Source organism: Nycticebus coucang, chromosome 5 (genome assembly GCF_027406575.1).
Source record: "Nycticebus coucang isolate mNycCou1 chromosome 5, mNycCou1.pri, whole genome shotgun sequence".
Lineage (NCBI taxonomy): Eukaryota > Metazoa > Chordata > Mammalia > Primates > Lorisidae > Nycticebus > Nycticebus coucang.
This window is the reverse complement of record NC_069784.1, coordinates 55,858,828-56,003,006: the sequence shown is the minus strand read 5'-3', so window position 1 is coordinate 56,003,006 and position 144,179 is coordinate 55,858,828. Positions and strand designations below refer to the sequence as shown.

The following is a 144,179-nucleotide window of genomic DNA, read 5'->3' as shown; positions in this document are numbered from 1 at the left end:
CAGGTCACTTTAATGTCATAATCCCAACTCATCAGATCCTTTATACCTCATGTAATTATGTTATAAATTTTTGCATAATTATTCTATGATTTAGGTTTACTGAATTCTGTATTCTTTTAATCTTGTCTTTCCTTAGCAGGGCCATAGCTCAAAAGTTTTTGAACAGCCCCTTTTGGATTCCACACAGCTCCCCTGGTTTTGTTTAGCCCACAAGCACTACACTCTGTGCTAAGGACCTCACATATGCTAATAACACCCTACACCAGTGGCTTGTCTCATCCCCAGATTCTGGCCCTGCCTAGGCCTGTCCTAACGTTCCTCTACATGGACAAAGTTCTAGAGCTAAGACCCGACCTCTGTGCTACTTCTCTCATCCTTCCCCTTCCCTGAATGCCCACTCCCTCTCCCCTATCCAGCCTTCAAGGCTCATGCCAAATCCCATCACCCTTGACCACCACGGCCCATGGGAATTTCTCCTTCCTCCATACACACCACCCATTGTGGGTACCATTCATTAAATATTAGCATGTGCAGCATATCATTACTAGTTTTCTTCTTCGTCTTCTTTTTTCTCTCCTAGATTATAAAATCCCAGAGGGCCAGAGCTGTGTTGTGTTTTACAGAGTTTGCATTCCTGCCTATGCACTGGGACTGCATGAGGTACCCTTCTCATGGCATCAGCTCAGTACCGTCTAGGTAAGTGACTGAGTGGTTGGCTTTGATTAGCGCGTCATTTCCTACAGGGCATGTCTAAATTCTGCTCCTGCTGCATGTGCTCTGGGTAACTGACAGAAGTTGAGCAATATTAATCCACATAACCACTTCTGACACATCTTATCACGCGGTAGCCTGTAACTCTGCTTCTCAGCTTGCTTAATGAAGATTTACTGACTCCAGCCAGCTAGTAAATTCCAGAGAAGTCACGTACAATTCTGATTTTCCACCCTGAAATTAAATAGCCTAGGGTTGTTCAAACAATTCCAGCTAAAAAATGTTCTCCTAAATGCTTAGCTAAAAACACTAAATAATTCATTTCAGCGGCACTTATAGACGGTGAATATATGTAAAGAGAAGGGGGATGGGAGAAGAAGATCACAAAAATCCTTTTGCTAGGTTTAGTTGTGTCAAGACTTTACAGGAGGCTCAGTGCCTGTAGCTCAGCAGCTAGGGAGCCAGCCACATATATCAGAGCTGGTGGGTTTGAATCCAGCCTAGGCCTGCCAAACAACAATGACAACTACAACCAAAAAATAGCCGGGCGTTGTGGTGGATGCCTGTAGTCCCACTTACTTAGGAGGTTGAGGCAAGAGAATCGCTTAAGCCCAAGAGTTTGAGGTTGCTGTGAGCTGTGATGCCACAGCACTCTACCCAGGGTGACTCTTTCTCAAAAAAAAAAAAAAAAATACTTTACAGGAAAATAGAATTTATTTAATCAGAACTAAATTTTTAGTTTCTTGACATACGTTGAAGAGCCAAAGGGAATCTACTCTATGGCTCTCTCTACCTTCAGAGGAAGGAGCTAGGACAAAATGTCCACCCAACACACAAACCAAATGTACAACCAAACCTCCAGACCTGAGATGTCTCCGGGTTATGGCAGGAACCTGGGCAATCTCCCAATTCAGCTTTTGGGCTATCAGTTTAATCAAAAGCAGTTGCCCTTTCCCTACCCATCATGAGTGTGATCATCAACTATCCCCAGGCCAACTGTTTTACAAACACTCTGTGTCACCATGGCAATAGCCCAGCATTCGCCCACAGGGGTGTGGTTAGAGTAAGTACTACTACTCTTGGGGGGCGGGCACGGTTATCTCTTTGTTTGACTATTTATAAATTTGAAACATTAATCACAGGAAGAGGCTGTTTGGCACCCATGAGCTGTCACACAGCAATGAAAGAAGCAAAAAGAGGGCGGCGCCTGTGGCTCAGTCAGTAAGGCGCCGGCCCCATATGCCGAGGGTGGCGGGTTCAAACCCGGCCCCGGCCAAACTGCAACCAAAAAATAGCCGGGCGTTGTGGCGGGCGCCTGTAGTCCCAGCTACTCGGGAGGCCGAGGCAGGAGAATCGCCTAAGCCTAGGAGTTGGAGGTTGCTGTGAGCTGTGTGAGGCCACGGCACTCTACCCGAGGGCCATAAAGTGAGACTCTGTCTCTACAAAAAAAAAAAAAAAAAAGAAAGAAGCAAAAAGAAAGAGAGGCAATCCAAAATAACACGGTCACATCTTAACAGTTTCTATGCAGTGTTTGTCTGTGCTGTGACTTTAGTCACAGAAAACACTGAACCACCTGAGGATGATGGGAAATGGAGATGCTAATTATCGAGGTCTTACTATAAGGCATCCTTAGTCCTCACAGCAGCAATTATCATCATCCTATTGTACAGATGAAGCAACTGAGATGCTCAGAACTTACAGCAGCACACCTAGTGAGTAACAGGGCCAGGATCTGAACCCGGGCAGTGTGATTCTAGGGACCCACACTGTAACCTCTCTGTGTCTGATTCCTTGGGTTATAGGAGCAAAAACTGAAGTGTGTGATAGGGATCTGGCTGCCAGGATGGACATACTCTGCCTGCCGATACCTAGAGAAAGCCCTTGGTTTGGGGCCATCAACATAAACTTCGTACTTGGCAGCTGCACCCTCTTTCATGGCCACAGATTCTGACACTTCTTCCATCCATCCCACCCATCACCACAAGCAGGTTCTGCTGGGGCCAAAAAAGCATAAGCCCATTCCCACAACTGGAGACTTGACTCCCAGAACCTGTCCTGCTGGCAGAGGGCCTCAGGGCACCAAGGACAGCCTCATCCCTAAAGCAACGTTCTAATTTTTCAATGTGCCCATTGGCTCCTTGAATTGCCTGAACTCCTGAGGGCTACTGGCTCCAAGTCCAGCTCAGTTATTTGAGACTCAAGATGAAAAGAAGACAATTCCACGTCCATCTCATGCACAGCTAAGAGTAGAGGTTTAGGGGACCCTCAACTCAAAAACAAAGTATCAAATGGAACAGCTTTTTTTTTTTTTTTTTTTGAGACAGTCTATGTCACCCTCAGTAGAGTGCCATGGCACTTCAGCTCATAGCAACCTCTTAGGCTTAAGCAATTCTCTTGCCTCAGCATCCCAAGTAGCTGGGATTACAGGCACCCACCACAACGCCTGGCTATTCTTTGTTGCAGTTGTCATAGTTGTTTAGTTGGCCCCCGTCGCGTTCGAACCCGCTAGCCTCAGTCACTGAACCACTGTGCTAGGGACGCAGAGCCAATGGAACTGCTTTTTAAAGCACTGATATGATTTAAGGATGGTCATTGTTGGCCAGCAATCTTCTTAGGTGGCGGCTAAGGCGCCAGCCACATACACCTGAGCTGGTGGGTTGGAATCCAGCCTGGGCCCACCAAACAACAATGAGTGCTGCAACAAAAAAACAGCCGCTTCTATGGTTACTGCCGCTTCTCTGATTCCCCACTTGTCGGAGCCGGGAGGCCAAGTCGCCGGCCCCAGCCCATGAAACTGTGGACCGCTGTACAAGCTCGCTCAGGGTATGGCTCCCCGAGCCCATTTCTCAGTCAGATAAGGCTCCCCATCAGGAGAAGCCAGTGTCTCAGCCAGGTCAGAGGTGTCGGAGCGCCTCAAAGGTGCAGCAGTCAGTCTTAGTAGGAGCTTAGTAGGGGCTAAGTTCTAACTAACTAACTAACTTCTCCTGTGGCTATTTATACCACAGACGTGGAGACCGCCAAGCAATGATGTACTTGCTCTGGTGCTTTTTAACCAGAGGTCAAGCCCCGCCCCATTCCCTTATTAAGGGATTTCTTTTCAGGTGTCTCCAACACCCACTCAGTGGCAGGAGTGTTTAGTTACATCAAGGATTTACGTGAATTATGTTTTAAGACCATTTTGAGAATTCCATACATTCCCATTTTTTCTTTCCCCCATTAAGATCAAGGTGGCACCCTGGATTGTTTTAAAACAAAGCTTTTCTAGATGCATTAGAAAAAGGAAAACATAAGCCATAGAAATGTTATTTGACCGGAGTCAGTTTCCCTGATTCAAAAGCTTCCTTTTGAGTTTTCAGCTAAATGCCCCAATATGATAGGCGGGTAAATACTTTCCTGTCCACCAGCTTGAAATATTTCTGGCTAATGGGCCTAGCGCTACTAAAACTGGTCAAATCACTGACGCCCTGCTCAGTTCCAGTCTCCATCTCAGATGATGTCAGTCATCGTCAGGGACTGGGTTCTTGGGGGCTGTTTCCTTCTCCGCGGGCGGGCGCTGGGGGAGTGTTGTAGCAGCCAGGCAGCGGCCTACTCCGGGGCCCTGGTGCCCCTGCGCGCGCCCCCGCGCCCCTCTGCACCCTTCCGCGCTCCCCCTGCGCCCGTCAGCGCCCCTCCGCCCTCCTCCGCGCCCCTCTGCGCCGCAGGTCACGGGACTAGAGACTGTGCCCAAGCGGGCAGCCAATGCTCGGAGCCAGTCTGCTGTGCCAGGCAGGAAAGAGGGCAGAAAACGTTCAGACTTTCCCAAAGCTTCAAGAGAAGCCAAAGATTCAGGTTATTATATAAAATATCCTGATTTTTAAGGTTGGCGGATTACTCAAATGTTTTTGAAGAAGCACAAGAACAACCTAACACGTTGAGACCGCCAGCTGGGAACTGGCCACTTAGGGCGCCCCCTGCACACTGCTTGCTTCAGGCTCGCGGGCTGGAAGGCTTTGGGGCCCTGGGCACGTTTAGTGGCTGTTCCACATTACCGCCAGCCTGGGTGCCCACCGTCCGGGTTGTACACACGTCCTCTCATTTCATCCCCCACAGCAACACTAGGAGTTAGGAATTAGTATTGTCTCCATTTACGCATGACAAAAACTGAGTCGTGATGAGTTTAAGTGACTTACCCAAGGTCACACAGAAAGTACAGGTTGGGGGTTTGCCAGGGCAGCCCAGGGCAGGGGAACAGAGGGTCCTCTGGCTCCTCCAGCCCTAAAGTCCTGGGGCCCAAATGAGCCCACCTCTCCGACTAGAGGTACTAATACACTTAAACTCAGTGTGGTCAGATGTCTTTCAGGCAAAACACAAAATTTACTTCTCCTTTAGTGAAGGACAGCAGTGTTGAACTTTTGTCAATAAATATCAAATAAATAGCAATGTGAGAGCCACCGGGAAGTGATTTCACGCCATGGATGCAAATTTCCATCTACAAAGTTTGGCAAAGGGTGCTACGAGTGGGCACCAAACAGAGCTGGAGTGAGGGAGAGGTAAGACGGAGGCTTGGCACGTTGTATTTCTCTGTCACGGCGGTGAGAACTAGAGGGTGGAAAAATCTCCCCAGGCATTTACCAAAGCCAGGTTAAGTTTTTCAAGATCACTTAGAACGTGTACAGTTACCAAGCAACTGTAACCCGGTTACTACATCAGGAGTGAAAATACAACACACACGGTGACTGGCCCCTGACTCATTTTCTCCGGTGTCACCATTCACAGATCTACAGCAGCTATGATGTCATCATTCCTTCCAGAGAGCCAGAGGGCAGGTCAGCTGGGAAGGGAGTGGAATGACCTTGATCAGTTACCCCAAAGCGGCTTGGTCAGATTAGTTTAGGACACTTTGATAAATTTTATTAGAATCCTATGTATTTGGGGGGACCAATTAGGACTAACCAGCATTTACCATAAGGGAGTAGGAGTCAATAATTACACAGGCTCTGGCACCAGACTGCTTAGGTTGAATTTGATTTCTTCACTTAACTAGCTAAATTATCTTGGATGGGTTACTTAACTTTGCTGAGCTTCAATTCCCCATCTGTAAATTGGGAATAATTATAGAACCTACATTGTAGGATTGTCGTGAGGATTAAACAAGTTAAAACATTAAATGTTTAGAATGATATGTGACATAATTAGTACTCAATAAATGTCAACTTCATTATTAAAAATCCTTAATAAAATCTCTTAATAAAAATCCTGGGTAACTCAAAAGTGCTGACCTCGTTGATCCATGATTTTCAAAAGGGATGTTATCACTTCTAGAAATTTTGTAAAATTAGATGACTAACAATGAATTTGTGTCACCAGCATAACTCATATGTATCAACCAGTATCTGTAGCTATCACAATCACAGTGATTCTATATGCATTGTGAGATTTTTATTCCATCATATCTTCTAGAGAACTATGATTGAGCAAGTACATGTCAGAATTGATAGTTTGTTGTAATTTACTTTCATTTTTCTTTATAGTTTGGTTTTTCTGTTATGCATGTAAATATTACATTATCTATGAATTTCATTTTCGGAAAACAAAGGGAGCATCACAAAGTATTCATTGTGAAAAGGGTTGTTGGACCATTATGGTGGAAGGACATAGGAAGGTCTGACAATTAAGTTCAAGAAACTCATCCTCTGAAAAGGGCTACACACCTCTTTACTGAATATCACCACTGTCACCTTCAAAGTACTCCCCTTGGGAAGCTGTGCACCAACACCCTACTTTTACTTCCACTCTTGCCAGGTTTAACAAGAAATTGAACATTTGTTCATGGCTCTAATTCAAGCTCTGACATTCTCGTGATAACACATGAAAACACACTATAATGAATGCCACTCAGCAAAACACCTCCACATATCAACATGAACACAGCTATGAGACTCTGATATACAAGGTTATGAAACCTTGCTATGTTGTTTGTACAGTGCTGCCAAAATAAGCACACAATGGCAAGTTCTTAAACTTAGTTGTTAAACCTTGTACTCACAAAGCCATACTTAAAAGGAAATTCATTAATTGCTAAATTGTGCAAACAACTAAATTCTTTAGCTAGTTAAATGATTTTAGAAGTGTCAACTATGTTGGTACTTGTGGTAGGCAGAAGGTAGAAGTCCCCAAAGATGAATTATGAAGAGAATCTCCAGAGTTATAGGAATTCTGTCCAGAGTTCATAATCCCAGAACTATGAATATGTTAAATTACATGGCAAAGGGAATTAAGGTTCTAGATAAAATGAAGGCTGCTAACCAGCTGACCTTGCAGTGGAAATTATCCAGGTGTCCCCAGTATAGTCAGGGAGGCAGAAGAGTGTGAGTAAAAGGAAACTGTGACATGAAAGTAAGGCACAATGGCCAGTGGAGGTGGCTCACACCTGTAATCCCAGCACTCTGGGAGGCCAGGCAGGAGAATCGCTTGAGTTCAAGAGTGTGAGAACAGCCTGAGCAAGAGCTAGACCCCATCTCTGTTAAAAATAGAAAAACTAGCCAGGTGTCATGTCAGGCTCCTGTAGTCCCAGCTACTTAGGAGGCTGAGGCAAGAGAATTGCTTGAGTCCAGGAGTTTGAGGTTGCTGTGAGCTAAGCTGACACCACAGCACTCTCCCCAGGCTGACAGAGAGAGTGAGATTCTGTCTAAAAAAAAAAAAAGAAGAAGAAAAGAAAGGCACAGAGATAGGACATTGCTGGTTTTGTAGACAGAGGAAGGGACCACCAGCCTAAGAACATAAGTGACCTCTAACAGTCAGAAAGGGCAAAGAAACAAAACCTCCCATGGAACTTCACAAGAGACCATCTTGTTGCCATCTTGTTTTTAGCCCATTGAAACCCAGTTTGGACTTCTAATCTACAGAACTGTAGCGTAACATTTGTGTTGTTTAAACTGCTAAATGTGTGGTAATCTGTTACATTAGTAATAGAGAACCAATATACCTGAAAAAATATATGTATGAAATATTACTAGATGGAAAAAAGCAGAATTCTGAAAACACACACACACACTGCCTGAAGCTGAGTTTAAATGATAGGTAGGGGCCGGTGCCTGTAGTTCAAGCGGCTAAGGTGCCAGCCACATACACCAGAGCTGGTGGGTTCAAATCCAGCCTGGGCCTGCCAAACAACATGACAACTACAACCAAAAAATAGCCAGGTATTGTGGCAGGTGCCTGTAGTCCCAGCTACTTGGGAGGCTGAGGTAAGAGAATCACTTAAGCCCAGGATTTGGAGGTTGATGTGAGGTGTGATGCCACGGCACTCTACCCAGGGCAACAGCTTGAGGCTCTGTCTCAAAAATAAATAAATAAATAAATAAATAAATAAATAAATAAATAAATTATAGGTAGGGATGGGTATGAACCAGCCAGACCAATGAACAGGGCTCAGGGACTGGGTCCCAAGCCCCACTCCCACACCAACCTTCTGTGTGGTACTCCACGCCTAAAGTTTTCTCATCCAGGTAACAAGTATTTACACAACACCTAGTACTGACCAGGCTCGGGGCTGGCCTCTAGGAGTCAAAGAACAAGGTGTTGTCCTTGGTCTCAAGGAGATTCTCATCATTCTGGATGAGAAAGTGGGCTGGATGCTCTCTGAAGTCTCATTTACCTAAAATGTAATTCTCGAAGGAATATTAAAGATGGCGGCCGAGTAACAGCTTCCCTGCAACTGGGCACCGTGAGTCTGGGGAGATAAGACTCCAGACATCTCTGGCTGGTGGGATCTGCCTATAATCATCCCTTTGAGGATACAGGGAGTCAGCAAGGGACTTCTGGACCCCAAGAGGAGGACAAAAATAGTGGGAAACTGGCAAGTGGTTGCGTGTGTTCGATCGACCTAATCACACGGGCAACTATAAGTACAAGCAGCAGTGAGACTGCAAACTGGAAAGGCCTTACCTATGAACTGTTTCAGTGTTTCTGGACTTGGTACTCAGTTGAACTGCCTTGGGGAGAGCTTGAGTAGGAGTATGGAGAACTTTGGGCATTGTCTGGGGCCCCAGGCTGAGCCACTGAGCTGGGCTGCAGGGAGCCATTGTGTGAGAGAACTGCCCCAGCAAGCTCCACCCTCAGGGTCCCAGAGCAAGGATCGGGCGGGACCTAGTAACCTAGTGACTGAGCAGCCTAAAGGCGGGGACAGCGCTACCTTACAGCCTTAACCCTTAGGAGCAGAGTGAGACAGCTTTGGCACACTGGAGGCTCGGGCTGTTGCCCTGGGTAGAGTGCCATGGCGTCACTGCCCATAGCAACCTCAAACTCCTGGGCTTGGTGCTGCCCAGACCTCCATAAGATCTGTGCCATTACCCCGCACCAACCAGGCCTCCACATGCCCTGACCAGGAACTGCCGGAGCCGTGCAACCCTGCGTATTCCCTCCTGTATCCTCCCAGCCTCCACACTGGCCCGCTTGTCTGGCCAGGGATACTGGTAGCCGCGTGCACTCTGGAGCCCTCCCTGCCTCTGCATAGAGCCCTTCTCCTGGCCAGAGACTGCTGGAGCTGTGGGCTCTCTGTGCCAAACTCACTGGGCACCAGGGACTCCCAGAACCATGTGCACCACCTCCTGCCCTGTTGCTGGATCTGGGTGTGTCACACAGCAGAGCTGCTTCCACAATCAGAACTCCCTAGCTGGAGCAGCCCCAGAGGAACTACACAGGGTCACTCCCTACAAAGATCAAGCAATAATAGAGTGATCCCGCTGGGGTCAAATCTTGGAGAGACACCTCCCCAACTCTGAGGACAGCCAGAGGCAACGGTGAAAAACAATCATGAGGCAAAATCAACAGAAAAACTCTGGCAATATGAATAATCAGAGTAGATCAACTCCCCCAAGGATCAATGGGACAGACACAGCACAAGATCCCATGCACAAACAAATAGCTGAGATGTCAGGAATCGAATTCAGAATCTGGAGAGCAAATAAGATTGAATTAGAACTCCAGCAATAACCCAAAAGATATCTCAAGAATTCAACAAATTCAAAGACCAAATGATCAAAGATTTTGACACATTGAGACAAGAAGTTGCATCCCTCAAAGATCTGCAAAACACAGTAGAATCCCTCAGTAACAGAATGGACCAAGCAGAAGAAAGGATTTCTGACATTGAAGACAAAGTTTTCGAACACTCCCAAACTCTCAAAGAGGATGAGAAATAGAGGGCAAAAACAGGTCACTCTCTCAGAGAGCTCTGGGATAATTTGAAGCAAGCCAATATTCGTCTTATAGGGATCCCTGAAAGTGACGAAGTGGCTTCACAAGGCACAGAGTCTCTTTTCCATGAGATTATGAAGGAGAACTTTCCAGACATGCCAAGAGATTCTGAAATTCAGATAGCAGACAGTTTCAGAACTCCAGCACGACTCAACCCAAATAAGACATCCCCCAGACACATCATAATCAATTTCACTAAAGTTAATATAAAGGAGAAAATTCTGAAAGCACACAGACGAAAGAAAACCATTACCTACAAGGGGAAGAATATTAGAATGACTGCAGATCGCTCTGCTGAAACCTTTCAAGCTGGAAGAGGATGGTCATCAACTTTTAATCTCCTAAAACAAAATAACTTTCAACCCAGGATCCTATACCCGGTTAAACTGAGTTTCATTTATGATGGAGAAATTAAATACTTCAATGGCATTCACATGGTGAAGAAATTTGCCATAACTAAACCAGCTCTCCAGGATATTCTCAGACCTATCCTCCATGAAGACCAGCATAATCCTCTACCACAAAAGTAAACCCGCCCAGAAAATTTTGATCAAATTCCAACTTTCACAGTTGCAAAAGGATTAAAAATGTCCACTAGACTCTCGAAAGTCTTATCAATATTCTCAATTAATGTGAATGGTTTAAACTGTCCTCTAAAGAGGCACAGGTTGGCTGACTGGATGCAAAAACTCAAGCCAGATATCTGCTGCATACAAGAATCGCATCTTACACTAAAAGACAAATATAGAGGGTGGCACCTCTGGGTCAGTGAGTAGGGCGCTGGCCCCATATACCAAGGGTGGTGGGTTCAAACCCTAGCCCCGGCTGAACTGCAACCAAAAAATAGCCGGGCATTGTGGTGGGCACCTGTAGTCAAAGCTGCTCGGGAGGCTGAGGCAGGAGAATCGCTGAAGCCCAAGAGCTAGAGGTTGCTGTGAGTCCTGTGACATCATGGCACTCTACTGAAGGCTGTAAAGTGAGACTCTATCTCTATATAAAAAAAAAAAGACAAATATAGACTCAAGGTAAAGGGATGGTCATCTATATTCCAGGCAAATGGAAAGCAGAACAAAGCAGGCATTGCAATCCTCTTCGCAGATGCAATAGGCTTTAAACCAACCAAAATAATTAAGGATAATGATGGTCACTTTATATTTGTTTGTTTGTTTGTTTGTTTTTGTAGAGACAGAGTCTCACTTTGGGCCCTCAGTAGAGTGCCGTGGCCTCACACAGCTCACAGGAACCTCCAACTCCTGGGCTTAAGCGATTCTCTTGCCTCAGCCTCCCGAGTAGTTGGGACCACAGGCGCCCGCCCCAATGCCCGGCTATTTTTTGGTTGCAGTTTGGCCGGGGCAGGGTTTGAACCCGCCACCCTCGGTATATGGGGCTGGCGCCTTACCGACTGAGCCACAGGTGCCACCCCACTTTATATTTGTTAAAGGTAATACTCAATATGATGAGATCTCTATTATTAATACTTATGCACCCAACCAGAACGCACCTCAATTTATAAGAGAAACTCTAACAGACATGAGCAACTCGATTTCCTCCACTTCCACAGTAGTTGGAGATTTTAACACCCCTTTAGCAGTGCTGGATAGATCCTCCAAAAAGAAGCTAAGCAAAGAAATTTTAGATTTAAACTTAACCATTCAACATCTGGACATAACAGACATCTACAGAACATTTCATCCCAAGAAAACTGAATACACATTCTTCTCATCAGCCCACGGAACATTCTCCAAAATTGACCACATCCTAGGCCACAAATCTAACCTCAGCAAATTAAAAAAAAATAGAAATTATTCCTTGCATCTTCTCAGACCATCATGGAATAAAAGTTGAACTCAATAACAACAGGAACCTGCATACCCATACAAAAACATGGAAGCTAAACAACTTTATGTTGAAGGATAGATGGGTTATAGATGAGATTAAGAAGGAAATCACCAAATTTGTGGAACAAAACAACAATCAAGACACGAATTATCAGAACCTCTGGGATACTGCAAAGGAAGTCTTAAGAGGGAAATTTATAGCACTGCAAGCCTTCCTCAAGAAAACGGAAAGAGAGGAAGTTAAAAACTCAATGGGACATCTCAAGCAACTGGAGAAGGAAGAACACTCCAACCCCAAACCCAGCAGAAGAAAAGAAATAACCAAAATAAGAGGAGAACTAAATGAAATTGAAAACAAAAGAATTATACAACAGATCAATAAATCCAAAAGCTGGTTTTTTTTAAAAGATCAATAAAATAGATAAACCTTTGGCCAACCTAACCAGGAAAAAAAGAATAAAATCTCTAATTTCATCAATCAGAAATGGTAAAGATGAAATAACAACAGACCCCTCAGAAATTCAAAAAATCCTTAATGAATACTACAAGAAACTCTACTCTCAGAAATATGAAAATTTGAAAGAAATCGACCAATACCTGGAAGTACACCACCTACCAACACTTAGCCAGAATGAAGTGAAAATGTTGAACAGGCCTATATCAAGTTCTGAAATAGCATCAACTATACAAAATCTCCCTAAAAAGAAAAGCCCAGGACCAGACGGCTTTACGTCAGAATTCTACCAAACCTTTAAAGATGAACTACTACCTATACTACTAATCTGCTTCCAAAATATAGAAAAAGAAGGAATATTACCCAACACATTCTACAAAGCAAACATCACCTTGATCCCCAAACCAGGAAAAGACCCAACAAGAAAAGAAAATTATAGACCAATATCACTAATGAATATTGATGCTAAAATACTCAATAAGATCCTAACAAACAGAATCCAAAAACACGTCAAAAAAATTATACACCATAACCAAGTCGGATTTATCCCAGGGTCTCAAGGCTGGTAAATCTATAAATGTAATTCAACACATAAACAAACTAAAAAATAAGGACCATATGATTCTTTCTATTGATGCAGAAAAAGCTTTTTTTTTTTTTTTTTTACTAGGCAAAGAACTTTATTAACCTTTCTTTCAAACTTTATTCCCAGGCTTCTTCAACTTAATTAGCTGCAAAGAATGAATTATGTATAAGCAAAAACTGAAAAGAGCTGCAATGTCCAAGGGGCTTGGGCTTAAAAATATTAGAGATCTAGATTTTATTAGATCCATAAACAAAAACAATTTTAAAAAGCAGTCATAATATAAAATAGCAGCTCCCAGTAACTTCTTCAAGTTTCATCTTCAGAAGTTGACCCAATTCAGTTTGCCTCATTCTTGGAAGCCTCGTCAAAATTCTCCACAAGATCTGGAACTTCATCATCATCATCCTCTCCAGTAGCAAGTGGTGCTTTTCCATCCACAGATTGTTTCGGCAGAGCTTCAGCCAGCCTCCTCAAGCTTGTCAGACTGTCTGCACCAAGCTGGTTTAAGATACTGGGTAGCATTTCTGTCAGCTGCTTGGTCTCAGCATGGCCTGTAATGGTGAAAGTGTTTGCTGCCAGAGATGCCTGAACTTTAGGGTTGTTAAAGTGGATCACTGTTCCTTGGTTTGTAAACATATTCACCTCTTCAATACCAGAGATATTGTTTACCCCTAACTTCTTTAAGGAGAATTGAAGTTTTTTATCATCTGCTGTAGCTGTTCTATGAACCACCTTCTTCTTTCTGTGAGCAGTTCCTTTCCCACCAATGCGCACTTGTGCCTGTAGTTTGGCAAGTTTCTCTTGGTTCATGACAGTTTCTTTCATCTTGTCGGAGCGTAAAGGGGGCCGCACAGGGGACTAGGATTGGTGCCCAGGGGGTCTTGGGTGGACCAGCTGAGTTTAAGCACACACACGCAGAGATGCAAGATGGCCCAGAAAAAGCTTTTGATAATATCCAGCATCCCTTCATGATCAGAACACTTAAGAAAATTGGTATAGAAGGGATATTTCTTAAATTAATAGAGGCCATCTACAGCAAACCCACAGCCAATATCGTATTGAATAGAGTCAAATTGAAATCATTTCCACTTAGATCAGGAACCAGGCAAGGTTGCCCATGGTCTCCATTGCTCTTTAACATTGTCATGGAAGTTTTAGCCATTGCAATTAGGGAAGAAAAGGCAATCAAGGGTATCCACATAGGGTCAGAAGAGATCAAACTTTCACTCTTTGCAGACGATATGATTGTATATCTGGAAAACACTAGGGATTCTACTACAAAACTTTTAGAAGTGATCAAGGAATACAGCAATGTCTCAGGCTACAAAATCAACACCTATAAATCTGTAGCCTTTATATATACCAACAATAACCAAGCTGAAAAAACAGTCAAGGAAGGGAGGGAGACAAGATGGCGGACTGAAGCCAGCTTTCAACAGAGGCTCCCGTCCAGAAGGAGAGTTAAGGGACAGGAATTTAGTAAGTATCCTGGTGGACTTGAGCCACACCAAGAGAGAAGGTTGAAGAACGCACATCAACACCGCTGAGGCAAGCTGTGATCACAAGGACGCAAACAAAAGGTACAAAATCCACCACCAAGTGGACGGGAGTCCCCCTCCCCCATAAGACTGGCTCAAGAGCCACACAATTAAACAAACAGGCAGAAATTAAAGGCCCTCCCACTGCACTCCACGGGAGAGACCTTCTAAAAACTGGACCTACCTCCCATACTGGGGTGCCGTGGCGTTCTCCTGCCGGGCATAAAACTGAATAAAACTTTAAAAATCCTTTGCCGGCAACCCTGAATCCCCAACACTCCCCTCCCACAAACTGAGGTCTGGAGGCCTGTCCCCCAGGAGTTCGGATTCCTGAGTGATTTCTCAAGGGGAGTGGACAGTCCCCGAGTTGCAACTGGTCAGCATTGACTCTGAGACACGCAAGTGAGGAGAGGGCACCGGGCTGAGGGGGAGTCACACCTCGGTGGCACTTCCCTGTGGTGCGGTGCAGCAGCCAGACATAAAACTGAATGAAACTCTAGCTTCCCCTCCACTCTCACTCGGGGTCTGGGGGCCTGTCCCCCAGGAGTTCGGATCCTTGGGTGATTTCTCGAGGGGAGCGCACAGTGCCCGAGCCGCGACTGGTCAGCACTGACTCTGAGACACGCGAGCGAGGAGAGGGCACCGGGCTGAGGGGGAGTCACGCCTCGGCGGCACTTCCCTGCGGTACAGTGCAGCAGCCCTCCCCGGGTAACATTACAACCGGGCACAAAACTGAATAAAACTCTAGCTTCCCTGCTGAGCGCCCCTACTCTCAGTCGGGGTCTGGAGGCCTATCCTCCAGGAGTTCGGATCCTTGGGTGATTTCTTGAGGGGAGTGCACAGTGCCTGAGCTGCGTCAGGTCAGTGCTGACTCTGAGACATGTGAGCGAGGAGAGGGCACTCTGCTGAGGGGAAATCAAGCCTTGGCGGCACTTCCCTGCGGTGCAGTGAAGCAGCCCTCCCCGGGCAACAATATGGCTGGGCATAAAACTGAATGAAACTCTAGCTTCCCCCCCACTCCCACTCGGAGTCTGGGGGCCTGTCCCCCAAGACTTCGGATTCTTGGGGGATCTCTCGAGGGGTGTGGACCCAGCATAAACTGCGGCTGCTCAGTGCTGACTCTGAGGCGCAAGACAGAGGAGAAAAGGGTCGGCTGAGTGCCCACACCAGAGCGGCAGTTCCCTGGAGGCAGAGCAACAGCCGTTTTTTCTTTAACGGCAGAACGGCTCACTTCTGTATATTCTGAGGCCACCCCCCTGTCTCCCTGGGCAACCAGAGGAGGCCACCGGTGAGCGGGGGATTTCCTGATACTGCTCACAAACCCGGGAAGCTTCCAGGGCGGGGCCGACCCAGAGAGGTGATCGGACGCAAACCTTCAGCAGCAAAGAGGACACGAACCTCCAGCAGCAAAGACGTTTGAACTCAGAACAGCCCGTCTTCTGTAGGTGATTTCGGCAGGAACAGAGACAGAACCCCACAAAGTTGTCTGTTCTGTTATGTTCTGTTAGCAGCATCCATCAGGAACGGGTCTAAGCCTGAGTGAACACCTCCCTCCCATCATCTGCATCAAGCACTCAAAGATGTCAGGCCCCATCTCCTCCTGCTAAATAGCAGCAGTCTGCGGGGGCCTGGCAGACTTCCTTGCGATTCAGGCAGGTGCAAACCCCTGGAGTGTCTGTTCACTGCAGGCAACTGGGTTAGCCATCTGCAGAGATACCAGTCACTGGGTCCGACGGAGGGGAAAAGTGGGGAAGGAGACATCAACCTTCCCAGACTGCTCTGTTTGCTAGGTGGCTCCTCCTGACTCCATGCTGCACTGGGATGAGCCATGTCAGAGGAGTCACCAGGCCCCTGTGATCCAGTTCCCAGAGACCTCTTGAACTCTCCCACCCGAGACAGGTGCCAATTGAGACAGTTGATTTGGACCTTTTGATCTGGGCTAATAGACTGAGGACTTTTCAGGCAGTGCCCTGGGTGTGCGGTTGTAGGAAGGTTTGATTCTCCTTTTCCAACTGGGGCCAGAGGGGGGCAGGCAGGGTAACTTAATTGCTGATTTTTCCACACAGCTGAGACTACAAGCCAGAGTAGAAGTTGCAATACGATCGAACAGAAACCAGCTGAAAACAAGACAGAACCACTTAGCTCCACCACACAAGACAGGGCCCCAGTTTCTCAGGCCACAACACTGTATGGGCCCTTGATAAAGCCCCAGGGGAAAAATCAAAGGGAGTAAAATAACCATGGGGCAGAATCAGCGGAAAAACTCTGGTAACATGAATAACCAGAATAGATCAACCCTCCCAAGAAAAGATACGGCAGATGTGATTGAAGATCCCATTCATAAACAACTGGCTGAGATGTCAGAAATCGAATTCAGAATTTGGATTGCAGACAAGATTAATAAAATGCAATTAGGAATTCGAGGAGAAATTCAAAAGTTGTCTGAAGAATTTAACGAATTTAAAGACAAAACCACCAAAGATTAGACACACTGAAGCAAGAATTTACAGCCCTCAAAGATATGAAAAATATAGTAGAATCCCTCAGCAACAGAATGGAGCAAGCAGAAGAAAGGATTTCTGACATTGAAGATAAAGTCTTCGAACGCTCCCAATCTCTCAAAGAGGAAGAGAAATGGAGAGCAAAAACGGATCACTCACTCAGAGAGCTCTCAGATAATTTGAAAAAAAGCAATATACGAATTATTGGGATTTCTGAGAATGATGAAGTGGCCTCGAAGGGCACAGAGGCCCTTCTGCATGAAATTATGAAAGAAAATTTTCCAGACATGCCTAGAGAATCTGAAATTCAGATAGCAGACAGCTTCAAAACCCGAGCACGATTCAACCCCAATAAGTCATCCCCCAGACATATCATAATTAGCTTCACTAAAGTTAACATGAAAGAGAAGATTCTCAAAGCAGCCCGGCGAAAGAAAACTATAACGTACAAAGGTAAGAATATTAGAATAACTGCAGATCTCTCTGCTGAAACTTTTCAAGCCAGAAGAAGGTGGTCATCAACTTTTAATCTCCTGAAGCAAAATAACTTTCAACCCAGGATCTTGTATCCAGCTAAACTGAGTTTCATCTATGATGGAGAAATGAAATACTTCAATGACATTCATATGTTGAAAAAAATTGCCATAAGTAAACCAGCTCTTCAGGATATTCTCAGACCTATCCTCCACGATGACCAACCCAATCCAATACCACAAAAGTAAACTCACTCAGAAACTTCCAATCAAACTCCAACTTCCACACTGGCGAAAGGATTAAAAATGTCCACTGGACCTTTGAAAAACTCGATTCCCAGAATTCCACCAGACTTATCAATACTCTCCATCAATGTGAATGGCTTAAACTGTCCTCTAAAGAGGCATAGGTTAGCTGACTGGATACAAAAACTCAAGCCAGATATTTGTTGCATACAAGAGTCACATCTTAACTTAAAAGACAAATACAGACTCAGGGTGAAAGGATGGTCATCCATATTTCAGGCAAATGGTAATCAGAAAAAAGCAGGTGTTGCAATTTTATTTGCAGATACAATAGGCTTTAAACCATCAAAAGTAAGGAAGGACAAGAATGGTCACTTCATATTTGCTAAGGGTAATACTCAACATGATGAGATCTCAATTATTAATATCTATGCACCCAACCAGAATGCACCTCAATTTATAAGAGAAACTCTAACAGACATGAGTAACTTGATATCCTCCAGCTTCATAATCGTCGGAGATTTCAACACTCCTTTGGCAGTGTTGGATTGATCCTCCAGCAAGAAGCTGAGCAAAGAAATCTTAGATTTAAACCTAACCATCCAATATTTAGATTTAGCAGACATCTACAGAACATTTCATCCCAACAAAACTGAATACATATACTTCTCACCAGCCCACGGAACTTACTCCAAAATTGACCACATTTTAGGTCACAAGTCTAACCTCAGTAAATTTAAAGGAATAGAAATTATTCCATGCATCTTCTCGGACCATCATGGAATAAAACTTGAATCGAGTAACAACAGGAATCTGCATACTCATACAAAAACATGGAAGTTAAATAACTTTATGCTGAATGATAGCTGGGTCAGAGATGAGATTAAGAAAGAAATCGCCAATTTTTTGGAACAAAACGACAATGAAGACACAAACTATCAGAACCTCTGGGACACCACAAAGGCAGTTCTAAGAGGCAAATTTATAGCACTGCAAGCCTTCCTCAAGAGAACGGAAAGAGAGGAAGTTAACAACTTAATGGGACATCTCAAGCAACTGGAAAAGGAAGAACATTCCAACCCAAAACCCAGTAGAAGAAAAGAAATAACCAAAATTAGAGCAGAATTAAATGAAATTGAAAACAAAAGAATAATACAGCAGATCAATAAATCAAAAAACTGGTTTTTTGAAAAGGTCAATAAAATAGATAAACCTCTGGCCAACCTAATCAGAAAAAAAAGAGTAAAATCTCTAATATCATCAATCAGAAACAACAAAGACAAAATAACAACAGACTCATCAGAAATCCAAAAAATCCTTAATGAATATTACAAGAAACTTTATTCTCAGAAATATGAAAATCTGAAGGAAATAGACCGATACTTGGAAGCACGCCACCTTCCAAGACTTAACCAGAATCAAGTGGAAATGTTGAACAGACCCATATCAAGTTCAGAAATAGCATCAACTATACAAAACCTCCCTAAAAAGAAAAGCCTGGGACCAGATGGTTTCACATCAGAATTCTACCAAACCTTTAAAGAGGAATTAGTACCTATATTACTCAACCTGTTCCAAAATGTAGAAAAAGAAGGAAGACTACCCAACATGTTCTATGAAGCAAACATCACCCTGATCCCCAAATCAGGAAAAGACCCAACAAGAAAAGAAAATTATAGACCAATATCACTAATGAATATAGATGCAAAAATATTCAACAAGATCCTAACAAACAGAATCCAGCAACACATCAAACAAATTATACATCATGACCAAGTTGGTTTTATCCCAGGGTGTCAAGGATGGTTCAATATACGTAAATCTATAAATGTAATTCAGCACATAAACAAATTAAAAAACAAAGACCATATGATTCTCTCAATTGATGCAGAAAAAGCTTTTTTGTTTGTTTGTTTGTTTGTTTTTTGTAGAGACAGAGTCTCACTTTATGGCCCTAGGTAGAGTGCCGTGGCCTCACCCAGCTCACAGCAACCTCCAACTCCTGGGCCCAAGTGATTCTCTTGCCTCAGCCTCCCGAGTAGCTGGGACTACAGGCGTCCACCACAACGCCCGGCTATTTTTTGGCCGGGGCCGGGTTTGAACCCGCCACCCTCAGTATATGGGGCTGGTGCCCTACTGACTGAGCCACAGGCACCGCCCCCAGAAAAAGCTTTTGATAATATCCAACATCCCTTCATAATAAGAACACTCAAGAAAATTGGTCTAGAAGGGACTTTTCTTAAACTGATAGAGGCCATCTACAGCAAACCCACAGCCAATATCATATTGAATGGAGTTAAATTGGAATCATTTCCACTCAGATCAGGAACCAGACAAGGCTGCCCATTGTCTCCATTGCTTTTCAACATTGTAATGGAAGTTTTAGCCACCGCAATTAGGGAAGAAAAGGCGATCAAGGGTATCCATATAGGGTCAGAAGAGATCAAACTTTCGCTCTTTGCAGATGATATGATTGTGTATCTGGAAAACACTAGGGACTCTACTACAAAACTCCTAGAAGTGATCAAGGAATACAGCAGCGTCTCAGGTTACAAAATCAACAGCCATAAATCGGTAGCCTTTATATACACCAACAACAGTCAAGTTGAAAAAGCAGTTAAGGACTCTATCCCATTCACAGTAGTGCCAAAGAAGATGAAATATTTGGGAATTTACCTAACAAAAGACGAGAAAGATCTCTATAAAGAGAACTATGAAACTCTAAGAAAAGAAATAGCTGAAAATGTTAACAAATGGAAAAACATACCATGCTCATGGCTGGGAAGAATCAACATTATCAAAATGTCCATACTACCCAAAGCAATATATAATTTCAACGCACTCCCTATTAAAGCTCCACTGTCATATTTTGAAGATCTTGAAAAAAAAATACTTCGTTTTATATGGAATCAGAAAAAACCTCGAATAGCCAAGACATTACTCAGAAATAAAAACAAAACAGGAGGAATCACACTACCAGACCTCAGACTTTACTACAAATCGATAGTGATCAAAACAGCATGGTATTGGCACAAAAACAGAGAAGTAGATGTCTGGAACAGAATAGAGAACCAAGAGATGAATCCAGCTACTTACCACTATTTGATTTTTGACAAGCCAATTAAAAACATTCAGTGGGGAAAAGATTCCCTATTTAACAAATGGTGCTGGGTGAACTGGCTGGCAACCTGCAGAAGACTGAAATTGGACCCACACCTTTCACCATTAACTAAGATAGACTCTCATTGGATTAAAGATTTTAACTTAAGACATGAAACTGTAAAAATACTAGAGGAGAATGCAGGGGAAACCCTTGAAGAAATTGGTCTGGGTAAGTATTTCATGAGAAGAATCCCCCGGGCAATTGAAGCAGCTTCAAAAATACACTACTGGGACTTGATCAAACTAAAAAGCTTCTGCACAGCTAAGAACACTGTAAGTAAAGCAAACGAACAGCCCTCAGAATGGGAGAAGATATTTGCAGGGTATATCTCTGACAAAGGTTTAATAACCAGAATCCACAGAGAACTCAAATGCATCAGCAAGAAAAAAACAAGGGATCCCATCGCAGGCTGGGCAAGGGATTTGAAGAGAAACTTCTCTAAAGAAGACAGGCACACGGCCTTCAGACATATGAAAAAATGCTCATCATCTTTAATCATCAGAGAAATGCAAATCAAAACTACTTTGAGATATCATCTAACTCCACTGAGACTAGCCTATATCACAAAATCTCAAGACCAGAGATGTTGGCGTGGATGCGGAGAAAAGGGAACACTTCTGCACTGCTGGTAGGAATGCAAATTAATACATTCCTTTTGGAAAGATATGGAGAACACTCAGAGATCTAAAAATAGATCTGCCATTCAATCCTGTAATCCCTCTGCTGGGCATATACCCAGAAGACCAAAAATCACAACATAACAAAGATATTTGTACCAGAATGTTTATGAAGCCCAATTCATAATTGCTAAGTCATGGAAAAAGCCCAAGTGCCCATCGATCCACGAATGGATTAATAAATTGTGGTATATGTACACCATGGAATACTATGCAGCCTTAAAGAAAGATGGAGACTTTACCTCTTTCATGTTTACATGGATGGAGCTGGAACATATTCTTCTTAGTAAAGTATCTCAAGAATGGAAGGAAAAGTACCCAATGTACTCAGCCCTACTATGAAACTAATTTGGGGCTCTCACATGAAAGCTATAACCCAGTTACAACCTAACAATAGGGGGAAGGAGGAAAGGGAGGGGGAGTGGGTAGAGGGAGGGGGATCGGTGGGATCACACCTGTGGTGCATATTACAGGGGTATTTGCGAAACTTGGTAAATATAGAATGTAAATGTTTTGGCACAGTAACTGAGATAACGCCGGAAAGGCTATGTTAACCATTGTGATAAAAATGTGTCAAATGGTCTATGAAGCGAGTGTATGATGCCCCATGATCATATCAATGTATACAGTTATGATTTAATAAAAAAAAAAAAACAGTCAAGGACTCTATTCCTTTCACAGTAGTGCCAAAGAAGATGAAATATTTGGGAGTATACCTAACAAAGGATGTGAAAGATCTCTACAAATAGAACTATGAAACTTTAAGAAAAGAAATAGCTGAAGATGTTAACAGATGGAAAAACATACCATGCTCATGGCTGGGAAGAATCAACATTGTTAAAATGTCCATACTACACAAAGCAATATATAATTTTAATGCAATTCCTATTAAAGCTCCATTGTCATATTTTAAAGATCTTGAAAAAATAATACTTCGTTCTATATGGAATCAGAAAAAAACTCGAATAGCCAAAACATCACTCAGCAATAAAAACAAAGCAGGAGGAATCATGCTACTAGACCTGAGACTGTACTATAAATCGATAGTGATCAAAACAGCGTGGTACTGGCACAAAAGCAGAGAAGTAGATGTCTGGAACAGAATAGAGAACCAAGAGATGAACCCAGCTACTTACTATCATTTGATCTTTGACAAGCCAATTAAAAACATCCAGTGGGGAAAAGAGTCCCTATTTAACAAATGGTGCTGGGTGACCTGGCTGGCAACCTGTAGAAGATTGAAACTGGACCCACACCTTTCACCATTAACTAAGATAGACTCTCACTGGATAAAAGATTTAAACTTAAGACATGAAACTATAAAAATACTTGAAGAAAGTGCAGGGAAAACTCTTGAAGGAATCGGCCTGGGTGAATATTTTATGAGGAGGACTCCCCAGGCAATTGAAGCAGTATCAAAAATACACTACTGGGACTTGATCAAACTAAAAAGCTTCTGCACAGCCAAGAACATAGTAAGTAAAGCAAGCAGACAGCCCTCAGAATGGGAGAAAATATTTGCAGGTTATACCTCCGATAAAGGTCTAATAACCAGAATCCACAGAGAACTCAAACGTATTAGCAAGAAAAGAACACGTGACCCCCATCTCAGGGTGGGCAAGGGACTTAAAGAGAAACTTCTCTAAAGAAGACAGACGCACAATCTACAAACACATGAAAAAAAGCTCATCATCCTTAATCATCAGAGAAATGCAAATCAAAACTACTTTGAGATATCACCTAACCCTAGTAAGAATAGCCCACATAACAAAATCCCAAAACCAGAGATGTTGGCGTCGATGTGGAGAAAAGGGCACACTTCTACACTGCTGGTGGGAATGCACACTAATACGTTCCTTCTGGAAGGATGTTTGGAGAATACTTAGAGACCTAAAAATAGACCTGCCATTCGATCCTATAATTCCTTTACTAGGTTTATACCCAGAAGACCAACAGTCACAATATAACAAAGACATCTGTACCAGAATGTTTATGCAGCCCAATTCATAATTGCTAAGTCATGGAAAAAGCCCAAGTGCCCATCGACCCACGAATGGACTAGCAAATTGTGGTACATGTATACCATGGAATATTATGCAGCCTTAAAGAAAGATGGAGACTTTACCTCTTTCATGTTTACATGGATGGAGCTGGAACATATTCTTCTTAGTAAAGTATCTCAGGAATGGAAGAAAAAGTATCCAATGTACTCAGCTCTACTATGAAGCTAAATTATAGCTTTCACATGAAGACTATAACCCAACTATAGCACAAGACTATGAGGAAAGGGCCAAGGAAGGGGAAGGGAGGGGGAAGGTTTTGGAGGAGGGAGGGTAATGGAGTGGGGCCACATCTAAGGTGCATCTTAGAATGGGTACAGGCGAAACTTACTAAATGCAGAATACAAATGTCTACATACAATAACTAAGAAAATGCCATGAAGGCTACGTTGAACAGTTTGATGCGAATATATTTCAGAATGTATATGAAACCCGCACATTGTACCCCTTGATTGCACTAATGTACACAGCTATGATTTAACAATAAAAATAAATTAATAGGGTGGTGCCTGTGGCTCAAGGAGTAGGGCACTGGTCCCATATGCCAGAGGTGGCCGGTTCAAACCCAGCCCTGGCCAAAAACCAAAAAAAAATAAATAAAAAATAAAATAAAAATAAATTAATAAAAAAATAATTATTCACTACTTAATAACAAAAAAATATGTAATTCTCTATACCATTTATGTGTGTGTGTGAGGTTGTCCAAATTCATACATTTTTTAAGATTGCAGGAAGCAGTTTTGTGAAATTAGATCACTGAAAATTTTTCTCTAAAACAGCAAAATAAATCACAATCTCAATTTATCTTAAAATTTATCTTAGTGCTGCTATTATTACCTTTAATTTATATGTGTAGAGACCATCTTAAATGAGTGTATTTTAAGACAAACTTGAGGTTCTTAAAAATGGGGAAAAAAATTGGGGCAGTGCCTGTGGCTCAGTTGGTAGGGTGCCGGCCCCATATACCAAGGGTGGTAGGTTCAAACCTGGGTTCAAACCTGTCCTCAGCCGAACTGCAGCAAAAAAATAGATGGGCATTGTGGCGAGCGCCTGTGGTCCCAATTGTGGCGAGCGCCTGTGGTCCCAGCTACTCGGGAGGCTGAGGCAAGAGAATGGCTTAAGCCCAGGAGTTGGAGGTTGCTGTGTGCTGTGTGATGCCACGGCACTCTCCCAAGGGTGATAAAGGGAGAGACTCTGTCTCTACAAAAAAAAAAAAAATGGGGAAAAAATTTTAAAGAAGGAAAAAAAGAACAGAGAGGAAAGTGAATTATTAGGAACAAAGAAGCCAGGGCAAGAAGCGAAATATAATTAGAGTGGACAGTATTAGGAAGAAAGTTGAAAGAAAATACAAGAACAAAACAATGAAAAGGAAAACTGCAGGGAGGAGAGAGACTGCCCTCTTCCCACCTGGAAACTCCACTCTGCTTTGCTTCTGCCCCAAACCTCCCCCTCCACCCCCAAGAGGGCGCCCCTTGTCCCATTGCCCTCTGGCCCTTCTGAACTGTGCTGCAGACAAATTAATTGCAAGGTTCAATGGTCTGACAATCGCTGCATACAGGTCCTCCAGACAATTTGCTTTCTTTTTTCTAATGTCACTTACCAGACTGTGCTTGACCTTCATGTAGAAACTTGGGTCCAACAATGAGTGGGACAGAGCAAGCCCAGGTTTCAGCAGTTGTGTATTTCTGGAAATGAATACTTAGATTTATGCTCTGGCATTTCTCATATTTATGAATGAGAGATTTCACCATCCTGACAAAAAACTGATAACATAGTTTGCTGTGATTAGTTAAGATGTATGAACCTTGGCAGAGAAACTTTGGTTTTAGTTCCTTCTCCATAACTTACTAGCTGTGTGATCTTGGGAAAGCTCATTAACCTCTTGGAGCTGTTTCCCCACCTTAAAAATGGCTGTATCTAAGCAGACCAGTGAGAATTAAATGACATACTAAATATGGCTGTAAAGTGGCTTATTCCATATCTAGCACCCGGCAGCTCCTCAGTAAATGGTAGCTTTTGTTACCTCCTTCCAAAGAGAAAAATATTGTTAGGGGCTCTGTTCCCTGTGATACCAGAAACCAAGGGAATGGCTCACATCTGTAATCCCAGCACTCTGGGAGGCAGAGGCAGGTGGGTTGCCTTAGCTCACGGGTTCGAGACCAGCCTGAGCCAGAGCAAGACCTTGTCTCTAAAAATAGATGGGCATTGTGGTGGGCCTGTAGTCCTAGCTACTAGAGAGGCTGAGGCAAGAGAATCGTTTGAGTCCAAGAGTTTAAGATTGCTGTGAGCTGTGATGCTACAACACTCTACAAAGGGCAACAAAGTGAGACTCTGTCTCAAAAAAAAAAAGAAAGAAATCAGAGGAATGTAAATGATAGTCTTAGGATAATCTTTATCCCTCCCCCCAAGCCTATGCCTCCATGCTGAAGATGGCTGCAATTTCCATGGCCTGTGATCTGGAATGAGAAATCCTGCAGGCAGAGCCATGCACCCTGCACCTGCTCCTCTGTCCTGCCATTTGCCTCCCACCTCCCCTGTGAGAGGTAATATCCTCAGTAGGACTCACACCCCATTTGCCAGGAGGGCCCCTGGAACTCTGGGACTCTTGTTAACCCTAGAAATTTTGCAGAGTGTTCATGCATAGACTTTCCACGTGACTGATTTCTATGACTTGGAACCTGCTTTCTCTGACCTTCATCTCACTCAGAGGAAGACAGACACAGATGTTGCTCATTAGCCACTGTGTTTTGTTGTGTGGGGGTTTTTTGTTTGTTTGTTTGTTTTTTGAGACAAGGTCATCTCTCCTGGGCTAGAGTACAGTGGTATCATCATAGTTCACTGCAACCTCAAATTTCTGGGCTCAAGAGATCCTCCTGCCTCAGCTGCCTGAGCAGCTGGGACTATAGGCACATGGCACATGCCCTGCAAATGTTTGTATTGTTTGGTACAGATGGACTGATCTCGAACTCCTGGCCTCAAGGAATCATTTGCTTTGGCCTCCTAAAGTGCTAGATTACAGGCATGAGCCACCACACTCAGCCTCTTCAGCCACTCCTAATGTCTGCTGTACAGTACTACCTGGCAGAGTACTCAAAAAGCAACAGTTCAAAAACTACCCACTCCGATGCTCCATGACATTTGAGGTAGCAAGCATTGCAGTCCAGGGTTCAAGGAAAGCTAGGATGAGTATTCCTGGCGGAAGTTTCTGAGCTAGCTTGTGTCACTCGACATATTTCATTATATTCTAGGCACATGGAAAGGAAGAACTTGGGAGAGAGGCGGGAGGATCTTCCTCCTCACTTTCAAAAGAGGGAACAGTCCAAGTCTCATTTTATGTATCTGTTGACTATTTTGTACCCAATGGAAACAAAAGGATAAATAGTACAGCAATCTACTACTGTAGATTGTGCAATCTACAGAGCAATGGGTGGCTTTCTAAGGCCCAGAAGACTGAGCTTTGAAGTTCTCCTAAGCCTCTTAAAAGACAGTAGTTATCAGTTAAAGGTGGAAATCATTAGGTATTCAGACAGACATAATGTATTAGCTTATTGAGGAAAATAATTTAGCCTAATTGTTTCCTAAGCATACTAGGAAACAATTAAAGATGTGTAAAATCTTTCCAATTACTCAAAGGAAACTTATAATAGCCAAAAATTTCACCTACTGACCACAAATTCAGAAATCTAAGAACTAGATAATTATCTAAATACCCTCATGGAAGGCAGGACAATAGACCCCCTAAGTGGGCCAGGTCTTAGTGACAGGAGCCTGTGAATGTTACCACGACAAAAGGGACTTGCAGATATGATTAGGCAAGGATCTTGAGACAGGGGGATTAGATTATCTGAGTGGGCCGGTTGTAATCACAGGGACATTCAAAGTGGAAGAAAGAGCAGAAGAGTCAGATACCCTGACGGGAGCGGAAAGTAGGAGTTGCGTAATTGCGGGCTCGGGCTGAAGCCGAAGAATGCGGGCGTCCTCTAGAGGCTAACGAGGGCAGGGAACCCGGAGCCTGGGGAGGGCAGGCCTGCCCACAGCCAAACCCCAGCGCCCTTCCGAAAACAGTGAGTTTATGTTGCTTTAACACATTACGTTTGGAAACTATTGCACACTCTTGGCTATTTCAAGTTAATGTGCAGTTTTGGTGAGAACATACTAACCGAAATCATCAACAAATTCCAGAGTGTTCCCTTTATCTGTAGTCAGTGGATACTATAAGGTGACTTCAAAAGAAGCAGAAGAAAAAAATTGAGACATAATGGAAGGATTTTCTGGCCGGAGACGCCATTTCCAGTAATTCACCAAAATGACAAACACAAAGGGAAAGAGGAGAGGCACCGATACGTGTTCTCTAGGCCTTTTAGAAAACATGGAGTTGTTCCTTTGGCCACATATATGCGAATCTACAAGAAAGGTGACATTGTAGACATCAAGGGAAAAGGCATGCCACACAGATGTCACCATGGCAAAACTGGAAGAGTCTACAGTGTTACCCAGCATGCTGTTGGCGTTGTTGTAAATAAACAAGTTAAGGGCAAGATCCTTGTGAAGAGGATTAATGTTCGTATTGAGCATATTAAGCACTCTAAGAGCCGAGATAGCTTCCTGAAACATGTGAAGGAAAATGACCAGAAAAAGAGGGAAGCCAAAGAGAAAGGTACCTGGGTTCAACTGAAGCGCCAGCCTGCACCACCCAGAGAAGCCCACTTTGTGAGAACTAACGGAAAGGAGCTCCTGAGCTCCTGGATCCCATTCCCTATGAATTCATGGCATAATAAGCATCTAACATAGCACACAGGAGTACCAGTGGACCCATGTTTTTAGGTGCTGGAACCTATTTATTCCCCATGAGCTCATGGCATAGTAGGTGTACAGCATAGCACACAGGATAACCAATAGACCCCATGTAACAGTGATACAAGGTGCTGGAACCTATTTCCCATGAATTCAGAAGTCAATCAACACTTTGTCACATTCAATGGCAAGGTGCCTCCCTGAGCTACTGGAACATCTTCCCTATGAATTTATGGCATGGTATATAAAAATAATAGCATAAAATTGTTTCTTGTTCATTCACTAAAAGTGTGATTTTTCCCCCAAAGAAGTATTAAAGCAAACTTTAATGTGTCCTAAAAATAATAATAATAATAAAATAATTAGAAGGATTAAAACCACAAACTTTATGGAACACACATGTATGGCTACAATAGTTCCATATAAAGACACAAAAAAGGAGGAATAAAAGGTTGCAAGGAACCTGGTGTTACTCCTAACATGTTTCTACACTCACTGGTAAGATATGACTGTTTCCAGTGGACAGTTTCCATTTAAAAATGAACTATTTTTTTTATTTTTAATTTCAGTTTGCTTGTTTATTCTTCTTTATTTGAAGTACTCCTTCTTTTTTGTTCATTTTCTTCTTCCTCTGGCGGTGCTGACTGTTTTTGATGTTGTTAGTAGAGACGGGGTCTTACTCTGACTCACTGCTCCTCATACTGGTCTTGAACCTCTGAGCTCAGACAATCCACCCGCCTCGGCTTCCCACAGCGCTGAGACTACAGGCGTGAGCCACCACGCCTGGCCAAAAATGAACTATTTTTAAAGCACACCTCTCCTTGCGTAGAACATCAGCCTCCACACCCAGACTTACACTCTCTTCTCAATATTTATCAAATTTTCTATGCAGGATTATCTGAAATACATACAAGTCCCAGTATGTTTCTGTCTGTGTCAGGCCAGATTACCAGGAGCTATATAACTGTGCTGTACTGTTCCCCTCTGCGGGTTCTCCTCCATTCTCCTTGAATTTCCTTCACTGAATTTTGATGCCATCAGCTTATACTGAGAGACATTACATGGTAGAACACTGTGAGACCTTTTGTTGTCTGTACAGTAGGGATTCATTAAACATGTTATTCATTGTGTTACGTGGAATCCCCTCCATGAGAAGCCCTATATAAATCTATGTCTTGAGGTGTCAGTACCAAAAATAGATAAGTTGCTTCTAAACCAAGGGTTGTTTTTCTTTTTAGCTTTTATAGGAATAAAATATACATAATATTACACATCTGTCAAAAACCACAGAACTATGCAACACAAAGAATGAGTGTAAGTTATGGACTTTACTTAATCTGTGCATTATTTTGGGCTCATCACCTGCAACACATGGCCCACACTAATGCATGATGCTGGTAATAGAAGAAGCTGTTGGGAAGTGGGGTATGTGGTAATTCTCTGTACTTTCTCTGTGAAAGTAAAGCTTCTCTAAAAAATAAATTCTATTAATTTTTTTCACAGACGGGGGTCTTGCTATGTTGCCCAGGCTGGAGTCCAGTAAGCTATTCACTGGCACAATCATTGTTCACTATCACCTCAAACTCCTGGCCTTAAATGATCCTCCTGCCTCAGCCTCTCAACTCGCAGGAATGCACCACTGCACTCAGCTAAAGTCTATTCATTTAAACATATACAAGGTAGTACAATTAAGTTCACAAACTCATCCTAGAAAAAGTGCCACATACCTCACTGCTGAATATCACTATGGTCACCTTCAAAATACTCCCCTTGGGAAGCTGTGCACTGATGCCAGTGCCTACTCCACCCTTCAAGGTGATTTTGGAACTCTTCTGGAATGGCCATCAGAGCTGTCATTTGCCGGGAGCCAAAACATATCACAAGAATGCCCCTTGCTATCTTGATTTTACGAGCAAACTATTCTCAGTAATTCAACCATAAACAGCAACGGTACTTTCCCCTTGCATATCTCCTCAAAAATGCACCCCCCGCCTTAGGGTCCTTCTCCTAGTAATTTTCCAGAAACTAGCCCCCTCCCCGCCCTGCTAGGAACAGCCCTTAGTTACTTCCTCGTTTGTGTGCTTATAAGCCCAGCTGAAAAATAAACTCTTCGGAGCTTGATCAGACTCTTGACTTGCTCTCATTCTTTCGTGTCTCTTGTCCCCTCATTCGACTGACCCCTTTGTTTCCCAGGTCCCCATTGAATTCCCCGCGGTCCGGGGCAATTGGCGCCCGACGAGGGGCAAGGGTACAGGGGTGTCATCGAACGTTGCTGCCAGTAAGGGTACCCTTATCATTGGATTGCCGCAACACCAAGGTTGTGAGTGAAAATCCGCACTGTGATCGCCGCGCCACAAGAAGGACGTGAGTGAAGATCCACACTGAGATCACGGCAGAATTGCCCACCTGCGAGTCTGATCCGTCAAGGTAAGAGAAAGCAACGAGTTTATGGGACAAACGTTAAGTAAACATGACTTGTTTATTCAGGGACTCAAGGAGTCCCTCAAGACACGAGGAATTCGGGTAAAGAAAAAAGATCTCTATAAATTTTTTGTTTTTATTGGTGATATCTGTCCTTGGTTCCCCCAAGAAGGCACTATTGATGTTCTGAGATGGACTAGAGTCGGTGATTGTCTAAAAGATTATTATAGAACATTTGGCCCCGAAAAAATCCCCGTTCAGGCATTTTCCTACTGGAACTTGATCTATGATATTTTAAAAACTTACAACCAATGGCCTGATATCCAAGAAGTTGTTAAAGAAGGAGAAAAGGTGCTTAAAGAACACTCCAGACCGCTCTCAGTCTGCCCTTCTGTTTCTGTTCCTATGCCTGAGTCTGACACTCCCCCCAATCCTGAACCTCTCAAACCTCCTATTAATTCCCTATACCCCTCCCTCGAGGAGCCCCCTCCCAACTCCCTCTCGCCCGAAGAAACGACCACCTGGGAAGAGGAGGCCGCTAAGTATCACCATTCTGACTGGCCTCCCTTCCCTTCCATCCTAAATCATCCCCCTTCTTATGCTTCTGCCCCTCCATTTTGTGCTCCAATTCTAGGCGTAGATACGCCAATTGAAAATGTCAAACGCAAACTATGTCAAGAGGTCTCCTCCCTTAAGGACTTACTCCAAACAAAAAAGGAACATTTACAACTCATTCAAGAATTACGTGCTTTAGAATTGGAGCTAAAAATTCCCCACCCCACCCCAACGTTCCATGAACATAGCTCAAAAGAAAAACTTTAAAGGCGCTGCACGCCTTTCCTGTAACTAAGATAAAAGGGAATCCCCCTTCCGAATCAGAACCAAAACCCCCCTCTGATGGGGATGAACACCCCTCGGCAGATGAAGCCTCAGATAATGACCACGAGGCCTCTGACTCAGATGCAGAAAAAGCTGAAACTACCGATCAGCAATATCGTCGCTTGAATTTCAAGCATGTTAAAGAATTAAAAACTGCTGTGTCCCTCTATGGCCCCACAGCCCCTTTCACTATATCTATAGTTGAATCTCTGAGCAAGCGGTGGCTCACCCCAAATGACTGGTTCTTTATAACCCGTGCCACCCTGCCTGGAGGTGATTATGTCCTCTGGAGAACCGAATATGCTGATAACTGCAAAGAAACAGCAGCCCGTAATCTCGAAAATAAGACCTCCAAGAAATGGACTAGGGATAAACTCATGGGACATAGTCCCTATGATAGTAACATCATACAAGCTAAATTTTCCCCCGGCCTCCTGGCCCAAATACAGAATGCTGCCCTTAAAGCATGGAGAAAGCTCCCTCCCAAGGGATCGGCAACTACCTCCTTGGCCAACATTCGACAGGGCCCTGACGAGCCTTATAGTAATTTCATCAGCCGCCTTACCGATGCGGCTGAGAGGCTCGTCGGCCAACAAGAAAATGAAAGCTAGTTCATTAAACATCTCGCATTTGAAAATGCAAACCCTGCATGTCAAGCCGCCATACGGCCTCACCGCAGCGGCAAGACCATTTCTGATTATGTTAAACTTTGTGCAGGTATTGGCACTGCTCACTCCATGGGACTCGCTATTGGAGCCGCCCTTAAAGAATTCGCTCAGGGAAACAACCCAAAAACTTGTTTTAGTTGTAAACAACCAGGACACTTTTCTAGAGACTGCACGGCCCCTAAGGCCGAACGACCCATACCGCCCGCTCTTTGTCCACGATGCAAGCGAGGCAAACACTGGGCGTCCGAATGCCATTCAAAAACAGACGCCCAAGGCAATCCCTTACCTCAGAAGCAGGGAAACTTCCTACGGGGCCAGCCCCTGGCCCCCAAACGGGCACAAACCCCTGGGGCTATCAGGTTTGTCCCCCAAAACCCGCCCCCTCAAGTCCAAGCCTCCTCTCCCTCTCCCGAGCAACTGCCGGCAGCGCAGGACTGGACCTCTGTTCCTCCGCCGGCACAATACTAACACCTGAAATGGGCATCCAAATCCTCCCTACTGGGGTTTATGGTCCCTTGCCCCCCAACACTTTCGGACTTCTTCTTGGCCGTGCCAGTACCACCCTACAAGGCCTCACTATTCCCCCCGGCATCATTGATAACGATTACGCTGGAGAAATTAAAATACTTGCTTCCGCCTCCCTCGGCCCTATAACCATTCACCCAGGCCAAAGAATAGCTCAGCTAATATTACTTCCCCTCTTACCCTCCAACCATCCTTATTCTCTAAAAACCCGGGGTACTCATAACCTCGGTTCCTCTGACGCTTATTGGGTCAGACAAATCACACAAGAAAAACCCCTCCTTAAGCTACAATTAAACGGCAAAACTTTTGAAGGATTACTTGACACTGGGGCAGACGCCACAGTAATCGCCAGTAAATACTGGCCCCCTTCCTGGCCCCTCACTACTTCCCTAACCCATCTCCGGGGTATTGGCCAAACCTCCAACCCCCAACAGAGTGCTGAAATCCTCAAATGGACAGACGAGGAAGGCAACATTGGTACTGTCCAACCTTATGTTGTGCCTGGCCTCCCAGTCAATCTCTGGGGTAGAGACATCCTTGCCCAACTAAGACTAATTATGTGCAGTCCAAACGAAACCATCACCCACCAAATGTTAAAACAAGGGTTTCGCGCTGGTCAGGGATTAGGGAAATATTCCCAAGGAATAAAAGAGCCCATTCAAATAACCTCAAATCTTAACTGCGCTGGACTAGGCATAGAAAATTTACCCTGATGGCTATTGACCTTCCTGTACCCCACGCTGATAAGATTACTTGGAAATCCAATGAACCGGTGTGGGTCGATCAATGGCCGTTAACTACAGAAAAATTAACTGCAGCAGCAACGTTAGTACAGGAACAGCTTGCTGCTGGCCATATTGAACCTACTACTTCCCCTTGGAATACTCCTATTTTTGTCATAAAAAAGAAATCCGGCAAATGGAGACTACTGCAAGATTTAAGAGAAATAAATAAAACAATGCTTTCCATGGGAGCTTTACAACCAGGTCTGCCTACTCCTGTGGCTATCCCTGCTGGATTTTATAAGATTATAATTGACCTCAAAGATTGCTTCTTTACCATTCCCTTACATCCCGAAGACAAGGCACGCTTTGCATTTAGCTTACCAGTAACTAATTTCAAAGGACCCATGCCTCGCTTCCATTGGAAAGTTCTACCTCAAGGCATGGCTAACAGCCCAACGCTGTGCCAAAAGTTTATAGCCCAAATTATTGACCCTTTTCGAACATTATGGCCTACTATCTATATAATTCACTACATGGATGACATTCTTTTAGCAGGAGCAGATGCTTCCCAAGTACTCCTATGTAGTCAGCAACTCTCACAGAGACTAATAGACCGAGGCCTCCAAATTGCCCCAGATAAAATTCAATTAAAAGACCCCTATTTTTATTTAGGATTTGAGCTCCACCATCAGAAAATCACCACACAAAAACTCCAATTAAGAACCAGCCATTTAAAAACCTTAAATGATTTTCAAAAACTTTTAGGCGATATTAATTGGATTAGACCTTATCTCAAACTTACCACAGGAGACCTCAAGCCCCTCTTTGACATTCTTAAAGGTGATCCTAACCCCTCCTCCCCCCGCTCCTTAACCCCTGCAGCGATAACAGCCCTAAAAACTGTCGAGGTGGCCATCCAGAACCAAGGAGTCACTTTTATCTCTTATGACAAACCCTTCTCATTCATTATCTGTGCCACACCTCATACCCCTACTGGAGTATTTTGGCAACATGGTCCTCTCTTATGGACCCACCTTCCTACTTCCCCTTCCAAAATTCTCGTCCCTTATGCTACCTTAGTTGCCAACCTCATCCGTTTAGGACGCGAACAAAGTCGTCAGTTCTTTGGCAAGGATCCTGACAGGTTAATATTACCCTATACAAAAGACCAGCTAAACTGGCTCTTACAAACCACAGATGAGTGGCCAATTACCTGTTTATCTTTTCCCGGTGCGATTGACAATCATTATCCGGCCAACAAATTACTCCAATTCAGTAAAATTCACCCTTATATTTTTCCAAGAATAACTTCCCCTCAACCACTTCCTGAGGCATGCCTTGTGTTTACCGATGGCTCCTCTAATGGTCTTGCTGCCTACACCATAGACGGACAAACCACCACTGTCCAATCTCCTTTTAAATCAGCACAACTTGTAGAACTTTATGCAGTAATTCAAGTCTTCTTAACCTTAACTAATCATCCTTTTAATCTATATACTGATAGCGCTTACATTGCTCATTCAGTTCCTCTCCTTGAGACAATTCCCTATATTAAACCCTCCACCAACGCCACCCCCCTTTTTATCCACCTCCAAAAATTAATCAACTCCAGAAATTACCCCTTTTATCTTGAACACCTTCGCGCCCATTCTGATCTGCCCGGTCCTCTTGCCAAAGGAAATGCTTGTGCTGATGTGGCCACACGCCTCACCTTCCCTATTTCTGTAGACCCTATTGCAGAAGCCCAGCGATGCCATGCCCTACATCATTTAAATGCCCAAACCCTACGGCTAGCTTTCAAAATTACCCGGGAACAAGCACGACAAATTGTTAAACAATGCCCAGCCTGTGTCACCCTACTACCCTCCCCTCATATAGGTGTTAATCCCAGAGGTCTAATTCCTAATGATATATGGCAAATGGATATTACACACATCCCTGAATTCGGCAATCTCAAGTACTTGCATGTAACTATAGACACCTTCAGTGGATTTATATTTGCTACCCTCCATACTGGAGAAGCCTCCAAAAACGTTATCGCCCATGTCCTTAATTGTCTCTCAGTCATGGGCAAACCTAAAATCATCAAAACTGACAACGGCCCCGGATACACCGGAAAAAAATTTCAGGAGTTTTGCCACCAAATGCAGATTAAACATATTACTGGCACACCTTATAATCCTCAGGGACAGGGCATCGTTGAACGTGCTCATCAAACCCTTAAAAATACCTTTCACAAATTAAAAAAGGGAGAATTATACCCCATGAAAGGATCCCCAAGAAACATTCTTCATCATGCCCTATTTGTCCTTAATTTTTTAAATATGGATGCTCAGGGCAAGTCTGCCGCTGACCGCCTTTGGCACCCAGAAACAAATAACAATTATGCTACAGTCCTATGGAAGGATCCACTCACCTCAAAATGGAACGGCCCAGACCCAGTTCTTATCTGGGGCCGAGGATCTGTATGCCTATTTGATATGAAAGAAAATGCAGCCAGATGGCTGCCTGAAAGATTAGTAAAACAAATTGATAACAATTCTAAAATCCAGGGAGAAAAACCTCCCTGAGATTATCTTTCTCCTTTCCCTTCCAGAACCACGGATTTCCATCCATGATGCTGCCTTATCTCCTGATCTTCTGCCTGCCGGCACTGGGCCAACCTGTTCAAGCAGTTACCAAGCCCTTCGCTTGGCGCTTTTATTTAACTGAAAACTCCACTGATGAAAAAGGTTTTGGCCACCTCCTAGCCACTGCCGACTGCCCGCCTTCTGGATGCAGTTCTACCATTTTTCTTAATTTTACTGACTTTAAAATCCAAGCATGGCATCCCCGCCCACATCTATGTTTTTTGTACGATCAAACCGATCGTAATTGTAAAGATTATTGGTACATGCAAAATGTAGGCTGTCCCTATTACTACTGCAATATTCACCCAACCCAATATCCTGATTCAAGTTATTCCCTTAGTTCACTTCCTTACAATAGTCCCCATAAGCTTTTTTACTTCCAAGACCACTACACCCTTATCATTCAAGATCCATGGGACAATAGATGGACATCCCCTGTCAAAGGCGCCATGTACCCTACCTCATACAGCTCCTGGCCTTCCAGCAAGCTGTTCATATGGCGCTCCCTCGTACAAATCCAAACCACCCTTCATACCCAAATTCAAAACCAAGAAAACGCCTTGCTTAAACAACTTGCACCCCCTTCCTCAGATAGCCCTTTTTCCTGGCTTACTCTCCTCCGTGAAGGTCTCCTCATTGCCAATATGAGCGGGCTAGGCAACCTCACCTCTTGCTTCCTCTGCGCCAGTCTCGGCCGCCCACCCCTTACCGCCGTCCCTTTGTCATCTCCCCTGAATGCTACTGCTTTAGAAGAAACATCCTTTAAACCTCTACTTGATATTTCTCTGTTCTTAAGCCCCCAAGAAGACTCCTTCATCTTTTGTTATTCTAACGCTTCTACTAGACTCTGCAACACCACTTCTCCACCTACCCAAAACATCACTGCCCCCCCTGGCTCCTTCATTTGGTGCAATGGAACTCTTTCCAAAAATCTTACCCTCCCACTTCAGCCTACAGCCTTGTGCCTCCCAGTAACTCTTATTCCTCAACTGAACATCCGTACACCTAGGGAATTTATTTCCCCCTTGGACAAAATTAACTCTCGTGTTTTTTCCAGAAACAAACGTGCTGTTTTCCTTCCCCTAGTTGCGGGTATCTCTCTTGCAACATCTGCCATATCTGCGGGACTTGCAGGAGGGGCCCTTGGTCACTCTTACATCACTGCTGCCAAGTTGACAGAACAATTCCAACTAGCAGTCGAGGCCTCTGCAGAATCCCTTGCCTCCCTACAAAGACAAATAACCTCCCTCGCCCAAGTAACCCTACAAAATAGACGAGCCTTAGACCTTCTCACCGCCGAAAAAGGAGGAACATGTCTATTTCTACAAGAGGAATGTTGTTACTTTGTTAATGAATCAGGCACAGTAGAAACACAGATTGACAAACTTCATAAGCTTAGCTTAGATTTACAAAAACAAAAATTTTCTTCTGAGGCAAGCGAGTGGTGGAAATCCTCCATGTACTCCTTACTCATGCCCCTTGCAGGTCCCCTTATTAGCTTGCTATTAATAATCACCCTTGGACCCATTATTTTTAACGAAATCATGAATTTTATCAAATCACAGATTGACTCCCTGGCATCAAAACCCATTCAAGTCCATTATCATAGACTCGACCTTGCAGACCGGGGCCTTGCCGAACCTAACAACGAAGATATTCCTCCGGGAACCGCGTAAGCACTCAGAGCTATGCATGTTGACTCACCATCATGTGTGAGTACAACCTGGGTACCTTTTTACGGGGTGCAATAAAGACACTGCAGAGGGAAGGCATAAACAGCCTCTCTGAGTCCCTTGGAAGCAAACCTGATTTGCATAGAGGTTAGCGTCGTAAAAATTTCTCCTCTCCTCCCCAAAAGACGCTCAAACTTATCATGCGGTCATTATGCCCGCGGGAGGAATCAGGTCAATACTTCCCCCCAAAAGGTTAATGCCCTCTCTTCTACGCCGACAACTGACAGACCCCAACAATTTAAAAAACTAAAAGGGAGGAGATGCCGGGAGCCAAAACATATCACAAGAATGCCCCTTGCTATCTTGATTTTACGAGCAAACTATTCTCAGTAATTCAACCATAAACAGCAACGGTACTTTCCCCTTGCATATCTCCTCAAAAATGCACCCCCCGCCTTAGGGTCCTTCTCCTAGTAATTTTCCAGAAACTAGCCCCCTCCCCGCCCTGCTAGGAACAGCCCTTAGTTACTTCCTCGTTTGTGTGCTTATAAGCCCAGCTGAAAAATAAACTCTTCGGAGCTTGATCAGACTCTTGACTTGCTCTCATTCTTTCGTGTCTCTTGTCCCCTCATTCGACTGACCCCTTTGTTTCCCAGGTCCCCGTTGAATTCCCCGCGGGCCGGGGCAGTCATTGTATGGGTTCTGACAATAAAGTTCACCAACTCATTCTAGAAAAAGTGCTTTGAAGGGTGGACTAGGTGCAGGTGTCAGTGCACAGCTTCCCAAGGGGAGCACCTCAAAGGTGTCCGTAGTGACAGTCAGCAGTAAGGTATGTAGCACTTTTTCTAGGATGGCTTAGTGAACTTAATTGACCTCATATCTATATAATACATATATGCAGCAAAGTATATCTGTAGTCTAGGGAATTCTGGGAAGATACACATAGATAAATCTGTTCAATCTTTTTGAATCCTCACATAAAAACAGACAACTTGTTATGGTCCAAGTGTTCCCCCCAAATTCTGGGGCCTATGGGAGGTGTTTAGGTGATGAAAGCTCTTCACTCATGAATGAGATTAGTTCCCTTACAAAAGAGCCTGTTTGTCCTTTTCTGAGGGCACACAGAAGTCAACATCTATGACAGTGATTTTCAGCTGGTGTGCCATGCACATTGGTGTGCCGTGAGAGGATCTCAGGAGTGCCAAGAAAAAAAAATTTTTTTTGAGACAAAGTCTCACTATGTCACCCTCGGTAGAGTGCTGTGACATCACAGCTCACAGCAATCTCAAACTCTTGGGGTTAAGTGATTCTCCTGCTTCAGCCTCCCAAGAAGCTAGGACTACAGATGCCTGCCACAATGCCTGGCTATTTTTTGGTTGCAGTTGTGGTTGTTTAGCAGGCCTGGGCCAACCTCGAACCTGCCAGCCTGGGTGTATGTGGCTGGTGCCCTACTTACTGAGCTATGGGCGCTAAGCCCCAAGAAAATTTTTAAAGATCGTTAATCAAATTATTTTCTTTTTTTTTTTTTTAATTTTTTTTTTTTTTTTTAATTTCAGTGTGCTTGTTCATGTTTGTTTGAAGTACTCCTTTTCTGGTGATTTTCTTCCTTCTCCTGCGGTGCTGGCTGTTTTTGATGTTGTTGGTAGAGACGGGGTCTTACTCTGGCTGACTGCTGCTCATATGGGTTTTGAACCTGTGAGTTCAGGCAATCCACCCGCCTCGGCCTCCCACAGCGCTGGGACTACAGGCGTGAGCCACCACGCCCGGCCCAAATTATTTTCAAAAGAAGTTCAAAGCAGCTCGGTGCCCATAGCTCAGCGGTTAGGGACCGGCCAAATACACCAAGGCAGACAGGTTTAAACCTGGGCTGGGCCTGCTAAACAAAAATGACAACTGCTACCAAAAAAAAATGGCTGTGTGTTATGGCAGGCACCCCATAGTCCCAGCTACTTGGGAGGCTGAAGCAAGAGAATCACTTAAGCCTAAGAGTTAGAGGTTGCTGTGAGCTGTGACACCATAGCGCTCTACCGAGGGCAACCTAGTGAGATTCTGTCTCAAAGAGAAAAAGGCTTTCCTCTTTCCACCATCTTGGGGCCTGTGGAGGTCTGTGGGGAACAGGACTTCTAAAAGGCAAATATGTCTGGAAGGCTGTAATCCAAGGCCATTTTTGCTGGCTATAAGAGAGGTTTCCGGAACCAAAGAGAGCACACAGCTCTTCTTAAAATTGAAGGTTGTTATGCCCGAGATGAAACTGAATTTTATTTGGGCAAGAGATGTGCTTATGTATACAAAGCAAAGAACAACACAGTGACTCCTGGCGGCAAACCAAACAAAACCAGAGTAATCTGGAGAAAGATAACTCAAGCCCATGGAAACAGTGGCATGGTTTGTGCCAAATTCCGAAGCAACCTTCCTGCTAAGGCCATTGGACACAGAATCCATGTGATGCTATACCCCTCAAGGATTTAAAGTGATGAAAAGTAAATAAAAGTGGATTTGTGCTGTTGTAAAAAAAAAAAGTTCAAAGCACAATAAGTATATTCCTTCTTTTTTTTTTATTAACCTAATTTAAGTGTGCCATGGAAGTTTGACATAGGTTCAAGTGTGCTATAAGACAAAAAAAAAAGGGCTGAAAAATGCTGATTGATGAGAATAGGGCCTTGTCAGATGTTGAACCTGCTGGCGTCTTGGTCTTGAACTTCTCAGTCTTCAGAACTGTGAGAAATAAATTTATGTTGTTTATAAATTAACCAGTCTTAAGTATTTTGTAATAACAGCACGAACAGACTAAGATGCCACTAGACAATAAAACCCAAACCCTATAGACATTTACAATCAAAGTAAATAATAAAGTATCCCATGAAGCCCAAACACAAGCAAGTGGTGACAAACCAGCATCAGTGTGAAAGGAAGAAGAAGAAATAAGTGGGAACTGAGTCTGACAGACCTGAGGACCCCAAATGCAACAGGAATGGAAGACACAGCAAAAGAGGATTTGCTCTCCCAATACTAGGTAAGTGCAAGAAGTCCTCAGTAAGGATTGGGAGCTTTCAAAACTTATCTGCCAGGGCCCCCTTCCAAGATGGGACTCAAGGCTGGGGAGATACTACAGGAAGGGGAATCCAAAGTGAGCAGGACAGGGGCAAGAGAGACGAGGCAAAGAGAAGGCCCTGATCAGAGTTGGGGAGAGCAAGCTAGGGTCTCAGCCGGAGAAAAGCAGCCCAGAAGCTCCTTTCACAGCTTCCCTATTGTAAAAAGCTATTGGCCTCCATATTTTTATAATGAAACTGCACCAAAGTACAGGCGCGGGAGTCTGAGAAGTTAGAAGAGTTTTTTTTGTTTGTTTGTTCGTTTGTTTGTCTCATTCTAAAAAGTTTGGGAAAACTGCTTTTACACAAAAATGAGCAACAGGAAAAGATTTAGGTTCAATCCTCACCAAGCTATTATAATAATAATTTTTTAAAAAGAGATACAAAACAAAATAATATCCCTTCTACAAGAAAACATGCCAGAAAGACACAAAAAAACAGATAAAGCCATAACCTATTATTTCAGAGGTACAATATAAATCTAAGTATACAGCCCAATGGGTTTACACAGGTTGATATATGCCTGGAGCCACCACCCATTTCAAGAAGTGGAATGTCACCAGCTTCTGTGCAGGCCCTGTCAGACCCTCTCAAAGACATGGCCACCACCCCAAGATAAACACCATTTTGACTTCTATCATTCCAGGTCATAGAAATGAAATTTAAATGTACCCTCATTTGTCTGGAATTTTTCACTCGGTGTTAAATGTTTGTGAAGCACAGCCTGTTTATCGTTGCAGTTAAGAGATTGTATGAGTTCACCACAATTTATCTATTCTGCTGCTGATGGATACTTGGATTGCTGCCGCTTCTGCCCTTTGATATATAAGAAGCTACTGTAAGAAGGACAGAAGGATATAAGAAGGACAATATCCTCCTTGTCCTTTTCACTCAGTTATGTTGGGTACACACCTAGGTGGCATTGTGGGGTCATAGGAAATGCACGGTGAAGCCTTAGCACAGGCTTACAAATAGCTTTCCAGGATGGTTTTATCAATTTACACTCTCACAGGCAGAGTATGAGAATTCTAGTTACTCCACACTTTTACCAAAACTTGGTACTGTCAGGTTTTTTTTTTGTCTTGTTTGTTTGTTTGTTTTTATTTATTGTTGGGAATTCATTGAGGGTACAATAAGCTAGGTTACACTGATTGCAATTGTTAGGCAAAGTCCCTCTTGCAATCATGTCTTGCTCCCATAAAGTGTGACACACACCAAGGCCCCACCCCCCTCCCTCCATCCCTCTTTCTGCTTTTCCTCCCCCCCATAACCTTAATTGTCATTAATTGTCCTCATATCAAAATTGAGTACATAGGATTCATGCTTCTCCATTCTTGTGATGCTTTACTAAGAATAATGTCTTCCACTTCCATCCAGGTTAATACGAAGGATGTAAAGTCTCTATTTTTTTAAATAGCTGAATAGTATTCCATGGTATACATATACCACAGCTTGTTAATCCATTCCTGGGTTGGTGGGCATTTAGGCTGTTTCCACATTTTGGCGACTGTAAATTGAGCTGCAATAAATAGTCTAGTACAAGTGTCCTTATGATAAAAGGATTTTTTTCCTTCTGGGTAGATGCCCAGTAATGGGATTGCAGGATCAAATGGGAGGTCTAGCTTGAGTGCTTTGAGGTTTCTCCATACTTCCTTCCAGAAAGGTTGTACTAGTTTGCAGTCCCACCAGCAGTGTAAAAGTGTTCCCTTCTCTCCACATCCACGCCAGCATCTGCAGTTTTGAGATTTTGTGATGTGGGCCATTCTCACTGGGGTTAGATGATATCTCAGGGTTGTTTTGATTTGCATTTCTCTAAAATATAGAGATGATGAACATTTTTTCATGTTTGTTAGCCATTCATCTGTCATCTTTAGAGAAGGTTCTATTTATGTCTCTTGTCCATTGATATATGGGATTGTTGGCTTTTTTCATGTGGATTAATTTGAGTTCTCTATAGATCCTAGTTATGAAGCTTTTGTCTGATTGAAAATATGCAAACGTCCTTTCCCATTGTGTAGGTTGTCTCTTTGCTTTGGTTGTTGTCTCCTTAGCTGTACAGAAGCTTTTCAGTTTAATGAAGTCCCATTTGTTTATTTTTGTTGTTGTTGCAATTGCCATGGCAGTCTTCTTCATGAAGTCTTTCCCCAGGCCAATATCTTCCAATGTTTTTCCTATGCTTTCTTGGAGGATTTTTATTGTTTCATGCCTTAAATTTAAGTCCTTTATCCATCTTGAATCAATTTTTGTGAGTGGGGAAAGGTGCGGGTTCAGTTTTAGTCTTTTACATGTAGACATCCAGTTCTCCCAACACCATTTATTGAATAGGGAGTCTTTCCCCCAAGGTATGTTCTTGTTTGGTTTATCAAAGATTAGGTGGTTGTAAGATGTTAGTTTCATTTCTTGGTTTTCAATTCGATTCCAAGTGTCTATGTCTCTGTTTTTGTGCCAGTACCATGCTGTCTTGAGCACTATGGCTTTGTAGTACAGACTAAAATCAGGTATGCTGACGCCCCCAGCTTTATTTTTATGAGTAAGAACTGCCTTAGCTATACGGGTTTTTTTCTGGTTCCATACAAAACGCAGAATCATTTTTTCCAAATCTTGAAAGTACGATGTTTGTATTTTGATAGGAATGGCATTGAATAGGTAGATTGCTTTGGGAAGTATAGACATTTTAACAATGTTGATTCTTCCCAGCCATGAGCATGGTATGTTCTTCCATTTGTTAATATCCTCTGCTATTTCCTTTCTGAGGATTTCATAATTTTCTTCATAGAGGTCCTTCACCTCCTTTGTTAGGTATATTCCTAGGTATTTCATTTTCTTTGAAACTATGGTGAAGGGAGTTGTGTCCTTACTTAGCTTCTCATCTTGACTGTTATTGGTGTATACAAAGGCTACTGACTTGTGGACATTGATTTTACATCCTGAAACATTACTGTATTTTTTGATGACTTCTAGGAGTCTTGTTGTTGAGTCTTTGGGGTTCTCTAAGTATAAGATCATATCATCAGCAAAGAGGGAGAGTTTAACCTCCTCTGCTCCCATTTGGATTCCCTTTATTTCCTTGTCTTGCCTAATTGTATTGGCTAGAACTTCCAGCACTACATTGAATAGTAAAGGTGACAGAGGACAACCTTGTCTGGTTCCAGTTCTAAGAGGAAAAGCTTTCAGTTTTACTCCATTCAGTAAAATATTAGCTGTGGGTTTGTCATAGATAGCTTCAATCAGTTTTAGAAATGTGCCACCTATGCCTATATTCTTCAGTGTTCTAATTAGAAAAGGATGCTGGATTTTATCAAATGCTTTTTCTGCATCTATTGAGAGGATCATATGATCTTTATTTTTGCCTCTGTTAATATGGTGGATAACGTTTATGGACTTGCGTATGTTACTGTCAGTTTTTTTAAATGTCTATTTTGATGGGTGTGCAGTGGTTAAGCTGCACTTCCCAGGAGACTAATAAAGCTGGGTGCCTCTCATTTCCTTACTGGCCACTTAAGATACCCTCTATCTCAATGTGCCTGGTCAAGTCCTGATATCCAATATATTTTTCCCAAGGCAAAAAGAAATGTCAACAACTGCATAGATTCCTTCTTGTTCAGCTCATAGGTGTTATCCAGAAAAAATGTCAAAGTTTATAATTTGGAAAAGAAGCAGTTTATTTCTCATAAAGAGCTTAGGGCCTGTGGTGGCCTTTCAAGCAAGCTAGGAACCAGGTCTCCCACTCACAAGCCAGGAACAAGAGCTCCAAGACAGGAACAAAGGGAACAGGATTTCATACTGAGCCACATGGCAAAATATACATATTTTAAAAATAAAGAGAAATCAGGAATATATATATATATATATATATGGTTGTATGTATTTGATCATGTATGGAGATACATAGACATACGATAGTTTTTCTTCAGAAACTTAATTTTCTGTCTACACTCACCCCCTTTTCTATCAAAGATAATCAAAGCAAGACTAATTTTGTGGAGTACCAGCTATGAGGCAGCAAGGCCCTCACAGCCTGGGAAGATGTTCAAGGAATGACCCCCAACTGCTTCTCCTCCTTGAATAACAGCATTCTTTTCTCCTCTGCCAGAAGTCAGGTAGCCCCTGCATACTTTCCTTTTTATGGTATTGTTTGTTTGTTTGTTTGTTTGTTTGTTTTGAGACAGAGTCTCACTTTGTCACCCTCAGTAGAGTAGTGTGACATCACATCTCACAGCAACCTCAAACTCTTGGGCTTAAGTGATTCTCTTACCCTCTCAAGTAGCTTGGAATATAGGCATGCACCACAACACCCAACTATTTTTTAGAAAACAGAGTCTCGCTTTTGCTCAGGCTGGTCGTGAACCTGTGAGCTCAGGGCAATCCACCTACCTCCCCAGTGCTGGGATTACAGGCATGAGCCACCTCGACTGGCTTTTCTTTGTATCTTTTGCCGGAAAGCACTTAGCTGTTCCTTCCTAAAGTTAATTTTACTTCCTGTACTAAATTCACTTCAATTTCCCTCTAGTAAGCAATTTTTTTTAATTTTTTTTATTGATTTTTTTTTTTTTTTTTTTTTTTTGCAGTTTTGGGCTGGGGCTGGGTTGGTACCTGTACCTCCAGCATATGGGGTTGGCGCCCTACCCCTTTGAGCCACAGGCACCACCCTAAGCGACCTTGTTTAGATACTATATAACAAAGCTGGTTTCACAGTTGAGTGCTGGCTGCAGTCTCAGCTGCTTCAGTCCTTCCAATCCCCATTTTGTTTCTCATTCCCCACCATTCCCACTCTGGTTGATTCCCTCTCACATTGGTTGGCAAAATAATTTGTTTGCTAAATAAATTTAGTCTCATCAAACTTAATCTTTATATACTTTCTTCTCTGCGCCTGTGGCTCAGTGAGTAGGGCGCCGGCCCCATATGCCGAGGGTGGCGGGTTCAAACCCAGCCCCGGCCAAACTGCAACAAAAAAATAGCCGGGCATTGTGGCAGGCGCCTGTAGTCCCAGCTGCTCGGGAGGCTGAGGCAAGAGAATCGCATAAGCCCAAGAGTTAGAGGTTGCTGTGAGCCGTGTGATGCCACGGCACTCTACCCGAGGGCAGTAAAATGAGACTCTGTCTCTACAAAAAAAAAAAAAAAGAAAGAAAAGAAAAAGTGAGGTGTGGTAGCTCATGCCTGTAATACCAGCACTCGAGAGGCAGAGTGAATTGCTTGAGTTCAGGAGTTCTACACCAACCTGAGCCACAGCGAAACCCTGTCTCTAAAAACAGCCGGGTGTTGTGGCGGGCACCTGTAGTCCCAGATACTTGGGAGGCTGAGGCAAGAGGATTGCTTACGTCCAAGAGTTTAAGGTTTCTGTGGGCAAGAAAAGACCACCAGACAAATAATCTTTAAAATGCCAATAAGGAGCCTTTATTAGACTGGCTGGCTGGCTGTCTCCACAAGTCTCTGAGAGATCAGAGGAGAGCAGCAGCAAGCAGGGCTAATGCACAGCTTTTATCAGTTGGAAGACACAGTAAGAAAGCTGCCAGACTCCACAACCAGCACATACAGCATGGTACCTGTGGTTACTTGGTTAAGCAAAATAATAGTTAACCAAAAACATTTTTAACATCAATGGGATCACATGACCTTATCCTGCCCATGTGTGTACCATGAAGTCAGCAAGGCCTCATCCCATGTTTCCCCTCCCATCCATGTTTCCTGGGGAAGGGGAATCGGGACACTGGACCCCCAAACCACCAGACTACCATCTCACTGTGATGTCACAGCATTCTAACCATGGTGACAAAGTGAGACTCTCAAAGAAAGGAAGGAAGGAAGGGAGGGAAGGAGGGAGGAAGAAACTTTTAATTCTTTCTTCATCTCTGACTCCTGCTGTCCCTCCTCACAGCAAGGTCTCTGAAAGTGGCCAGTCTACTCCTGTTCGCATCTGTCTACATCCCACCCACTCCTCCAGTCTCACCTCTCCACCTCAACAGTTGTATGTTCCATGTCCATAAATCAAGGGACATTTTCAGGTCTTTCCCTTAAGTTCCAAACTTCTCTACCATCTCTACAGGTACCACCAACACAATGTATTTAAAACAGAACTCATTTTTCTTCCCTCTGCCCCCAAAGATACTCCTGCTTTTCCAGTCCAAACAGTATTCCCCATCCAAGCCCAAAAACTGAGAAGACTGGTGCTGCTCCTCTCCCAGGCCCTGGGCCTCATTCCCTTCAATTCACCCGCCCTACAAAGCACCAAGTAATTCCTTGATTTCAGTGCAGTGTCCTCATAGCCTCTATCATGATCCTCCTAAAATAGAAACCAGATGATGGTAGCCCTCAGCCCTCCTGTGGCTCCCCGCTGCCTCCAGAGCAATCCCCCCCAGCACAGTAGTCTGGGACTGTGTGGTCCCTTGGACTCTTGAGCCCCCACCTGCTTCTCCAGCCTCTCCAGCCTCATCTCTCACCACGTCCCCTGCTAGCAGATGTCCAGACCCCACAGAAACCATAAACTGGCCAAGTGAATCCATGTTGTTCTTTGATGTGAAACCTGGAGTGTTAGTTGAGCTAATTCCTATTCACCCCTCAAAACTTAGCCCTTTCTTCACCTGCTCAAGGATTTAGTAATTCACACAGCTCCCTTATTAGCCTATAGTGGTCTGTTGTGTGAATGTTTCTTCAGTGGCCATGCCACAGAGATTAAGCCTGTGATGAAATGTCAGGGAATAAGGAAGGCTGAACGCTCACTCAGGCAAACAGCGACTTTATTTCTTCCACCAAAGCTTATATAGGCACATAACTTAATCAATAAACATATGACTTAAACCTTAGGCACATACTTAATCAATAAACATATGACTTAAATCTTAGCCCTAGGCCTCTTACTGCCTGGCACTTAGGGATTAACTGATAACCACTTTACTAACATTATCTAAAGCTATTCTTATGCTAAGTAATCAAAAACAAAACCACAGAACAAGGTTCTGGGGAAATAAGCTGTTTGAATGTTTGACCTTCAAGGGACCATCTGAAGGCAGTCATTCATCTTTAGGGAGTAGTCTGAAAATAGCTGAGATATACAGGTACCTGCCTGCAGGCCTGCCCCCACGAAGCCAGGATGATCAGGCCCTAAGCCACATGTGGAGTTCTATCCATGTTCTTTCCCTTCCAACTCACAAAAGACTTCAAACTTGCCTTCACAAGATGGAACCATTTAAAGGTTTACTTATAGGCTTTTCACTTATAGTGGTCTTTTTGAGACTCTTAAGTAATCTGGATTACTGTAAATTTTAAACGATTTTTTTTTTTTTTTTTTTTGCAGTTTTTGGCTGGGGCTGGGTTTGAACTTGCCACCTCTGGTGTATGGGGCCAGCGCCCTACTCCTTTCAGCCTCAGGCACTGCTCAATTTTAAATGATTTTATATACTATTAAAGAAACTGTGGCCTGGCTCGGTACCCATAGCTCAGTTATGGCAGTGGCCACATACACCGAGGATGGCAGGTTCGAATCTGGCCTGGGCCTGCTAAACAAAAATGACAACTGCATCAAGGAAAAAAAAAAAAATAGCTGGGCGTTGTGGCAGGCGCCTGTAGTTGCAGCTACTTGGGAGGCTGAGGCAAGAGAATCACTTAAACCCAAGAGTTTGAGGTTGCTGTGGGCTGTGACACCACAGCACTCTACCAAGGGTGACATAATGAGACTCTGTCCCAAAAAAAAAGAAAGAAAGAAAAAAAGTGTAGCCTACAGTAGTCCCATAACCACAGAAGTGGATATGTTTCTTTAGTCACATGTCAATGACTTAAAATCTGTACTGAGCTAAGTATTTATAAAGGATGCTTTTTGTTACTCACAGCATACCAACACAAAAAGAAGCATTCTTGAGTTAGAATTCTGTAAAGAATGCTGTTTATCCAATTCATCTCACCCCACTCATTACCAGAATCTACATGTAACTACTTGGTTGGTCCATCAATCCAGGATCTTTATATAACGAATCCTACAAAGGTCTTCAACTCTGAACTCAACAGATGCAATGTTGAGAAAGACCAAGCCAGCACTTTGTAATGAAATGATACTGCAGATCTTTCTTTTTAGATTTTTTTTTTTTTTTTTTGCAGTTTTTGGCAGGGGCTGGGTTTGAACCTGCCACCTCCAATATATGGGGCCAACACCCAACTCCTTGAGCCACAGGCACCGCCCACTGCAGAACTTTCTTAGGAATGCATCATAACATCCATAAAACCCTACATTTGATGATGGCATGGGAATTTGTAATTTTCCCCAAATGTTTCAGTATAAAATAGGGATAATAATGGTTATCTCACATGATTACAATTAATGGTGATTAGTAAGTGACAAGAACTTTGGGATAGCAATTAGGTTTTTTTGTTGTTGTTGTTGTTGTTGTGCAGTGTTTGGCTGGGGCTGGGTTTGAACACGCCACCTCCAGCATGGGACTGGAACTCTACCCCTTTGAGCCACAGGCGCCACCCAGTGACAAGAACTTTGAATTAGAGATATAAAGTTAAGAGTCATCAGCATACAGATAATATTTTAAATCATGAGAATTGATGAGATAACCCAGAAAGAAAGGGTTGAGAGAGAAAAGAAGATCCCAGCCTGCCGCGCCCACGGCATATAGCCGTAGTGAGGCAGTGCTGTCCGCGTCATAGAACGACGGGAAGGTGGTTTGTGCTCCCCGGAGCTTTGCCCCCAGCGCCCCCAGTATGCACAGCATCAGAAATGTTGCCTAGCATGCTCAGTTACCCGCTTAAGTTTAAAGATTGTGGCGTCTACTCATGTGTTTGTCATCCTGTACCAGAAGTCTGTTTGTTCTGATAAACTATCAATATGTACTTTCTTAAGAATGAACACAATACACTGTTGATCCAGATATAACACCACCTCATGAGCTATTAGACTCAGTGGCACCAACAATAAGCACATAAAGATGTTTTCCCACCATAAATACCAGTGAGCTAAAACGATAAGCCTAAGGACACGAAATACAAATTATCTACATAAGTTACAAAGTCACTAAAACACATCCACCCACCATGAAGTCCTGTTCAGAACATCTTACTTCACCAACTGTCACGCATAATAAAAGTCAATAGAAAAACTAATACTTGTCAAGAAATTTACTCTAAATCAAAATTATAATTATCAATAACAATAAGATCAAATAGTAAATGTAGAATTAGTCAAGCATTAACATAAAGAAGATATCAAGCTGTTCTAAAAAGATAATAAGAAACTAAGAAAAGAGTTGGAGGCGGTAACATTCCTGAGATAGGAGGAAGCGGGCAGAGTTGACTAATAACCGCTACCCTCCGGGAAGCGGAACCTTAAGACATAACAATGCATGATAAATCACACTTACAAACACAAAGATAACCCGCGCACGTAAGCAAAAAGATTGCATTATGTAAGCTCTATAAAAATGTATAAATACCAACATGTGTACCCAGTAAATTTACAGCTGCATACTTCACCCGTAGTGTGCCAGACTGTCATTCCTGCGCCGACCTCTCAACCTTCCTCGTTCCTTCTCCCTACTTTCCCTCGGACTGGAGCCCACCGACAGAGCGGTCCGTGGCACCAGCCCTCTTTCCAAAAGTTTCTCACTCATTTGTTTATTACAACTATTTTTTAATGCCTATCATCTGTTAGTCACTGTGGGATGCTTGAGTAAGCTGAGGAACCATGGACAAAGCTTATAGTCTCCTGAGGGAGACAGGCAACACACAAATATATACAGTAGAACCTCTGTAAGCTGGCCACCCAAGGGACTACAACAAACTGGTCAACATACAGAGTTACTATGTCAGCATAAGGAACTGGGCCTACTGTACGGACACATACATGCGGTGCATGGCCAGGCAGTGAAAATTAGGTCAACCTTAGGAGGTGGTCATTTATGGAGATTCTATTGTATTTAATCACAAACTATGACAATTGCTTTCATAAGCATAAGAAAAATTTCAGCTACTGTGGGAGAATTTAATGAAGATCTAATTCATATATGAAATGAAATCATATATGTAAAGCACTTGGCATAGTGAGTGACTCATGGTAAACACTTTGCTTAGGGAAGGCCTCACAAAGAAAAGTAGCAATTATGCCAACACCAAAGAATTAATAGGAGGCGGCTGGGTAAAAGTGGGAGGAAAGAGCATTGCAAGCAGAGCCACAACATGTAAGAAGGCCTTGAGCCAGGAAAGCACCTGGGGTATTACAGGAGCTGAAAGGGGACCTGAATGGTTAAGGCATGTGACAGTAAATGATAACCCCACTTACCTATGTATATATGAGATGTCTTTTTAATCTGACTTTTTAAGAGTTTTCTCTTTATTACTAATGTTTAGCAATTTGATTATGATGTACCTTTGTATTAGCCAGGGCTCGCTACAAAAACAAAACCAGTAAAATCTATCCATCTACAGAGAGAAAGATTTATTGTGAGGAATTAGCTCACATGATGATTATGATGTCTGTTCCTCTGTTTACAAGCTAGAGATCAGGAAAGCTGGTGGTGTAGTTCAGCCCAATACTGAGGGCCTAAGAACCAGAGAAGCTGATGGTGTAAGTCTCAGCCTAAGTGTTGGAGACTATGATACTCCTGCTTGGTCAGGCAGAGAGTGCAAATTCATCCCCCTCTCTCTTTTCCTTTGGGAACTCCAAATACCTGTATATTAGGCCACTTAAAATTGTCTCAATGCTCAGTGACACGTTTTTCTTTCTTTTTCTAAATGTCACTCAAAAAATTCTCTCTACTCTTTTATTTTGGATAGTTATCTATATGCCTTCAAGTTTACTGTCCTTTTCTTCTGAAATATTTAATGCTACCCAGTGTATTTTTCACATAAGAAATTGTAAATTTTTTAATTTTTTAAATTTTTTTTTTTTTGAGACAGAGTCTCACTCTCTCGCCCTGGGTAGAATGCCATAGGATCATAGTTCACAGCAACCGCAAACTTCCAGGTTCAAGTGATCCTCTTGCCTCAGCCTCCTAAGTAGCTGGGTCTACAGGCACCCGCCACAACGCCCGACTACTTTTTTCTATTTTTAATAAAGATGGGGTCTTGCTCTTGCTCAGAATGGTCTTGAACTCCTGAACTCAGGTTATCCAACTGCCTTGGTCTCCCATAGTGTTAGGATTATAGGCATGAGCCACCAAGGCCATCCTTTAATTTTAATTTAATTTTACTTTATTTTATATTTTGACAGCCTCACTCTCTTGCCCCAAGCTAGAGTGCCCTGGTGTCAGCCTAACTCATAGCAATCTCAAACTCCTAGATTTAAATGATCCTCCTGCCTCAGCTTGTAGTACCCAGCCAAAGGACCCCAAAAGGCCCCCAACTGTCTCAGCCTGAGACCCCCGCCTTGGGTTAATTCCTCAAGCAGTTTTCAGAATAGAACAAGGAAGTTCCCTGAGTTCCCAAGAACTCCTAGCAACAGGTAGAACAATGGGAAAACTTACCCCCATAGAACAGGGAAATTCTCTCATTTCCCCCAACCCCCTAGCAATGGCTAAACAATAGTAAAATAAATTATCTACATGAAGTTCCCAAGGTACTACATCTCCCAAGTTGTCCCCATGCCAAGTTTGTCCCCATGCCAGCTGCCATGATACTGAAAGAACCAGACCAGCGCCATCTTAGGAGTTAAGTTTTGTTCCCCCCCCACCATTTCACTCAGTAAGTTTAACTTCCCAGGCAAGCCCAGGCAATTCCCCGAAATCATGAGACAACTGCCCACCAATCAGGGACCCCCCCCACCTGACCAATCCAGAAGCGCCCCCTTTGTTTCAAGCTGTGCACACCCACCTGCTGTGCGGGACCATAAGAACCCCCTGCTCCAGAGCTTGGGGCTCCTGGCTTGGATCCGTTGTAGCGGAGACCCTGGGAACCCAAGCTCGAACTTGCAATAAAACAGCTCTTTTGCTTTTGCATCGGACTCGGCTCCTTGGTGGTCTTTGTGGGGGATTTCAAGATCTGGGCATAACATTTGGTGCGTTGGCTGGGAAGTCCCCCAAGACCCCTTGAGGACCCTGACCCAAAGGGCTGCTATGTGGTAAGTGTCTGTCTGTCTTGTCTGCCATGGTTGTTTTTGGAAATCTGGAATCTGTAAAAGTGGTTGGTGTAAAGTCAAAGTGGACGTGCTGGAGGCTGCCAGCCAGGGGTGCTGAGAAGACGTTCTGGTCCCTTCTGGAAGGGACATTGCCTCCCCACCCCAAGATGTGGACTCCTCAGGGTGGGGTGTGGACACCCCTCTTGTAGTTTTTCTGGGTGGACAAAGTGGGTCACCCCCGCAGCACGGTCAGAGACCGTTGTCCTATTTTTTCTGCTGGCCGTGGATATGTATGTCTTCAGTGTGTATGTGTCTTATATTACATTGGAATTTTAGTGCCGCTGAACTCAGAGCTCAAAATTTGGGACTTGTGGTGGAAAAAAAGAGAGCTAAACTGATTACTTTTTGCAGGACGGAGTGGCCAACCTTCAATGTTGACTGGCCTTCAGCAGGAAATTTTCATCTCCCCCTCCCTGGCTAAAAGCACTTCCTGGGCAGTTCGGTTCTCGCAGTGCATGAGAATCTCCTAACTCCCCTAACCCCACAAACCTTCTGCACCATTTTACTCTGTTTTGCAGGATAATGCAGACCAAGATCTACTTTGCCTTCCTCCTATCACCCCTCGTTGAACCCCCCCACCCCAGGGGTTGCACCAGTGCTCTCCAGGGAGGGCGGGCGCCAGCCCCACGGCGCGACTGCTTCCCCACCCACTTCACGTTAACCCTCCCGTGATGATGGGGCGGGGACGCAGTGAGGGCAAGGATGGGGCGGGTCGCGCCTTTGGGCCTGGAGGATATTTTTTTTTTTTTGTAGAGACAGAGTCTCACTGTACCGCCCTCCGGTAGAGTGCCCTGGCGTCACATGGCTCACAGCAACCTCTAACTCTTGGGCTTACGCGTATCTCCTGCCTCAGCCTCCGAGGAGCTGGGACTACAGGTGCCCGCCACAAGGCCCGGCTATTTCTCTGTTGCAGTTTTGGCCGGGGCTGGGTCCAAACCTGCCACCCTTGGCATATGGGGCCGGCGCCCTACTCACTGAGCCACAGGCGCAGCCCCTGGAGGATATTTTTTTCCTCTCCAGGGGCCATGCGAGAAAAAAGCCAAGCGAGCACATGGGGTCGGTGGTGATGTCAGCTACCTACCCCACCCATCTTGAAACAGGGACCAAGAAGTCTAACACGTGCGTGAGTCAGGGACTCACATGAAAGCCGCAGCGGGGGACTGCCTGGCCTTTACCGGCTCCAGAATGGCTGAGAAGGCCCAGCGAGGAAAATGGTTCAGGGGGCCCCGCCCTTCGCGGGCGGGCCTGCCTCCAGAGTGTTACAGGCGCTGCTGCCTGAATCTGGATGCCTGAGTAAAGCTCAATAATAAAGGACCTTTATTATTGGCCCTTTGCATTAGTAATTTGTATAAATAGAAAAATATTTTTACAAACTGAATCTTTGTCAAAGGATAAAATTCTTGCCCTTTAAACCTTCTAATTGTCAGTTTGGCTGAATGAATGGGTGACTTCATGGTAAACTGGGATCCTGTTTTGTAGAAATTGAGTTTTTGAGAGTAAGAGAAATTAAACAGAAAGGAGAATAGCATTGTGTAAAGAAAGAATCTTGTGTAGTAAATTTTGTCCTGAAGCAGAATGATTGTGTAAGAAAGTGGAAGGCAGGGCAAAAGTTAAAGAAAGTTTAAAATGTTTGTAGATGGTCTGTGCAGGTTAAATGAAGTTCATAAAAGAGAATTTGTGAAAGAATTTACATGTGATCCAGTTGACTATGTATTTCCTTTAAAATCTTTTGGCTTGTAATTTTTTTTAAACAAATGTTTTAGGCCTTTGATATTTAACAAACCTTCCAAAATAAAAACTCTAAATCTGGGGCCTGGCGCCAGTAGGGCAGTGGTTGCAACACTGGCCACATGCACTGGGACTGGCGGGTTCAAACTTAGCCCAGGCCAACAACAACAACAACAAAAAAGACTTTAAATTTGGTCTTCTTAAAATATTAAGACCACTGAAAGTCATGAGAAAACAAATTAAACTTGTTTAATTTGTTAAAAATATATAAGAAACATTGTCAAATATGAAATGGTGATTAATTTTGTGTGGATTATGGTTATGTATGTTCCAATATTATAAAGCATTGGTCTGTCCTAACATATAAGACATAAATCTGTCCTAACATATATTATCGGTAATAATTTTAATTCGTCTAAAAAAAAGGTATTTTTTTATGTAACTGGCTGAGTCGAAAGTTTATCCAAAAAAGAAATATTAAGAGAGCCTGACATATTCTCTCAAATTCAAATTACTGATGTCTTTAAAAATTGAATACCTTTGTACTAAAAGCAGATTCTTAGAACTTTCATTGGAAAGATAACATGTCTATGAGTATTGCTAACTTAGCTTCAAAAAGAACAGAAATCAGTTATGTGGAACTGGACTAGTTTGTAATGGCTTTTTATTCAAAATATTGTTGATTCTTTCTGTGTTCTGTTTTCCAGAAGTCAAGAAATAATTTTCTGTCTTTTGAGTTATTTGTAGCTTTTCGAGCAATGTGTGTACTTATGAGTAGAGTTTGAAACATTATTTTTTTCTCTTCTTGATTTCTCTGGAATGTGAAAGCCATTTGTAAGTATTCTTAATTTCTGACAATACAGTTATTTGCATAAGTTCAATAAGGATCTGTTTTGTTTTATAGGACATAATGATGGCACTGGTCATTTTACCAAGGCTTTGGCTGGAATAACATTTCCAAAGGCGTCCAGACTGCGTTAAGGAATTAAGGTTGACTTTATAAGGCCAATAAAAAAAAGCCCTTTGGAAAACTGGCCAGATACCCATCAGTAACATTTCCTTATCTGTGGTAAGTAACGAAGGTCGCTTTCTGACAGGTCCGGGAATCAAAATGTGCTTGGGAACCTTAAGAGAAGAGGGATTTACCCAATGCATACAGGTATCTAATGGCACAGATGAAACCTGGCTCTGAAAGGCTTTCAAAAAGTCCAGCCTGAGATTCCTTATAAAAGGTTCCAGCAAAGCCAATTTTAAAGGAGAGAAGAGCCTAGATGGCTAACAATGAATTATTCTTACTGCACTTTATGCAAATAATCAGACCCCATATATTGAAAATGCAGTTTATTTTGGCAAATAAGTTAGTTCTACTATAATTTGCCTTTAATAAAGAGAGATAGGAGAGGAAAAAAAATAGTTTAAAAGGAGAAAAAAGAGGCTGTGGCCTACCCATATTAAATCCCAGCCTTGTCTGTACTGTCAACTCGTAAAATGAGATGTAATTATTTTACTAAATTGATCTATTAAATGGGACTAAGTGACTGGCCAAAGAATATAAAATTATATATAATAATTATATTTATTCTGAAACCTTAAGACTCAACAAAAGTCACCTGTTGGCTACACTGGAAAACTCGTGCAGTATTAAATGTTATCTAGAATTTCTTAGTAAATGATATAACTGTAAACACTGCATTCTATTCTGCTGAATCTGCTGCCAGCAGAAGCCAAGTGTCCCACTTGTCTGAACTTAAAAGAGACCATTTTCAGTGTAAGGCTGGCTCTAAGAAGCCAGAAGCTGTTTGTTTTCCAGCAAGAGACCAGACATAGAAACAGTACACATGGACCAGGTTGCCACAGGGGTTCAAAACACCCATGATTTTTAAAGAAGCGCTGACTCGTGACCTCCAGAAATTCCTGACTGAGGAATCAGAATGCGTGCTGTTCCAATATGTCAATGACCTCCTTTCAGGACACCCTACCCAGGAGGGCTGCACCTGAGGCATGGACTGTCTTTTATGACATCTAGAAGTATGTGGCTATAAAGTGTCTAAGCGAAAGGCCCAGATCTGCCAGCAGCAAGTATGTTATCTAGGATTTACTACTCAGCAAGGGGAAAAGAATCTAGGCATGGAACAGAGGCAGGTCATTAATCGCCTCCCCACCTCCAAGAGCTGAAAGCAGGTTCGGGAATTCTTAGGCCCGGTCAGCTTCTGTTGTCTTTAGATCCCCAACTTTGCTGTCTTAGCTAAGCCCTTGTATGAGGCAACTAAAAGAGAGGAGGGAGAGCCCTTGGAGTGAGAAGGAAAATAAGAACATGCCTTCTCCCAGCTAAAGATGAGGCTGATAGCTGCACCTGCATTAAAACTGCCAGACTTGGCCAAGCCCTTTACTCTATATGTCTCAGAGAAAAATAAAATGGCTGGGGTGTGTTAACCCAGCTAGTTGAGTCCTGGCAAAGACCTGTAGCCAACCTCTCTAAGGTGAGCTACGGAACCTATGGGATGAGGGGAGCCTCATCAGTTGGATGAAGTGGCAAGAGGATGGCCACCCTATTTACGGGCCCTAGCTGCTACTGCTCTCCTTGTGCAAGAAGCCAATAAGCTGACTCTAGGGCAGGGTCTCAGAGTGAAAGCACTGCACTCTGTGGTCAATTTAATGGACACTAAAGGACATTTTTGGCTCTCTAATGCAACACTCTGAACCAAGCCACACACCTTCCAGTCAGTGGAAGAGAGACTAAGCATGACTGTACAGAAATTATAGATAATGTGTACTCTAACAGACCTGACTTGCGTGACCAGCCCTGGACAGATGCAGACTAGAACTTGTATGTAGATGGAAGCAGTTGCATGACAGCACAAGGTGAGCAGTGGGCTGGGTATGCAGTAGTCACCTTAACAGAGACTGTGGAGGCTAAGCCCCTCCTTCAAGGGACATTGACTCACAAGGCTGAGCTAATTGCCTTGACTGGAACCTTAAATTAAGTCAAGGGAAAAATTTGAATGCTTTTCTGACTCTCCAAGTACACAGGACATTGTACAAGGAGAAGGGACTATTAAATTCCGGAAAAAAAAAAAAAGACATTAAGTATCAGCAGGAGATAACTTCAGTTGTTATAGGTAGTATAGAAACTCCAGAAAGTGGCGGTTATGCACTGTTGTGGCCATGAAAGGAATGCTTCCACCATCGCTAAAGAGAACACTAGGGTTAGTACTGAGGCAAAAAGGGTTGCATCCCAGCCCTACCAGGTGTCGCGAGTGGCTCCCCTCATCCCATAGGTTCCGGAGCTCACCCCTATCTACTCCTGGGAGGAAAAGGAATAGTTAGCAGCGGAAAGGAGCCAGGAAACAGAGAGAGGATAAATAAAGATGCCAGACGGACGAGTAGCAGTCTCCCAGATTCTAGGAGTGACAGGAGTATTCCATGAAGTTGCTGGGCCAGTACTTCTACATCTCCCACCTGCCAGCCCTGGCCAAAACTGTCAGTCTACAGTGTGTCACCAGCAGCCAGTTCAATGTGTGCCAAGGACCAGCGGTACCCCCAGGAATCCAGTCGTATAGAGCAACACCCTTTGAGGACTTCCAGTCTTTTGTGTCTGTACCTCTTGTCTCTCTGGAAGATCAAGAGGACCAAGTCTAAGTCTAGAATCAGAACCTGGTCCCCCTGAAACCAAGGTAGAAAGAACTTTACACCATTATCCTGACATCCAACATGCCCTGCTCCAGTCACATACTGGGAGCTGGCTGGTCAACGCACGGCTGAAGCCTGAGGAAAGTCCTCGAGGAATTTGCCTTAATTAAACTTTGAACTTTAGAGAAAAAAGAAAAAAGAGGGTTGTGCACTGCTCTAAGTAAAAAATGCTATTTTTACACTCATCACTCAGGAATAATGAAAGAATCAATGGCCCTTGTGTGGGAGAGCTTGCACAAGTATAAATTAGAAAGAGAAAATAACCAGAGCTGGTATAAATCTCTCTTGGCTAACGACTCTGATATTAGCCCTGGATGGTCCCCTGGTGTTATTACTCCTACTCCTGACTGTGGGCCCTTGCATTATCAATAGGCTCATCCCTTTTGTACAGGACTGTGTAAGAGCCGTACAACTGCTGGTCTTAAGAGGCCAATATCAGCCCCTTTCAGACAGAAAGCTAGAGATGACACACACGGTACCAGACCCATGATTGGGTCCTTGAATTTACAAGAAGAGGGGGGAATGAAAGAACCAGACCAGCGCCATCTTAGGAGTTAAGTTTCGCTCCCCCACACCATTTCACTCAGTAAGTTTAACTTTCCAGGCAAGCCCAGGCAATTCCCCGAAATCTTGAGACAACTGCCCACCAATCAGGGACACTCCCCCCCACCTGACCAATCCAGAAGCGCCCCCTTTGTTTTAAGCTGTGCACGCCCACCTGCCCTGCGGGACCATAAGAACCCCCTGCTCCAGAGCTTGGGGCTCCTGGCTTGGATCTTTTGTAGTAGAGACCCTGGGAGCCCAAGCTCGAACTTGCAATAAAAGGGCTGTTTTGCTTTTGCATCGGACTCAGCTCCTTGGTGGTCTTTGTGGGGGATTTCAAGATCTGAGCACAACAATACAACCCCCTGACTCGCTATAACTGGTGCCAAGCCCCCCTGAGCCAATTCTGTAACCCCACCCCTGGGCTAACTAACTGCCACGTTCTGCTTTTGTTTTCGCTTGCTTGCATGGCAATAAAAAAGGTATAAAAGGCAACCTGCTTTTCTCTTTGGGCCGTTGGCCTTTTGGGTGGCGGTCCCCTGCGGCAGGTGTAATAAATCACCATCTGATTTAACCTGAAGTGGGGTCCCAGTCTTTCTTATAGGTGGCAAATAATTACAACAAGCTTCCCAATAGCTGGGACTACAGGCACTCCCCACAGATACTCAACTCATTTTCCAATTTTTAGTGGAGACAGGGTCTCTGTCTTGCTCAAGCTGATCTCAGACACCTTAGCTCAAGGGATCCTTCCACCTTAGCCTCCCAGAATGCTAAAATTACAGGCATGAGCCACTGTGCTGGCCAACATAATATTTAAAAGTTCGATTTGGGGAGCCAAGCACGGTGGCTCATGCCTATAATTTCAGCACTCTGGGAGGCCAGTCGGGTAGATCACTTGAGCTTACCAGTTCGAGACCAGCCTAAGCAAGAGTTAGACCTCATCTCAAAAAAAATAAAATAGCCAGGTGTTGTGGTGGGCGCCTGTAGTCCCAGCTACTTGGGAGGCTTAAGCAAGATAATCACTTGAGCCCAAGAGTTTGAGGTAGCTGTGAGCTATGATGCCACAAAATTCGACCACAGGCAAGAAAGTAAGACTCTGTCTCAAAAAAATACTCATAGGACTGGGATGCAGAAATTATCTTCCCAGCCAGGAGGTTTCCAGAACAGGACGTTTCAGGTCTGTTGGATTGGTTCCCACACACCCCCAGGGTCTGGTTGGTGTAGCAGGTCTCCAAAATGCAAAGTCTGAAAACACCTTAAAGACCCACTAACGATTTACAACAGCAATGTTAACAATGTAACCCTAGTGCTTGGGATTTAGCACAGAAATGGTATCTCCAGAATCCCTAGTCTTAGGCTTTACAGCAGTGACAGGCGTGGGGAGAAGTCTCCAATCTTGCTGTTAGGGAGGATAGTGCCAGTAAGCAAGTAACAGTCAAAGCATCAAGGAAGTTAGGAAGCAACGGCCGGTTAACGGCTGTATCTGTACTTTATAAAAATCAGACCTTGATTACTGTTTATTCCCTGTGGTTCTGCATTATTATTTTTATTTATTTACTTATTTTTTAGTGGTGGGTTTTGGCCAGGGCTGGGTTTGAACTCACCACCTCCAACATATGGGACTGGTACCCTATCCCTTTGAGCCACAGGCGCTGCCCGGTTCTGCATTATTTTAATATAGATGGTTTCAGCGTGCGGGCTCAAGGGCCGAGGGGCCCACGGCAGAAACTGGGGCTGCTCCAGCTGCGCTTTCCCGGCTCCTGAGTGGCCCCAGTGTTCAGCAGCCACAGCAGAGTCCTCCGGGGCCAAAAGGCTGAGGCACCAAGTTAGCCTGACGGCCCCGCCCTCAGGGGATCCCCCACCAGGCTCCGCCCTTCACCCGCCTCCTGGTTTAACAGTGGGGAGAGCACGGTTTGGTGCGTGTGTGTGTCTCCCGCCGCCTGTGCGCTCGCGGCCGAGCGAGCTGGAGCCATGCTGAGGGGCTGCGCCGCGCACTTGCGTGCGCTCGGGGCCCTGCGCTTCCCGCGGGGAGGCGGAATCCCGGCACCCGGCGAGCTGGTAAGTCCACGTACGCTTCGGGCCGGGACCCGGCAGTGGTCACGGTCCGCCGGGTACCTGTGCGCAGGGCCGGCCGCTTCTGTGTGTGTTCGCTACCTCCGCCCGCCTCAGAGAGCAAGTTTGGGTCGGCCCAGACCGCGCGACGGGGCTCGGGAGTCCTTCAGTCCTGACACTGAAGACGACGGGAAGGTGACTCGGTTTCGGGGAGGGGTTACTTTATTTTCAAATTGATAAATGAAACTGTGCGGACTGTTAGACTAACCTGCGGCTTCAGCGTGTTGGCTCCGGAGGACCCTCCGCTGTGGCTGGGCACTGGGGCCATTCAGGAACCGAGAAGAGGCAGTTGGAGCGGCCCCAGTTCTGCAGTCAGCCCTTTGGCCTTTGAGCCCGCACCTACCGTGTGCAGAGGCTGTTTGGCCAGGTGTTGAAGCTGCTGTGGCTGCTGTTGTGATGAAGGTGAGCGAGGTCACACGACACACGGGGAGGTCTGGCTCTGAACTCCGCTCAGTCTTTGCGGACCCCACCCAGGAGAAGATTGCTGTGTCTTCAGGGCTCCCACCCTGAGGTCTCTGACTTTTCTTATTTATGAGAAGGGGCAGCTCCGAAAGTGAGTGGCTTCAGTGTGTCTGCTAATCTGGAGGCCCAGGTCAGCCTCCTCACCTTTAAAGAGTGTTGTAAGATTGGCTCGGCGCCTGTGGCTCAAGCAGCTAGGGCGCCAACCACATACACCTGAGCTGGTGGGTTTGACTCCAACAGGGGCCTGCCAAACAACAGTGACAACTACAACTAAAAAATATCCGGGCTCCTGTAGACCCAGCTACTTGGGAGGCGGAGGCAGGAGAATCGCTTAAGCCCAGGAGTTGGAGGTTGCTGTGAGCTGTGATGCACTCTACCCAGGGGGACAGCTTGAGGAGCTGTCTCAAAAAAAAAAAAGTGTTGTAAAATCGAATGAGATAATGCAAGGAAAGTGTTTGAACCGTAGTATTAAATAAATAGTGCCCTTCTTATTTCCCTGTGTTTCCTTGGTTGATGCATTCAGTGCTGTTTAAGCCCCAACCATAGAGTGAGAAGGCCAGCTTTGTCTCAAGGACTTTACATCTAGTGTGGGAGAACTGGATGTTAAAGGCAAAATTACAGCACATTTAGTTTAAAGATCTTAAATTGGCTTTAATTTGCAATTCTAGAATCAGGCAATACCTCATGCTATAAAATAGAATGACTATTTCCATGAGCTAAAGGCTGAAGAAAGCTGAAACCAGAACGAGCAGATAGGTTGTTTCAAAGTTGCTTTCCTTGAGGTTGCTTTCCTTGAAAAGGCTAAAGCAGATGAGACTTCCTTATCATTCCCCCTGAAGTGGCTTGTTTTGAGATTTGACTATTTTCTCTCTCTTCTGATTTCTTGGAAGGTCAGACAGACAACTTAGTTTCAACTTGATGCTGGGCAACTTGAGCATGAGTAACTCCATTTTGGTTTGGGCTGTTGTCCCTGGTACAGGAGCTCAGACAAAAACAATGGCCTCTTATACATTTTATTTGACAGTAGTGAAATTGCAAAATTAAAATATGCATGTGCTGTACTGTATGCTATAATAAAGTACTAGGAACATAGAGGGTGCAACAGCTCAGTACTGTATTGTGAAAGAATTGCTGGAGGACTTCAATGATTTAGGCAAGTTACAGTGTCTAATAAGCTCCTGTAGCTTTTCTAAAGAAAGAATAATGAATACAGATTGGTTACAAATCCTGTACCATCTTGCACACTGGAAAAGAAAATGTCTTGTTCTAATCTTAAAATGAATTTATCTCTTTAATTATATTTTGGACCTTGTAATCTGTGCTGAGAATATTTATTCATATTTATAAGCTTTATAAATCACATTTATTTTGTTTCAGTAACTTAATCTTAAAAGGAGGCACATACAAGCAGTCATAACTTTTTTTTAACAAGTCCTGCATGGTAAATGTATAACCCAAAGATCAAGCAAGATCTTTCCTTTATTCAGAACAACAAAAGGTAGTGATTAATCCTAACATTTATTCTTCTATCCTGTTAAGTATAGTCTATCCTGTGAAATTACAATTGTCTTTACTTTCAGGTATCTCTTAGTTCTCACCTCCTTGAACTGAAACTTTTTTTTTTTTTTTTTTGAGACAGAGTCTCACTTTGTCGCCCTCAATAGAATGCTATGGTGTCACAGCTCACAGCAACCTCAAACTCTTGGGCTTAAGTAATTCACTTGCCTCAGGGACTATAGGCACCCACTACAGCACCTGGCTAGTTTTAGAGACGAGGTCTCACTCTGCCTCAGGCTGGTCTCAAACTCCAGAGCTCAGGCAATCTTCCCACCTCAGCCTCCCAGAGTGCTAGCATTACAGGCATGAGCCACCTCGCCCCAGCCCAACTTTCATTATTTTTATCTCCCACATCATTATAGTGTCCATCATGGGTAACACACCCAAAATTAATAGTTTCATGCCTATTTTCTCTTCCCTGACCTACTCATGGACAATAACAAAAATCTCCTTCTTTTCATTCTGTCCACTCACAGTCTTCAAAGCCACAACTCTGAAATCATGTAAGACTCTTCTGCTTTCCCTTCCTCACAATTAGTAACTCCCCACATCCCTTATTTCCAGTATCCTAAATATCTTAAAACTGTCCATGGAAAAGAAGCCATGCTCTGGAAAATAATTTTTTTGAGGGGGGGGTACAAGAAACCAGGTTACACTGATTGCATTTGTTAGGTAAAGTACTTCTTAGAGTTGTGTCTTGCCCCCAAAAGGTGTGGCACACACCAAGACTCCCACCCCCCCCACCCCACCCCTGTCTCCTTCCCTCTCTCTTCTCTTCCTTTCCCCCACCCCCTCCCTCCTTCCCTCTCTTTGCTCTTCCTTTCTTCCACCCCACCCTCCTTCTTTCTCTCTCTGCTCTTCCCTTCCCCCACCGCCATTGTGTCATTAATTGTCGTTAATTGCCCTCATATCAAAATTGAGTACATAGGATTCATGCTTCTCCATTCTCGTGCTGCTTTACTAAGAATAATGTGTTCCACTTCCATCCAGGTTAATACAAAGGATGTAAAGTCTCCATTTTTTTAATGGCTGAATAGCATTCCATGGTGTACATATACCACGGCTTGTTAATCCATTCCTGGGTTGGTGGGCATTTAGGGTGTTTCCATATTTTGGCGATTGTAAATTGAGCTGCAATGAACAGTCTAGTGCAAGTGTCCTTATGATAAAAGGATTTTGTTCCTTCTGGGTAGATGCCCAGTAATGGGATTGCAGGATTAAATGGGAGGTCTAGCTTGGGTTCTTCGAGGATTCTCCATATTTCCTTCCAAAAAGGTTATATTAATTTGCAGTCCCACTGAAAATTACATTTTCAGTGTAAAAGTGTTCCCTTCTCTCCATGCCAACATCTGCAGTTTTGAGGTTTTGTGATGTGGGCCATTCTCGCTGGGGTTAGATGGTATCTCAGGGTGGTTTTGATTTGCATTTCTTTAATAATTAGGGATGATGAGCATTTTTTTGTATGTTTGTTAGCCATTCATTTGTCTTCTTTAGAGAAGGTTCTAGTCATGTCTCTTGCCCATTGATATATGGGATTGTAGGCTTTTTTCATGTGGATTAATTTGAGTTCTCTATAGATCCTAGTTATCAAGCTTTTGTCTGATTCAAAATATGCAAATTCCCATTGTGTAGGTTGTCTATTTGTTTTGGTTGTTGTCTCCTTAGCTGTACAGAAGCATTTCAGTTTAATTAAGTCCCATTTGTTTATTTTTGTTGTTGCAATTGCCATGGCAGTCTTCTTCATGAAGTCTTTCCCCAGGCCAATATCTTCAAGTGTTTTTTCTATGCTTTCTTTGAGGATTTTTATTGTTTCATGCCTTAAATTTAAGTCCTTTATCCATCTTGAATCAATTTTTATGAGTGGAGAAAGGTGTGGGTCCAGTTTCAATTTTTTGCATGTGGATATCCAGTTCTCCCAGCAACACTCTTTCTCCCAAGGTATGTTCTTGTTTGGTTTACCACAGATTAGGTGGCTGTAAGATGTTAGTTTCATTTCCTTGCTTTCTATTCCATTGCAAATGTCTATGTCTCTATTTTTGTGCCAGTATCATGCTGTCTTGACCACCATGGCTTTGTAAAACAGCCTAACATCTGGTATGCTGATGCTCCCAGCTTTTTTTTTTTTTTTTTTGTAGTTTTTGGCCGGGGCTGGGTTTGAACACACCACCTCTGGCATATGGGGCCGGTGCCCTACTCCTTTGAGCCACAGGCACCGCCCTGGCTTTGTTTTTATTACTAAGAACTGCCTTAGCTATATGGAGTTTTTTCTGGTTCCATACAAAACGCAGAATCATTTTTTCCAAGTCTTGAAAGTACGATGTTGGTATTTTAATAGGGATGGCATTGAATCTGTAGATTGCTTTGGGAAGTATAGACGTTTTAATAATGTTGATTCTCCCCAGCCATGAGCATGTGTTCTTCCATTTGTTAGTATCTTCTGCTATTTCCTTTCTTAGGATTTCATAATTTTCTTATAGAGGTCCTTTATCTCTTTTGTTAGGTATATTCCTAGGTATTTCATTTTCGTTGAAGCTGTGATGAAGGAAGTTGTGTCCTTAGTTAGCCTCTCATCTTGACTGTTATTGTCGTATACAAAGGCTACTGACTTGTAGTCATTAATTTTATATCCTGAGACATTACTGTATTTTTTGATGACTTCCAGGAGTCTTGTGGTTGAGTCTTTGGGGTTCTCGAGGTATAAGATCATATCGTCAGCAGCCCGAGAGACTGGTGTCTTTCCTTCAGTTTGTGGTTCACTGGGAGTGCTCGGGACTTGCCCATAGTGGTGATGTGGCAACATGTCTGTGGCATTCGCAGCCCTGAGGCAGCGAGGCAAGGGGGAGATCACTCCGGCGATTCAGAAGATGCTGGATGAAAACAACCATCTTACTCAGTGTATAATGGACTATCAGAATAAAAGTATCAGCAGATGTTGCATACAAACTTGGTATACCTTGCAACAATAGCAGATTCTAATCAAAATATGCAGTCTCTTTTACCAGCACCATCCACACAGAATATGCCTATGGGTCCTGGAGGGATAAATCAGAGTGGCCCTCCCCCATCTCCACGCTCTCACAACATGCCTTTAGATGGAATGGTAGGTGGGGGTCCTCCTGCACCACATATGCAGAACCAGATGAACGGCCAGATGCCTGGGCCTAACCATCTGCCTATGCAGGGACCGGGGACCCAATCAACTCAATATGACAAACAATTCCATGAATATGCCTTCGAGTAGCCATGTATCCATGGGAGGTTATAACCATTCCGTGCCATCATCACAGAGCATGCCAGTACAGAATCAGATAACAATGAGTCGGGGCAACCAATGGGAAACTATGGCCCCAGACCAAATATGAATACGCAACCAAACCAGGGTCCAATGATGCATCAGCAACCTCCGTCTCAGCAATACAATATGCCACAGGGAGGTGGGCAACATTACCAAGGACAGCAGCCACCTATGGGAATGATGGGTCAAATTAACCAGAGCAATCATATGATGGGTCAGAGACAGTTTCCTCCCTATAGACCACCTCAACAGGGCCCTCCACAACAATACTCAGGCCAGGAAGACTATTATGGGGACCAATACAGTCATGGTGGACAAGGTCCTCCAGAAGGCATGAACCAGCAATTACCTGATGGAAATTCACAATATGGCCAACAGCAAGATGCTTACCAAGGACCAACTCCCCAGCAGGGATATCCACCCCAGGGCAGCAGAGTTACCTGGGACAGCAACAGGGCTATGGTCCTTCACAGGGTGGTCCAGGTCCTCAGTATCCTAACTACCCACAGGGACAAGGTCAGCAGTAAGGGGGATACAGACCAACGCAGCCTGGACTACCACAGCCACCCCAGCAGAGGCCTTATGTATATGACCAGGAACAGTATGGAAATTACCAGCAGTGAAAAAGTACTTACATTCAAATAGCCATTATCTGTTAGCAGCCATATTGTCACCTTAGCACTGTGGACACCTCCCTGTAACTCTTCCATTCCATCTAGTTTTTGGAAAAACCTTATGGATAAGTGGCTGTTTCATCATTAAGCAGCCTTTGTGGTTTAGTTGTAAAAGGCTTTAGTAACTCAAAAATACTCTTGATTTCACATTTCTACTCTAGATGGCAACATTGGACAGAAAATGCAATGACATAACCCATTTGCAGTGATTTAAGAACTGTGTTTCAAATGGACTGTTACATACTGAAAGGTGTGAACAGCGTTGTATGTTTATGAAGGTTAAGGGAATTTAATACTTTTCCACAGATTTTTTTTTTGTAAGGGGAAGAGGGAAATGTACACTTTTTGACAGCAGCAATATTTTGTATATTATGTTTATTTCATGTGAATATGCAAGGTGGTACACTGCGCACTGGGCAGAATCAGAAATCCTCTGTTAATGTGGACTGGAGCATGGTAGATGATTGTTTTGGTCTCAAAAGGGTGAACTACAAAGATAAAGGTGAGAGAGAAGACAAAGCACAAAAAAAAAAAAAAAAAAGATCATATCGTCAGCAAAGAGGGAGAGTTTGACCTCCTCTGCTCCCATTTGGATGCCCTTTATTTCCTTGTCTTGCCTAATTGTATTGGCTAGAACTTCCAGCACTATGTTGAATACTAATGGTGACAGAGGACAGCCTTGTCTGGTTCCCATTCTAAGAGGAAAAGCTTTCAGTTTTACTCCATTCAGTAAAATATTAGCTGTGGATTTGTCACAGATAGCTTCGATCAGTTTAAGAAATGTGCCACCTATGCCTATACTCTTCAGTCTTCTAGTTAGAAAAGTATGCTGGATTTTACCAAATGTTTTTTTCTGCATCTATTGAGAGGATCATATGGTCTTTGTTTTTGCTTCTGTTAATACAGTGTATAACGTTTATGGACTTGTGGTTTAACATTATGTATGACTTTTTTTTTCTTTCTTTTTTTTTTTTTTTTTGTAGAGACAGAGTCTCACTGTACCGCCCTCGGGTAGAGTGCCGTGGCGTCACACAGCTCACAGCAACCTCTAACTCTTGGGCTTACGCGATTCTCTTGCCTCAGCCTCCCAAGCAGCTGGGACTACAGGCGCCCGCCACAATGCCTGGCTATTTTTTTGTTGCAGTTTGGCTGGGGCTGAGTTTGAACACACCACCCTCAGCATATGGGGCCGGCGCCCTACTCACTGAGCCACAGGTGCTGCCCACATTATGTATGACTTTTTTGATGATGAGCTGTAATCTATTGGCTAGGATTTTGTTGAGAATTTTTGCATCTATATTCATTAGTGAAATTGGTCTGAAATTCTCCTTTTTAGTTGGGTCTTTTCCTGGTTTCGGTATCTGGGTAATGTTTGCTTCATAGAACGTGTTAGGGAAGATTCCTTCCTCCTCAATTTTTTTGAATTTCTACAGTATGGGAATAAACTCTTCCTTGAAGGTTTGATAGAATTATGGTGTGAAGCCATCTGGACCAGGGCATTTTTTTGTAGGAAGATTTTTTTATTGTGTCTTTAGTCTCCATGCTTGAAATTGGTCTGTTCAGGAGCTCTTTCTTCCTGGCTAAGTCTAGGGAGAGGGAGTGATTCCAAATATTGATCCATTTTCTTCACATTGTCAAATTTCTGGGCATAGAGTTTCTGGTAGTATTCAGAGATAATCTCTCGTATCTCTGTGGCATCAGTTGTTATTTCCCCTTTATCATTTCTGATTGAGGTTACTAGAGATATTACTTTTCTATTTCTAGTTAGTCTGGCCAAAGGTTTATCTATTTTATTTATTTTTTTCAAAAAACCAACTCCTTATTTCATTAATTTTCTGAATGATTTGTTTTTAATTTCATTGATCTCTGATTTAATTTTGGAGATTTCTTTTCTTCTACTGGGTTTAGGCTTAAATTGTTCTTTTTCCAATTCTATAAGATGGCTAGTGAATTTATTGACATGCTGTCTTTCTGTTTTTTGAATGTAGGCATCTAAAGCAATAAATTTTCCTCTCAAAACTTCTTTTGCAGTATTCCACAGGTTTTGGTAGCTTGTGTCTTCATTGGTGTTATGCTCAAGGAAGTTAATGATTTCCTGTTTTATTTCTTTCTGCACCCATCTGTCATTCAACAGAAGGTTGTTTAATTTCCATGCCTTTGTGTGGAGTTGAACATTTTTGCTAAAGTTGAGTTCCACCTTTAGTGCCTTGTGGTCTGAGAAGATTCAAGGCAAAATTTCAATTCTTTTGATTCTGTCGAGGTTTGTTTTGTGTACTAGGATATGATCAATTTTGGAGAATGTTCCATGGGGCGATAAGAAGAATGTATATTCTTTAGCTTTGGGATGGAGTGTTCTATATGCATCTATCAAGCACAGGTGTTCTAGGGTCTCATTTAAGTCCCTTATATCTTTAATTTCTGGTTAGAGGATCTGTCCAGCTCTGTAAGAGGAGTGTTAAATTCCCCTGTTATTATGGTGTTATAGGATATCATATTGCTCTAGACTAATTAAGGTCTGTTTCAATAATCTGGGAGCATTTAAGTTGGGTGCATAAATATTTAGAATTGAAATGTCTTCTTGTTGTATTTTTCCCTTGACCAATATAAAGTGACCATCTTTGTCTTTTTTTTTTTTTTTTTTTGAGACAGAGCCTCAAGCTATCACCCTGGGTAGAGTGCTGTGACATCACAGCTCACAGCAACCTCCAACTCCTGGGCTCAAGTGATTCTCCTGCCTCTGCCTCCCAAGTAGCTGGGACTACAGGTGCCTGCCACAACGCCCAGCTATTTTCTGATTGCAGCTGTCATTGTTGTGTGGCAGGTTGGGCTGGATTGGAACCTGCCAGCTCAGGTGTATGTGGCTGGTGCCTTAGCTGCTTGAACCTCAGGCGCCAAGCCCATCTTTGTCTTTTTTGACTTTAGTTGCTTTAAATCCACATGTATCTGAAAATAAGATTGCAACTCTTCTTTTCTTCTGAATTCCATTTGCCTGAAAAATTGTCTTCCAACCCTTAACTGAGTTTTAATTTGTCTTTTGAGGCTAGGTGTGTCAGCCAAACTATGCCTCCTCAGTGGGAAATTCAAGCCATTAACATTTATTGAGATAATTGAAAAGTGTGGTAGTGTTCTATTCATCTTATTTTTTGAGAGTCCATTGCTTAGTTTTATCTTTTGCATCATTGTGGAAGTTAGGTTCTGTCCTTTAATTTCTGAGTTCTTAGTTTGCTCTTGATCCATTGTGATGGTCAGTGTGTAGACCAGGTTGAAGTATTTCCTTCCTGTAGAGCTGGTCTTGTGGCAAATATCCTCAATGTTTGTATATCAGTAAATGATTTAATTTCTCTGTCAATTTTAAAGCTTAGCTATTGCTGTCCACTTACCCTAGTCATTGAGGCAGAGGTAAACACTGCAGGCAAAATGAATGATTTGCAAAGGGAAGACTGAGGCTCGCTTAGTCCTTCAGCACAGCCCATCTTTATTCACTTTCTTATATATCCAAACTCATCAGATAAAATTAACCAAAAGAAAAGAACAAATGGAATAATCAAAAACTGCATACAAATTCCTCCTCAGCATAAATGTTACAAAGCACATACACATCATTTCTAATTCTGGAGCATTTAACTTAAAGATAAACCTCAAGGACGCTAGGCTGTCTGTTCTGTTTGCCTGTTTCTCAAATGAAACTTTTTGTGTAACTTGAAGTTAGGGAACAAAATGCAATAGTCCATTGCCCTAGGCAGGTGTTAAATCTCCAGCTGCAACTTGGCAGGCCCTCTTGGATTCTTTTCTCAAGGCATAACTGCCTTGCTGTAATTAGCAAGGCCATTTCAACAAACAAGGAGGAATTAACCCCTAAGTCTGTGCTGTTTTAGCAAGTAGGGAGGAGTTAACCCCTGAGTCTGGCTTATCTAGCCAAGAATGGAATTTTCTCTTCTCAGGGCCTCGTATCTCAAGAAGCACATATGAGACTGAGTAACCGTTCCGTGGTGCAGTGGACTGTGCCCCTTCACTTAGCTTAGCAGGATATAGAATTCTGGGCTACCATTGACTTCTGGCTTGAAAAGTTTCATTAGAGAAGTCTGCAGTCACCATGATGGATTTGCCCCTGTATGTCAATTGGCGCTTACTTCTGGCAGCTTGAAGAATCTTTTCTTTTGTCTTGACTTTGGACAGATTCATCACTAAGTCTTGGAGAAGCTCTGTTAGAGTTGAGGCAACCTGGGGTTCAGTATCCCTCTGAAAGGAGTGTGTCAGAATCCTTGGTGATATTTGGGAAATTTTCATTTATAATATTCTCTAGTATGGCTTCCATTCCTCTGGGGCATTCTTCTTCCCCTTCTGGGATACCTATAACTCGTATGTTTGAACGCTTCACAAACTCCCATAATACTGTCAGTGAATGTTCTGCTTTCTTTCTCTTCTTTCTGCCTCTTTAATTATCTGAGTTATCTCAAGAGCTTTGTCCTCTACCTCTGAGATTCTTTCTTCTGAATGGTCTAATCCAGGGGTCTTCAAACTTTTTAAACAGGGGGCCAGTTCACTGTCCCTGTTCACTGTCCCAGCCCGTTGGAGGGCTGGACTATAGTTTTAAAAAAAACTATGAATAAATTCCTATGCACACTGCACATATCTTATTTTGAAGTAAAAAAATAAAACGGGAACAGATACAATCACACCACCTCATGTGGCCCGTGGGCCGTAGTTTGAGGACCCCTGGAATCTGTTGTTAATACTTTCTATTGCATTTTTATGATCCCTAATGGACTGCTTCAGTTCCCTCAGCTCTGCTATATCCTTTCTACATTCTTCATATCGTTCATCTCTTATTTGATTCTGTTTTTGGATTTCCTTTTGGTTATTTTCCACTTTATCAGCAGTTTCCTTCATTATTTCCATCATTTCCTTCATCATTTTCATCATCTACATCCTAAATTTCCTTTCTGTCATTTCTAACATTTCTTTATAGGTGGACTCCTCTGCAGTAGCTACCTCATGGTCCCTTGGGGGAGGGGAGGTTGCTCTGGACTGGTTTTTCATGTTGCCAGGATTTTTCTGCTAATTCTTCCTCATGAGTGTTTACTTTTATCTGTTTCCTTGCCCTAATTTTCCTTTCACTTCCTCTTGCTCTCCAAGTTACCATGCCTCTGGACTAGGGTTTCAATGAATCCCAGTGTGCCGAAACCAGTCTCACTCTATGCTCCTGAGGGCCAAGGCTATAAGGCATCTCAGTCACTAGATTACTTTCCCAAGGTCTCATGCCCAATCCTTGCTCTGCAACCCTGAGGGCGGAGCTTGCAGGTCAGTTCTCTGACAATGGCTCTGTGCAGTCCACTGCCAAACACTATCCACTGCTTTTGTCCTTCTCATGGGGTCCAGAAGTCTCTCACTGAATCCTCGTGTCCCCAGAGGGCTGTTTCTAGGCAGATCCCACCAGCCAGAGATGCCTGAACTCTTCTCTTCCCAGTCTCACCGTGCCCAGTTGCAAGGAAGCTGTTACTTGGCTCCCATCTTGCTCCTCCTCACTCTGGAAGATAATTTAAAGAGGTTTATTCTGAGCTATTTTTTTTTTTTAATGATGAAAAACTTTTTTCTGCATCAAGGTATCTGGAAAATGAATTCTGAGCCAAATTTGAGGACCATGACCTAGAGCCACACCCAAGAAACCTTGAGCAAGTGGACTTGAGGTGGTGGGGTTATAGTTTGGTTTTATACATTTCAGGAATTACAGATGAAGTCATAAGTCGATGCATGGAAAGCAAATATATATATATTGGTTTGGCCAGAAAAGGTAGGACATCTGAAAGCAGGAGCTTACAGATTATAGGTAGGTTTAAAGATTCTTTAGCTGTCATTTGGCTGAAAGAATTAGGCTCTAAAAGACCTAAAAAGTGAAAAGGAATGCTTGAGTTAAGATGAGGGTCTGTTTATCAGAGACAAAACTACAGGACATATGCCCAAGTGGTTTGTTATGTATATTGAGGACTTGCAGGTAGGTCTTACATGGCTTTAAGCCTAGTAATTACTCGCAGAGGACATCTCTAGGAATGGGAAGGGGGCATGATAAGGCCTGTTGATCTCCTTTCTCATGTCCAGCAACTCAGTTTTAGGGATCCCTTTGGCCAAGAGCCGGTCCAGTCAGTTAGTTGCTGTGGAGGCGCCTTAAGATTTTATTTTAGTTTACAAAACTTCTCTCCTCATTCCTTTGTACCTAGTTCAGGTTCTGCCCATACCTCACAGCCTGGACCTTTTTAACAATCTTTTAACTGGTTTTCCTATCATCGCATCTCACCATTTTAATTCATCATTTACAACAGCTGGAGCTTTCCAAAACCTATGCTCATGTTCTCTTTTGCTTAAAACTCCTTAAGATTTCCCCATGAGGGAAAAAGGTGTTTTATTCAAATACCTTCATAATCTTTAAAGACTCCTTTTTTAAAAAAAAATTTTTTTTCAAGAATTTTGGGGATCGGAGACAAGATGGCGGACTGAAGCCAGCTTTCAACAAAGGCTCCCGTCCAGAAGGAGAGTTAAGGGACAGGAATTTAGTAAGTATCCTGGTGGACTTGAGCCTCACCAAGAGAGAAGGCTGAAGAACGCACATCAACACCGCTGAGGCAAGTTGTGATCACAAGGACGCAAACAAAAGGTACAAAATCCACCACCAAGCAGACGGGAGTCCCCCTCCCCCATGAGACCGGCTCTGTAGCCCCACAATTGAACAAGTGGGCAGAAATTAAAGCCCCTCCCACTACACTCCACGGGAGAGACCTTCTAAAAACTGGACCTACCTCCCCTACTGGGGTGCCGTGGCGTTCTCCTGCCGGACATAGGGCTGAATAAAACTTTGGGAATCCTTTGCCGGCAACCCTGAATCCCCGGCGCTCCCCTCCCGCCCACTGAGGTCTGGAGGCCTGTCCCCCAGGACTTCGGATCCTTGGGTGATTTCTCAAGGGGAGTGGACAGTCCCCGAGTTGCGTCTGGTCAGCATTGACTCTGAGGCGCGCCGAGTGAGGAGAGGGCACCGGGCTGAGGGGGAGTCACGCCTCGCGGCACTTCCCTGCGGTGCAGTGCACCAACCCTCCCCGGGCATACGGGGCCCAAGACTGAATCAGACTCTGGCCTCCCCGCTGAGAGCTGAGAACCCCTACTCTCACTCGGGGTCTGAGGGCCTATCCCCCAGGAGTTCGGCTCCTTGGGTGATTTCTCGAGGGGAGTGCACAGTGCCTGAGCTGCGTCAGGTCAGCGCTGACTCTGGGATACGTGAGCGAGGAGAGGGCACTCCGCTGAGGGGAAATCAAGCCTTGGCGGCACTTCCCTGCAGTGCAGTGCAGGAGCCCTCCCCGGGCACAAGACTGAATCAGACTCTGGCCTCCCCGCTGAGAGCTGAGAGCCCCTACTCTCACTCGGGGTCTGAGGGCCTATCCCTCCGGAGTTCGGCTCCTTGGGTGATTTCTCGAGGGGAGTGCACAGTGCCGGAGCTGCGTCAGGTCAGCGCTGACTCTGGGATACGTGAGCGAGGAGAGGGCACTCCGCTGAGGGGAAATCAAGCCTTGGCGGCACTTCCCTGCGGTGCAGTGCAGGAGCCCTCCCCGGACCGTAGTATTGCGTGAAACTGAATGAAACTCTAGCTTCCCCCCGCCCCACTCCCAATCCGGGTCTGGGCGCCCATCCCCCAAGAGTTCTGATTCTTGGGGGATCTCTTAAGGGGTGTGGACCCAGCACAAACTGCGGCCGCTCAGTGCTGACTCTGGGGCGCGGGACAGAGGAGAAAAGGGTCGCCTGAGTGCCCACACCAGAGCAGCAGTTCCCTGGAGGTAGATCAACAGCCGTTTTTTCTTTAACGGCAGAACGCTCACTTCTGGATATTCTGAGGCCACACCCCCTGTCTCCCTGGGCAACCAGAGGAGGCCACCTGTGTCACGACTCACAAACCCAGAAGCCTCCAGGGCGGGGCCGACCCAGAGAGGTGTTCAGACGCAATTCTCCAGCAGCAAAGACGTTTGAACTCAAAACAGCCCGTCTCCTGTAGGCGACGACAGGAACAGAGACAGAACCTCACAAAGTTGTCTGTTCTGTTCTGTTCTGTTAGCAGCATCCATCAGGGACGGGGCTAAGCCTGAGTGAACACCTCCTTCCCATCACCTGCATCAAACACTCAAAGATGTCAGGCCCCATCTCCTCCTGCTAGATAGCGGCAGTCTGCGGGGGCCTGGCAGACTTCCTCGCGATTCAGGCAGGTGCAAACCCCTGGAGTGTCTGTTCACTGCAGGCAACTGGGTTAGCCATCTGCAGAGATACCAGTGACTGGGTCCGACGGAGGGGCAAAGTGGGGAAGGAGACGTCAACCTTCCCAGACTGCTCTGTTTGCGGGGTGGCTCCTCCTGACTCCACGCTGCACTGGAGTGAGCTGTCTCAGAGGAGTCACCAGGCCCCTGTGATCCAGTTCCCAGAGACCTCTTGAACCCTTCCACCTGAGACAAGTGCCGATTGAGACAGTTGATTCGGACCTTTTGAACTGGGCTAATAGACTGAGGACTTTTCAGGTGGTGCCCTGGGTGTGCGATTGTAGGAAGGTTTGATTCTCCTTTTCCAACTGGGGCCAGAGGTGGGCAGGCGGGGTGACTTAATTGCTGATTTTTCCACACAGCTGAGACTTCAAGCCAGAGTAGAAGTTGCAATAGGATAGAACAGAAACCAGCTGAAAACAAGACAGAACCACTTTGCTCCACCACACCAGACAGGGCCCCAGTTTCTCAGGCCACAACACTGTACGGGCCCTCGATAAAACCCCAGGGGAAAAACCAAAGGGAGTAAACCATGGGGCGGAATCAGCGGAAAAACTCTGGTAACATGAATAACCAGAATAGATCAACCCCCCCAAGAAAAGATACGGCAGATGTGATTGAAGATCCCATTCATAAACAACTGGCTGAGATGTCAGAAGTCGAATTCAGAATTTGGTTTGCAGACAAGATTAATAAAATGGAATTAGGAATTCGTGGAGAAATTCAAAAACTGTCTCAAGAATTTAACGAATTTAAAGACAAAACCACCAAAGACTTAGACACACTGAAACAAGAACTTACAGCCCTCAAAGATATGAAAAATACAGTAGAATCCCTCAGTAACAGAATGGAGCAAGCAGAAGAAAGGATTTCTGACATTGAAGATAAAGTCTTCGAACGCTCCCAATCTCTCAAAGAGGAAGAGAAATGGAGAGCAAAAACGGATCACTCACTCAGAGAGCTCTCAGATAATTCGAAAAAACATAACATAAGGGTTATAGGAATTTCGGAGGCTGATGACGTGGCAGCCAAGGGCACAGAGGCCCTTCTACATGAAATTATGAAAGAAAATTTTCCAGACATGCCTAGAGAATCTGAAATTCAGATAGCAGACAGCTTCAGAACCCCAGCACGATTCAACCCCAAAAAGCGATCTCCCAGACATATCATAATTAGCTTCACTAAACTTAACATGAAAGAGAAGATTCTCAAAGCAGCCCGGCGAAAGAAAACTATAACGTACAAAGGTAAGAATATTAGAATAACTGCAGATCTCTCTGCTGAAACTTTTCAAGCAAGAAGAGGCTGGTCATCAACTTTTAATCTCCTAAAGCAAAAAAACTTTCAACCCAGGATCTTGTATCCAGCTAAACTGAGTTTCATCTATGATGGAGAAATTAAATACTTCAATGACATTCATATGTTGAAAAAATTTGCCATAAGTAAACCAGCTCTTCAGGATGTTCTCAGACCTATCCTCCACAATGACCAACCCAATCCTATACCACAAAAGTAAACTCACTCAGAAACTTCGGATCAAACTCCAACTTCCACACTGGCGAAAGGATTAAAAATGTCCACTGGACCTTTGAAAAACTCAATACCCAAAATTCCACCAGACTTATCAATACTCTCCATCAATGTGAATGGCTTAAACTGTCCTCTAAAGAGGCATAGGTTAGCTGACTGGATACAAAAACTTAAGCCAGATATTTGTTGCATACAAGAGTCACATCTCAACTTAAAAGACAAATACAGACTCAGGGTGAAAGGATGGTCATCCATATTTCAGGCAAATGGTAATCAGAAAAAAGCAGGTGTTGCAATTTTATTTGCAGATACAGTAGGCTTTAAACCATCAAAAGTAAGGAAGGACAAGAATGGTCACTTCATATTTGTTAAGGGTAATACTCAATATGACGAGATCTCAATTATTAATATCTATGCACCCAACCAGAATGCACCTCAATTTATAAGAGAAACTCTAACAGACATGAGTAACTTGATTTCCTCCAGCTCCATAATCGTTGGAGATTTCAACACTCCCTTGGCAGTGTTGGATCGATCCTCCAGAAAGAAGCTGAGCAAAGAAATCTTAGATTTAAACCTAACCATCCAATATTTAGATTTAGCAGACATCTACAGAACATTTCATCCCAACAAAACTGAATACACATACTTCTCATCAGCCCACGGAACTTACTCCAAAATTGATCACATTTTAGGTCACAAGTCTAACCTCAGTAAATTTAAAGGAATAGAAATTATTCCGTGCATCTTCTCGGACCATCATGGAATAAAACTTGAATTGAGTAACAACAGGAATCTGCATACCCATACAAAAACATGGAAGTTAAATAACCTTATGCTGAATGATAGCTGGGTCAGAGATGAGATTAAGAAAGAAATCACCAATTTTTTGGAACAAAATGACAATGAAGACACAAGCTATCAGAACCTCTGGGACACTGCAAAGGCAGTTCTAAGAGGGAAATTTATAGCACTGCAAGCCTTCCTCAAGAGAACGGAAAGAGAGGAAGTTAACAACTTAATGGGACATCTCACGCAACTGGAAAAGGAAGAACATTCCAACCCCAAACCCAGTAGAAGAAAAGAAATAACCAAAATTAGAGCAGAATTAAATGAAATTGAAAACAAAAGAATAATACAACAGATCAATAAATCAAAAAGCTGGTTTTTTGAAAAGGTCAATAAAATAGATAAACCTCTGGCCAACCTAATCAGGAAAAAAAGAGTAAAATCTCTAATATCATCAATCAGAAACAACAAAGACAAAATAACCACAGACTCATCAGAAATCCAAAAAATCCTTAATGAATATTACAAGAAACTTTATTCTCAGAAATATGAAAATCTGAAGGAAATAGACCGATACTTGGAAGCACGCCACCTTCCAAGACTTAACCAGAATCAAGTGGAAATGTTGAACAGACCCATATCAAGTTCAGAAATAGCATCAACTATACAAAACCTCCCTAAAAAGAAAAGCCCGGGACCAGATGGTTTCACGTCAGAATTCTACCAAACCTTTAAAGAGGAATTAGTACCTATATTACTCAACCTGTTCCAAAATGTAGAAAAAGAAGGAAGACTACCCAACACGTTCTATGAAGCAAATATCACCCTGATCCCCAAACCAGGAGAAGACCCAACAAGAAAAGAAAATTATAGACCAATATCACTAATGAATATAGATGCAAAAATATTCAACAAGATCCTAACAAACAGAATCCAGCAACACATCAAACAAATTATACATCATGACCAAGTTGGTTTTATCCCAGGGTCTCAAGGCTGGTTCAATATACGTAAATCTATAAATGTAATTCAGCACATAAACAAATTAAAAAACAAAGACCATATGATTCTCTCAATTGATGCAGAAAAAGCTTTTGATAATATCCAGCATCCCTTCATGATCAGAACACTCAAGAAAATTGGTCTAGAAGGGACTTTTCTTAAACTGATAGAGGCTATCTACAGCAAACCCACAGCCAATATCATATTGAATGGAGTTAAATTGGAATCATTTCCACTCAGATCAGGAACCAGACAAGGCTGCCCATTGTCTCCATTGCTTTTCAACATTGTAATGGAAGTTTTAGCCACCGCAATTAGGGAAGAAAAGGCGATCAAGGGTATCCATATAGGGTCAGAAGAGATCAAACTCTCGCTCTTCGCAGATGATATGATTGTGTATCTGGAAAACACTAGGGACTCTACTACAAAACTCCTAGAAGTGATCAAGGAATACAGCAGCGTCTCAGGTTACAAAATCAACATTCATAAATCGGTAGCCTTTATATACACCAACAACAGTCAAATTGAAAAAGCAGTTAAGGACTCTATCCCATTCACAGTAGTGCCAAAGAAGATGAAATATTTGGGAATTTACCTAACAAAAGACGTGAAAGATCTCTATAAAGAGAACTATGAAACTCTAAGAAAAGAAATAGCTGAAAATGTTAACAAATGGAAAAACATACCATGCTCATGGCTAGGAAGAATCAACATTATCAAAATGTCCATACTACCCAAAGCAATATATACTTTCAACGCACTCCCTATTAAAGCTCCACTGTCATATTTTAAAGATCTTGAAAAAACATTACTTCGTTTTATATGGAATCAGAAAAAACCTCGAATAGCCAAGACATTACTCAGAAATAAAAACAAAACAGGAGGAATCACACTACCAGACCTCAGACTTTACTACAAATCGATAGTGATCAAAACAGCATGGTATTGGCACAAAAACAGAGAAGTAGATATCTGGAATAGAATAGAGAACCAAGAGATGAATCCAGCTACTTACCGCTATTTGATTTTTGACAAGCCAATTAAAAACATTCAGTGGGGAAAAGATTCCCTATTTAACAAATGGTGCTGGGTGAACTGGCTGGCAACCTGCAGAAGACTGAAATTGGACCCACACCTTTCACCATTAACTAAGATAGACTCTCATTGGATTAAAGATTTAAACTTAAGACATGAAACTATAAAAATACTAGAGGAGAATGCAGGGAAAACCCTTGAAGAAATTGGTCTGGGTGAGTATTTCATGAGGAGAACCCCCCGGGCAATTGAAGCAGCTTCAAAAATACACTACTGGGACTTGATCAAACTAAAAAGCTTCTGCACAGCTAAGAACACAGTAAGCAGAGCAAGCAGACAGCCCTCAGAATGGGAGAAGATATTTGCAGGGTATAACTCTGACAAAGGTTTAATAACCAGAATCCACAGAGAACGCAAACGCATCAGCAAGAAAAAAACAAGGGATCCCATCGCAGGCTGGGCAAGGGATTTGAAGAGAAACTTCTCTGAAGAAGACAGGCGCACGGCCTTCAGACATATGAAAAAATGCTCATCATCTTTAATCATCAGAGAAATGCAAATCAAAACTACTTTGAGATATCATCTAACTCCAATGAGACTAGCCTATATCACAAAATCTCAAGACCAGAGATGTTGGCGTGGATGCGGAGAAAAGGGAACACTTCTGCACTGCTGGTGGGAATGCAAATTAATACATTCCTTTTGGAGGGATATATGGAGAACACTCAGAGATCTAAAAATAGATCTGCCATTCAATCCTGTAATTCCTCTGCTGGGCATATACCCAGAAGACCAAAAATCACAACATAACAAAGATATTTGTACCAGAATGTTTATTGCAGCCCAATTCATAATTGCTAAGTCATGGAAAAAGCCCAAGTGTCCATCGATCCACGAATGGATTAATAAATTGTGGTATATGTATACCATGGAATACTATGCAGCCTTAAAGAAAGATGGAGACTTTACCTCTTTCATGTTTACATGGATGGAGCTGGAACATATTCTTCTTAGTAAAGTATCCCAAGAATGGAAGAAAAAATATCCAATGTACACAGCCCTACTATGAAACTAATTTGGGACTCTCACATGAAAGCTATAACCCAGCTACAACTTAACAATAGGGGGAAGTGGGAAAGGGGGGGGTGGGTAGAGGGAGGGGAATCGGTGGGATCACACCTGTGGTGCATATTACAGGGGTATTTGCGAAACTTGGTAAATGTAGAATATAAATGTTTTGGCACAGTAACTGAGATAACGCCGGAAAGGCTATGTTAACCACTGGGATAAAAATGTGTCAAATGGTTTATGAAGTGAGTGTATGATGCCCCATAATCATATCATTGTATACACTTATGATTTAATAAAAAAATTAAAAAAAAAAAAAAAAAAAAAGGCTTATCCATGGTGCAGTATGTTTTAAGATTGAATAATATTCCGTTACATGGATAGACCACATAAAAAAAAAAAAAAAAAAAAGAATTTTGGGGATAATCAAAAAAGAATTCTTTAATTAGCTTCTACCTCATAACATTTGTGAAATCACAAGTGTGATTTTTCTATGTCCTTTTATAATGTTATATAAGTATATTTTATATATAAAATACAAGTATTTTATAATATTTTTAAAATATTATACATCTTTGTCATTGTGCCATCCAAAATCATCTTTCCTACTGGTCTTCTGACCTAGAAGATAAAATCTAAGTCCTGCATTAGGGCCAGTCACATCTTGCTGTTCTTACTTTGCACTTAGAAGTCCTAGCACTTTTCCAGAGTGTCATAGGGTTGTTTCAACAGGGGTCCTCAACCTTTTTAAACGGGCCAGTTCACTATCCCTCAGACCACTGGAGGGCCGGACTATAGTTTAAAAAAAAAACTATGAACAAATTCCTATGCATACTGCACATACCTTATTTTGAAGTAAAAAAACAAAACGGGAACAAATACAATCACACTGCTGCATGTGGCCCATGGGCCGTAGTTTGAGGACCCCTGCACTTTGCTTGGAGCAACCCACCCTTCCTCTCCTTAATGAACTTGTCCTTAGAAATCACTTCAAGCTCGGCGCCTGTAGCTCAGTGGCTAGGGCACCAGCAACATACACCAGAGCTGGCGGGTTCCAATCCAGTCCGGGCCTGTCAAACAACAGTGACAACTCCAACCAAAAAAATAAAATTAAATTAAAAATAGGGGGCGGAGACAAGATGGCTGACTGAAGCCAGCTTTCCACAGAGGCTTCTGTCCAGAAGGAGAGTTAAAGGACAAATTTAGCAAGTAACCTGGTGGAAGAATAAGGTTACTTGGTTGAAGGTTGAAGAACTCACATCAACCCTGCTGAGGCAGCTGCAACCCCAAGGATACAAACAAAAGATACAAAGTCCATCACCAAGCGGACGGGAATCCCCTCCCCTATGAGAACAGCTCAGAGTGCCCCACAAACAAACGAGCAGAGTTCAAAGGTCGTCCCACTATACTCCATGGGAGAGACCCTCTAAAAACTGGACCTACCTCCGCTACTAGAGTGCCATGGCGCTCTCCTGCCAGGCATGAAACTGTATAAAACTGTATATGTTCTCTACCTGTGATTCTGAGCTCCCACCACACCCCTCCACTCTCACTCTGAGTTCTGGAGGCCTGTCCCCCAGGAGTCCAGATTTTTTGGTAATTTTTTGAGGGGTGTGGACAGGGCCTGGACTGTAGCTGGTGAGTGCTGATTCTGTGGCACGGGAATGAGGAGAGGACGGTCAGCTGAGAATGAACCAGGCCGGAGCAGTGGTACCCCGGGATGCAGAGCAGCAGCCGTTTTTGACGACAATAGGGCTCGCCCCCGGATATTCCGAAGTCACACCCCCGTCTCTCTGGCCAAGCAGAGGAGGCCAGGCATCTTCTCAGGTGGCAACCACCACGGAACAGATCTGGGACAGAAACACAGGCCCTGTGAGTAAAGGGTTTGCCTGAGGTGGTATCGGCCTAGGTGGTGCGCGGGGACTAGAAAATGCACGCGCACAGCTGGGAGATTCCCAGGGCGGGGCTGACCCAGAAGACCGCTTTACTGAACCTAAGACACACCCGGCCCCCAGGGGACCATCAGCTTAAACAAAGGAGAGCAGGTAGAGGCTGGATCTGACAGGTAACTGTGCTGTGCATACAAACAGCTGAGACTGTACAGCAGCACAGACAGGGCCTGAGGAACTCAAAACATCCCTTCTGCAGGGGAATTTAGCAGGGACAAAAACAAATTCCCGCAAAGTTGTTCTGTTCAGTCAGTAACATCAATCAGGGCCAGGGCTGGAACTGAGTGAACACCCCCCAACCTCCATCAAGCGCCCAAGGTTGTCAGGCCTCACCTCCCCCTGCTGGATGGAGGCAGAGCGGAGCGGATATAGATTTCCTTGTGATTCAGGCAGGTGCAAACCCCCTGGAGTATCTGTTCACTAAAGGCAACTGGGTAATAGCCCTATGGGGCTATCAGTGACTGGGTGTGACAGAGGTGCAAGGTGGGGAAGGAGGCATCAACCTTCCCAGAATAATCTATTTGCTGGGTGGGTCCTCCTGACTTCTTGGAGCACCGGAGCAAGTCATATTTGAGTTGTCAGCAGAACCCTGCAATCTAGTTGCCAGAGACCTTTTAAACTCCCCCACCTGAGACAGGTGCTGACTGAGACAATTGATTTGGACCTTTTGAACTGAGCCAATTGCCTGAGGACTATCCAAGTGGTGCCCTGGGTGTGTGGTTGTAGGAAGGTTTTATTTTCCTTTTCCAATTGTTACCTGTTGGGGGGGCAGGGTGACTTAATTGCTGGTATTTCTCCACAGCTGAGACTTCAACCCAGAGTAACTGTTTCACTAGGGTCAGACAGAGACCAGCTGAAAACAAGACAGAGCCACATAGCCCCACCACACCAAACATGTCCCCAGTTTCTCAGACCATAGCACTGTATGGGTCCTCAACAAAGCTCCAGGGGAAAAGTCAAACGGTGTAAAATAATCACGGGGCAGAATCAGCAAAAACACTCAATAACCAGAATAGAGCAAACCCTCCTGCCCCCAAGGAAAGATATGGCAGATGTAACTGAAGATCCCATTCATAAACAGCTGGCTGAGATGTCAGAAACCGAATTCAGAATTTGGATTGGAAACAAGATTAACAGAATGGAGGAAAATTTGGAATTGGAAATTCGAGGAGCATTTCAAAAGTTGGAATTAGAAATTTGAGGAGAAATTCAAAAGTTGTCTCAAGAATTCAACGAATTTAAAGACAAAGCCACCAAAGATCTTGACATACTGAAGCAAGAATTTGCAGCCCTCAAAGATCTGAAAAATACAGTAGAATCCCTCAGTAACAGAGTGGAGCAGGCAGAAGAAAGGATTTATGACATTGAAGACAAAGCTTTTTTTTTTTTTTTTCGTAGAGACAGAGTCTCACTTTATGGCCCTCGGTAGAGTGCCGTGGCCTCACACAGCTCACAGCAACCTCCAACTCCTGGGCTTAAGCGATTCTCTTGCCTCAGCCTCCCAAGGAGCTGGGACTACAGGTGCCTGCCACAATGCCCAGCTATTTTTTGGTTGCAGTTTGGCCGGGGCCAGGTTTGAACCCGCCACCCTCGGTATATGGGGCCGGCGCCTTACTGACTGAGCCACAGGCACCGCCCAGAAGACAAAGCTTTTGAACACTCCCAAATTCTCAAAGAGGAAGAGAAATGGAGAGCAAAAACAGATCATTCTCTCAGAGAGGTCTGGGATAATTCGAAGAAGGCGAATATCCACCTCATTGGAATCCCTGAAAGCGATGAAGTGGCTTCACAAAGCACAGAGGCTCTTCTCCATGAAATTATGAAAGAGAATTTTCCAGACATGTCAAGAGATTCTGAAATTCAGATAGCAGACAGTTTCAGAACCCCAGCGCGACTTAACCCGAATAAGACATCCCCCCAGGCATATCATAATTAACTTCACTAAAGTTAATATGAAGGAGAAAATTCTCAAAGCAGCCAGACCTAAGAAATCCATTACCTACAAAGGGAAGAATACTAGAATGACTGCAGATCTCTCTGCTGAAACTTTTCAAGCCAGAATGGTGGTCATCGACTTTTAATCTCCTAAAACAAAATAACGTTCAACCCCAGATCCTGTATCCAGCTAGACTGAGTTTCATTTATGATGGAGAAATTAAATACTTTAATGACATTCATATGTTGAAGAAATTTGCCATAACCAAACCAGCTTTTCAGGATATTCTCAGACCTATCCTCCACAATGACCAGCCCAATCCTCTACCACAAAAGTAAACTTACTCAGAAACTTTTTATCAAACTCTTATCTTCCACAGTGGTGAAAGGATTAAAAATGTCCACTGGACTTTTGAAAAACTCGATACCCAAAATTTTACCAGACTTATTCTCCATCAATGTGAGCGGCTTACACTGTCCTCTAAAGAGGCACAGGTTGGCTGACTGGATACAAAAACTCAGGCCAGATACTTGCTGCATACAAGAATCACATCTTACCTTAAAAGATAAGTATAGACTCAGGGTGAAAGGATGGTCATCCCTATTTCAGGCAAATGGTAATCAGAAAAAAGCAGGTGTTGCAATTCTATTTGCAGACACAACAGGCTTTAAACCAACAAAAGTAAGGAAGGATAAGAATGGTCACTTCATATTTGTTAAGGGTAATAATATGATGAGATTTCAATTATTAATATTTATGCACCCAACCAGAATGCACCTCAATTTATAAGAGAAACTCTAACAGACATGAGCAGCTTGATTTCCTCCAGCTCCATAATACTGGAGATGTCAACACTCCTTTGGCAGTGTTGGATAGCTCCACAAATAAGAAGCTGAGCAAAGAAATTTTAGATTTAAACCTAACCATCCAACATTTGGATTTAACAGACATCTACGGAACATTTCATCCCAACAAAACTGAATACACATACTTCTCATCAGCCCACGGAACATACTTCAAAATTATTCACATCTTAGGTCACAAGTCTAGCCTCAGTAAATTTAAAGGAATAGAAATTATTCCTTGCATCTTCTCGGACCACCATGGAATAAAAGTTGAACTCAGTAACAACAGGAAACTGCATACTCATACAAAAACATGTAAGTTAAATAACCTTATGCTGAATGATATCTGGGTCATAGATGAGATTAAGAAGGAAATTGCCAAATTTTTGGAACAAAATGACAATGAAAACACGAATTATCAGAACCTCTGGGATATCGCAAAGGCAGTCCTAAGAGGGAAATTTAAAACACTGCAAGCCTTCCTCAAGAGAACGGAAAGAGAGGAAGTTAACAACTTAATGGGACATCTCAAGCAATTGGAAAAGGAAGAACATTCCAACCCCAAACCCAATAGAAGAAAAAAATAACCAAAATTAGAGCAGAATTAAATGACATTGAAAACAAAAGAATTATACAACAGATCAATAAATCAAAAAGTTGTTTTTTTTTAAAGGTCAATAAAATAGATAAACCTTTCGCTAACCTAACCAGGAAAAAAAGAGTAAAATCTCTAATCTCATCAATCAGAAATGACAAAAACGAAATAAGAACAGACTCCTCAGAAATTCAAAAAATCCTTAATGAATATTACAAAAAACTTTATTCTCAGGAATATGAAAATCTGAAAGAAATTGACCAATACTTACACGTCACCTTCCAAGACTTAGCCAGAATCAAGTGGAAATGTTGAACAGGCCAATATCAAGTTCTGAAATAGCATCAACCATATGAAATCTCCCTAAAAAGAAAAGCCCAGGACCAGATGGCTTCACATCAGAATTCTACCAATCCTTGATAGAGGAACTAGTACCTATATTACTCAACCTGTTCCAAAATATAGAAAAGGAAGGAAGACCATCTAACACGTTCTATGAAGCAAACATCACCCTGATCCCCCCAACAGGAAAAGACCCAACAAGAAAAGAAAATTATAGACCAATATCACTAATGAGGGCAGCGCCTGTGGCTCAAAGGAGTAGGGCGCCAGCCCCATATGCCACAGGTGGCAGGTTTGAACCCAGCCCTGACCAAAAAAACAAACTAACTAATGAATATAGATGCAAAAATATTCAACAAGATTCTAGCAAACAGAATCCAGCAACACATCAAATAAATTATGCATCACGACCACGTCAGTTTTATCCAAGGGTCTCAAGGCTAGTTCAATATACGTAAATCTATAAGTATAATTCAGCACATAAATAAATTAAAAAACAAAGACGATATGATTCTCTCAATTGAAGCTTTTGATAATATCCAGCATCCCTTCATGATCAGAACACTTAAGAAAATTGGTATAGAAGGGACATTTCTTAAACTGATAGAGGCCATCTACGCAAACCCACAGCCAATATCGTATTGAATGGAGTTAAATTGAAATCATTTCCACTTAGATCAGGAACCCAGCAGGGTTGCCCATTGTCTCCACTGCTCTGTAACATTGTAATCAAAGTTTTAACCCCCGCAATTAGGGAAGAAAAGGTGATCAAGGGTATCCATATAGGGACAGAAGAGATCAAACTTCCACTCTTCGCAGATCATGTGATTGCATAGCTGGAAAACACCAGGGATTCTACTACAAAACTCTTAGAAATGATCAAGGAATACAACAGCATCACAGGTTACAAAATCAACATTAATAAACCGGTAGCATTTATATATACCAACAATAGTCAAGCTGAAAAAACAGTTAAGGACTCTATTCCATTCACAGTAGTGCCAAAGAAGATGAAATATTTGGGAGTTTATCTAACAAAGGATGTGAAAGATCTCTATAAAGAGAACTATGAAACTCTAAGAAAAGAAATAGCTGAAAATGTTAACAAATGGAAAAACATACCATGCTCATGGCTAGGAAGAATCAACATTATCAAAATGTCCATACTACCCAAAGCAATATATAATTTCAACACACTCCCTATTAAAGCTCCACTGTCATATTTTAAAGATCTTGAAAAAACATTACTTCGTTTTATATGGAATCAGAAAAAACCTCGAATAGCCAAGACATTACTCAGAAATAAAAACAAAACAGGAGGAATCACACTACCAGACCTCAGACTTTACTACAAATCGATAGTGATCAAAACAGCATGGTATTGGCACAAAAACAGAGAAGTAGATGTCTGGAACAGAATAGAGAACCAAGAGATGAATCCAGCTACTTACCGCTATTTGATTTTTGACAAGCCAATTAAAAACATTCAGTGGGGAAAAGATTCCCTATTTAACAAATGGTGCTGGGTGAACTGGCTGGCAACCTGCAGAAGACTGAAATTGGACCCACACCTTTCACCATTAACTAAGATAGACTCTCATTGGATTAAAGATTTAAACTTAAGACATGAAACTGTAAAAATACTAGAGGAGAATGCAGGGAAAACCCTTGAAGAAATTGGTCTGGGTGAGTATTTCATGAGGAGAACCCCCCGGGCAATTGAAGCAGCTTCAAAAATACACTACTGGGACTTGACCAAACTAAAAAGCTTCTGCACAGCTAAGAACACAGTAAGCAGAGCAAGCAGACAGCCCTCAGAATGGGAGAAGATATTTGCAGGGTATATCTCTGACAAAGGTTTAATAACCAGAATCCACAGAGAACTCAAACGCATCAGCAAGAAAAAAAACAAGGGATCCCATCGCAGGCTGGGCAAGGGATTTGAAGAGAAACTTCTCTGAAGAAGACAGGCGCACGGCCTTCAGACATATGAAAAAATGCTCATCATCTTTAATCATCAGAGAAATGCAAATCAAAACTGCTTTGAGATATCATCTAACTCCAATGAGACTAGCCTATATCACAAAATCTCAAGACCAGAGATGTTGGCGTGGATGCGGAGAAAAGGGAACACTTCTGCACTGCTGGTGGGAATGCAAATTAATACATTCCTTTTGGAAAGATATATGGAGAACACTCAGAGATCTAAAAATAGATCTGCCATTCAATCCTGTAATTCCTCTGCTGGGCATATACCCAGAAGACCAAAAATCACAATATAACAAAGATATTTGTACCAGAATGTTTATTGCAGCCCAATTCATAATAGCTAAGTCATGGAAAAAGCCCAAGTGCCCATCGATCCACGAATGGATTAATAAATTGTGGTATATGTATACCATGGAATACTATGCAGCCTTAAAGAAAGATGGAGACTTTACCTCTTTCATGTTTACATGGATGGAGCTGGAACATATTCTTCTTAGTAAAGTATCCCAAGAATGGAAGAAAAAATACCCAATGTACACAGCCCTACTATGAAACTAATTTGGGACTCTCACATGAAAGCTATAACCCAGCTACAACTTAACAATAGGGGGAAGTGGGAAGGGGGGGTGGGTAGAGGGAGGGGAATCGGTGGGATCACACCTGTGGTGCATATTACAGGGGTATTTGCGAAACTTGGTAAATGTAGAATGTAAATATTTTGGCACAGTAACTGAGATAACGCAGGAAAGGCAATGTTAACCACTGTGATAAAAATGTGTCAAATGGTTTATGAAGTGAGTGTATGATGCCCCATAGTCATATCATTGTATACAGTTATGATTTAATAAAAAAAAAAAAAAAAGTATAAAGTTCCCGGTGCATCTTACAAGGGCATATGTGAAACTTGGTAAACGGTCTGTGAAGCTAGTAAATGATGCCCCATGAATATATCAATGTACACAGCTATGATTTAATAAAAAAAAAAAATAAGAAATATTTGGGAGTTTATCTAACAAAGGATGTGAAAGATCTCTATAAAGAGAACTATGAAACTCTAAGAAAAGAAATAGCTGAAAATGTTAACAAATGGAAAAACATAACCATGCTCATGGCTGGGAAGAATCAACATTGTTAAAAGGTCCATACTACCCAAAGCAATATACAATTTTGATGCAATCCCTATTAAAGCTCCACTGTCATACTTTAAAGATCTTGAAAAAATAATACTTCGTTTTATATGGAATCAGAAAAAACGTGGAATAGCCATGGCATTACTCTGAAATAAAAACAAAACAGGAGGAATCACGCTACCGGACCTCAGACTATACTATAAATCGATAGTGATCAAAATAGTATGGTACTGGCACAAAAACAGAGAGGTAGATGTATGGAACAGAATAGAGAACCAAGAGATGAACCCAGCTACTTACCGTTATTTGATCTTTGACAACCCAATTAAAAACATTCAGTCGGGAAAAGATTCCCTATTTGGTGAATGGTGCTGGGTGAACTGGCTGGCAACCCGTAGAAGACTGAAACTGGACCCACACCTTTCACCATCAACTAAAATAGACTCTCACTGCATTAAAGATTTAAACTTAAGACATGAAACTATAAAAACACTAGAAGAGGGCAATGCCTGTGGCTCAGTGAGTAGGGTGCGGGCCCCATATACCAAGGGTGGTGGGTTCAAACCCGGCCCCGGCCAAACTGCAACAATGTTGCAGTTGGTATATAGGTATATAGCCAGAAGACCAAAAATCACATTATAACAAAGATATTTGTACCAGAATGTTTATTGCAGCCCAATTCATAATTGCTAAGTCATGGAAAAAGCCCAAGTGCCCATCAGTCCACGAATGGATTAATAAATTGTGGTATGTGTACACCATGGAATATTATGCAGCCTTAAAGAAAGATGGAGACTTTACCTCTTTCATGTTTACATGGATGGAGCTGGAACATATTCTTCTTAGTAAAGTAGCTCAAGAATGGAAGAAAAAGTATTCAATGTACTCAGCCCTACTATGAAACGAATTGATGGCTTTCATATGAAAGCCTTAACCCAGTTATAACCTAAGAATATGGGGAAGGGGGGATGAAGGGGAGGGAGGGGGAAAGATGGGTGGAGGGAGGGTGTTTGGTGGGATTACACCTGCGGTGCATCTTATAAGGGTACATGTGAAACTTAGTAAATGTGGAATATAAATGTCTTTTTTTTTTTTTTTTGTAGAGACAGAGTCTCACTCTATGGCCCTCGGTAGAGTGCCGTGGCCTCACACAGCTCACAGCAACCTCCAACTCCTGGGCTTAAGTGATTCTCTTGCCTCAGCCTCCTGTGTAGCTGGGACTACAGGCGCCTGCCACAACGCCCGGCTATTTTTTGGAGAATATAAATGTCTTAACACAATAACTAAGAAAATGCCAGGAAGGATATGTTAACCAGTGTGATGAAAATGTGTCAAACTGTATAAAACCAGTGTATGGTGCCCCATGATCACATTAATGTACACAGCTATGATTTAATAAAAAAAAAAAAAAGCTGGGCGTTCTGGCAGGCACCCAAGAGTTTGAGGTTGCTGTGAGTGGCTACTGATGGTGACATAGTAAGACTCTGCCTCAAAAAAAAAAAGAGAGAGAGAGAAATCACTTCATTATTTTGAACATTTCCCCAAAAGTTCCTCCTTCTATGTCTCTATCTTCTTCTCCAAGGCTTTTAACACTTGATAGCAGGCCCTAAGTCAAGGGTGGGGAAACTTTTCATGTTGGAAGACTAAATTAATTTAGCTGTAATCAAATAAGGCCACATTCAAGAAATTTTGACTAAATATACTTAAAAACATACATTGTTTTATAAAAATCTACTTAATTTTATTTCTTAAAGTATTACTATCTTTATTATGCATAAGGCAGTGTTGTATACATTAACTCATCTTACAGTAAAAACGTTTTATGTACAAATGTAAAGTAACTGCTACAAGGATAGCTCAAACTTAAAAATGGATTATACTTTTTTTTTTCTTTTTTTGGCCGGGGCTGAGTTTGAACCGACCACCTCCCGTATATGGGGCCGGCACCCTACTCCCTGAGGTACAGGCACTGCCCAGATTATAATTTTAAATTCCTCTGAGTACATAAATTGGAAAATAGTGTCTCCAATTTAGAAAACAGTAAGAATGATAATATTTCCCAGGCTACCCCAACAAGTCTATTTAAACCAAATAGTAGCTGAACAAGTATACATTTAAAATATAGTTTGAATTCTGGGATCTAGGAGAAATGTTAGTTTCACTTATTGAAAGAGTTATGTTTTTCTTAAAATTGAATTATGCGAAGTGAAATTCCTATGAATTTCCCTATTACTCCTAATTTATGTCTGATTATTTTTCTTTAGGCTAGTCTATAATTCACGTCAAGTTTTAGCTATTCCTCCCTAAAGGACAGGTACCATACGTATCATTTTTATCTGCTTGATAAAATACCCATTCCTCCCCAAATCAAGAAATGTTTTAGTTGTTAGTAAACCATACCTACAATTTGGGCAAAACCAGAATCTAATAAATTATAACCCACAAGGTATATGTGGACTATCACCAGCATCTTCCCCTAATTCTCTGTGGCTTGATGGGATACCACAAGGAATCAGGAATAAACTGACAAAATTAACAAGTGGATCAAGGAATAAAAGCAAGAGAATTCTGAGAACAGAGGCAAGAAACATTTAGTCGGGATTCAAATATAGAACTGAAGTTCAATAGAAAAAGGATGTTGCCTCAAGGATCAGAAGTTAAGTTGGCAATCAGAGCCTCTCAAGTTCAAGGTGATCAAGTAAATAGCAGTTAGAAATAAAGACTGGATTAAGCAAAAGAAACCTGGGCCTAGCAAGATTTTAGTCGTTCACGCTGAATGAAAACAAGACAGAGCATGTAGTTTTAATTTTCCTAGCACAGTCTGTTCCAGGATTCTCAGTATAGAATCTCTAGGAATTAAGGCAAGAAGACAATGCCACTGTCACACTCCTGTGCTGTGTGGAATGTTTCCCAGAGAAATGGTATCTGAGAAATCAGGCAGAGAGTTATCTAGCTAAGGGCTACATTAAGTTCTTCAGTTCCCTCAAATCAACAACTTAAAATATCCATACAGTTTGTCATAAAAGGAAGTCTCTAAGGAGCTGAAAACCTTTCACTAGAGAAGCTGTTTAGCAGAAACCGAGCCTCCCGGTAGCTTTAGGAACAAAGTCTCTGAGAACCTAACCTGGCTCATTCCACTTAAAAACTGGATCTGGCCCAGTAGAATTTAACCTCTGAGTCTAGAAACATTAATGATCCATTAAGTTTTCACCAGTAGAAGAAAGTTTAATAAGGCACCTTCATTCATTCTCTTCGTTCTCCGTTTATGAATGTTTCCCTCTTGCATGTAAAGAATATTCCAGTGGGTTTTTTTTTTGTTTTTTGGGTTGTTTTGACAGAATCTCACTATGTCGCCCTTGGGAGAGTGCCAGAGTGCTGTGGCGTCACAGCTCACAGCAACCTCAAGGTTTTGGGCTTAAACGATTCTCTTGCCTTAGCCTCTCAAGTAGCTGGGATTACAGGCGCCTGCCACAACGCCTGGCTATTTTTTGGTTGCAGCCATCATTGTTGTTTGGTGGGCTTGAGCTGGATTCGAACCCACCAGCTCCAGTGTATGTGGCTGGCACCCTAATTGCTGAGCAATAGGCACTGAGCCAGGTAACCTATATTGAATATACTACATCTTCCAAACCTACAGCATACAACAACTTAAACTATGCCATCATTGTTGTTTGGTGGGCCTGAGCTGGATTCAAACCCACCAGCTCCAGTGTATGTGGCTGGCACCCTAATTGCTGAGCAATAGGCACTGAGCCAGGTAACCTATATTGAATATACTACATCTTCCAAACCTACAGCATACAACAACTTAAACTATATTATAGCCCAGTTAAGTTTGAAATCTTGTTTCAAACCATTGCTCAGTAAGAAGTCTGAGAAGACAAGTTATAGAACCACATGAGAAGCTGGCAGGTGGTGAGGGATGCCAGTTATAGAACTTTGACTTCCAAAAGCTGACGTGCTCCTCCAGGGAATGTTACGTTCCTTTAAGTAGTTAAGGAAGGACCCTATTAAGAGACATTTTTAAGTATAAAGACAAGTCAACTTATAAAATATAGTCAGAAACATGCTTGATTTTATCTCGTAACCTATACACATTCCTTAGAGTAAAAATAAAATGAATTTCCAACACCTTTTCAAAGGAAAAACCTGATAAAGTAGCAATAAAGTTATGAAAGATAATGACCAGATAAAATAATTTAGATGAAGTTTGTCTGTCTGAAAGAAGAGGGGAGTGGCAAGTGGTCATAATGTTCACTTCTATATTGCCAGACATTATTATTATTTTATTTTTTTAACTATAAAAGTCCTCTATAGAAGACTTTTATAGTAAAAAAAAGTCAGCACCTGTGGCTCAAAGGAGCCACAGGTGCTGGCCCCATATGCCAGAGGTGGTGGGTTCAAACCCAGCCCCAGCCAAAAAAAAAAAAAAAAAAGTCCTCTATATCTAATTTTTTTTTTTTTTTTGCTGTTTTTGGCCGGGGCCAGGTTTGAACCTGCCACCTCTGGTATATGGGGCCAGTGCCCTACTCCTTTGAGCTACAGGCGCCACCCTATATCTAATTATTTACTGAATGCTTTACTAAAACTCCGCTTCTGGCCTCTGTTTTGGGATCTGTTACTTTTGTTGCCACCTTCTGACCGCTGTCCCTTGAAGCTTCTGGTTCCTTCCGGCTGGACCCTGAAGTTTCTGTTTCCTTCCCACTGACCCATAAAGGCTCAATATCCTTCTCTTGGTCCTTCCAGCTCTGGTTGCTCTGTGGCCACAGCGAGCTGCCAGCGTTGTGAATCATGCCATGTCTCCTGTCCCTGGTGTGGTAGGTACATCAAAGCACATGCCCAGCTTTCCTTTGAGAGAGACAATTCCCTTCCCCTTGGAATCAACATCCCCTCCCAGTTGCTCTTTAAGTTCTTTCCACGCATAAATAATATTTGGCCTTTCAGCCGAGCACCACAAGATCACAGTCACAAAACCCACTTCTGAGTTGATTAAAGAGCTCTGGTCTACTGACACGGTGCCTGAAATATGGCCAGTGCTGCCACAAGGGCTTCCACAGCTCCCTTCTCCTCTATCAGCTTCTCTGCTGACTCCTTGAAGTGACAAACAGCAGTGGGAGGCACAGAACCGAAAAGCTGATGGCATCTTTGCTGGACGCTTTTATTATTTCTGTTGTAGTAGGAACACCTCGTTTAAACATAATTCCCACTTTTTGTTCCACTTGTACCAGATGATATTCTTCCCTGTGCTGGTAAAAGCTGATGCAAACCCCTGCCCTTCCAGCTCTACCTGTCCAGCCAAGGCAATGAATTCTGTACAACCAAATCAACCTCAGGGATGTCTAACCATGTGCAGCAACATCGCTTGCCACCAAAACTCCAAAAGCTCTAAAACCTTTCAGGGTGATTTCCTTTTGCTTCTGTGGGATGTCTCCATGTAATGACTGCTCATCCTGCTCAGTAGCCACTTCTGTGACAGCTCCTGGGCTTCTTTCGTGGTTTCACAGAAGATGATACTGCGCCCTTGATGACCACTGTACACTCAGATCACAGCCCCAGTCACTGCTGCCCTCTGAGTCCAGTGGCTCTTGATGGCCAGATGCTCCACAGTTATTGCAGTTTTCTGTCTTTCTGCTAATGAGGTCCACTTGTAAGTTTCATGCATTTCTAAGCAACATTAAATACCCAACGAGGGTAAGTTGCAGAAAAAAGCAGTGTTTGGGGTTGTCTTCAGAATTTTTCTTGTATGCAACACTTAAAATCTCTTCCACTTCATCTTCAAAACCCGTATCCAACATCAGGTCGACTTCATCCAGGACAACATGCATAAGTTTGGTGAGATCCAGTTTGTCATTCTGTAGGTGGCCTTTGATCCGTCCTGGTGTTCCAACCAGGATATCAATCCCGTTCCACAGGCGTTCAATTTGACCTCCACAGGGAGTTCCACCATAAAAACAAGTCACTGCCAGCTTTTTTGTGATGTCACTAAAGTCTTTGCTTACTTGTTTGCTAACTCTCTTGTAGGTACAAGAACTTGTACCTGAGGGGGACAACCTCTCTTCCTTGCAGTTCTCCCTGAAGTTTCGAAATCAAAGGGATGGCAAATGTTTTCCCAGTTCCTGTCCGTGCCTGAGCAATTAAGCCCTTCCCAAGGTAGACATGAGGGAAAGTCTTTGTATGGGAAATAGGAAGGTCACCCTTCAGCCTTTGAGAAGCTTAATAGTCAGATATGGGAAAATGAGAGAAAGTGCCCTTTTTATGTTCCACAGGTATTTCTTGCTCTATCTCACTGTACTTTCTTCACCGGCAGTTTCAGTGGAGTTAGGTCAGGTTCAGGATGAGAGAATCCATTCTTCAGTTCAGGGCTCTTCTCTCCTGTTTCTCCATTCACTTCCTCTTCTTCATGCTCTGGGGCTTTGGAGCACCTGTTTCTTCAGAAAACGTCTCACTTCTTAACGTTTTTGACTTTAGGAGAAACAACTTTCTTCTCCAAGGGTTCCTTTTTCTTTTTCACACTGGCTTTTAGGTGAAACAATGTCATCTTGAGATGGCTCCTCTTTCTTTTTGCCTTTTTGGCTTTAGGAGAATTCATGTCAGCTTCAGAAGGACCTGCTTTCTTTTTAATTTATTTAACTTTGGAGGAATAGTTTCTTCCTCTTCTGCTGCCTCTTTGGTCTTACTCGATTTTGGTCTCTCTCTCCTGAACTTGCTTTTGCAGCATCTCCACTTGTTCCCCAGTTGCGTCTGATTCCAAATTGGAATCACTAAGAAAGAAGTCCTCCCAGCATTATTCAGCACCTGCTGCCCCGGCCCACCCCTCTCTTTCAACCTCACCACTTAATAATTTTAAATATGAAAACTATCTGTTAATTTTAAAGTTAACTAATCTTTTAATGACTCTGTTATGTCCACTTTTTGTTGCAAAGCATTTCTTTGTTTTTGGCTTTGTTTTGGGGGTGTGTATGTTATCCACATGTTATTTATTTATTTATTTAGAGAAAGAGCCTCAAGCTGTTGCCCTGAGTAGAGTGCCATGACATGACCGCTTACAGCAACCTCCAACTCCTGGGCTTAAACGATTCTTTTGCCTCAGCCTCCCAAGTAGCTGGGACCACAGGCACCCGCCACAATGCCCGGCTATTCCTTGGTTGCAGCTGTCATTGTTGTCCATCCACCTGGGCTGGATTCGAACCTGTCAGCTCAGGTGTATGTGGCTGATGCCCTAGCCGCTTGAGCCACAGGCGCCGAGCCATCCACATGTTATTTTAATCTGTTAACTGCAATCTTGGATAAGATGAGATAGTTTAACATTGGTGACCAGGTAATATTTCATTTATTGCACATCAGTGTGAAAACATTAAAAAACACTTAGCTTTATTAATCAAAATTACCCATAGACTAATAAAAGTGTTTTATAATTTGTGTGCTCCTCAGTCACAAGTACCAAAAAGCATTATTTTGTGTCTAACATAGTGATCTTGGACTTAGGCTTTATTTACTTTTAAAGATTGATAATTATTTAATGTACATTAATTTGAATATACATATAACCTTCCATATAGGAGTGTTGGAAAGCATTTGGATATTTGATGGCAGCATGGAGGTTGGTAGTTTCTACTTATCCTCCAGATGAGAATCAATTATTTGTGGCTTTAAAGGCATCTTGATTTGGGTCAGGTCGGAGAATGTAGATTTCCAGCAATAAGTGGTTGAAAGCAAGAAAGCATTTTCTGGGCACGTTGCCAAAGGCCTGGGTGTTCTGCTGCATTTTTTCATATTTCAATTGGATCTTCCTTAACATTAGACAAAGACTTTAAAATGTTATCTACTGGGAGCTCAATCAGTTCCATCTGTAGTTGTTTAGGTGCCTTGGTGATATCTACTAGGTGATGCCGAAATGCTTATTTGAGTGCAATGCCATGATTCTCAAAATCAGTGAAACTTTCATTGTATTCTCTAATTAATAGGTCATAACAGCTGAATAGTCTCCAGATGATTCAAATATATCATCCTGCTCATCAGTGATCTTTGCTAAACTGTTTATCCGAAATTTCCTTTTGAAGAAGTGTTTTGAAAAAAGATAGCTTTTTTTGAAATTCTTTAATTTTTTGCCACATGTTATATATAGACTTACTTTTACCTTGCAAAGAAATAGTCAAATTGTTTTGATAACATATCACCCAGAAATTCTGCATTCCTATAGAAATCTTCTTTCAATAACTCACATTGCTGATTCTGTTCTTCATAAACTTTAACTGTCTGTTCTCACAGAGATAAAATTTTGGTTAACACTTGTCCCTGTGATAGCCAACACACCTTAGAATGATAAAGCAGCTCTACAGTAATACCTCATTGTTCAACTTAGCATGTTACTTGAAACTAACAATGCCAATAACCAGTTGCATTTGCAGTAATATAGCTAATGAGACTTATAACTTGTAAAGTGTCACTTAAATTGTAGCCTTAGCACACAGACTTTGCTAATGCAAGATACTATGTACAATGGAAAATGATGAGAACATCTGGATCTTTTAATACTTTTTCAAATCTCTGTAACCCTTCATGTTTTCCTGTCATGGAAGGTACACTAACTATACATACACCTGATTTACCAAAGTCAGTCCAACTTCATGACATTTATCTTGAAAGTTGTTGAAGATAATCTACTCCCTATATTCTGTTCCTGAGTGTGCCCAAAGTAACTCTTAATAGCAAGGAAAATACAAGTACAAAACCTGTGCTGATTCAGTAGTATCAGCTGATTCATCTAATGCAATTGAATAATATATATTTTCCTCTTGAAGCATTGAAACAAAATTGTTCTGTTAAGTTGAAGTCTAATTCATGCTGCCGAGCAGTTATGTTTCTCCTTGACAGAGGCAATGGTTTGTACTTTGAAACATCGGGGTCTCAGCATCCTACAACTTTGACAATGCATTCCTTCACAACTTCTATATCACTGGTTGGCTCCCTTTTTTCCCCAAGTACATAAGCTACTTGATAAGTTGCTTCAGTGGCATTAGTTCTAGATCTTTTTGCTACTTGAAAGAATTGTCTTTGCTTTTCATCTTTTCATTTCTGCAATACGTTTTGCACCTCTCCATATAATTTAACATATTTGTGGTCCTCATGATTATAATGCTGGTTATATAATCTCATGGTTATAATGCTGGTGAGCATGGAATTTCTTTAATGTTAATATTGCAGTATCACAAAGCAAGTAAATCATTTTATTTTCAGCTGAAACAAGATAATATCACAGGCTCCACGCCCATAGCATAGTAGTTATGATGCCAGCTACATGGACCAAGGCTGGTGGGTTTGAGCCCAGTCCAGGCCAGCTAACCAACAATGACAACTGCAACAAAAAATAGCCGGGTGTTGTGGCAGGCACCTGAGGTCCCAGCTACTTGCAAGGCTGAGGCAAAAGAATTGCTTAAGCCCAAAAGTTTGAGGTTGCTGTTAGCTGTGACACCGTGGTACTCTACCCAGGGCAACATAATGAGACTCAAAAAAAAAGATAATATCACAATTCCCAATCCTTATTCAAAAATCCGTTTTCTTCCTTCAGCGTTCTCTTGGTCTTCTTTGACATGATGGGCTGTTAAGCAGACAGCATTAAAAAGTACTGACAAGCTGTGCAACTATTCACAAATTCCACCCTTTAATACAGTTCCTCATGTTGTGATGACCCCCACACATGAAGAGCGGTGTCTCAGTTCCTAAGACCATTGGAAATAGGTATTTTCCAATGGTCTTGGGCGACCCCTGTGAAAGGGCAAAGGGTCATTCAACCCCCAAAGGGGTCACGACCCACAGGTTGAGAACCGCTGCTGAAAGAACCAGTTTTCATTTCTGATACCCAGAAGTATTTGCTTTCTTCTGCTCTATAGTAGGCCACACACCATCTTCCAGGTCCTCCTGGGCACCTGTACCATCCAGTTATTGGGACTGCTTGTCTAATCAATATTCACTATCGATTACATGGGTATACAGATTAGTACCTACCACATACCTTTGAAATAAGGCCTATCAGAACTGATCTGTGCCTCTGCTTCTGCACACCGTGTTCCTTTGCCTGGTGTCAAAGCCACAAGGGAGTTTCTATCTAGGCCCAGTTGCTTGTTCACTGAGGTCCAATTGAGAGCACATGGATGCCAGGGAAGAAAAGAATTTTGGGAGAAGGAGCGGCTCGAAATCTATTTCTCTGAATAAAGGAAATTGTGGGCTTTTAAAGAAGGGGCTGTGTGCCCTGGGGCACGTTATGGGAGATGGTTTGTCCTACCGAAAATCCACCATTTCCGGGAAACAACTCAGAAGGTCAAGTAGTCAAGGGAGAGGATTATATCGGGGCTATTGAAATTTGGGGGAGGGGGACAGTTACATGCCTGCACTACTCTTTCCAGCTGGCTAATTTCTGCTTTTCTAGTCAATATTCAAATCAGAGAACCCCTCCTTGAGCCCCCATTCAGAGACAGAATCTGTCCTCTGTCCTCCAGCCTCAGTGCCTACCCTGCTGACAGAACTTTTAACATGGAGGGTAACTTTCTGTCGCCGTGTGCTGCTCTGCCATTAGCTAACTGGGGATGTTGGGCAAACCCTCTCTCAGTCTCCCATTTCCAAGGAGATTGGACCAGGTGATCCATGAAATTCCCTTCCACTTTGAAATGACAAGCTTCTGGGAAGAAGAAAAGCAGCAAGGTAGGCTTAGAAAATGGGAGAATATATTATGAAATAGGATGGCTTTCCATCATTGTTCTTTCGCTTCTTTCTGTCTTTTAGAAGCCATTTTCTTCTGAGAAGATGGTTTACAAGGACCGTTCTATCCCTAACCCCAGCTGGAACAAGGACATAAGGCTCCTCTTTGACCAGTTCATGCAGAAATGTGAAGACGGCCCCTGGACACGCTTGCCTTCATATAGACATGGATCTACTGAAAGTATTCAAGATTTCAAAACCTTGTTTCACGGTAGGAGCAACCACTTCCCATGGATAATATGTGAACATTAAGTATAAAACTAAGCACAGGGCTCGGTGCCTGTGGCTCAAGCGGCTAAGGTGCCAGCCACAGGTTCGAATCCAGCCCGGGCCCGCCAAACAACAATGACGGCTGCAACCATAAAACAGCCAGGCGTTATGGCAGGCGCCTATAATCCCAGCTACTTGAGAGACGGAGGCAGGAGAATTGCTTGAGCCCAGGAGTTGGAGGTTGCTGTGAGCTGTGATGCCACGGCACTCTATCCAGGGTGACAGCTTGAGGCTCTGTCTCAAAAAAGGAAAAAAAAAACTAAGGACAGTTTGACACGCTTATGACTGAACACAAAAGGAAGGAGAACAGCACCATAGAGTGTTTTTTTTTTTTTTTGTCCCCAATTTTATAGGCCAGAAATCTCAATAAATTTTGCAGACTGTAGGAGAGCAAAAGCCTATTGCCAAGAATGAGACTGCCCTACCCTGGCCCCTCATCACCAATAGCATTGCAGGCCTCTGCCTCCTACACTCATCACCCTCTATCTTGAGGCTGTCATCAACTCTCACTTGGCACTTTATCCCAACATCTGGCTATATGTCACCCTAAGAAGCTCAGAACATTCAGGTTACCCCTCCTGTCTAAGACTCTACATCCCTAAGGCACCCACCTTACACCCAACACTCACACATTAGCTCCCTTTCTTCCTGTGTTTTTGTTTTTGTTTTAATTAAAACACTTTTTTTTTTAGCAGTTTCAGTTTTTTTTGTTTGTGTTTTTTTTGAGACAGAGCCTCAAGCTGTTGCCTTGGGTAGTGTGCTGTGACATCACAGCTCACAGCAACTTCTAACTCCTAGGCTCAAGCAAGTCTCCTGCATCCAACTCCCAAGAAGCTGGTACTATAGGCACCCGCCACAATGCCTGGCTATTTTTTGGTTACAGCCGTCGTTGTTTGGCAGGCCTGGGCTGGATTAGAACCCGCCAGCTCAGGTGTATGTGGCTGGCGCCTTAGCCGCTTGAGCCACAGGCGCTAAGCCAGCAGTTTTAGTTTTATAGGAAAATGTTCAGAAAGTATAGAGTTCCCACATACTCCTTATCTCCCCACTCCCCTAATATCCTCTGTTATTAACATCTTGCTGTACTGTGGTATAGTTACAAACCCAATATTGGTACATTATTATTAATTAAAGTTCACAGTAAGACAACGATTTGTGTTGTATTTTCTGTGGGTTTTGGTGAATATACATGTATAATGACAAGTATCTATTATTTAGTAGTCTACTGAATGATTTCACAGGTATTTCCAAGTTACTCATTATCTTTTAATCAACTAAACACATTTTTAGGTAGTAGTTTAGGGATCATGATGATTTTTTTTAATGGCCCTTAATGTTGCCTGACCATCGTATTTCACCCTTCTCTAGTGCATTCACTCTCCTGCCCTCCTAGATTACTATGTCCTACCTTTTTCTTTCTTCTCGTGCCTCTAAACAGTGTTTTTTGATCTTTTTTGTCGTATGGTACACTTGAACCTATATTAAACTTCCACGGCATACTTAAATTATATTGATCAAAAAAAAGAGTAAAGGCCAGGTGCAGGGGGTCACGCCTATAATCCTAGCACTCTGGGAGACCAAGGCAGATGGATTGCCTGAGCTAAGGAGTTCAAGACCAGCCTAAGCAAGAGTGAGACCCCCATCTCATCCCTGTCTCCAAAAAAATAGAAAAACTAGCTGGAGTAGTGGCAGGTGCCTGTAGTTCCAGCTACTTGGGAGGCTGAGACAGGAGGATCACTTGAGCCCAAGAATTTGAGATTGATGTGAGCTATGATGATGCCATGGCACTCTACCCAGTACAACAAAGTGAGATTCTGTCTCAAAAAAAAAAAAAGTAAAAGAAAAAGAATATACTTACTGTGCTTTGAACTTCTTTTGAAAATAATTCAATTAATGATCTTTAAAATTTTTCACAGCACACTGGGTGAAAATCACTGCTCTAATACTTTCATTACCATTCTTACTCTCAACTGACCTCTCTTCCTTTTCACTAAGAGAAAATAAAAGCAGTCAGAAGACAACTTTCCCACTCCTACTGCTGCATGTTGCCCTCTCTCCCCACATCTCTGCCTCTTATTTGCTATGAATGAACTGTCCCTACCCTTAGAGAGGCACTGCCTTCCACTCCCTGCCTACCAGGGACATTTCCCTGCTACATCAGATGTATGTGCAAACGTGCCACGGCTGCACTTCTCTCTCCCTGATCTCTCTTGAACCCACCCCATCAGGCTTCCACCCCACCACTTCATCACAGCTGCTCTTGTCAAGGGCACCAGTGACCTTCACATTGCTAAATCCAATATGCTCTATCATCTTTTGGCACAGCTGGTAACTCCGTTCACCTTGAACTTTGCTTCCAAAACCCTTCAGTCTGCTACTTTGCTGGCCCCTCCTTTGTACTTTCTTAGGCTGGTTCCTCCTCATCCTCGGACTCTTAATGTCAGGGTGCCCCAGTCCTTAGCACTCCTTCCTTTGTACTCCTTGGTAATTCATTTAGCCTTATGGCTTTAGAGGCCATCCAAAAGCTGAGAGCTTCCTAATTTAATGGTTGAAATTTAATGCCTGGGTCCAGATTCTGGGTCCACTATTTAAAGCCATGCAGCTTTGGCACAGCAGTACTTGACCTTTCTGTGCTTCAGCTTCCTCATGGTGGATACTTTAGTATTTGCTGAAGAAATGGATGAAATGAAAATAAAACTAATCAAGAAAAAATGGTAAAGAGAGGAATAGGGAGAGATTTTTTAACAATACAAAATTACAGGTAGATAGGAGGAATTAAGTTTTGTGCCACTGTAGGATGCAATTAATGATATAAACTTTAAAAGAGATAGGAGGATAATGAACGTTCCTAACAAAAAGAAATGATAAATGTTTGAGAGGATAGATGTACTAATTACATTGATATGATCACTATGCATTATTTGCATCTAAATATCACTGTGTATCCTATGAATATGTACTATTATTGTCAACTAAAAAGTTAAAAAACAAGTAAAGTTATGTCAATTTAAACTTAAGAAAAAAGGTAGAGTTTTTAAATTTCTTGGCAGAATCTCCAAAATACCTAGAAGAATTGTCCTATTTTATAAATAAAGAGTAATCTGTATTGCTAATTTCATTCCAGCTATTACCACTCACACAATTAATTGAATGACCTTTAACCCAGTGCAATCTGTCTTCTACCTGAACAGCCCTACATAGAAAGGTCTTCACTGAAGCTGCTAGTGACCTACATGCCAAATTTGTGGGACACTGTTAGCCCTGTGCAGGGCCTCCCTGGTGGCCTCTTCCTCCTTGGCAATTTTTACTCTCCTGGCTTTCATAAACTTCTCTCACCAATCTTCCCTCCTTCTTCTGCCAGGTCATAAATACCAGTGTTTTCCAGGGTTCCATTCCTACATGGCTCTGCTCATTCCCTCATCCAACCCTACCTGCTCTTGACCCTCTCAGAATTAAGAGGAGTCTGAGATCCTCTTTGCTACCCACACTTGCTCTCAAAACATCACTTCAGAAAAAAATCATTTTAGCATAAAGACATTTGCACTCAAATGTTTATCACAGCTCAATTCACAATTGCAAAGATGTGGAAACAACGCATGTACCCCTCAACCCATGAATGTATCAATAAACTGTGGTATACCATGGAATACTATTCAGCCAGAAAAAGATGGGGACTTTGCATCTTTTGTATATACCTGGGTGAATTTGGAAAACATTATCCTAAGTAAAGTATCTCAAGAATGGAAAAGCAAGCACTTGTGTACTCATTACTAATTTTAAAATAGTAGATTAACAACTACAGCCCCACACCAGAGAAAAACACAGTTAACTTCAAGACAGGGGTGGAGGTGGGGGCTTAGGAAGCTCCTGACTCTCAGGTATAGTGTTGCGTATGTGGCACACCTCCCAGGTGCGGGACTCAACTACAACTTACACTTTGCACTTTACCTTACAAATGTAAATAATGTAACCTAATCATATGTACCCTCATACTAACAACAAAACAAAGAAAACGCTTCCCCCTCATCTTAGCAAACATCTAACTTTGTCTCCTTCCTCCCCTCCTTGCTGTCCTCTGCCCAGCTCTCACTGAGGGTGAGTATTTCAGCAGCCATGGGACCGTCTCCCCTTTGCTCCACCCATCCTTCTTGGCAATTCCAGCACCTGCAGTTTGTTTGCTTTCTCACACCTCCAGACTTTTCTTTACACAGCTGCACACTCCCATGAGCACCTGATTCTTCCCGTTGTCCGAAAGTACACAGTCCTTCAACACACACATTCAGACATCTGCTTTTTCACCACAGCCTCTTTTCTTCCAGTTCTTTGATCTCATTAAGACCTTCAGTTCTGTACTTTCTCTTTGTCTTAAGCCCTCTTATATTCTTTTTTAAGACAGAGTCTCACTTTGTCACCCCCCATAGAGTGCTGTGGTGTCACAGCTCACAGCAACCTCAAACTCTTGGGCTCAAGCAATCCTCTTGCCTCAGCCTCTCAAGTAGCTGGGACTGCAGGAGTCCACCATAACGCCCAGCTATTTTTAGAGATGGGATCTCACTCTCTAGCTCAGGCTGGTCTTGAACTCATGAGCTCAGGCAATCTGCCCGCCTCGGCCTCCTAGAATGCTAGGATTACAGGCGTGAGCCACTACACCCAGCCTCCCAAGCTCTCTTCCATCTGAACTTCTCCAGCCCACTTGCCTAGCAGAACCCCAGCCCTCAGTGAATCTAACCATCTGCCATCTCCTCTTTGCACAGGCCCTCCCATAGCTAGGCATTGCTAGAGAAAATCACCCCACCTAGCAGATAAGTTTTTTTTGTTTTTTGTTTTTTGGGTTTTTTTTTGAGACAGAGTCTTACTCTGTCAACCTGGGTAGACTGCAGTGGCATCAAAGCTCACAGCAACCTCAAACTCTTGGGACTCAAGCAATCCTTTTGCTTCAGCCTCCTAAGAAACCAGACTATAGGCACCTGCCAAAATGCCCGGCTAGTTTTCTATTTTTTTATGCATATCAATAATCTGAGAATCTTAGCTGGGCCTTGTGGCGGGCACCTGTGGTCCTAGCTACTTTTGAGAGGCTGAGGCAAAAGAATCGCCTAAGCCCAAGAGCTGGAGGTTGCTGTGAGCTATGCCACAGCACTCTACCAAGGGTGACAAAGTGAGACTCTGTCTCTAAATAAATAAATAAATAAATAATCTGAGAATGTTACTAAAATTCATGTTCTGCTTCAGTACAGCAGGGCAGGGATAGAAAGTCTGTATTTCTAACAAACTCATCTCACCATCCTTATTTTTCTCACTTTCATGAGATAACCTCAAAGCTTGGTGATCTAGACCAGAAATTTTGAATTCCTATTCTAAGTAAAAAATTAGAAGAACTTGGTGCTTACGTCATCCTGAAGTCTTGGAATGTCAGTCATGGAGGAGATCTTAGAGGTCATTTAGGGTTACCTCTTCATTTGTAAATAAAATTTGGAACAAAAGAGCAAGTTTTAGGCCACAGCTAAGCCAAGAATTTAATTTTCCCAACTCCCAGGCAAAGATTCTTTCCACTATACCATAATACTGATCGCCAAATTTATGTTATAGTGTCTGCCCTTCCACGTCATTAGCGTCCTCAGTGACTGCTGGAGCACGTATAGCACATGCGCATCTGTGCCAGTTGCTGGGCAGAGCCTGAAAGGTAGAGGGCCCTCTCACCCCCCCCCCCACCGCGGCCAGCAGGGAGCCCTCTCCCCTCCTCCTCTTCACACCTCCCAGGTCTTCTCATCTCCTCTTTTTTTTTTTTGAGACAGAGCCTCAAGCTGTCACAGCTCACAGCAACCTTCAACTCCTGGGCTCAAGTGATTCTCCACCTCCAAAGTAGCTGGGACTACAGGCGCCCGCCACAACGCCCAGCTATTTTTTGGTTGCAGCCTGTCATTGTTGTTTGGCGGGCCCCAAGCTAGATTGGAACCCGCCAACTTAGGTATATGTGGCTGGCGCCTTAGCTACTTGAGCCACAGGCGCCAAACTTCATCTCCTCTTTTTAATTTATTTATTTTTAAGTCATAAACACATAGATCATGTATATATTGGGTACAATGTGCTGATTTTATGTATAATTTTGAATGCCTTCATCAAACTGGCTAATAAAGCCTTCACCTCATTTACTTAATTATTGCGTTAAGACATTTGTACTTGGGAGGCACCTGTGGCTCAGTGAGTAGGCCCTGACCCCATATACTGAGGGTGGCAGATTCAAACCCAGCCCCAAACTGCAACAAAAAATAGCTGGGCAGTGTGGCAGTCACCTGTGGTCCCAGCTACTCAGGAGGCTGAGGCAAGAGAATCACCTAAGCCCAGGATTTGGAGGTTGCTGTGAGCTGTGATGCCATGGCACTCTACCGAGGGTGATAAAGTGAGACTGTGTCGCTACAAAAAAAAAAAGACATTTATACTCTATACTTAATAGATTTGACATGTACCCTGGCAATATGAAGCATAGGAATGGTCCCACCATTTACCCTCCTTCCATCGAATCTCCCCCTTCCCATCCTCCTCCCCTTCCCTCTTTCATCTTGGGCTATAGTTGTGATTTACCTTTCTTATGAAAGTGTGAGTGATTATAAATTGGTTTTGTAATAGTACTGAGTATATTAGATACTTTTTCTTCCATTCTTAAGATACTTTACTAAGAAGAGTATGTTCCAGCTCCATCCATGTAAACATAAAAGAGGTAAAGTCTCCATCTATGCAAACATAAAAGAGGTAAAGTCTCCCTCTTTTTTAAGGCTACATAATATTCCATGGTATACCACAATTTATTAATCCATGCATGGGTCGATGGACACTTGGGCTCCTTCCATGACTTAGCAATTATGATTTGAACTGCAATTAACATTCTGGTGCAAGCCCCCTGGATGCACAGAGTCTTCTCACTCCTCTTCTTCAGATCTCCTCGGTCTTCTCGTCTCCTCTTTTTTCCAAGTTTGTAAATGCAAATTCAGTAGAAATAAAAGAAACTTAGATAATTTTGTATGTAGCAAATCATGAGGAGCTGTGGAAGAAAACAAAGAGCATGGGAGATTAAATTTTAAAATAAATATGAAAGGACAAATACACCCGTCCTTTGAGCAGTCGCATTCAGTCTTTATTTTGAAATGACCTGCATTTTGACCCAACCTATTTCCCCTACCTTATTCGCAGTTCAAAAAACTGTAACTAAACAAGCACAGTTTCACCTAGGATGTATGTAAAGTATTCTGTTTCTTTTTAAAGTCTAGTTACAACCTATTAATTTGATTTTATTACCCCTAATGGTTCTAACCCCAAATTGGGGAGCTTAGAGTAACAATCACACTGAATGTTAAATTGAACTGGCCTTGTTTCTGATTCAGCATAATAAGCTGAATTCATGCCTTCCAGGAAAACCTTCTCCTTTATGTTACATTATTCATTTTCTTTAAATCCCATTTAAACCACACTTACTCCAAGAAGGATTTCTGTCTGTATCTTACTGTTTTATCCAGTATACTGTTTACATTTGCATACTGTATTTCCTAATTGCCATGTGTGGATAAGTACTGTTTTGATTTTATGTATATTTACTGTCTACCCATTTATTTATTTACTTACTTTTTTTTTTTTTTTAGAGACAGAGTCTCACTTTGTCACCCTCCATAGAGTGCTGTGGCATCACAGCTCACAGCAACCTCCAACTTCTGGGCTTAGGCAATTCTCTTGCCTCACCCTTCCAAGTAACTAGGATTACAGGTGCCCACCACAATGCCTAGCTATTTTTTTGTTATAGTTTGGCTGGGGCCAGGTTCGAACCCTCAGTATATTGGGCCAGTGCCCTACCCACTGATCCATAGGCTCCACCCCTACTTACTTATTTTTGAGACACAGTCTCACTCTGTTGCCCAGACTAGAGTACTGTGGCATCATAGCTCACAGCAACCTCAAACTCCTGGCCTTAAGCAACCCTCTTGTCTCAGCCTCTTGAGTAGCTGGGACTACAGGCACCTGCCATGATGCCTGGCTAATTTTTCTATATTTTAGTAGAGATAAGGCTTGCTCAGTCTGGTCTCAAACTCTTGAGCTGATCTTCCCACCTCAGCTTCCCAGAATACTAGGATTAGAGGCATGAGCCACCATGCCCGACCCTGTCCCCATTGAGACTGTTAATTCCATGAGGGCAAAAATCCCATATTCTTTTTTCTTTGGGATCTGTCCATTCCTTTTAATTTTGCACCCAGCGTGACATACTAATGCAGTCATCCACTGACCTGTGAGTCCAGCAGGTGCAGTGTGAGGCTCCGTCCCAGCCCTGCTCTCACACTGTCCCTTATGTGTGTGAGTCCAGCAGGTGCAAGACTCCGTCCCAACCCTGCTTTCACACTTGTCCCTCAGCTCTCACACTTGTCCCTCATGTGTCCATTCCCCTCACTTTGCTACAGATGGACAGATCACAAAAGAAGGCCACATAAGACAGACCAATGTCTTCACCAGAAGCTTTGAGGATGGCCTGGGCTTTGAATACGTGATGTTTTATAATGATGTGGAGAAAAGGGTGGTTTGCTTGTTTCAAGGAGGCCCTTACCTACAAGGAGCACCTGGGTAAGAATGATAACCTAGAAGTGTGGAGGTAAAAGATTTTTACCTACAGTGCCCTCACATATGCGCAGACTGCAATGAAGGTGTTCAGATGGTGATGTAGATGTATGTTTATTATCACAGAAGGATGTTTATAATGCCTTATTAAAGGACATTTTATCTATGTTGTTAATATCTATTAAATATTTAGTATATAGGGTGGTGCCTGTGGCTCAGTGATTAGGGCACTGGCCCCAAATACTGAAGGTGGCGGGTGGGAACTAGGCCCCAGCCAAACTGCAACAAAAAAAGAGCCTGGTGTTGTGGTGGGCATCGGTAGTCCCAGCTGCTTGGGAGGCTGAGGCAAGAGAATTGCCTAAGCCCAGGAGCTGGATGTTGCTGTGAGCTGTGATGCCACAGCACTCTACTGAGGGTGATAAAGTGAAACTGTCTCAAAATAAATAAATAAATGTGTAATATATTAAATGAGGACATAGCAATAAAGTATAATTTGAAGGAGTGCCACTAATATGTTAACAGTGGCTTATCACTGGCTAGATAGATAGTAGCATTTATGGGCCTTATATTGTTTTTTTTTTTCTTCTACTTATCTGCATTTCCCAAATTTCTAAACAACAAATGTATGTAGTTTTTTTAATAAAAAAAAATACATAAATTTTTACTTTTTTCTTGTTTATAATCTGCTTACTATTAAGTTCTGGTTTTGTTACAAATGCTTAAGAATACACTATTATGCTGTGAACAGGCTGGGCAAGATGTCTCACACCTGTGATCCCAGCACTTTGGGAGGCCAAGGCAGGAGGATCACTTGAGCCCAGCAGTATAAAACCAGCCTGCCTAACCCAGTAAGACCCCATCTCTAAAAAAAAAGGAAATATTAGCCAGGCGTGGTGGCACACAGCTGTAGTCTCAGCTACTTGGGAGGCTAAGGCAAGAGGATCATTTGAGCCTAGGAGTTTAAGGTTGATGAGCTGTGATCATGCCACTGCACTCCAGCCTGGGTGACAGAGCAAGACCCTGTCACTAAAAAGGTAAAATAAAATATGCTATGAACGAAATAAACTTAGAGACAATGGGTATTGTCTGACATTGAATACACTTTTCATGTTCATGAAAAGTCCATGAATGCACTGAGACTGAGTGGACTTTTCATGAGTAAAATGTGTGAAGGTGCTTGGAGAATCTCTCTTGAGAAGCTCTCTGTTTCAGAACTTAGTAAACATTTCTCTTCCGCTCCTGCTGTGACTAGATTCCTCCATGGAGGTGCCATTGCAACCATGATTGATACTACTCTTGGTATGGCTGCTACTAAGGCTGGGGGGATTGTCATGACTGCCAATCTCAACATCAATTTTAAAAGGTAAATTCATTGTCGTTCTCTACTTCTCCTTAGGTATAATAAGTCCAGGTTCCCCAGCTGTAGATCCTGAGACAAAGATTTGTACACAAGTGTTTATTAAGGAAGTGCTCCCAGAGGATAGCAAGGGAATAGAAGGAGAGGGACAGGGAAGGTGAGAAACTCAGGGCGAGTTCTCCAAGTCCTGCAGAGGGTGGCTTTAGCCTGATCACACAAATTTATGCCTTAGGATAGTCTCTACCTCAGGGAAGGGGGTCTTCATATTCTTGTAATGTCATTAAGGTAAGGGCCATCCTGGGCACCATAAATCCTCAGGGACTTCTAAGGCTTTCTGTGTGTCAGCAAAGCAAGCTGTAAGGAAAATAGTCCCCAAAAAGCAAAAGAAGGATCCAAAGGGCTCCGGGTAGAGCACCAACCTCCAGCACTTAATAAAACATACATTAAATAATTTCACATAGAAGTAAAAGGACAACAGATGAGTTTGGTATCCATCAAAAATAAACTTCAGCACAATTCTTCAACCACACAGATTTACCCCTACAGTAAACAAAATAGTGTGAATACTGGGACAGGAATAAAGATAGCAAAAGACAGGATAGAACGTACAAACAGCGAATTCACTCAGTGAGGTTTTGTGGATTGTCACCTCACAGTAGGAGCCATGTAAGTTACAAAACATCTCCATGTGATACCCCTGGAGGTCATGAGGATTATGTGGCTGTTGTCAGGGAGCCGTGCTTTATAGGTTATATGTTTATTTACTGTAAGAAATCTGTAGCCAAGTATGTCCTTCTAAGGGCATGAGGTAGAAAAGGACTCTTCTACCTAGAAAATGTCATTAGTTTATTTCAGGAATCAGGAAATGTTTCTGTAAATATTTTATGCTTTATGGGCTATATGGTCTCTGGCACATCTACTCAACTCAGCCATTACAGCAGAAAAGCAGCATAGCCAACACATAAACAAGCAGGCGTAAATGCCTGCCACGAAACTTTATTTACAAAAACACACAGTTGGCCAGCGGGCTAGAGTTTGCCTGCCCCTGTTCTGTTTACTTGAAGGTCCAGTTGGAAGACATTAGATAAGGTCACTTGTTCCTTTTGTTTTTTGGGTTTTCTTACTTATTTGTTTGTTTTCCCAGGGAGTATTTCCCTGTGCTCCCCACCACACACACACACAGGCACTTGCAGGCCAGTTGTTTAACTTCCTTCCCAGCTGCCAGTAATAGTAACTTCAAAATAAATGACTTGAAAGAATAGAAATCTATCATGTAAAAGAAATCTATAACAGGCATCCTGGGCTGGCATTGCAGCCCTGAGGTTCCCTGAAGTACAGGCTCCTACCAAATCACCTTTTCACAGTGCAGAACAGCAACAAGAGCCATCATATGTCCTAGACAGCAGGATTGAGGATGGGGAGAAGAAGGATGTCATCTTTTTATTAGTTTTATTTTATTATGGTAAGAATACTTAGTAAGAGATAGACCCGCTGAACACAATCCAGTATTGTTAACAACTGGCACAATTTCGTGCAGCAAAGCTCTAGAACTTATTCATCTTACATAATTGAAACTTCACGCCATTAATTAGAAATTTCCTGTTGCCCTCGCTCCCAACCCCAGCCCTCAGTGACCACCATTCTACTCTCTGATTCTGTGAGTTTGACTATTTTTGATACTTCATACCAGTGGAATCATGCATTATTCATCCAACGGCTAACTTATTTCACTTAGCATAATGTCTTCAAGGTTCACCCATGTTGTCTTAGATGTCAGGATTTCTTTCTTTGTTAAGGCTGAATAATATTTCGTTGTAATGTATGCCACATTTTCTTTATCTATTCATCAGCAGACATTAGGTTGTTTCTACATCTTGACTGTGGTGAATAGTGATGCTGTCTACAGTGGGGGCCAATATGTACATATCTCCTCAAAATCCTGATTTCAGTTCTCTGGGGTAAATATGCAGGAGTGGGATTGCTGGATTGTATGGTAGTTGGAACCCTGATACTCTTTTCTATGTCATTTCACATTCTCACCAGCAATGTACAGTTTTTCCACTTTCTCACCAGCACTAAATGTCTTTTGGGTTTTTTGGGTTTTGTTTTATAATAGCTATCTTAACCAGTGTGAGTTAATATTTCTTTGTGGTTTTGATTTACATTTCCTGATAATTAGTGACATTAAGCATCCATTTGTTACCGTTGTCGATTTGTGTATCTTTGGAGAAATGTCTATTGAAGTCTTTAGTCCACTTTTAATTGGGTTGTTAGTCTTTTGCTATTGAGTTGTATGGGTTCCTTACATGTTTTGAATTTTTTTTAGTTTAACCCCCTATCAGATATATGGTTTGCAGGCATTTTCTGTGCAGGTTGTATTGTGCAGGTTGCCTTTTCACTGTGTTGACTGTTTCCTTGCAGAAGCTTTTTAGTTTAATGTAGTCCCACTTACCTATTTTTGCTTTCGTTGCCTGTGCTTTTGATGTCATATCCATGAAATTGGTGCCAAGACCAACATCATGGAACTTTTCCCCTCTGTTTTCTTCCAGGACTTTTATAGTTGTATGTCTTACATTTAAATCTGTAACCCGGCTGGGTGATGTGCCTCATGCCTGTAATCTGGGAGGCCGAGGCGGGTGGATTGCCTGAGCTCATGAGTTCGAGACCAGTCTGAGCAAGAGCAAGACCTATCTCTTAAATAGCCAGGTGTTGTGGTGGGCACCTGTAGTCCCAGCAACTTGAGAGGCAAGAGAATCACTTGAGTCCAAGAGTTTGAGGTTGCTGAGAGCTATGACGCCAGGGCACTCTACCCAGGGTGACAGAGTGAGACCCTGCACCAACTCTATATCCAATAATTAGAGAAAAACATACTTTATTTCCTAGCACACATTTGTGAAAATTAATGATGTGTTGATTTACAAATCAAATCTTGATAAATTTTAAACAATCAGAATCTTAACAGGCCAAGTTCTCTTGGCCTCATTAAATTAGAAGTCAAAAATAAGAGAATTTTTTAAATATCTGTAGTAAATTAGAGGAACACTAGCTACTCTACATTTTACTACCTTAAACCAGTAGACTTTTGTTGTTTGCATGATAGTCACATGTAGTTACCCTGGTCAGTAAGGGACTTAACCCCAAGAAGGGATTCAGAGATCCAGCTCCTTCCCAAGTGTGCCTCCTCCATCCTCCTAAAGATACAGACAATAGTTAATGTCTTTATTTAACTCTACAAGCTTATTCTAATCCTTTTATTATCAATTTTGATGACATTTTTCTGAATTATTTTCATTTCATCTGAATTTTTAGATTTGTTGACATAATATATAATATTCATAGTATTCTCAATTTTTAAAAATCTCAGCTAAATCTAGGCAGTGCCCATAGCTCAGTGGGTTGGGGTCCACATACACCCACATACACCCAACCAGCTGAAACAACAATGACAACTGCAACAACAACAACAAAAAAAATGGCCAGACGTTGTGGCGGGCACCTGTAGTCCCAGCTACTTAGGAGGCTGAGGCAAGAGAATCACTTGAGCCCAGGAGTTGGAGGTTGCTGTGAGCTGTGACACCACACCACACTACCCAGGGGAACAGCTTGAGACTCTGTCTCAAAAAAAAAAAAAAAAAAAAAATATATATATATAAAAATATATATATATATATATATATATTTACTATAGCTAAATCTATAGTTAATATCATCTTTGGCCCAAATAGTTTTTCTTTGTGATCTCTTCTCATCGTTCTTGATCTGTCTTGCCAAAGATTATTAGTCTTTTTCTCAAAGAGCTATCTTTTGACTTTGTTGATGTTTCTGTTGTATATATGTGTGTTTTCTCTTTTATTTTTAAATTTTGCTTTTATCATTATTATCACCTTTCTGCTAATACAAGTCCGATTAAGTTGCCTAGCAAAACTGAACTAAGGAAAATGACCTCAATCTAGTTTTCTGTGCCAACCAAACTAATTTGCATCTAAATATTATTTACATTTAGAAAATTATGTTCTATAAACATAGTTGAGATAGTTGCATTATTTTATATTTCTTGAGATCCTTTGTGTTGACTGTAATTTTCTAGAACTTTCTGTTGTAAGAGACAGAATTCTTACACTACATTAAGCAAAAAAAGGGAACATAACATAATGTTCGTGTGGTTGGGAAGTTAGGTGTAGCTAGGAGTCTGGGCCACGCCTTCTCAGCCTGCTTCATCCTCGGGTAGCCTTTCCTAATGTAGTGACATGATGACCACCAGCCAGGCTTGCATCTTGTCAGCCTGGCACCCTCAGTGAAGAAGAATCCAACACCGAGGGCTGCAGCACAAGTTTGAGGATTGACTGTTAGAGCCTATGCCCACCCCACAACCAGTCACTGTGGGGGAGAAGGGGCATCAGCTGTCAACTCCAGTCAACCTACGTGGCTGAGAATGGGAAGGAAGGTGGTTCCCCAATAAATGAGTATATAAGTGTGTGAAAAAGAGAATGAAATGAGGCATAGGGCCTAGGTAAGCAAAGAGAGTAATGTTACTAGGGAGATGCTGGCCAGGCAAGAGCACCTGCTGTCCACTGAGTCGTAGTCAATGTTGAATCAGCTCAACAAAAGAGCAAAGCTTGGTTATTCCATCGAGAGGTTCAGGAAAGGTACTGGGAGTAGACGTGTCAAGAGACCCCAGGAGGGGAAAGTAGGCAGGGGATGGTTACAGTGGTAACTTCTCTCCACCTGGAGTAGTTTTGTCATCCACTTGGCAGTGTTGTAGGAGCACTGTCATGCTCTACCTTATGTTTCTGCCATCTGCAATTTCACCTTTAAAGAGTTGTCTTTTTCATTATAGTTCTATACATCCAGGATTCCCAGTGGCGACTATAACCACTAGTCACATGTAGCTATTTAAATTTAAATACAAATTAGTCTGGTGCAATGATTCACACCTATAATCCTAGCACTTTGGGAGGCCAAGAGTTCAAGACCAACCTGAGAAAAATAGCAAAACCCTATCTCTATAAAAAATTGAAAAATTAGCTAGGTGTAGTGGACACCTCTAGTCTCAGCTACTCAGGAGGCTTAGGCAGGACGATTGCTTGAGCTGTGGAATTTGAGGTTGCTGTGAGCTATGATGATGCCACAGCACTCTAACCCGGACAGCAGATCAAGACTCTATCTCAAAAATAACCGTTTAAGGCTCGGCGCCTGTGGCTCAACGGCTAAGGCGCCAGCCACATACACCTGAGCTGGAGGGTTCGAATCTAGCCCGGGCCTGCCAAACAACAATGACAGCTGCAGCCAAAAAATAGCCAGGCGTTGTGGCAGGAGCCTGTAGTCCCAGCTACTTGGGAGGCAGAGGCAAGAGAATCACTTGAGCCCAGGAGTTGGAGGTTGCTGTGAGCTGTGACGCTACTGTACTCTACCCAGGGCGACAGCTTGAGGCTCTGTCTCAAAAAAATAATAATAATAAGTTTAAATTAATTAAAATTAAATTTAATGATTTCAGTTTCTCTTTTTTTTTTTTTCCAGTTTTTGGCCAGGGCTGGGCTTGAACCCACCACCTCTGGCATATGGGTCAGGTGCCCTACTCTTTTGAGCCACAGGCGCCACCCTGATTTCAATTCTTATTCATACTGACTACATTTGTTGCTGTTAATGAGCATGAGGCAGTGACACAGAGATTAAGACCTGCAATGAAATGTCTGAGAATAAGGAGACTACAGCTCTCTGGCGTGTAGCAAAGCTTCTTTATTTTACCACAATTTATATAGGTGGTACTGCACGTACACATCATTAATCAATAATCTAATGACTAAAATTGAAAGACCCAGGCCCTAGCCACCTGGTGTCAGGATGTTTACTGCTTAACCGATAACAACACTTTTAACCTTATCTAAAGTTGTTTTTATGCTAAGTAATTAGAAGTAACATACCATAAAAACCAGAGCTCAGGGAGATCAAACAGATACAATGCAGAACTCCGGGAGATCAAACAGATACAAAGTTTGACCTTTAACAGACCATCTGGAGGCAGTCATCCATCTTTAGGGAGTAGTCTGGAAATAGCTGAGACATACAGGTACCTGCCTGCAGGCCTGCCTCCTACGTGACTAGGCCTTTAGACACTTAGGGAGTAAGTGACCAGGGCTTTGTCCATTTTTGGAGTTCTATCTAGGCTTTTCCTTTTCTAACTCTCAAAAGACTTCAAACTTACACTCACAAAATGGAGCCATTTTAAAGGCTTTTTACATTTCAAGTGCTCAGTAGGCACAGGTGGCTACCAGATTGGAGAGCTCCAATATGGAACATTTGTACCATGATAGAAAGTTGCATTGAACAGCAAGGTGATAACTAGTAATTTGTTGTTATTAGTGTCTTCTAGTGACAGTTACTGGAAAGAGAATTGGATGAGAAAGTTTGATGACAGAGAAAATAAGAAAAGTTGCCTAGGACTATCCCATGATCTCATTTCCACTTCCATAAAAGATTTCAGCTCCATCCCAACTTTACTTTGGATGTCCAGATGGGACAATCTCTGCCTCACAGAGCTGGAATCCCTGGCGATCTTTTTGAATCAAGCCTATAAGGGCAGACAAGGACCATAGGCCCAGGAACTGTCCTCTGAGAACAGCCATGCTTTGGGGAAAGGCACAGGAGGCCTGAGCCCTTGAGGAGTGTAGTCAGCCAGGGCAGTCAGTGCCCATTAATGTCGCCTGTCATAAATTTCTGCCCCGTGCCAGGCACTTGACTGTCTTTCAAGCCATCTTACATAACCCTGAAGCTCATTTTTTCCTTTTCCTTTTCAGACCGATCCCTCTTTGTTCTGTTGTTGTAATAAACAGCCAACTTGATAAAGTCGAAGGAAGGAAATTTTTTGTTTCCTGTAATGTTCAAAGTGTTGATGAGAAGACCCTGTACTCAGAAGCAACAAGTAAGAATCTGCTACTGTCCTTCTTGATGGGTCAGGTTGGTTAGGGGTTTTGTTAATTTGCTTTTGATTTTGGGTTTTGAGGGACGTTCGTTTGGTTTGGTTTGGTTTTTTTCTTTGATTTTATAACCCATGCATAGCTAGAAATTCTTGTTTGTTTCATTTTCTTTGAGACAGGGTCTTGCTCTGTGGCCCTGGCTACAGTGAAATCATCATAGCTCACTGCAGCCTCAAATTCCTGGGCTTGAGCTATCTTTTTACCTCAGTCTCCTAAGTAACTGAGATAATAGACACAGGACACTGTTGTGCCCAAGTCGCGGGATCCCCCACATAAATTACCCGGAGACCAAGTCCAATGCAAAAGCAAGAGATTGTTTATTTAGAAGCTTGAGCCTGGGCTCCCTGGTGCTGGTGCAGCAGGAGAGCAGAGAAGCCCCGGTCTTGAAAAGGAGGGAGGTTTTTAAGGGTACAGAAAGGAAAGAAAAGGGAGGGGGTGTGAGGTGAGCCACTGGGGCAGGCTGATAGGGGTATAGGGGACTGAGTAGTATTTGTCCTTGGGTGTCTGGGAGAATGTTGCTATCACTCGGAGCAGACATTGTGCAAGGGCACAGATCATGGGGCAAGGACGGGGGGCGGGGGGAGGGAGCAGTTTGCGTAACGCCTTTGGTATGCAGCTGTAAAATGAAGACTGAGGGACAAGGTGAAGTTAGTTTTAACAAAATGGAGTTAACTTGGTCCTTACAACACCATGCCTAGCTAATTTTTCTTTGGTTGTTATTTTTTTTTTTTTCTTTAGACATTGTCTTGCTCTGTTACCCCAAGCTAGAGTGCTGTGGCATCATCATAGCTCATAACAATCTCAAACTCCTGGGTTCAAGTGATCCTCCTGCCTCCCCCTCCCAGTAGCTGGGACTACAGGTGGCTGCCAGAATACCAGCTAATTTTCCTATTTTTAGTAGAGACAGGGTATTGCTCTTGCTCAGGTTGGTCTCAAACTCCTGAGCTCAAGCAGTCTACCTGCCTCAGCCCCACAGAGTGCTAGAGTTACAAGCATGAGACACTGTGCCCAATCCCAATTTTTCTATTTTTTATAGAGACAGGGTCTTGCTCTTGCTCAGGCTGGTCTCAATCTCCTGGCTGGAAATGATCCTCCTGCTTCAGCCTCCCAGAGTATTAGGATTAGAGGCCTGAGCCATCATGCTTGGCCTCAGAAATGGCCTTTTTTTTTTTGAGACAGTGTCTCACTATGTCTCCAACTCCTGGGCTCCAGCGATTCTCCTGCCTCCTCTCCTTCCAAGTAACTGGAAGTACTGGTGCCCGCCACAATGCCCGGATATTTTTCTGTTGCAGTTGTCATTTGTTGCAGTTTAGCAGGCCTAGGCCAAGTTCCAACCCACCTGCCTCCGTGTATGTGGCCGGTGCCCTACTCACTGAGCCACAGACGCTGAGCTGCCTCAGAAATTCTTAATTCTCTGTCATGCAAAGACCAAGTTAAAGGTATCCTTATACATTGGGCTATTTACCAATTTCTATCAAGATTATGGATTTAGGCTCAGCACCTGTGGCTCAAACGGCTAAGGCCCAGCCACATACATCTGAGCTGGCGTGTTCGAATCCAGCCCAGGCCCACCAAACAACAACGATGGCTGTAACCAAAAAATAGCCAAGTATTGTGGCCAGCACCTGTAGTCCCAGCTACTTGGGAGGCGGAGGTACAAGAATTGCTTGCGCGAGTTGAAGGTTGCTGTGAGCTGTGATGCCATGGCACTCTACCTGGGGCGACAGCTTCAGGTTCTGTGTCTCAAAAAAAAAAAAAAAAAATTACGGATTTATGTGACCTTTTGACCCACTTCCAGGACTTGATCCAGGAGTACAAAAATCACAGTGTATCAGGTTGGATTGCTGTGGGTCCTGGTAGTTGTATTACTCATCCAACATTACTTATAACATAAATACCAATAGGAGAAAGAACTACAGCTCCTCTATAAACTATATTGTGTGGGTAAAAAAAAGTTGCGGTGCCATCAGTAAGGACAGGGTAGGTCTTTGACATGGAGCTATCTCATTGACAGTGGCCCAGCACAGTGTCAGAGCCTGAGTGGGGTGAGATGTCTGCACAGGGAGTGGCCCAAGCAGGGTGTCAGAGCCCACTCAAAGGAAGGAAGGAGTCCTATAGGGAGTGGCGTGTGTGCCAGAGCCCATGCCAAGTGTGGCATCTGCAGGGCTGGCAGCAGTGCTGGGGCCAGTTCTCCATCGTCAGAGACAGGAATTACAAAAAGAGAGAATGCAATGGGACCTATGGTGTTCAACGGGGACTGGGAACTTTAGACATGTATATTTTTCTAGTCGTTTGCTCTTGCAAATAATGTGATCAATAACGTCATATATTATAATTTTGCACACATTTTGGCAAGTAACTCTATAATGGTTTAAGGGGAAGGGTATCTTTGTACTAACCTCACAATTTTTTGTTAGCTTAAATTGTTTAAAAATGAAAAGTTATAAATGAGAATGAAGGGAAGGTAAATGTTTGTACTTGTGTGTGCACAGACTGGAGGATGTCACACGCCTGATTGTTATTTCAATATTGATTACCACATCTGCCTTGTATAATGCACTCCTGTGTATAATATATACCCATTCTTTGGCCCAAACTTTCAGAAAAATAATTTTCGTTATAATTTTTTTTTATTTCCTTGCTTATTTTTTATTTCTTTGCTTTTTGCTGTTGGGTTTTTTTTTTTTGTTTGTTTGTTTTTTGAGACAGAGCCTCAAGCTGTCACCCTAGGTAGAGTGCCGAGGCATCACAGCTCACAGCAACCTTCAACTCCTAGGCTCAAACCATTCTCCTGCCTCCACCTCCCAAGTAACTGGGACTACAGGCGCCCACCACAACGCCTGGTTGCAGCCATCATTGTTCTTTGCAGGCCGGGCTGGATTCGAACCCGCCCGCTCAGGTGTTTGTGGCTGGTGCCTTAGCTGCTTGAGCCACAGGCGCTAAGCCTTGTTGTTTTTGTTGTTGAGGCAGAGTCCCACCCTGTGCCCTGAGCAGAGTGTAATGGCATCATAGCTCACTGCAACCTCAGACTCTGCCTGTAGGCATCCTGCTGCCTCAGCCTTCGGGAGCTGCTAGGATTACAGGCACTTGCTGCGGCACCCAGCTGGGTTTTTCCATTTTTTTTTAGGAGTGGGGGTCTCACTCTTGCTCAGGCAAGTCTCGAATTCCTGAGCTCAAGCAATTCTCCCTCCTCAACTGCCCACAGTGCTGGGATTACAGGCATGAGCCACCACGCCCAACACATTTTAATTTTTTAAGGGAGGACAGAAGTAGCTATGCAGTGACTCCTCCTCCGTTCATGAGCTGTTGCTGCAGAGAAGCCAGTAGTGAGCCCAGGTGGCAGGCAAGAGTGGTTCAGGTGACCTGACCTCCCCCAACCGTCCCTCCCAGCAACCTTGTCCCTATATCCTCTCATTTCCTGTTCCCTCCCATGACACAGCTGCTTCATTGAGAACCCCAGTGGGCTTACTTCAGGGGAAGCTGGTATGAGGGGCCAGGGCTGGCCCTGATCGCCCCAGGCTCCTGATCCCTGCCTTTCTGGCTGCCTCACATTTCACACCAACCATACTGAGGCCCCCAGGACCCTGCACTTAGAGGAGCTTTCCCTGATGACACCCCAGTGAAGTGCTCTGCGTTTACATTTCTGTTCAGTGACTAACCAATGACCTCCTTGAGCCATCCAGACGTGGGGCACTCAGTAACATCAGAATGAACGAAACCAGCCTTTCCCAAACTTGCAAATCCTACAATCACTCTAGGCACTAGTTAAAACAAGACTCCTCAACCACATCTAAATACACTGAATCAGCTCTCCCAGGGAAAGACCATTAACAAGCATCCTAGATGATTTTTCCTACTGGCAAGGGTAGGGAATTATACCAATTCAATACTTTGGGAGATTCAACAAGTCATAGGTTCAAAATTAGTCTGTTATCTCAACTATCCCCAAGTTTTCGTGCTTCACTGCCAAGTGCCCTCACAGACAGAAACTTCCTGGAGACTGAGGCTGCAGGTCACAACAGCAGGCCACTATAGTAGGGCCAGGTCTCAGAACCCAGGTCTCCCAGACCCCAGATCAGGGATCTTTCTCCTCAGTGAGTGTCCTGGGGGCCTCAGAATGGGACCAGCTGTGTGAGAGAAGAGGCAGCCAGAAAGGGCAGGAATCTACCATTTGGAGCCCGGGACAGGCAGGGACAGCCCCAGCCCCTCAATCAGCTTCCTAGGTAATCAGCCTGCCGGGGTTCTTAGCACAGCAGCTATAGCCACGTTTCCACCAGTGGTCATGGGTGAGAGTAGGAAATGAGAAGGTGTGGGACGGGGTGGGCTCGGAGGGGACAGTAGAAAGAGGTCAGATGCTCAGGTTATCTGGACCACTTTTGCTTACCACCTGGGCTCACTCTTGGCTTCTCTGCAACAGCTGGGTCCCTGCATCATGCCTCTCACGAGAGAAGGAGGCACCACTGAGCGGCCACTTCTGCCCTTCTTTCACTGAGGTCCCGATGCTAAGTGCCACATTGCCATCTGTGGCAGAGAACACTGCGATCAGATGGGGTTCCTGCAGCTGCCCAGAGAGGGGGTGGCGGGGGAGGGGAAGCACAGAGTGGGCACGATTACCATATTCCAGGGCATCGTTGCGTATGGATATCATTATTTCTTTCTAGAGTTACATAAATAATACTCCTATAGATATGGAATCCATGTATAATGCACATCCTTCTTTTTCCCTCAAAAATTTGGGCAAAAAAAGTAAGCATTATACATGGAAAAATACAGTACTTCTAGGCAGGAGACTAGGCAGGTTGGGAGGGAGATCCCACTGTATGCCCTTTTGTACCTTTTGAAAGTGGTTATATGAATAGATTGCCAGGAGAGGAGTTAGGTTTTATGGATTCTAAAGCTTATAAAATTTAGGAAGCCCAATTTAAGAAAAGAATGCAAAATTAGGTATGAAAGTGAAACTTTACTTAAAATGGGAAAAGAAATCACAACACATTACTGCTGTCTTAGAAATGCAGATCCCGGCGGCGCCTGTGGCTCAGTCGGTAAGGCGCTGGCCCCATGTACCGAGGGTGGCGGGTTCAGACCCGGCCTCAGCCAAACTGCAAACAAAAAAATAGCCGGGCGTTGTGGCGGGCGCCTGTAGTCCCAGCTACTTGGGAGGCTGAGACAAGAGAATTGCTTAAGCCCAGGAGTTGGAGGTGAGGCCACGGCACTCTACCGAGGGCCATAAAGTGAGACTCTGTCTCTACAAAAAAAAAAAAAAAAAGAAATGCAGATCCCTGGCTCAGCACAGCCTTAGCTCAGCCAGCCACATACACCAAGGCTGGCGGGTTCCAGCCCAGCCCTGACCTGCTAAACAGCAATGACAACTGCAACCAAAAAATAGATGGATGTTGTGGCGGGCGTCTGTAGTCCCAGTTACTTGGGAGGCTGAGGCAAGAGAATCGCTTAAGCCTAAAAGTTTAAAGTTGCTATGAGCTGTGATGCCATGACACTGTACCGAGGGTAACATAGTGAGACTCTGTCTTGAGAAAAAAAAAAAAAGAAAGAAATGCGGGTCCCTTCCTTCTGAGATCTCTATAAGCAATTGACCCAAAATCTCACGTAGAAGTGCTTCCTGATTACGTCCTGAACGCTGCACAACTCCCAGCTCTTGCAGGGCCTTGGCAAGTGAGGGGTTAAAGCCTCACCTTCATTTGCTTAAGATTAAGACAGATTAGATGAGCTATCCAGTGAGTTTTGTTTGTTTTATCCTTTATTTTTTTTTTTTTGTTTAATGGCACAGGTTTGATTTAATCATAATTCTTAAGTTAGTACATATAGTCATCACTGGAATGTGAATACTCATCATTTATTTATTCATTCACTGATAGATTTATGGGGTTTTTTAAATTTAATAATCAAATACCCTGGGACCTACCATCAAATAGAAACCAGAATCTTAATATTTTATCCCTACTTAATTTTCTATTCCCATCTCATACTCCTGTTTAGAGGTAACTCTAATCTAGAATTTTGTATTTTTCATTCCTTTGTACCTTTTCTTATTTATTTATTTTTTTTTTCCTTTTCTTATTTTTAAAAGTATTTTCAGGGCAGCGCCTATGGCTCAAAGGAGTAGGGCGCTGGCCCCATATGCCGGAGGTGGTGGGTTCAAACCCAGCCCCGGACAAAACTGCAAAAAAAAAAAAAATTATTTTCAGGGCAGCGCCTGTGGCTCATAGGGGTAGGGCACCAGCCCCATATGCTGGAGGTGGTGGGTTCAAACCCAGCCCCAGCCAAAAACTGCAAAAAAAAAACAAAAAAAAAAAAGTTTTTTTAAGAATATATGTATACCTAAGGAATATGTTGTTCAGTTGTTTTTCCTGAACTTTGTACAAAAGAGATCATGACATATGTCCTTTTCTGGAACTTGATTTTTTTTATTCAGCTTCACGTTACTAAGGTTCATCCATGTTCTTGGCTATGTGGCTCGCTCATTTCGACTGCTGCATAACACTCCATGTGTGATCACAGTGCAGGGATGTGTCTCTTCTGACTATCGCCAAAGGGCCTGCCAGGAACATTCTTGTTCACGTCTCCTTGTGGCCGACATGGGCAAGAGCTTGGCATAGACTTAGGAGTACATTTCTGGGTTGTACATTTCTGGGTGTACATTTCTTGGTTGTACATTTCTTGGTTGTACATTTCTGGGTGTGAGTGTTCACCTTCACAGGTGAATGCCAAGTTGCCTTCTGAAGTTGTACCAAATTGTACTCCCACTTGAAATATAGGAGATTCCTTTGATTCTCTAGCAACTAGCAAAGTCAGACTTACTGATTTTTGCAGTCAAATGGTTATAAAATGGTATCTCAGTATAATATTGATTTACATTTCCCTGATTCCCCTGACATACTTCCTGAAGAGCTAAATATCTCTTCATATACTTTTTGGCTATGTTTCTTTCTTATTTTGTGAAATTCTTATTTGTTTAGCTTCTTTTTCTGTTTTTTCCTAATTTTCCTGTTTATTTACAGAAGTTCTTCATATATTTTATATTAGATTAATTCTTTTGTTGGACATATAAATTGCACATACGTCTTTCCATTGTATAAATTGTCTTTTATTTGCTTCAAGGTATCTTTTTTTTTATTTGCAAAAGTGTTTTTTTTTTTAGAGACAGAGTCTCATTTTGTTGCCCTCGGTAGAGTGCAGTGGTGTCACAGCTCACAGCAACCTCCAGCTCCTGGGCTTAGACAATTCTCTTGCCTCAGCCTCCTGAATAGTTGGGACTACAGGCACCCGCCATAACACCCAGCTATTTTGTTGTTATTGTTGCGGTTTGGCAGGGGTTGGATTTGAACCCTCCACCCTCAGAATATGGGGCCAGCGCCCTACTCACTGAGCCACAGGCGCCGCCCTATTTATAGAAGTTTTTAATGTAGTCGTACTTATTAGATTTTTTACCCTTATAACTAGTGCTTTTTGTGTCTTGTTTAAGAAATTGGTTTGTCTCCTAAGTATCAGCTGTTTGCAGGAGTGATGAATAAAAGGAGCGAGGAAGAGAATTTGAACTCACAGTCGATTTCAGAATTCCATTCCAGGTGACAGTTTGTACCTCTGTCTCACTGAACCTTTCAATATCAGAAAGGCGCCAGACAGCTCTGTTGTGATTTTACTCCTTTTCCTTTTGCTGTCTTTAATGGAAGTGGCAATGAACCATAAAGTGGCCAAACGAGGATGGTTACCCAGGGGAAGGTGGAACAGTATTTTGATAGCTGAAAGTTGATTTTTAATTTAGATGAAAAATAAGAGTGCGCAAATAGACTATAGGTGCAGGTATGAACCCAGTGCCTTCCTTTGTACATGTCTATTCAGAGTCCCATCACAATGAAGTCAGTTGACTTATAATCATCTTCTGTTATTTTGTTTGTGTAGGCTTATTTATAAAGCTGGATCCTGATAAAAGTCTGTGATAAGAGCTGCTGGTGAATTCCACACCATTCTGCATAAGGTGCTCCCTCCAGAGGAAGCAGTCGTCCACCCTCCTGCTCTGCTCACCCACTGCTGAACCCTCAGAGAGAAAGCCCGCTCACACTGACCTCCCTGAACAGTCTCCTGAATAAAACTCTAGGAGCTCAGTTTCCACTTTCTAAACTTTTTAACACAGAAACGCTCCCAGCAAGAGTATCAGCAGTTCTTCATGTCTCCTTAGGGCAACGGTTCTCAACCTTCCTAATGCCTCCTAATGCCATGACACATTAATACAGTTCCACATGTTGTGGTGGCCTCCAACCTTAAAATTATTTTCCTTGCTACTTCATAACTGTAATTTTGCTACTGTTATGAATCGTAATGTAAATATCTGATATGCAGGATGTATTTTCATTGTTACAAAGGGGTCATGACCCACAGGTTGAGAACCACTGCCTTCAGGTATGTGTGTCTGGTTCTCCTGAGATTCACATGGTTCCTTACAGCTGCACAAGTATAAAGTCTGTCCCACTGCACATGGAGTAGAAACACTGTGTTGAAACTTTAGTTTTTGTTTTGTTTTTTAGGCAGTCTTATTCCGTTGCCCAGGCTAGAGTGTCATGGTGTCAACATAGCTCACAGCAACCTCAAACTCCTGGGGTCAAGTAATCCTCTTGTCTTGGCCTCCTAGAGTGCTAGGATTACAGGTATGAGCCACTGTGCCCAGCCCCATGTTGAAACTTTTACTGCAAACACGGAAATGCTACAAACCAAATGAAGGAATAATAATGCAGATGTTACAAACCTAGCTTTGTTGAAACTGAACAAACATCTTTTTGGTCAGAGTGGGAAACACAGCTAGTTCCTACAGGAATGAATACCTCAGGTCTGTCTTCTGGGATTCTAATATGCACCATTTCTGTCACAGGCTGTGCTGTTGCGTCTTTCCCCACAGTATAGCCATCATCACAGAAGGGGCCTATGTTAGTTTCCTAGGGGTGCTGAAACAAAGTGCCACAAAAACTGGGCAGTTTAAACCAGCAATAACTCCTTGTCTAACAGTTCTGGAGGCCACAAGTCCAAAATCAAGGTGTCAGTAAAGCCATTTTCGTGAAGGTGCTAGGGATGGAGCTGTTCTGTACTTCTCCTGGTTCCTGGCAGCTTTCTTGGCTTACAGCTGCATCACTCCAGCCCTGCGTCTTCACATGTGACCCCTGTGTGCCTTCACACCATCTTCCCTGCGTCTTCACGTGTGACCCCTGTGTGCCTTCACACCATCTTCCCTGCGTCTTCACGTGTGACCCCCGTGTGCCTTCACGCCATCTTCCCTGCATCTTCACGTGTGACCCCTGTGTGCCTTCACACCATCTTCCCTGCGTCTTCAGGTGTGCCTTCACGCCATCTTCCCTGCATCGTCACATGTGACCCCTGTGTGCCTTCACACCATCTTCCCTGCGTCTTCAGGTGTGAACCCTGTGTGCCTTCACACATCTTCCCTGCGTCTTCACAAGTGAGCCTATGTGCCTTCGCACCATCTTCCCTGCGTCTTCACGTGTGAGCCTGTGTGCCTTCGCACCATCTTCCCTGCGTCTTCACGTGTGAGCCTGTGTGCCTTCGCACCATCTTCCCTGCGTCTTCACGTGTGAGCCTGTGTGCCTTCGCACCATCTTCCCTGCGTCCTCACCTGTGACCCCTGTGTGCCTTCGCACCATCTTCCCTGCGTCCTCACCTGTGAGCCCTGTGTGCCTTCGCACCATCTTCCCTGCGTCCTCACCTGTGACCCCTGTGTGCCTTCGCACCATCTTCCCTGCGTCCTCACCTGTGACCCCTGTGTGCCTTCACACCATCTTCCCTGCGTCCTCACGTGTGACCCCTGTGTGCCTTCGCACCATCTTCCCTGCGTCCTCACGTGTGACCCCTGTATACCTTCACACCATCTTCCCTGCGTCTTCACATGTGACCCCTGTGTGCCTTCGTACCATCTTCCCTGCGTCTTCACATGTGACCCCTGTGTGCCTTCACACCATCTTCCCTGCATCTTCACATGTGACCCCTGTGTGCCTTCGCTCCATCTTCCTTCTGTGCGTATCTGTGTCCAGATTTCCCCTTGTCATAAGAACACCAGTCATATTGGTGGGGCCCACCTGAAGGGCCTCATTTTAACTTGATTATCTCTGTAAAGACAGTATTCCAAATAAGGTCACATTATGAGGTGCTGGAGATTAGGACTTCAACTTTTGGGAAGGCACAATTCAGGTAAGATTAAAAATGTATGAATGGGCTCGGCACCTATGGCTCAAGTGGCTAAGGCACCAGCCACATACACCTGAGCTGCCAAGTTCGAATCCAGGCCCTGCCCACCAAACAACAATGATGACAACTACAACCAAAAGAAAAAAGATAGCTGGGCACTGTGGCAGGTGCCTAATAGTCCAGCTACTTGGGAGGCTGAGGGAAGAGAATCGCTTAAGCCCAAGAGTTTGAGGTTGCTGTGAGCTGTGACATCACGGCTCTCTACTGAGGGTGACAGCTTGAGACTCTGTCTCTAAATAAATAAATAAATAAATTTCTTTTAAAAATTAAAAAAATAAAAATGAATGAATGGGGAAACTAATGTTCTAGAAAACATATTCCCTCTGCTTCCTAATTCAGGCAATAGATTTTCTGGGCTTCAGTTTCTTGCCTTTCTTTCCCTTAACTGAAAGTTTAAGTCAAACCATATGAAATCATTTTCGAAGGTCAGAACGGTCAAATATTGTCAGTTTTCTATGGTCTAACGTAGTAACTCAAGGAAAGCCTGGTAATACCCTGTCCATCATCCTTCCACACAGAAAGTCAGCTGAAGCGCTGGGATGGCTAAGCCAGAAGAAGACCCAAGTCCTGGGGGCTGTGTCTCCAGGGCCTCGCTGCAGGAACACTACCAGTAGATGAGAGGCCCAGCAGAAGGATGGGGTACACTACACAGGTGAAGCTGGTAGTTCCTTCTCCTTAGAAACTGATAAGCTTGGGAAAGTGCCTGGCAAATGGCTGAGCTCAGCTCTGCAATTTACATGTCTGGCAATAGCCACTCTTTATCCACAGCCTGCCTTCTAACTAATCCTGGAACTACAGAGATAGTGGGCTGTCGTGACAACTCTATCCCAAGTATTGAAGAAGGTGAAGCTGAGGCAAAGAGCCAGCACTGCTGTTTTCAATTTTTTTCTTTGTTTTTTTTTTTCTTCTTCTTTTTTTGAGACGGAGTCTCACTCTGTCACCCTGAGTCGGGTACCATGGTGTCATAGCTCACAGCAATCTCAAACTCTCATACTCGAGCAATTCTCTTGTCTCAGCCTCCCAAGTAGGTGGGACTACAGGCACCAGCCACAATGGTGGGCTAGTTTTTCTATTTTTAGGAGAGACGGGGTCTCGCTCTTGCTCAAGCTAGTCTCGAACTCCTAAGTTCAAGGGCTCCACCTGCCTTGTCCTCCCAGAGTGCTGGGATTACAGGCATGAGCCACCATGCCCAGCCTTCTGTCTAGTTTAACTTAATTCATAGGAAGTTTCAACATGAATTTTGAACATGTGGCTACTTTGATCACTGGTTTATCTGACAGGCTTGCTAAACTACACTAGCTGATCAGACCCAAGGCAGAAGAACCACCTGAGAATGTCAATGACCAGTTTTCTTCTTCCTGTTAAGTGTGCTCATCCCCCTTTCCATCCACTTTTTGTGGTTTTAGTTCTTTTTTTATTATTATTATTGTTAAATCATAGCTGTGTACATTAGTGCAATCAAGGGGTACAATGTGCTGGTTTCATATACAATCTGAAATATTCTAATCAAACTGTTCAACATAGCTTTCATGAGATTTTCTTAGTTATTGTATGTAGACATTTGTATTCTGCATTTAGTAAGTTTTGCCTGTACCCATTCTAAGATGCACTGTAGGTGTGGCCCCACCAATTACCCTCCCGCCACCCCAACCTCCCCTCTCCCTTCCCCTCCCTTGGCCCTTTCCCCATATTCTTGTGCTATAGTTGGGTTATAGCCTTCATATGAAAGCTATAAATTAGCTTCATAGTAGGGCTGAGTACATTGGATACTTTTTCTTCCATTCTTGAGATACTTTGCTAAGAAGAATATGTTCGAGCTCCATCCATGTAAACATGAAAGAGGTAAAGTCTCCATCTTTCTTTAAGGCTGCATAATATTCCGTGGTATACATGTACCAGAATGTTTATTGCAGCCCAATTCATAATTGCTAAGTCATGGAAGAAACCCAAGTGCCCATCGACCCACAAATGGATTAACAAATTCTGGTACATGTGGTTTTAGTTCTTGTTTGATCACACCCAGGGCCTGTGCAGCACAAGTAAGATGCTACACAAGAGCCACCTTGTGGTCACTGTTAACACAGCCAGTGAGGAAAAATGGTGTCCCTGCAGACACAGCCCATTGATGAGCTTCTCCAAGCCTTGGCATTCTTACCCCCATCAGCTGTATTTTGACAAATACGTAAAATGGCAAAAGTTGGCTACAGAGAAAGAAGTGAGGTACCATCAGAATTGTGGCCCATGGAACCAGAAAAAAAGCCCATATGGCCAAGACAATTCTTAGTAATTAAAAATAAACACAGAGGTATCACCCTACCAGACTTAAGGCTATATTACAAGTCCACAGTAATCAAAACAGCATGGTATTGGCACAAAAATAAAGATGTAAACATATGGAACAGAATAGAAAACCAAGAGATAAACCCAGTCTCTAGTTGCCATCTGATCTTTGATAAACCAAACAAAAGCATACGGTGGGGAAAAGAATCCTTATTCAACAAATGGTGCTGGGAGAACTGGATAACCACATGTAAAAGACTGAAACTCGACCCACACCTTCCACCACTTACAAAAATTGATTCAAGATAGATAAAAGATTTAAATCTAAGACATGAAATGATAAAAGTCATAGAAGAAAGTGTGAGAAAAACTCTTGATGATGTTGGTCTGGGGAAAGATTTCATGACAAAGACTTTGTGGCAATTGCAACGAAAATAAACAAATGGGACTTAATTAAGCTGAAAAGCTTCTGCATAGCTAAGGACATAACAAATGAAGCAAACAGACAACCTTCAGACATTTGCAGGGTATGGCTCTGACGAAGGGTTGATAACTAGAATCTATAGGGAACTCTAATTAATCAACAAAAAAAGATCAAATAATCCCATCTACCACTGGGCAAGAGATATGAACAGAAACTTCTCTAATGAAGACAGATGAATGGCTAACAAACATTTGAAAAAAATGCTCATCGGCCATGATTATCAGAAGTGCAAACCAAACCACCCTGAGATATCACCTAACCCCACATCACAAAGTCTCAAAGCTGTAGATGCTGGCGTGGATATGGAGGGAAGGGAACACTTTTCCACTGTTGGTGGGGCTGCAAACTAATACAACCTTTTTAAAAGGAAGTATGGAGAATCCTCAGATCCTCAAATTAGACCTCCAACCTCCCATCTGATCTTGCAATCCCATTACTAGGCATCTACCCAAGGAAAAAAATAATTGTATCGTAAGGACATTTGCAATGGACTGTTTATCGCAGCTTAATGTACAATTGCCAAAATGTGGAAACAACTTAAAGGCCCACTGATCCAGGAATGGATTAACAAGCTGTGGTATGTGTATACCATGGAATACTCTTTAGCCAATAAAAAAAAAGGAGACTTTACATCTTTTGTATTAACATGGATGGAGGTGGAACACATTCTTCTTAGTAAAGCATCACAAGAATAGGCAAGAATCTAACATACTCAATTCTAATATGAAGGCAGTAGATAAGCTAATACAAGGGGTGGGGTAGGGGAAATAGGTAATGGGGAGAGAGAAGAAGGGAGGGGGAAGGGGGTCACAGTGTATGGCACACCTCTTGAGCACCGGACACAGTATAAAAGGGATTTTATATAACAAATGCAGTCCGTGCAACCTAATTCTTTGTACCCTCAATGAATCCCAAACAATAAAAAAAAAATGGAGAAGCAAGAATCCAATGCACTCAATTCTAATATAAAGCCAGTAGATGATCTAATATATACCCACATAAGGGAAAAACTCCAATCAATTCCAGGTGGGGGCTGGGAAAGGTGAGAGCAGGGAGATGGGAGGAGGGAAAGGGATGGATGTGCTCCTACTTAATGGACACAATGTTAGGGTGTATGGCACTCCTCTTGGGGGCAGGACACAATTAGACGTGGGACTTTACCTATCAAAAGAAGAAAAAGAACCGTGGCCCACTCCACTTCAGCTCCAGCTTGCTGTGTGACCTGATGGAACTACTCCTCATGGCCTGTTTCCCCCCCCCATTACATTGCATGGGAAATAATGTTTTGAATGCAGATAAGGATTTGATTCTGGTTAGTGTTAAATAGTTTGGAACAGTTAGTACAGACAAAATTAGGCATTAATAAAATTAAGATTTTTAACGGGTGGCGCCTGTGGCTCAGTGAGTAGGGCGCCAGCCCCATATACCGAGGGTGGCAGGTTCAAACCCAGCCCCGGCCAAACTGCAACCAAAAAAATAGCCAGATGTCGTGGCAGGCGCCTGTAATCCCAGCTGCTCGGGAGGCTGAGGCAGGAGAATCGCGGAAGCCTAGGAGCTAGAGGTTGCTGTGAGTCCTGTGACATCATGGCACCCTACCGAAGGCGGTAAGGTGACATTCTGTCTCTACAAAAAAAAAAAAAAAAGATTTTTTACATTAATATAATGTTTAATATTAGCATAATGTTAACATAATATTAATAATATTAAGATTTTTCCCTAATGGGAAGATTGAATGAAACATATAAAGGAATTTAAAAAAATCCTTTTGTTTTGTTAAGGAGTTCATGTCCCCCTGTTTATGTTCCCCCCCATTACCTTCTCAGGACCCTTAGCCCTGCCTCTACTGGGAAGTTGGGAGGCCAAACTATTGTCCTGCCTAATAACTGGCCATCATGGACCCTAGACAGAAGTATATTTTTCAGTGTCAAGTACAAAACATTCTCACAGTATTTCTTGGTCTGGCACTACTATGGCCAGTAGAATTACAGAATTGGTTTATTCCAACGATTATTAATGGTAGATTTAAAATTAAGTAGGCTGCAAAGATACAAGACAAAAGAAGACAAAACTATAAACCAATGTCCCTTATGAATATAGATTCAAAAATTCTCAAAAAGATCCTAGCAAACCAAATCTAATAGCATATTAAAAAGATTATACACTGTGACCAGGTGGGATTTATCTCAGAAATGCAAGGCTGTTTCTTTTATTATTATTATTATCATTATTATTATTATTATTAAGACAGTCTCACTCTGTTGCACTGGGTAGTGTGCTATGGCATCACAGCTCACAGCAACCTGCTCAACTAATCCTCTTGTCTCAGCCTCTTGAGTAGCTGGAACTACACACACCAGCCATGATGCTGGCTGGTTTTTCAATTTGTTGTAGAGACGGGAGTCTCTCTCTTGCTTAGTGTGGTCTTGACCTCCTGAGCTCAAGCAATCCACCTGCCTCAGCCTCCCAGAGTGGGAGTATCTGTTTTGAGTTCAGGGAGTGCATATAGCTGAGGAAGTACCTGAGAATCCAGGAATGGAGAATAAATGAAACCTTTAAGGTCTTTTGCTTGGGCAATTTAGTTTTTTCCATTTGTCTTTTAACTCCCTAAAACCTTCAAACCAAAATTCCCCCTCATCCCACATTGATACCTTAAATCTCAAACTCTCAATCCAAGTTTAAACCATTCCCTGAAGGAAAGGAAATGAGAAAAAGGAACAAATGGCTTTGGAGGGAATGGGGGTTGGTTTTTTAAACATCTTTACACAACTCTATCAAGTCAATTCTAGATAGGGCACAGATCTTAAAGGACTAGATAGTAAATATTTCAGGCATGTAGTTGTGCCTGTGTCAGTTGCAACTATTTGACTTTGACACTGTAGCACAAAAGTAGCTGCAGTGGCCAAGTACCATGGCTCACTCCTGTAATCCCAGCGCTCCAGGATACTGAGTCGGTGGGTCACTTGAGTGCACAAGTTTGAGACCTGCCTGAGCAAAAGCAAAGCCCTCTCTACTAAAAATAGAAAAATTATCCAAACTTAGTGGTAGATGCCTGTAGTCCCAGCTACTTGGGAGGCTGAGGCAAGAGGATCACTTGAGCCCAAGAGTTGGAGGTTGCTGTGAGCTGTGATGCTACAGCACTCTACTGAGGGTGACAAAATGAGACTCTGTCTCAAACAAACAAAACAAAAAAAGCAGCCACAGACATTACATAAATTAAAAACTGGGTATGGCTATGTTCCAATAAAACTTTATTTGTAAAAACAGCTGCTTGGCCCACAGGATATAATTTGACAACCCTTGAGTTAGATCTGAAGGGGGGTTTTGTTGTTGTTGTTGTTGTTTTTTGAGGCACAGTCTCACTATGTTGCCCTTGGTAGAGTGCCGTGGTATCACAGCTCACAACAACTTCAAACTCTTGGGCTCAAGCAATGCCTCAGCCTCTCAAGTAGCTGGGACTACAGGTGCCCACCACAACACCAGGCTATTTTTTTGTTGTAGTTGTCGTTGTTGTTTGCCAGGCCCCGGCTAGGTTCAAACCCACCAGCCCCAGTGTATGTGGCCTGCGCCCTAACTGCTGACCTACAGGCGCAGAGCTGAGATGTGAAGATTTTAACTTAATTCTCCTTCCTTTGAGTGTGGGCTAGAGTTAGTGACTCACTTCTAACAAATAAAATATAGCAGAAGTGATGGTATGTAATTTACAAGATCGAGTTATAGAAAGACCGTGGCTTTTATCTTGAATCTTCCCTTTCTCCTCTCTCTTTCTCTGTCTCTCTCTCTTTACTTTGGGGGGAGTCTTGTCAACAACACCCCTGTGAGGAGGTTACTAGGGCAAGGAACTGAAGTTTCAAGCCCTTGTCAAGGCTTCAGAAATTGCAGCCCCTTGGGCATCACCCGTAGCTCAGTCAGCAGGGTTCTGGCCACATACATCTAGGGTGACAGGTTCAAACCCGGCCACAGCCTGCTAAGCAACAATGACAACTACAACCAAAAAATAGCCATGTGTTGTGGCAGGCATGTTTAGTCCCAGCTACTTGGGAGTCTGAGGCAAGAGAATCGCTTGAGCCCAAGAGTTGGAGGTTGCTGTGAGCTGTGACACCACAGCACTCTACCAAGGGTGACAGCTTGAGACTCTGTCTCAAAAAAAAAAAAAAAAAAGAAAGAAAATGCAGCCCCTGCCAACAGCTTGACTGCAACCACATGAGGGGCCCTGGGCCAGTTACCATAATCCCAGATTCCTGACCTGCAGAAGTAATGTGAGATAATAAATGCTAAAATTTGAGATAGTTTTATTTATTGAGTTAATTTTTAATGCAGCAAAAACAAACTTGACAAAGGAGTAGGGAATTAAAATGCTAGTGGCCCAGATGATCTCAAACTAGATAATCCTGTAGTGATTTGGGAAGAGTACATAAATGTTTTTATGTGACAGGTTTCAGGTCTAATTATTAGACTGATATTAGGAATAATTCATATTTCCTGAGTGTACACTTTTTATTTGTGATAGAAGCCTGGGAATGCTATTGAAACAAAACCATCAGGGCTTAAAAATGGGCAAAAAATAAATTTCAAGGTGGAAGACCAGGAGTTTGGAAGACCAGGACTGAGTTATTTTGTTCCTTAAGAGACAATTTGGGGTGGCACCTGTGGCTCAGTGAGTAGGGCGCCAGCCCCATATACCAAGGGTGGTGGGTTTAAACCCAGCCCTGGCCAGCTAAAACAGCAATGAGAATTGCAACAATAACAAAAAATAGCCAGGCGTTGTGGTGGGTGCCTGTAGTTGCAGCTACTCAGGAGGCTCCAGCAAGAGAACCGCCTAAGCCCAGGAGTTGGAGGTTGCTATGAGCGGTGATGCCACAGCACTCTACCGAGGGCAACAAAGTGAGACTCTGTCTCAAAAAAAGACAAATTGCTCCAATATAATAGAACTCTTGAATATCAGATCACTAAACACAGATCCTTGCAAAGCCCCTATTAACAACCCAGTGTGTTGCCTCTTTTCTTTGCCTGCCTGCCCTGGCTTGGAGGCCTTCCACTGTCTGTGGTGAATGGATCCTGCTTTGCTAGCTTTCTTACTCTGTAAGCCTATCTTTCTTTTCCTTCAATAAATGTTGTTTCCTGCTTGCCTTGGAAAAACAAGCAGTGTATGTTGAAGTTTCATAGGTTCTAATTCAAAATAAAATGTAGAAATGGTAATAAGGTAATAAGGTAAGTAATGACAGTACCTTGTCACATGTAAACCTAATGCTAAAAAATATGGATGCAGGGGTGGCGCCTGTGGCTCAAGGAGTAGGGCGCCGGTCCCATATGCCGGAGGTGGTGGGTTCAAACACAGCCTTGGCCAAAAACCACAAAAAAAAAAAAAAAAAAAATATGGATGCAGTAAGCAAAAAGTTTAAAAATCAAAGAAATAGGGGCAGCACCTGTGGCTCAAAGGAGTAGGGCGCCATCCCCATATGCCAGAGGTGGCGGGTTCAAACCCAGCCCCGGCCAAAAACTGCAATAAATAAATAAATAAATATCAAAGAAATAGCTACAATAGTTAAAAGTGATTAAATCTGTGGAAGTTGAAGATGGGGAAGGGTGGAAGGAATACGGTTTTTAGTAATAAGCATTGTTCCACAAGGCTTGACTCTAACCTGCATGCAACTACTACATCAATAAAAAATAAAACTGAATTTTTAAAGTACTGCATACCTCATAGGGATGCTGTGGGGCTTAAAGAGTAATTCATGTCCAGCTCTTTTGTAAGTGTTCAGTAGGTATGTATCTGTATCCCCAAGTATAAAAGTGAACACTGCCATCCTTACAGAAAAGACAAAACTCATGGCCACTTGGCTTCTGCAGCCGGGACTGGGCTCCATGCTCAGGCAAGGAGACTCTTGGGCCGTGATTTAACAGCCTCTGGTTATGGGAGAGCTTGGTAAGTATTGGTACTTTCTGGTAGCTCTTCATCCTGCCTAGACGGCTTCCGGGGAGTCCTCCAGCAGCCTGTGATCTGTTGGTGTTTATTACAGTGAATGAAAGTCAGAGCCTAGGCTGGGAGATCAATGCCCAGTCCTGCCTCTGTGCCACTGGGCTAGCGAGGCTGCCTCTGAGCCCCCTGTTTCCTCATCTATAAGATGGAGGTGACATTAGTCCCTACTTCCAAGGGTTGTCAGGGGATGAAGTGAGTCAACAAATGTAAAATGCTTAGAAGCGTACCTGGGACTATAGTGCCACACACAGGCCTGCTGTCATGGCCACTGCCGTCCCTGCCATGCTGGTGTGGAGCCAGGTCAGAGGACTTCTGTACCTGCAAACAACACAGAAATGTGCTAAGTGTTCAGAGCTTATGCAGTAAATAATCACAGCTTCTGAGGTGGAGGGGGGCTTCAAGGAGCTTCCGATCAAGATGGAAGGTGAGGGGGAGCAGGCCTGTCACTTGGCAAGAGAAGGTGCGCGAGAGGAAGGAGGAGGTGCCAGGCTCCTTTAGACAACCAGCCCTCCCTGAACTAACACAGTGAGAGCTCAGTCTTTGTGGAAGAGGGCACCAAGCAGGTCCGGAGGGATCATGAGGAATCAGCGCTCTAGGGCTCTAGGGCTCAGACACCCCCCACAGGATCCACCTGCAACACTGGGGATCAAATTTCAACCTGAGTTTTGGAGGAGCCAGATACCCGCACCATACCTGCTGCCCGAGTGAAATGCAGGTGAATTAGCCCATAACACTTCTCCAGTGGTTCCAGCCAAGCTACTGTGAAAATAAATGAGTTACTACTTAAAATTACACTTTGCAAGCACATTACTGTAAACACAGCATTTGTGTCACCTCCTTTACTTTCTAATCCTACTGACAGCCTCAACTATAGGTGAGCAAACTGTTTAAGTAAATTTCCCCCAAATCACACAGCCACTCTGAAGTAGATACTCTAGCTACTCCCACTTTGCAGCTGTGGAAGCCGAGGTAACCCTGGGTGTGCCTGGGTGTGTGCTGTACCTGTGCATGAGTATATGTGCATGTGCGCGAAACCACGTGCTTCTGCGTGTGTATGTTCACATCTGTGTGAGGGCATAAGTGTAAGTGTGTGCATCCATGTGCACATACAAAATGACCGGGTAATTCTGGAGCAGCAGTTGCTGAGGTGGGGCAGGAGTCGGGCCACTCAGCCTAACAGAGGGTGCAGGGGAGGGGGCAAGGCTTTCTCTCACACCCTGGCACCAAGAAACTCTACACTGGAACAGCATAGCTGGTGTGTGCCCAGTGCCCAGCCATGGACAGAAGAGGTGCTCCTCCACGAAGGCCACATCTGCAGCGCTTCCCTGCCCTGCTGAAAGCCAGGAGCCACAGCCACAGGAAAGAAGGGACTTCCAGATGGGTTTCTTGTCTTCACAGACACCAGCCAGGTCAAGTCTCCAAGCCAGACACTCCTGGACACCCCAGAGGAGGGAAATCGACAGACAAGCTGGTTTAGCATGAAACTTTCCCCTCACTCCCAGAGACATAAAGACAGAGCCCAGACAAGCTCCCAGGAAAAGAACTCGTTTTTTCAGATGTTAATTATTCCTTGTCCAAGTTTTACCTTCTGGGAACTCTTGGAAAAGATGGGAAGAATTCTGAGAAGGGAATCTCCTCTCTGATTAAAACAGGGTAGAGGACTGGCTGGGGAGAAGGGAGGTGGAGATGGGAAAGTTGCCCAAAGAGGGGCAAGCTCCCTGCCTGGAGAGCACAGGGCAAGGGTGGGGGTGGAAGGGCCTGGGGAGGGCCTTGGGAGCACCCCTGCAGGGACAGTGTTCAGGTGCCCCTTTGGAGCCCCTTGGGAGCTGAGTCACCTCCTGAGGCCTGAAGAGGACAGGGCCTGCACCCCCAGCACCACTCTCGCCCCTGCTGTGACCATCATGGGGCAATGCCCTCTCATAGACACGAGAGCAGAACGTTCACAGCCCTGAGGGAGGGGCTGGGTCCTGGGCACCCCCAGCAGCTGGTGAAGACACCATTCCTCTATTTGGTGGGCTCAGGAGCTTGGTCCCTGGGCTGGCTCAGCAGTTAGTGACACCACTATTTCAGAGTTTTCAGGGGAGAAAGGAACTCAGAATATAAGGGTGTCAATCATTTAATACACTTTTTAAGAGGAAAGACGCTCTACTTTGTACCCAAGCTGGTGCAGCAGATATCCCAGTGACACAGGTGGCTGTTCCCTTGGTCTGCAGGTGCACGTTTCCACATTACTGCCTGGGCTGAGGAGGGGACTTCAAGTGCCGAGCTGGCCAGCCCCAAGAGCCCCATGCTGAGTGTACATGTACACACACACACCTCTTCACTGAGGCCCTCTGAGCCTAGAGGTCTCGCCTCCTTTAGTGTCTCAGGAACTGGAGCTCAGTTTCAGCTGAACAGTGGCCAGGCTCTAATGTGTGGGGAGCAGCCTCAGGTTCCCCGTGGTCCCAATCCAGTTCCCAGTCCCTGTTCTCTGCTGAGATCCCCTCCCTCAGCCCTGTGAACACATTGGCAGCTGCCACCTGGAGCCAGCACCTATGTATTAGCTGCCCTGGCTCCCCTAAGCACAAGGTCCCTCTGCCACAGCCCTGGGCCGTTCTTCACCCAGGCGGGCACGTTGAGCCCAATGCTCAGAGCCCTCTGAGAAAAGCACTTGGCAACCCTTCCTTTTACTGCCCATCCTACATCCCTGATTTTGTCAAGACAGCCTTTTCCAGGTTATGTCTAGTCATCAGTCAGCCATGGACTATCTGAAGCTAAGCTCCAGCCCTTCCTCAGCCTCCCATTAATACCTCCTACCCAATGGAAGAAAAAGTATCTAATGTACTCAGCCCTACTATGAAACTAATTTATGGCTTTCATATGAAAGCTATAACCCAGTTATAACCTAAGAATATGGGGAAAGGGGAGAGGGAGGGGAGGGAGGGGGGAGGATGGGCGGAGGGAGGGCGATTGGTGGGATCACAACTATGGTGCATCTTACAAGGGTACATGTGAAACTTGTAAATGTAGAATATAAATGTCTTAACACAATAACTAAGAAAATGCCAGGAAGGCTATGTTAACCAGTGTGATGAAAATATGTCAAATGGTCTATAAAACCAGTGTATGGTGCCCTGTGATCGCATTAATGTACACAGCTATGATTTAATAATAAAATAAAATTTAGGACGGCGCCTGTGGCTCAGTGAGTAGGGCGCCGGCCCCATATGCCGAGGGTGGCGGGTTCAAACCTCAGCCCCGGCCAAACTGCAACCAAAAAATAGCCGGGCGTTGTGGCGGGCGCCTGTAGTCCCAGCTACTCTGGAGGCTGAGGCAAGAGAATCGCTTAAGCCCAGGAGTTGGAGGTTGCTGTGAGCCGTGTGACGCCACGGCACTCTACCCGAGGGTGGTACAGTGAGACTCTGTCTCTACAAAAAATAAAAATAAAAAAATAAAATAAATAAAATAAAATTTAAAAAAAATTATGATTTAAAAAAAAAATCTCCTGTCCGCAGCAAAGACAAAAAACCTTAGAAACCAGATGAAGCACAGACCTCAGGGCAATGTAGAACCAACTAATCGGTCGGTTTTAGTCAACTGATTCATGGAGGGTGTTGTTTTTTGTTTGGGGGGGATTTTTTTGGAGACAGAGTCTTGTTCTCTTGACCAGGCTAGAGTGCGTGGCATCATAGCTCACAGCAACCTCAAAGTCCTGGATTCAAGTGATCTTCCTGCCTCAGCCTCCTGAGTAGCTGAGACTATATGCACCTGCCACCACACCTGGCTAGTTTTCCTAATTTTAGTAGAGATAGGCTCTTGCTCTTGCTCAGGTTGGTCTCCAACTCCTGAGCTCAAGGGATCCTCTTGCCTTGGACTCCCAGATCACTGGAATTCCAGGCAGGAGCCATACCTGGCCTGATTCATTGGTTTTAAGATGTGACAATTATTTTCTTTTCCAATCAGGGTATAAAATGAGGCTCAGAAAGGTCCCTCCCAGGGGGACCCAGGTAAAGACACTAATCTGGGACAGTCAGGACTAGATCTTGGGCAGACAGGCAGGAGATTCCTAGAAGGCCTAGGAGAGAGTTTATAACCAGGCCCCCCAGAACCAGGAGCCGCAGGGTGAGAGCTCATCACAGACATTTGCTTTGGTTCATTCAGTATTTTTATAAATTAGTTGCAAATATCTAAAGGTTAGAAGGTTTCACAGTAAAGTCTAGATTTGAAGCAGCTCTTCCTGAAAAATCAGAAGTGCCAGCAACTGGGCCTGGGTGCCGCGGCATGAAGTGGAGCCAGGCCTGCCCCTCTGAGCTCTCTTGGGTGTGCACGCCACCGTGTCGTACACAGCTGCTGCTCCTGCCCTTCTGGCCTGTGGACCTTAACTAAAAAGAAAGCAAGAAACCCAGATTTCCTGAGGGCAGGGCCAGCCTATGCAGGAGTTTGGGGGTCAGCCATGGATGAACAGAGAAATGGGTAGTCTGGGTGCCCTCCAGAAATTGCCTATGGTGAGACTACAGGGCTGAGTGTTCAGGAGAGATCTGTGTACAGGGATGCTGTCTGGGGAAGTTCCTTCCTCATTCAGAAAAGCCAGGTAGAAATCAGCCCAGACAGAACCACTCCAAAGCGCAGGGAGTTGTCCTGTGTGGTCCTGAATGGTCTGAGAAGGGTTTCCAGGGCCACCCAAGATGAGGAGGACTTTGTAAGATTTCTGGAGATATTAATAATCTTCCTCTTAGTAGTTAAGACACATCTTTAAACAAACAAACAAAGTCCTATTAATGTGTTCACAGGCCAGCAAGAAGGACAGGCTGGGGAGAGTTAGCACTGCACGGTCAGTCTTACAAGGGAAGGAAACTCCAAAAGATAGAGGTTAGACAGGGGAGCAACAACCATCTATCTTCTATACCTACCAGGGCCTTGGTAACGCCTGCAGTTTCACTCCAAGCCAGAGAAGTCACTAGCATCATGGCACGCTGGAGCCGGAGCCTAAAGTGCATGGAGCCAGCTGTGCATCTCCCCCCGCTTCACACTCAGGGGCAGCGACTTCACACTGGTAGCTTGAAATCAGCTGCGGTGGGAATATTTGCACTGCAGAAATTGGCAAAATGCTACAAATCAATGCCCCCAGCCCAGAGCAGATTGTTAAACCTTGGCTGGTACACTGTTGCTGCTTCCACAGACCACTAATCAGATCCTGCCCAGGATCTGCTTCTGGGCACAGTTTGTATCTCAGCAAGAGAAGCCCCCCAAACTCAACATTCACCCACAGGTGCCAAGCTGGAAATGAACTAACTGGGCAGGCAACGAGCTAAACCAGAACCCAGCGGGAGCTCTCGATTATGCTGAGCCTTCACCGCCTTTCCGCTCTCGCCTCATTGTTTCTCCAGAGAGCCCTAAAAGAGAGGCGTTCTCTGAGCTGGGTTTTCTTTATTTTCCCTGAGCTTAATTCATGCCCAGGGAGCTGTGTTGGTCACAACACTCATATTGTGACAAAACCCATCAAAGGGCTCGACACCTGTGGCTCAAGTGGCTAAGGCGCCAGCCACATACACCTGAGCTGGAGGGTTCGAATCCAGCCCTGGCCCACCAAACAACAATGACAGCTGCAACCAAAAAATAACGGGGCCTTGTGGGAGGCGCCTGTAGTCCCAGCTACTTGGGAGGCTGAGGCAGGAGAATCACTTGAGCCCAGGAGTTGGAGGTTGTTGTGAGCTGTGATGCTACAGCACTCTACCTAGGGGGACAGCTTGAGGCTCTGTGTCCAAAAAAAAAATCAAAGTATTAGCCAAGTTCCCTCCCACCTCCCTGGATCAAGATGGGCTCATTGTTGCAGAAAGAACCCAAAAGATGCAGAATCCACAGGAATTGTGGGAAAAGAAGATGGAAAGGGGGAAAGGAGCACTTTTCCAGTAATCCCGACCTCTCTCTGCCCTGCTGGACTTTGATGATTCTCCCCGAGCCACTCCAATGCGAGGCCATGCCCAAGGCTCTGCATCAGTGATCTATAGAGGTTCTCCTCAGCTGTCTCTGTGTCAGCTCTTCAATGTCACCAGGCGCGGCCTAAGCCTCCTTTCTTTTATTTCCTCCCTCCCAGCTGGGAGATAAGGGCTGATCACCTCAACCATTCATCAGCTGCCTTCATTCCCCTGCGTTCCCTTGGACACATCACCCAGCTGAACCTTTGAAATTATCAACTCAAGAAAATAAATATTATACAAGAAAGGATAGGTAAGTGCAGTGTGTAGAAAGGCTGGGAGCAAATGTTGTATAATCGTAATTATACAAAGTCAATTTAACCAAAAATTGTAAAATGACTAAAGTGGGGGGGGTGTCAGGCCACACAAGAGTTAGGTCCCACTGGGATATATGACCACCTGCCTGTGCCTGGGTGATAACCCAGGTCCCGATAGCTCTGGGGTAATGAAATAGCATTTTCTTCCCCAGGTTCACCCACGTCCCTTCTTGGAAGGACAATGCTCTCCTCCTTTTGGGCCTCCTTGCTGGGATCAGCTCCCAAAGCCTCCTTCTGTCCACTCCCTTCCCTTTCTCCTCCCCAATTCCTCTACCCTCTCCTGGACATTTGTTTACTCCTTGTCACCTCCCCAAGTCCTACCTTCCAAGTCAATGATCACACAGAGAGAGAGGCTGGCCAGAGAGCAAAGGAGCGCCCAGTCCCAGGGAAAGCCACAGCAACTACTGCTGCCCAGGAGTGAAGATCATCACTGGCAGATCCACCCATGTTTCTGGAGATCCTTAACCTTCTGCTTTACAGAAAACTTCCTGTTTTTAAATGTGGCAACTAATTCAACTATCTTTGGTTAGACCCAGATGAATCAATGAAAAAACTGGTCCCTTCAAGCCCCTGAGAGTAAATACATTTATATTCTGGTCTTCTAGGGCAGCAAATACAGAGGATGAGGTAAACTCGTTAAATTTCCTTTTTTTTTTTTTTTTTGAGACAGTCTCACCCTGCTGCCCAGACTAAAGTGCTGTGGCCTCAGCCTAGCTCACAGCAACCTCAAACTCCTGGGCTCAAGTGATCTTCCTGCCTCAGCCTCCCAAGGAGCTAGGACTATAGGTGTCCACCACAATACCCAGCTAATTTTTCTATTTTTAGTAGAAACAGGTCTCACTCCTGCTCAGGCTCAAGGGACCCTCTTACCTCCACCCATCAGAGTGTTAGGATTATAGGCGTGAGCCACGGCACCAGTCTCCTTTAAATTTCCACATTAAATCAGTTTAATCTTTTGGAAACTGCCAAAATATCATAATAGTCACTATTATTATCATTATCATATTGTAATTCCACCTTTGCCCAGTTCTGATCTTTGAACATGCTTTTTGTTTTAATAAATTAAAAACTGGGACTTTTAATTGAAAATGGGCAGTTTTAATTCAATAGTACAGTGGTTCTCAACCTTCCTAAAGCCGCGACCCTTTAATACAGTTCCTGTAGGTGGCGACCCATAGGTTGAGAACCGCTGCAATGGAAGAAATAATGCCTCAAAAAAAGTTCCTCCCTCTCAGACGCTAGGGGGCACTGCCTCTCCCGGGCCTCCACCCAAGCAGCATGTACTGCCCACAGCCACGGTTCACTCTGTTCCCCTGACCTCAAGCTCCCAAAGCATGAGTGCTTCCTTGCTAAGCTGCTTCCTCCCAGACGATCCATCTTCCCCCCTCAAGCCCTTCCCAACTCCC

At 43.4% G+C, this 144,179-nt stretch overlaps 2 protein-coding genes and 3 pseudogenes across 2 annotated transcripts; 3 read left to right on the top strand and 2 right to left on the bottom strand.

The window, feature by feature from the left end:
* Positions 1 to 12,887: 12,887 nt before the first annotated feature.
* LOC128586044 (transcription factor BTF3-like) lies at positions 12,888 to 13,651 on the bottom strand. The gene has a single exon (XM_053591569.1). The coding sequence runs from the start codon at positions 13,649 to 13,651 to the stop codon at positions 13,163 to 13,165; it is 489 nt and encodes a 162-aa protein (XP_053447544.1). The 3' UTR covers positions 12,888 to 13,162.
* Positions 13,652 to 39,935: 26,284 nt separating this feature from the next.
* LOC128586045 (60S ribosomal protein L35a-like) lies at positions 39,936 to 40,268 on the top strand (annotated as a pseudogene).
* A 13,774-nt stretch (positions 40,269 to 54,042) lies between these two features.
* THEM4 (thioesterase superfamily member 4) lies at positions 54,043 to 133,858 on the top strand. The gene is made up of 7 exons (XM_053590580.1): positions 54,043 to 54,110; positions 60,851 to 61,010; positions 100,330 to 100,516; positions 109,011 to 109,170; positions 110,417 to 110,527; positions 117,316 to 117,440; positions 125,413 to 133,858. The coding sequence occupies exons 1-7, from the start codon at positions 54,043 to 54,045 to the stop codon at positions 125,448 to 125,450; spliced, it is 849 nt and encodes a 282-aa protein (XP_053446555.1). The 3' UTR covers positions 125,451 to 133,858.
* On the top strand, positions 65,810 to 67,043 carry LOC128586041 (protein SSXT-like; annotated as a pseudogene).
* Positions 94,114 to 96,154, bottom strand: LOC128586036 (nucleolar RNA helicase 2-like; annotated as a pseudogene).
* Positions 133,859 to 144,179: the final 10,321 nt, after the last annotated feature.

What these genes read in the sequence shown, in the direction of transcription:
- LOC128586044 (XM_053591569.1), bottom strand. Translation starts at nt 13,651, where the DNA reads ATGAAAGAAACTGTCATGAACCAAGAGAAACTTGCCAAACTACAGGCA.
- THEM4 (XM_053590580.1), top strand. Translation starts at nt 54,043, where the DNA reads ATGGGGTCGGTGGTGATGTCAGCTACCTACCCCACCCATCTTGAAACA. An exon ending in TTTCAAAACCTTGTTTCACG is followed by an intron (nt 100,517 to 109,010) that starts GTAGGAGCAACC and finishes ACTTTGCTACAG; the next exon opens with ATGGACAGATCACAAAAGAA. An exon ending in TACCTACAAGGAGCACCTGG is followed by an intron (nt 109,171 to 110,416) that starts GTAAGAATGATA and finishes TGCTGTGACTAG; the next exon opens with ATTCCTCCATGGAGGTGCCA.